Source organism: Bos mutus, chromosome 19, assembly GCF_027580195.1.
Source record: "Bos mutus isolate GX-2022 chromosome 19, NWIPB_WYAK_1.1, whole genome shotgun sequence".
NCBI lineage: Eukaryota > Metazoa > Chordata > Mammalia > Artiodactyla > Bovidae > Bos > Bos mutus.
Window position 1 is genome coordinate 47823090 of NC_091635.1, and position 144179 is coordinate 47967268.

Genomic DNA, 144179 nt, shown 5'->3' on the forward strand with positions numbered 1-144179 from the left:
CCAGTGATGACTATCCTGTTCAGTTCAGTTCAGTCGCTCAGTCGTGTAAGACTCTTTGCGACCCCATGAATCGCAGCATGCCAGGCCTCCCTGTCCATCACCAACTCCCGGAGTTCACTCAGACTCGTGTCCATCGAGTCAGTGATGCCATCCAGCCATCTCATGCTCTGTCTTTCCCTTCTCCTCCTTCCCTTCCCAATCCCTCCCAGCATCAGGGTCTTTTCCAATGAATCAACTCTTTGCATGAGGTGGCCAAAGTACTGGAGTTTCAGCTTTAGCATCATTCCTTCCAAAGAAATCCCGGGGCTGATCTCCTTCAGAATGGACTGGTTGGATCTCCTTGCAGTCCAAGGGACTCTCCAGAGTCTTCTCCAACACCACAGTTCAAAAGCATCAATTCTTTGGTGCTCAGCCTTCTTCACAGCCCAATTCTCACATCCATACATGACCATAGGAAAAACCATAGCCTTGACTAGACGAACCTTTGTTGGCAAAGTAATGTCTCTGCTCTTGAATATGCTATCTAGGTTGGTCATAACTTTCCTTCCAAGGAGTAAGCGTCTTTTAATTTCATGGCTGCAGTCACCATCTGCAGTGATTTTGGAGCCCAGAAAAATAAAGTCTGACACTGTTTCCACTGTTTCCCCATCTATTTCCCATGAAGTGATGGGGCCCCATGTCATGATCTTCATTTTCTGAATGTTGAGCTTGAAGCCAACTTTTTCACTCTCCACTTTCACTTTCATCAAGAGTCTTTTGAGTTCCTCTTCACTTTCTGCCATAAGGGTGGTGCCATCTGCATATCTGAGGTTATTGATATTTCTCCCGGCAATCCTGATTCCAGCTTGTGCTTCTTCCAGTCCAACATTTCTCATGATGTACTCTGCATATAACTTAAATAAACAGGGTGACAATATACAGCCTTGATGAACTCCTTTTCCTATTTGGAACCAGTCTGTTGTTCCATGTCCAGTTCTAACTGTTGCTTCCTGACCTGCATACAAATTTCTCAAGAGGCAGATCAGGTGGTCTGGTATTCCCATCTCTTTGAGAATTTTCCACAGTTTATTGTGATCCACACAGTCAAAGGCTTTGGCATAGTCAATAAAGCAGAGATAGATGTTTTTCTGGAACTCTTTTGCTTTTTCTATGATCCAGCGGATGTTGGCAATACCTGGATATTATTTTCCTATAATTCATGACTCAACAAAATCAGTGGCTAACATAGGAGAAGGCAATGGCACCCCACTCCAGTACTCTTGCCTGGAAAATCCCATGGACGGAGGAGCCTGGTAGGCTGCGGTCCCTGGGGTCTCTAGGAGTCGGACATGACTGAGCGACTTCACTTTCCCTTTTCACTTTCATGCATTGGAGAAGGAAATGGCAACCCACTCCAGTGTTCTTGCCTGGAGAGTCCCAGGGACGGGGGAGCCTGGTGGGCTGCCTTCTATGGGGTCGCACAGAGTCAGACACGACTGAAGCGACTTAGCAGCAGCAGTAGCAGCAGAGCAACATTAGAGAAGAAAAAGATAATCAGCCAATACAAGCAATAAGACTTCTATGATGAAGGACAAATTATTTATTAGATCAATTATCTCGATCAGGGTTAGTAAACTACAGTTCTCAGAACAAATCCAGCACAATACTATGACTTCTCTGGTGGTTAAGACTCCAAGCTTTCATTGCAGGGGCCACCGGTTTGCTCCCTGATTGGGGAACTAAGATCCTAATACATCATGTGGCACCGCCAAAAATTTTTTTTAAAATCCAACACAATTCCTGTAAATAAAATTTTTTTTTTGTAAATAAAATTTCAGAGGAACACTTGCCCATTCCACTCCATATGGTGTGTCTGTGACTGCTTTCCCATTACTATGGCAGAGTTAAATACGTGCAGCTGAGTCTGTATGAAGGCAAAGCCCAAAACGTTTACTATCCGACCCTTTATGGAAAACTTTCCTGAGTCCTGGCCTAGATTATGTTTTTAAGAATAAGAAAGTTAGACTACATCAGAGTTTCTGTTGTAAAACTCAAGAGGGAGAAATTCTACATATGAGAAATGCAAATGTGTATTAATTTTTGTTAAGCCCTACTTACTTTGTTTTGTTTTAAACTCTATTTCCCAGGTGACATTAGTAGTAAAGAACCCACCTGCCAATGCAGGAGACGTAAGAGATGTGGGTTTGATCCCTGGGACAGGAAGATCCCCTGGAAGAGGGCATGGCAATCCACTCCAGTGTTCTTGCTTGGAAAATCCCATGGACAGACGAGCCGTGTGGGCTACACTCCACAGGTTTGCAAAGAGTCGGGTAGGACTGAAGCTACTTAGCACTAGCACTCAATTTTTTAGTATTAAAAAGTGGAATTTTGATGTTAAGCATTTTTGAAGCGTAATGACAGTTTCTAGCAAATTTTAAAATGTACATACTCTTCAATCTATCTTATTTTGAAAAATTTATTTCAAGAAACACTATGTAAAGTTATAAAGGTGTAGGCACACAGATGTTCTTTGCAGCCCAGCTTGCGAAAACAATGAAAGAAAAAGATTTTCATCAAAAAGAGAGAGAGAGAAAGAGACTAGTTTAAAACATCATTGCATATGCACTTCCCTGGTGGCACAGTGGATAAGAATCTGCTTACCAATGCAGGGGACAAGGGTTCGATCCCTGGTCTGGGAGGACCCCACATGCCAAGGAACAACTAAGCCTGCGAGCCTCAACTCCTGAAAGCCTGTGTGCTGCACCTACTGAAGCCCATACGCTTCACCCATAAGCCTAGAGCCAACGCTCCATAACCAGAGAAACCACGGCAGTGAGAAGCCTGTGCACCATGATGAAGAGAAGCCCCCGATGGCTCCAACTAGAGAAAGCCTGCTCTCAGCAACAAAGACCCAGTGCAGCCAAAAACAAACTAACAAAAAACCAGTGCACAAGCGTTCTAAATGTTAAAAATACCCTAGTATGCCCACATAATACATATGAAACCACTGAAAAGGAAGAAGTATTGATATGAATGTGCTAAGATGAAAAGATGTCAATGATATTAATTTAAAACTCTGAATATGGAATATACCTTTCATTTGGGCAGCTGTAAGTACCCGCATAGACTGCAAGTTCACACTGGTCAGGAATTCCCCGGTGTACCAGTGGTTGGGATTCAGTTCTTACTGCCAAAAATAAAGGTTCAATTCCCTGGTTGGGGAACTAAGATCCTGCTAGCCACCTGGTGTGGCCAAAAAAAAAAAGTTCACCTTGGACCACCCACTTTCATCAGTAAACCTCTTGTTGACAGTAACTGGCAGAGATATTAGTGCTCCCTAAATATTAATAGCCCATGTGTTTCCTTACATGGCAGATGGATTTTGTCTCTTGGGACTAATTCTGAATGGACTGCAAGCAGAGGTGATGTGTGTCCCTTCTGGGCCAGGACAGTTAAAAGCAGTATGGCTTTTCTGTCTCCTTTCTCATTCCAGAATCGATAGCTACAGGATGGAAGCAGCCTGGATTCCTGCGTCACCACCTAGAGGCAAGCTGCTCTGGGGTCAGTACTACTCCAAGTGTGGTTCATGCACCAGCACCATCAGCATCACCGGAAAGCCCATGAGAAAAGCAGAGCTGAGCCGGACCCCAGACACGCAGCATCAGAGTCTCTTGCGTGGGGACCAGGACTCTGTGCTTAGACAGGCCCTCCACTGGCTCTGGTACACACTCAATTTTGAGAACCAGCGACCTGACCTATGTCAGATCTGGTGCCAGTGAGAAACTTTTATTTTGTTAATCCATTGAGGGGTTGTTTGTTACTCAGCTATAGCCTGTCCTATCCTGATGCTTACAGAAAATAAACATAAAATGCTGAACTTTTCTCCCACCACTGGTTTCACCTTAACAGCGTTTTTGGCAGATCCACAACTTTCTGGTCACATACAGTAATAAAAATTCTTTCAGTTTATAATTTCAGTCTCAAATTTGATCTCATCTCCACTTCTTGCCTCCTCCACACCCCCCACTGCTGCAAATCAGGCTCAGGGGTTTTGCAGGAAGAGGAGGCTTTAGTCCTGGATGCCTTCTCTTCTCTTTTAAAGGCCTACTTCTTCTGGGGTCCTGGGGAGAGGGTGGTCTATGTGGCATGATAATGGAGTTAAGAGAACTTTTCTTAACTGCACACAGATGTAGTCCCTGTTTCATTTGGCTTGTTAACTCTGCCTCTTTTTTTTAATACCAACAAGCCACTGATGCTCTCTTGGGCAGCACATGCATTTCTTTGCATGGAGGGGGTTCTGTGGCTCCTTTCTTTGCCTAGTTCCCTGATGTTGACACCCCACTTTTGCTTGCATCCTTCACCTCTTCCTCCACCCACCCAACTCGTAGCACACCTGGGCCTTTGCTAGGCTGAGGACATTAAGAAAAGGCTCCTCTTGGAGCACATCTGGCCCTGTGTTGGGTGTAAGACTGTAGAGGTGACATGCAGACTGGATTTCAGCATCCTTTGCCCACACAGTCAGGGACCTCTGTGTACGTCAATCCTGAGACCATCTCACCAGCTCCTGCTGTTAGAGACCCTTCAAGCAGTAGACCTACTATTGATAAAATGACCATTTTGAGAGTCCAAGAGGATACTATTATTAATAATATGCTGGCACACTGACAAAAACTGGGTCTTCCCCAGACAAGGTAGGATATATGATTCCCCAATCTGTGCAGTGTCACTGAGAAGAAGGCTCAAGCTCCAGAACCTTCCACAGGGTGGTCTGGCCACGAGAAAACTCATTCCACGTGGTGAGAACACAGTTGCTCCACACTCCTTTCTCTGCCCTGCCTCTGATCTTGATTTCTTCTCTCTTGCTCAGTCTGACTCAGAAAGTCGACATCTACAGGAAGAAGAAAGAGTGGCCCACCTGGTGGGTTCCGCCTTTGTGCAGAGAGGTCATTACTTTTTCTCCTGAAACCCCAAGAAGGGGTCTCAAGGGGGGTGGGGACTGCAAGCAAGCTGACTCACTCTACAGTAGAAGTCCTAAGATGAAGCTCCCAAATTGAATGGAGATCAAAAATTTATAAAGAAACTTTATGGTGATACTTTATAGACCACAGGATCAAGTTTTACCTGAAGGTAATCCATTTCTTGAAACTTCAATTATGTAAACTAACAAGCTCCCTTTATCAGTTAAGCCAGATTGAGCCAGCTTTTCTGATACAGCAACTCAAAATACCCCGAACTGACATAGACTGCAGTGTTGCAGGCAACAGACCCCGAAAGTGGACTTGGCCAAGGGCAGTAGCTGAGGTCAAAGTCAGGGAGGACACCTCTAACCAGCAGGACAGCTGGTCATCCCCATGGCTTCTTATATATTCTCAGCAAGGCCATCTGCGTCACCAAGGTTACATCAAAAAGGAAAATTCAGGGTGTTGAAGAATGATTACTTCTTGCATAAATCAGCAAAGCCCTTTAAGAAAGAGATTAGCTCACCTTGAAATTGGCTCCTCCGATAGCAGAGAAGGAAGAAAAATATAGCTTGTTTAAGATAAACCCTTTCTGCTTGCTGGTTGAGAATCAGTCATCTGGAAAAGCAGAATTCTCCCCTCCAAGCTAAGGTTAGTATCAGCAGAAATGACAGGATGGGAGACTAGAAAGGACAAAAAGTGGAATCCATAAACAGCCCGGTTCATCCTGTTCTCAGACCCCTCCTTTAAGAAATTCATCCTGTGAACAAAACCAACCCTCCTGTTCCTTGTGAGGAGGTGGGCTGGTGGGATGCGTTTGGAGGCAGAGAGCTGATCAGGGCAACGTCCCCGCCTGTGACATCGTTTCATCAGCAGAGGGCAGTGTGGAGCCCAGAGCCAGTTACACGGGGGAGAGGCGTGTGGTGGCAAAGCGGAGGCCCAGAGCTCCCAGCACTGTGCTATGAGAGAGGAGTCCTAAATCTCTGTTCTAAAAGTAACAGTAGCTGACAGATTTTCTGCTAATTAACCATCCAACGAACCTGACAAGAAAAACAGATCAGAAGCCTTGAAGAACTGGAAGAGAGTTGTATCACCTCTGAAACCCCAGGACCAGCCAAAAACAGGCTAAGACTACACCCCAACGTTGCTTCTCAAACTAGATGTACATTATTAACATTTTAAAATTACTGATGTCCAGGTTTCACCTAGATGTCATTAGAGCCTTGACTTTGGAGGTGAGCTCCTGGCAATGAAGTTTTCAAAAAGCTCTCCCAAGTGATTCTGAGGCTTCCCCGGTGACTCAGCAGTAAAGAATCTGCCTGCCATGCAGGAGACGTGGGTTCGCTCGCTGGGTTGGGAAGATCCCAAGGAGAAGGCCATGGCCACCCACTCCAGTATTCTTGCCTGGTGAATCCCGTGGACAGAGGAGCCTGCCGGGCTACAGTCCATGGGGTCACAAAGAGTCAGTCACGACTCAGCAACTAAACGACCTCCACCAAGTGATTCTAATGTGAATTCAATGTTGAAAATACTTGCATTCAAGCCAATCCTTAGGTACCCAACTTCAACAGGAAACAGGCAGCCTTAATGAGAGGTGTGTACCCCAAGTAGGGTCACCGGGTAGAATACAGTAATCCCAGTTAAAATTGAACTTCAGATACCCAACAAATAATTTTTGTATAAGTATGTCCCAACAATTGCATGGGACATCCTTATGCTAAAGAATTCTTCATCCCATATTTTTAAATTTAACTCTGGCCACTCTAGCCCCCAAGTCTCAGCTCAGATATAGGCTTGAAGAATATTCCTCAAAAAAGCAGAGTGCAGAGCAATGGAGAAGGTGAACAAGACTCTCCATCAACGGGCGGGTAGGGTATTCTTGTTAGACTGCAGGCAGGGCTGGCTTACCTGTCACCAAGGTGAGCGCTAAGCACAACACTACTATACGCACTGATCATAAAACCTAGCGCTTGATAAGACCTCAACAAGTGTGAGCCATTATTTTGAGGAAATCACATACAAAAATGCAATTGTGTGCACAAATACACACCACCTTGGTTTTCATTTAAGTAGGTAAGTTATGATTTGGTTATAAAATAACATGTCGGGACTTCCCTGGCAGTTCAGTGGTGAAGAATCCACCTTCCAATACAGGGAACACAGGTTCAATCCCTGGTCGGGGAACGAAGACCCCACATGCTATGGAACAAACAAGTCCTTGTGTTGTAACTACTGAGCCCACACACTGCAAGTAAGATCCCGCACAATCAAAAATAAACAAAGAAATATTTTTAAAAAATAAAAATAAATTTTAAAAATTAATGTGCCGGTTTTAACTTTCCTGGACAGTATCTCCAGGGGAATGTCTGGTGTTTTTGTTCTAGAATGTTTTTCCTTACTCGTGGTCTGCCCCTTTTCATATTTCCCTATTCTCCCCTCCTCACCCCATATTAGTCTCTACCCGTGATTCTGGCTGCTGGGAAGACAAAATCAAGAGAGTCACCACAAGGAAAAGGCTGGTTTACCTTTTATGGAAGAGACTTCAATATTTTGAATCACAGTCCTGGGCAAAACCACTCAACCAGCATTTGTTGTTTGGCATGTATGATATGAGTGGTGCCAGGAGAGCTCCAATCACACTGATTGATCCAAGTACTGAGAGTGAGGACAGTTACGGAGGAAGGGGGAGGGATGGGTGGGGAAGAGGGGGTCAGAGCAGATATTCAAGACATCACACACTTCCACGGTGGAAATAAATGAGAAAAATTAAATAGGAGACATTAAAGTGAAGTGAGTGGCTGGGGATGGGGTGTGACCCACAGAAGAGGTGCCTTTTGGAGTCCCAGGGTCATTGCCCTGCGTCCCTGACTGTCCATAGAGGGAACATCTTCCCTGCAGCTCCCAGGCCACTCAGGGATTCAGCTCCAGGTCGATGATGTATTCCTGGACCCAGTCCTCACTGGGGTCAGCACAGACCTGCCGGCCTCTTTTGGTCTTGAAGCTGTGGAGAGGAGCAGAAGGGTTACACACTGGTGAGTGCAGCGTGGGTGGGATCCTGGGCCCCCAGGGACCCCTCCCTCCTTCTGCCCCGGACATCTCAGGGCCTGTCCACATGCTCAAATCATGTCGCCTTAACCCTGGGGTTCACAGACCTTCCTGGGTCTCCTATGGGGGTCCCCTTGGAAAGCCAGCACCGTTGTTTGGCAAATGAGAAAGAGGACAGCTTCCTGCTGTCACCCCTTCCCTCTCCTCCCTCTGCCCAGGGGCAGACCCTCAGGACCCTCTGCAGGCCCCAAACCAGGTGAGAAAAGATGGCAGGGGCCCCCCTGGTGTCCTGAGCTCTGAGGAGGTGCCTCAGACCCCCAGGCTTCTTCCCCAGGGCGGGCAGGAAGGCTGGCCCTTACATGATGCCGGGCTTGGAGCACTGGCTGCTGGTCTCATAATAGTCGTCCACGAATTTGCGTGGGATCTGCCGGGAGACGAAGGAGAAGCAGCAGTCGGTCGGGGTGTTGGTACTAACTGTGAGAGAGGGGACAGACCGTGGTAAGTCCTTGTTCACGGGGAGAGGCAGCCAGCGGCCCCTCGAGGGTCAGGAGACCTGCAGGACGCAGTGCGGGGGGTGGGGGCGGGGGAATCCAGGAGGAAGTGGTGTTATTTCAACTGGATTCCAGAGGAGACCAAAGGCTACACTGGGAGCCCACTGGACACAGATTCCAGCTTTTGTCAGAATCCCACCTGGGCCTCATTTTCCCAGGAATCCATAAAATGGGCTTCCCTGCCACTGTCTCTCAGAGCCAGAGAATAGAATTGCTAAAAACCACCCTGGGAAGGAAAGTTCTGCTCAGGAAATAGTGTCTGAAGTCTCTCTGAAGCTCTCTACTTAAGGGCTCAGGTGAAAGACCTCGGCCAAGAGTTGGGGACAGGCCTCACAGGTGGCAGAGCAGGTGTGGGCAGAGAGGGCCGCGGTGAGCAGCAGGACAGCCAGGGCGGCCCCGGGGATCTCCATGATGCTGGGCGGGTGAGAGAGTCAGGTGGGCCCAGTGGAGCTGGACTCGAGACTTGAAGCTGCAGCCTCCTGCTGGGGTCTGGGCTGTGTCCTCTCTTTATAGGCAGCCTTGGGACACTAGAGGACGGAAACTTGTGGAGACCGAGGCGGGGGGTGTATTTTTTGTCACGGCGTTGGTATCATGCTGTGAGTGGCAGAAGCCAGCAAAGCTTCGGGTCACCACAAGGGCTCAGCGTATTTGCAGGAGCGCTCGTGTTGCTTACTTGATGGGGAAATGGTTTCCCCAGTGAGAGGAGGTGAGAGGCTGGTGTGACCCTGTGACAAGATTGTGTGGTGCTTTCTCACAAGGGCAGATCTGTACACCAAGCATCTCCCCACAGAGCTGAACCTTCTGGGACCCACCCCCAGCTGTCCCAACAACACAGCTCTGACCTAGACGATAATACCACAGAGTCTTGAGAAGCCCCCCGAGCCAAGCTAAAAGCACACCCTGGGTGGGGACAGATCCGGGGAATACTCAGCTGCAGAAGGGGCCGGAGTGAGGCTGGCCTTTCAGACTTTAGCTCATTCCTCAAACATTCTACCTTAAGCTTTTGATTGCGAGGCATCCATTTCAAAGATATCCATCTTGAATAAGCACATCCCCCGATACAGAACTAGATGATGGGCCAGGCTGCCCTACCCATGGAGTTCCCCTTTTAGAAAGTTCTGGATGACCTAGATAACTGACCATTTGAGTGGCTTCCCTTTTCCCTTCCACACTTTCTCTCTTATCTTTTAAATTCACCAATAAAGAGTGAACCTGTAATACTCTGGTCACCCCACCCTCACCCCAATAAAGGCAGAGCCCCAGGTCTGAGCCCTCTCCCTCTGAGACCTCACTGTGCAGCCGCAGCCGTGCTGTCTACCCTCTGGAACTCCAAGTAACAAACCTTGTCTTTCAAAGTCCCCTGATGGTTATTGAGGTTCGTCTTACACTAATAATAAGAACCTTAATGGCCCGTCCAGCTTGAACACTGGCTCCAGCTGGGGAAATATCTGTGGGGCCCCCACAAAAAGTACAGTCCGGTCAAATTCCTGCAGACATCACCATCAACAGGCTGACGGACACAGAATAGCTAGTCCCTTGTTTGGAGAAAGAAATGGCAAACCACTTCAACATTCTTGCCTTGAGAACCCCATGAACAGTACGAGAAGGCATAAAGATATGACACTGAAAGGTGAACCCCTTAGGTTGGTAGGTGCCCAAAGTGCTGGAGAAGAGCAGAGAAATAACTCCAGAAGGAATGAAGAGGCTGAGCCAAAGTGGAAACGACACCCAATTGTGGATGTGTCTGATGGTGAAAGTCTGATGCTGTAGAGAACAATATTGCATAGGAACCTGGAATGTTAGGTCCATGAATCAAGGTAAATCAGAAGTGGTCAAACAGTTAGAACTGGACATGGAACAGACTGGTTCCAAATAGGAAAAGGAGTACATAAAGTCTGTATATTGTCACCCTGCTTATTTAACTTATATGCAGAGTACATCATGAGAAATGCTGGGCGGGAAGAAGCACAAGCTGGAATCAAGATGGCCAGGAGAAATATCAATAACCTCAGATATGCAGATGACACCACCCTTATGGCAGAAAGTGAAGAGGAACTAAAAAGCCTCCTGATGAAAGTGAAAGAGGAGAGTGAAAAAGTTGGCTTAAAGCTCAACATTCAGAAAATGAAGATCATGGCATCTGGTCCCATTATTTCATGGAACATAGATGGGGAAACAGTGGAAATAGTGACTTTATTTTTCTGGGCTCCTAAACCACTGCAGATGGTGATTGCAGCCATGAAATTAAAAGATGCTTACTCCTTGGAAGGAAAGTTGTGACCAACCTAGACAGCATATTCAAAAGCAGAGACATTACTTTGCCAACAAAGGTCCAACTAGTCAAGGCTATGGTTTTTCCAGTGGTCATGTATGGATGAGAGAGTTGGACTGTGAAGAAAGCTGAGCACCAAAGAATTGATGCTTTTGAACTGTGGTGTTGGAGAAGACTCTTGAGAGTCCGTTGGACTGCAAGGAGATCCAACCAGTCCATTCTAAAGGAGATCAGTCCTGGGTGTTCATTGGAAGGACTGATGCTGAAACTGAAACTCCCATACTTTGGCCACCCCATGTGAAGAGTTGACTCATTGGAAAAGAGCCTGATGCTGGGAGGGATTGGGGGCAGGAGGAGAAGGGGACGACACAGGATGAGATGGCTGGATGGCATCACCGACTCGATGGACACGAGTTTGGGTGGACTCCGGGAGTTGGTGATGGACAGGGAGGCCTGGCATGCTGTGATTCATGGGGTCTCAAAGAATCGGACATGACTGAGCTACTGAACTGTACTGAACTGAACTGAAAAAGGAGATGCCAAGAGTGAACATCGACGTTTTAGGAATCAATAAACTAAAATGGATGGGAATAGGTGAATTTAATTCAGATGATCATTACATCTACCACTGTGGGCAAGAATCCCTGAGAGGAAATGGAGTAGCCCTCATAGTCAACAAAAGAGTCCAAAAGGTAGTACTTGCGTTTCAAAAATGACAGAGTGATCTCGGTTCATTTCCAAAGAAAACCATTCAATATCACAGTAATCCAAGTCTATGTCCCAACCACTGATGCTGAAGAAGCTGAAGTTGAGCAGTTCTATGAAGACCTACAAGACCTTCTAGCTGGGCTAATTGGGAGCTAATATGATGACCCTTAAACTGTTGCTACCCTTTAAACAGAAAAACTCTGCCAGAGATCTATCTTATGGACATAAGCACAATGATGAGGTCATCTGTATAACAGCTTATTTATAACAATTAAAAGATGCTGCTGCTGCTAAGTCGCTTCAGTCGTGTCTGACTCTGTGCGACCCCAGAGATGGCAGCCCACCAGGCTCCCCCGTCCCTGGGGTTCTCCAGGCAAGAACACTGGAGTGGGTTGCCATTTCCTTCTCCAGTGCATGAAAGTGAAAAGTGAAAGTAAAGTCTCTCAGTCGTGTCCGACTCCTAGAGACCCATGGACTGCAGCCCACCAGGCTCCTCCATCCATGGGATTTTCCAGGCAAGAGTACTGGAGTGGGGTGCCATTGTCTTCTCCAAATTAAAAGATCACTTACAACTAAATATGATAACAAATTCACCTCTTGTAGTAATAATTTGCCCTTAGAAACTGTGGAGGTAAATAAATTTTAGAGGAAGTCCTTGCTATTAAAGAATCCTAGAACATTTCCTGTTTCCTTACTGTAAAGTCAAGGCATTTCCAGGGTTTGTCTAGCACTTCAATGACATCATTAACGACTCTTCTGAAAATATCTCCCTTCAACAGTTTGTTGGCTTTTCTTCTTTGGGCTTGTCACCTCCTGGTGGGGAAATAGCTGCTGCTACTCAGCCATCACATCTTCTCAAAAAGTCTCATCCACTGCATAAGAGGGAGTGGAGAGAGAGTAATGTTGCTAGTGTTTTAAATTGCAATTGGGCTTTTCTGAAATCATAATTTGTAATGTTGACTATAGAATACTCTCAAAAGTAGTTAAAGCTGATTTTAAATATATATAAAATGCAGAAAAGAATAGAGAATTGTTTCACTTCTGAAAGTTGGGTAGGCAGCGTGGCAAATGCAAGTAAGGATGTGGAGCTGGGGTTGGGGGTGGTGTTCATCTACATTCTTCCTGTCTTATTCTGGCATAAATGAACTCAGGCACAATCTGAATAAAATGTCTTTCCCTAAAGGTAGGAAAAGTTCTATTATCCAAACCTAATGACTATTAACGGAGAAGGCAGTGGCACCCCACTCCAGTACTCTTGCCTGGAAAATCCCGTGGATGGAGGAGCCTGGTAGGCTGCAGTCCATGGGGTCACACAGAGTCAGACACGACTGAGCGACTTCACTTTCACTTTTCACTTTCATGCATTGGAGAAGGAAATGGCAACCCACTCCAGTGTTCTTGCCTGGAGAATCCCAGGGATGGGGGAGCCTGGTCGGCTGCCGTCTATGGGGTCGCACAGAGTCGGACACGACTGAAGTGACTTAGCAAATGACTATTAATTTGGCTTATTTCTTTCAAGTGTATTTTCTCCTAGGCTTATGATAGTTCCATTTACTTATTTGCTTTTTATCTCTTTTTACCATGTATGTGGGAAAGGGAAGGGACATAATTGTAGCCATGATATGAATGCAAATTTTTATTTTTCTTATTTACACTTAACAGTACAAGACGTTTCCAACTCATTCCAGTATTTTTAAGAGCTGCCTAATTTCCTCATCCATCAGCCTAGCGTATTAATATTGTCATCCACTACTGTAGCACATTTGGACTGTTTTCAATTTTTAATTGCTATAAATATGCTTCACCAAATATCTATATGCATAAACCTTTTTCAACAAATGAGGTTTTTTCCCCATAGGATATTTTCCTAGCTGTAGACTTTCTGGGCCAAAAAATAAGGACATTTAGGACTCCTGCTTTATAGAGACACCCCATGACTAATGTGCATTCATTTATATACCCAACTGTTAAACAAGATTTTAATGGCATATTGTAGGGACTGGTGAATGTTTGATGAATGAAACAGTGATTTAAAAGCCAGATTTATCTATCACATCAAATCTGTCATGTCCCAGACTTCCCCAATTTTATTCTGTCCATCTGAGTTTTGATCAAACACAGCTCAGGCTACTGAAGACTCTACAGCATCAGTAGATATGTCACAGTCAAAACACCTGTGAAGAACATTAGAAACGTCTGCTCTGAGAAACGCAAAAGGGAATGGTATGATCCATAAAGCTCTGTTCGTGGTAGAAGACCAGCTAAGCTTGGTCCCTTAGTGACGGCAACTCCTGGCTCCCCCACCTCCTTGTTCGTGAATCATTTCCTCAGAAGTGGTCTGAGCAACATGATGTCATGGTCCTTTTCACCCAGGATGCGGTTTCCAGTGGGACTTGTGTGCTCAGAGTGCTGTGACATTACCCGTAGGTGTCACCCTCTGTGATCGGAACAGCTGTAGCAGAGCATCAGATCTGCTCTGTGGGAGGAACTATTAATCTGTAGATCTTTCCATGTCCTTATGGCTCTGACACTAACATCATCTCACTGGCCAAAACCTTTCCAGCCGATCAGCCCCAACAAATGAGCAACTGGGCTCTTCTTGGATGCTCTGAACCTCTGTGTGACCCCAGGGACCCCAACATGTGCAACTCATAACAAGACACCATGCAGCAACTTCCCCTCTGATCATGCCCAGCCTCCAGCTTCTCATGCTCTAGAGTTGCCTATAAAGGGACAAGGATACAGGATGGACTCCAGAAGGATGGAGGCAGCAGCACTTGCCCCATTCTATCTTGGCTTTGCCCTCTTCCTGCCTATCACTGATGAGTTCCCATGCTGCTCTGGTCAACCATCTCTTCACTACATCCCTCAGCTCATGAGTTTTGTCTGTATCACAAGACTCTCATCCTTCCTTTCTCTTAGAATTGTTTCTCAGTGCTCTGGATGGATGTCTAAACCACATCACTTAAACTCTATGGTTGAGATTTCTCACATGAAAGCAAAGAACTTCACAGAAGGTTTTAAAACATTCTGAGCTATTTCCCAAACTTCTCAGGAAGTTTTAACTATCTTGTCTCTGGATCTGGTAGACCCATTGTTAGTGGGGAAAATTGAGGTCTAACGCATTCACTACTACCACTAAGTCGCTTCAATCGTGTCCGACTCTGTGCGACCCCATAGACGGCAGCCCACCAGGCTCCCCCATCCCTGGGACTCTCCAGGCAAGAACACTGGAGTGGGTTGCCATTTCCTTCTCCAATGCATGAAAGTGAAAAGTGAAAGTGAAGTCGCTCAGTCGTGTCCAACTCTTTGCAACCCCATGGACTGCAGCCTACCAGGCTCCTCCATCCATGGGATTTTCCAGGCAAGAGTACTGGAGTGGGGTGCCATTGCCTTCTCCGGCATTCACTAATAAGATGCAAATGCCAGGTCCAGTTGGTTCCTAGGATGAACAAAATGACAGAGTCCCTTGGCTCTCTCAAGGAGCTCCAGCCTTTGGGTGATGTACAGAAGGTGGCATCTTGCTGGCGATTGTCTCTGTGGACAGGATGAATTTCCCTAAAAGAGATGGAACAAGGGCTCCCTGACCCAATAGCTATATTCGCTGAAGAGGGAGACAGACACTGAGAACAAGATAGGCAGAGATTCAAAACAGTAATTCACGGTCAAGAAGAAATGCTTAATTTACTTGGTTCATTTTGTGCCCTACTCCGCAGCCCTGAGCACTAACATCACCAACTTCTGGCCAGCCACCCTCCAAGGGGGGAAGAAATTGATCTGGCTTTTCTGGGGCTCTTGATTGCCACTTCCTCATGGTTAGGCAGACACCTCAGAGCCTGCTGTTTCTCTCATTTCTCTCCAGATCTGTCAAAAATTTGTCGATGATCATGTGTTCTTATCCTGGTGTAATATCAGAATCATTCCTCCTTCCTAGTGAAAGGCCGGGCTTGTGGAGAAGAGACAGCGCATGGGACATGGGGTGAGGAGTGGATCGGCATATAAAGTAGGTTTATTTCTTTCTGTTTTTCTCTTCTTCCCAGGATTGCATTTTTTGCATCTTGCTTATTCATATGTAATATTAAAAATCAAGTCTTTCCATGTCATTCTATTTGTTTAAGAGGCTGGCATTAGGCTCTTAAACATTAACCACTATGCCAGTCCAGCAATGTAGACTATATAGTTGGCTATCAATTATATGATCATAGATAAACTACCACAAAAAAACCACTGTCCTTAAAATTTTCCCCATTTGTGAGTTAATTTACATAAAATAGGTTCTGAAAAATAGAATTTCTGGATCAAAGAGTATGGCCATTTTTACAGCTGCTGACCCTCCTAAGCGTTAAATCCAGACTTGTAGGTCTATGGTGAGTATTCAACAAATAGACAAATTACTGGAAAGATAATCTTGAGTTTCACCGTCCTTCTACCTCCAGGCTTTCCAATTCCGTTCTTTCCATCTAGGGCGTGGTTAAGCTTGGCTTATCCTTTTTGGTTTTTTTGCATGTCCCGTTTATACAGTTAGGACAGTTGTGGGAGTCCATCAGGGCGTCCTGCTCTGTGGAAGAAGGCTTTGATCATTCACTTCAGAGAGAAATCTGTCACATGGAAAGGAAATAGCTAAGCCTGATCCCTGCTCTGTGTACTGTGCTTCATTGCTCAGTCGTGTCTGATTCTTTGTGACCCCATGGACTGTAGCCTGCCAGGCTCCACTGTCCATGGGGTCTTCTTGGCAAGATATTGGAGGAACACTGGGTTGCCATGCCCTCCTCCAGGAGATCTTCCCAATCCAGAGATCGAGCCCAGGTCTCCCACACTGCAGGCAAATTCTTTGTCATCTGAACCACCAGGGAAGCCCAAGCTGATCCCTGGGTGATGCCAACTCCTGGCCCCACATCTGGAGAAACAATTTCCTCATAAGTCAGTTCAGCTCAGTTCAGTCTCTTAGTCATGTCCAACTCTTTGCAACCCCATGGACTGCAGCAAGCCAGGCTTCCCTGTCCATCACCAACTCCTGGAGCTTGCTCAAACTCATGTTCATTGAGTCAGTGATGCCATACAACCATCTCATCCTCTGTCATCCCCTTCTCATCCTGCCTTCAATCTTTCCAAGCATCAGGGTCTTTTCCAAGGAGTCAGTTCTTTGCATCAGGTGGCCAAAGTATTGGAGCTTCAGCTTCAACATCAGTCCTTCCAATGAATGTTCAGGACTGATTTCCTTTAGGATTGACTGGTTGGATCTCCCTGCAGTCCAAGAGACTCTCAAGAGTCTTCTCTAAAGCCACAGTTCAAAAATATCAATTCTTTAGCGCTCAGTTTTCTTTATAGTCCAACTCTCACATCCATACATGACTACTGGAAAAACCATAGCTTTGACTAAACAGACCTTTGTTGGCAAAGTAATGTCTCTGCTTTTTAATATGCTGTCTAGGTTGATCATAGCTTTTCTTCCAAGGAGCAAGTGTCTTTTAATTTCATGGCTGCCATCACCATCTGCAGTGATTTTGGAGCCCAAGAAAATAAAGTCGGTCACTGTTTCCATTGTTTTTCCATCTATTTGCCATGGAGTGATGGGACCAGATGCCGTGATCCTTGTTTTTTGAATGTTGAGTTTTAAGCCAACTCTTTCACTCTTCTCTTTCCTCATAAGGAACTAAGCAAATTGGCAACTGAACAATTCTTATGTGCACCCTAAACCTCTCTGGTAACTAAGGGATTTACATGCGTGGTCTATTCTTCAAAATCACTGTGTTGTGTGTACTCTGATTATCTCCCTTTGACAAATGAGAAAACAGAGTTTCAGTGAGATTGTCCAAGGTCACACAATTGGTAATGTTGTGATCAAAACTGCAAACTAGAGCAAGCCCCACACTCTTAATTAAACACTAGTAATTTGTTCCTCAGTGTTCCACATGAAGCAGATTTACCAGGAATGTAGAATTCTCGGTCAAGAGACAACCTACCTCAGCAAGTCAGAAGTAAGGAATTGTTGCTTAAAGACCCCAGAAAAGATGTTCTTGCTGTCAGTCACTAAGTTGTGTCCGACTCTTTGCGACCCCATGGACTGCAGCACGCCAGGCTTCCTTGTCCTTAACTACCTCCCAGAGTTTGCTCAAACCCATGTCCTTCAAGTTGGTGATGCCATCCAACCCTCTCTTCCTCTGTCATCCCCTTTTCCTCTTGCCTTCAATCTGTTCCAGCATCAGGGTCTTTTCCAATGAGTCGGCTCGTCACATCAGGAGCTTCAGCATCAGTCCTTCCAATGAATATTGAGAACTGGTTTCCTTTATGATTGAATGGTTTGATCTCCTTGCAGTCCAGGGGACTCTCAAGAGTCTTACCCAGCTCCTCAGTTTAAAAGCATCAATTCTTTGGCCCTCAGCTTTCTTTATAGCTCAATTCTCACATCCATACATGGCTACTGGAAAAACCATAGTTTTGACTATATGGACCTTTGTTGGCAAAGTTATGTCTCTGCTTTTTAGTATGCTATCTAGGTTTGTCATAGCTTTTCTTCCAAGGAGCATGCATCTTTTAATTTTAAGGCTACAGTCACCATCTACAGTGATTTTGGAGCCCAAGTACTGTTTCTACTTTTTATCCACCTATTTGCCATGAAGTGATGGGACTGGATGCCATGATCTTGGTATTTTGAATTTTGAGTTTTAAGTCAGCTTTTCCACTCTCCTCTTTCACCCTCATCAAGAGGCTCTCTCTATCCAGAGATGATAGAAATCCAGAAATTTGAGCCTGGCAGTGCAGTCTCTTCTAGATTGAGGATGTTTGCAATTCAGAAGAGGTGGCTGAGAAGATGAACTGAACCTTTCACAGCCTTTCTCAGCTGGAGGAAAACAAAGTCCAGTGCTGCCCAAGTGAAGGGACTGCAAGAAACCATCCTCTGTCTGGGCTTATAGGAGGGAAAGTAAATGAGAAGAAAACCGTTCCTTGAACAAAGTGGAGGCCAGGCCCCATCACCCGGGTGGTTTAGAAAATCTCAAACTCTAAAACATTTTTAAACAAGATCCCAGATGCTGATGCCACAAATGCCTTGAGAAGAAGCTTGAGCTTTTTGGTGAGGAACTGGAAACTACCACGAGTATTGTTGCAAATTTGTAAAAGTAAAAATACAAATTTTGGGTCCAAAAAATGCAAAAACTGAAATAAAACCTTGGAGTAGACTAAACTCAACTGAAGAAATATTGGTCAAGTTCAAACATACCAAAATGAACCAAAGGGAAACATGTGAATGAAAAATACAAAAGAGTGGATAAGAGCACATAGAGAATAGAGCAGGGCATCTATTTGGTTAATTAACCATCTAGTTAATTAGAATCTCAAAATAAGAGGAAAGAGAGAATGAGACAGCAAACAGATCTGAAGAGATAATAGCTAACAGTTTTACAAAATGGTGAGAGATGTAATTCTGAAGATTCAAGGTCAGAGGGCATTATCCCCATTGCTATCAATGGGCCAAGTTTTGTATCAGCCACTCCTACCCTCAGTACTAGCTGGAAAAGGAGAAATACCGCTGATGCTGGTCCCTGTCTCACCAGCCAGTCCTGATGGCTTTGATGAATAATGCGTTTTCTGGGACTTTTCATAGAATATAATCTGGAGGATCTTTCAGCCTCACATGGTTTATCTACTCCGTCATGCCCACTTCCATAGTCATTTTTATCCCTTTCTTCTCCACCTGTCATGGCAATTCAAGTATTTTAACTTCACTCAGCATGAGCCATTGCCTTCTCCAGCATTCTGGAGATTTCCTGGCTGCAAAATCGCACTAACCTCTGCGATCCTTGCCAGGAAGTTATAGCCTATATCCAGAAAGAGTGCCCCCAAGTCAATAAGTTCCTCCTAATCCATTCTTGTGTTCCAGCTTCCTTGATCAGTTTAGTTCAGTTCAGTCGCACAACCGTGTCTGACTTTGTGACGCCATGAATTGTAGCACGCCAGGCGTCCCTATCCATCACCAACTCCTGGAGCTTGCTCAAACTCATGTCCATTGAGTTGGTGATGCCATCCAACCATTTTGTCCTCTGTCGTCCACTTCTCCTTCTGCCTTCAATTTTTCCCAGCATCAAGGTCTTTTCCAATGAGTCAGTTCTTTGCATCAGGTGGCCAAAGTATTGGAGCTTCAGCTTCAACATCAGTCCTTCTAATGAATGATCAGGACTGATTTCCTTTAGGACTGACTGGTTGGATCTCCTTGCAGTCCAAGGGACTCTCAAGAGTCTTCTCCAACACCACAGTTCAAAAGCATCAATTCTTTGGCACTCAGCTTTTTTTATGGTCCACCTCTCACATCCATATATGACTACTGGAAAAACCATAGCTTTGACTAGACAGACCTTTGTTGGCAAAGTAATATTTCTGCCTTTTAATATGCTGTCTAGGTTGGTCATAGATTTCTTTTAAGGAGCAAGCGTCTTTTAATTTCATGGCTGCCATCACCATCTGCAGTGATTTTGGAGCCCAAGAAAACAAAGTCTGTCACTGTTTCCATTGTTTCCCCATCTATTTGCCATGAAGTGATGGGCCCAGATGCTATGATATTTGCTTTTCAAATGTTGAGTTTTAAACCAGCTTTTTCACTCTCCTCTTTCACTTTCATCAAGGGAGTCTTTACTTCCTCTTTGTTTTCTGCCATAAGGGTGATGTTATCTGCATATCTGAGGTTATTGATATTTATCCTGGCAATCTTGACTCCTGCTTGTGCTTCGTCTTTGATCAAATCACCCTCAAAATCCAGACCCAAGTTTCTCTCCCAGCTCAGGCTGGTACATGCTTGCTAAATTTTGTTGTTTCTTTGGAGTATAGTCTCTTTCGCCCTTATCAGAAATATAATTTACTGACATGAAATATATGGAATATATGAATGGTCTTATATCTATTAAGGAATTATTTCTATTAAGTAATTTAAGTCCTCCTCCCTACCAAAATTCTCATAGCCTTCAAAAGCAAATTCTAGCAAAATTTATAGAAGGGATAATGGAGAAAGAATAAACTTTTTAAGAAATGGTACCAAAGTAAGTGGACATCTATAAACCAAAAACAAACAAAAAAACAAACAAAACCAAGAAAACTTGACCTTAATTTCATACCTTACCCCCAAAAAATAACTCAAAATACATCATGAACCTAAACTTAAAACAAAAAATGACAAAACTTTTTGGAAAAAAAAAAAAATAAGAGCAACATCTTCTAGACCTAAGACAAGGGAAAAAAAGTTCTAAAATTTGATACCCAAAGCACAACCCATAAAAGGAAAAATTGATAAAATTGGAGCACATCAATTTTAAAGTTTTGCTCTTCAAAAGACTTATTTGACAAAGCTCTTGTATTTGGAATATATAAAGAACTCTCAAAATTCAACCTTAAACAAATGAATGAACAATTCAATTAAAAAATGGACCAAACTCATGAACAGATATTTCAGGGAAGAGTACATACAGATGGCCAATAAGCAATGGTACTGTGACTGTATTTTTTTTAATTCTTTTTTTTTTTTTTCCCTTAAGATATAGACTGAAGTAGGCAGAATAACGACCCTTCTCTCAGAGGCCATGTCCTAATCACTGTAACCTGTGAATATGTTACATTACACAGAAAAGAGGGATCAAGATAGACAACTGATTTTGAAATAGGGAGATTATCCTGGATTATCTGCATGACCCAGTGTCATTATCAGGATTCTCATAAGGGTAGCAAGACTGTCAGTGTCTGAGTGATGCAATGTGAGAAAGATTTGACTGTCCATTGCTGGCTACAGATAAGGAATGTGGCACAACCTCTAGAAGTCAAAAAAAAGACAAGAAAATGGATCTTCCCTTAGAGCCTCCAAAAAAGGAAGGCAGATACCTTGATTTCAACCCGGTAGAGACCCATTTCAGACTTCTGACCTCCAGAAAGGTAAGAGAATACATCTGTGTTGTTTTAGGCCATTAAGATTGAGGTTCATTTGTTACAGCAAAAAAAGAAGCTAATACAACTGAAGCACTGTGCTGAACACCTGAAACTTACATGATATTGTAAATCAACTATATTAAATTAAAATTTTTAAATAAATAAAAAATAAGAAGCTTATAGACACATTTACAGATAAAATGATACTATAGTGATTTTAAAACATGGCCATGATTTCTTTGACACTCCTCCCAAGAAGAGGCAGGGATCTAGGTCCCCTCTCCTTGAATCTGATCAGGCTTGTGACAGCTTTGACCAACAGGTTATGATGCAAGAGATACAATAGGACTTCTGTGACTAAGTCATAAAAAGCCAGGCAGATTCTTCCTTATTCACCTGGAACACTCATCTTTGACCCCTAAGACTGCCGTCTAGAAGGGCCATATGTACACAGCTCCAGTGAAATTCCCAGCCCAGGCACCGCATGTGACTGAAGAAGCCATCTTAGAAGTGGATCTGCCAGCCCAGATGGTGAGGGCTATTTCTGACCCGGACCGCTGGTGGCATCATCGCTGATATCACATCTGTGTGGTCAGATCAGTTGTGAAAGAACATCAGCACCTTCTGCTCTGTGGGGAGCAGCAGTTAGCACACACTTCACAGATCTATCTGTCCTGGAAGGAAGCCTGCTGCAATACCAGCTCCTGGCCACCCTCTAACTAGGAAATCATTTCTTCAGAAAGACCTCAAAGAACAAGCAATTTCATCAGAAGTATTTCCAACCAATGGAGAAACTGAGATATTCATGCAGATACTCTGAACATCCCTCTGTTAACCAAAGGGTGTTGACAGCCCTGGGTTGTGCAACTGACACCATGACACCAACACTGTGATTAAAATATTCCCCTCCAGTCACCCCCAGTTCCCGTCTTCAATGCTTTTTTGACTTTCCAAAAAAGGAATAGTAAAGAAGATGGATTCCATGAACTTGAGAGGGGTCATCCACCCCATCTCGTTAAGGGCAAGATTCTATGTCTAAGCAATTCTTGGTGAGAAATCCTTTGTTGGCACTTTGAAAAGGAAGTGTTCACTGAAAGTCAGCATGGGTGAAGCTAGGGCAAGTGAAACCGGACTAACTCCACTTCCATCTCTGGCAGCAGTGGACATCTGAGGAAATGTGAGCTGGAAAAAGTTGTGAACAAAGGCTCTGATCTCTAGCATTTAACAAAAGTAACCCAGAACCAGCTGGAAAAACAGTAAAGTTCAGGAAACTCACGTACAGTCTATTGTGGGCTGGCATATTATCCTTTGTGCTAGTGTAAAAACAAAAACAGCAACTTTACCCCCTACTTCAAATCTCTTGGAGCCTTAATCCTCCTCAAGACCCCTCTCTTACTCCAACTCTTCTTTTTTAAGTAGATAAGTAGGGTCAGTTATGCAAGAATAAAGCTTGAGGATACGCATGCATGCTGCTTACAAAAGCACGGAAGGCAGATACCTGAGTGTTACCAGGAACTTAGATTCAAGCATCCAGAAGTTGGCACAGGGACGCAAGCGATGAGGTGAATGAATCAGCTTCTCCCCTCCTCCTGCCCACGTGTGTCCCCCACCTCCCCCACATCTGATGCTCTGCTTACCAAGGGACAAAGGCCAGTGTCGGCCACCTGCCCCTTCCTGGTGCACACCCAGGAGCCCACAGTCAGCAGGGAGGACAAAGACAGCCATCAGAGGCATCCACTACATGCACCTCCATCTCTCTGAACTTAAAAAGAACCGGGAGAGGCCCTGCTCCCCGCTGGGCTCTGGTTTGCTGGGAGAAATCAGGCAGCTCAGACCCTCTCCATCCACCTACAGGGGGGAGACTGAAGTCTCAGGGGGAGGAATCCACGGTCTTCTCTTCCTGTTTTCCCTTAAAGCAACTGACAAGAGCTCTTGTTACATCCACCCACTTGTTCTCCAGGATGCAGCTACCTTCAGGGCCCACATGGATGAAAGGGAAAGTAAACTGTCGAGTGACCAGACAGAAAGGACCTGGACAATGGCCCTCACCTCCCTTCTCTTCAGTCACCTGCTCGCCTATTCCTCAAATGTCCCAAACCTATTTCCACCTCTAAGTCTTGGCCTTGCTGTTCGCACTCCCAGGACAAACCTCCCCTGATCTTTGCAAGCCCAGCTCCTCCTCAACAAGCCAGTCCCAGCTGAAACGACAGCCCCCCTGAAGAGGTTCCCCTAACTGGCTTACTAAGTAACCTTCACTCTACCTTCAGGCTCCATCGCAACACCTTGGCTCATTCTCTTCCTAGCTTATACCTCCATCTCCCTCTCCGTTGCTTGTCTGATTCCCCTCTGGAATTTGAGCACCTGAAGAGCAAAAGCCTTGCTTTTCTTGTCTGCTGCTGTATCCTTAAGTTCTAAAAAGTGCCTGGAACACAGTAGCAGTTCAATAAACATAGGTTAAAAAAATTAAATTAGAAAATAATTTTAAAAATTAAAAATAAAGTAACATTAAAAAAAAAAAAAACTACTGAATGAATGAACCTCAGCCCTAAGGAAGGTCTCAATATGGGCACATAAGGAAAATTTCACTCACTTAGATTGTTAGGGTACATATGCAATGGGGTAGGACCTATGGTTCTTGTCCCCCATATCTTCTACCTGCCATTTGTCTGTGGAAAAACTTTTGCCAAAGAATAAGTTTAAAGAAGTAAGAGCATGCAGAAACAAAGGAAAACAGTCACAGGAGACTATGTAATAATAGTGTGTTCATTAAGCATAGTCAAGGACCTTTAGCTCCTTCTCAAGGGCCATAGATAATATTATGATCCATATCCTGTGAGTTGTCTTTTATTAATAGATGCTGAAACTCTCACGAGGTGGAAGACGTGACCTACGTGATGACCAGACTGTAGCTGTGACATAAGCTGCCACAATTCTGAGAACCAGACTCAACCCTGGAACTGAAGATTAACAGTATGTAAAATAATCAAGATGATGCAGGTCAGACCCCTGAGGACAATTTCAAAATGACTGTCGGAGCTGCCTGTGCTATTTCTGCATGTATCTGCCTTCCTCTGTCTATAAAAGCTCTTGTTCACTGATTGTCAGTGGTGGGGAGGTGGCCTTTGAACAGACATCCATTCTTGCTGGTTGCTGGCATCCGAAACAAAGCAAATTTTGCTTTTCACCAACCTGGCCTCTTCATTGGCTTTTGAGTGGTGAGCAGCTGGACCTCACTGTCGGTAACACAAACACCTTTCAGTAAGCATGCAAATCTCTAAAAGCTTAACAAAATTACCCAAAAGGTCCCATAGCTTGTAAGTGGTGAATTCCTGGGCTTGAAACAATGCCTCTGACTAGATCAAAAGTTCCTGCTCTTTGCATAAGAACAGGGGGTTGACTTTTTTCCTATTAGTAGGGGACATTTTCTTTGCAAACAAACTGGAACCTTACTATGTAAAACTGATAAAAACACAGATACTTAACACCACGAGATATCACCCCACACCATTAGTATGGCTACTCTCAAAGATACAGAAAATAACAAATGTTAGTGAGAATGTGGAGGAATTGGAACTCTTGTACAATGTTGATGGGGATATAAAATGATGCCATGCCTGTCGAACAGTGTGGTAGTTCCTGAAAAAATTTAAAATGCATTTACCATATGACCCAACAGTCCCAGTTCTGGGTGTATAGGCTAAAAAAATTGAAAACAGGGGGAAGAAGGAGAGAGTGGGATGTATGGAGAGAGTAACATGGAAACTTACATTACCATATGTAAAATAGATAGCCAGTGAGAATTTGCTGTATGACTCAGGGAACTCAAACCAGGGCTCTGTAACAACCTAGAGGGGTGGGATGGGGAGGATGGTGGGAGAGAGGGTCAAGAGGGAGGGGACATATGTATACCTATGGCTGATTCATGTTGATGTTTGGCAGAAACCAACACAGTTCTGTAAAGCAATTATCCTTCAATTAAAAAATGAATAAATTCAAAATTTAAAAAAATTGAAAACAGGATATTAAAGAGATATTTGTATGGCCACATTCATAGCAACATTTATTTACAATAGTTAAAATGTGGAAGCATCCCGTGTCCATGAACAGATGGATGGACATGCAAAACATGGTATATAGACAGTGCAGTAATATTCAGGCTTAGAAAGGAAATTCTGACATGTGCTCCAAAATGGACCACCTTGAAGACACTGTACTAAGAGAAAAAAAGCCAGTCACCAAGAGACTAACTCTGTATGATTCCACTCATGTGTGAGATACCTAGAATAGTCAAATTCATGGAAACAGAAAGTAGAATAGTGATTGCCAGTGGCTTGCGGAGGGAGAATGAGAAGTCACTGTTGAATGGAATAGAGTTTCTGTTTTGCAAGATGAAAAAAGTTCTGTGGATGGATGGGGGTAGGCTGCACAACGTATGAATGTACTTAACACCACTGAATGTACACCACTGAACTGTACCCTTAGAAATGTTTATGATGGCAAATTCTACATTACATGTATTGTAATCACAATGAAAAGAAATGGGAAAAAAAACCACACAGGTGCCTGATCTGAATTTGGTGGGATTGGAGGTGGGGACAGTCACCCCTGCCTGACTTCCTAGCAGGATAAGCAATCATCCCTGTGTTAGCATTGAAAGCCCCACATCCCAGGAACCTCCTTGGTCCCAGGCACCCAGGATGGTTGGCACCTTCCATCTCGGTCACTAAATCATCCTGGCATCCTGAGCATGGCCCCTGCAGCACACACTTAGGGTGACAAGACAACAATTGTATTCTGTGGACAACACTGCCCTGCCTCTGGGTCCCCAGCTCAGTCCAGAAGAAACTATCCCTCAGTCTTGTCCTGGAGGCTGGCCTGGCTGAGCAGAGAGCCTGGGCCCCTGCCTGGGTAGCTAAGGGTCTGATGAAGCTCCCTGGGCTGGGCAGGGGGGAGGGCCCTTCTGTTCCACGTAGGTGAAGGTTTCCAGTCCACCCTGGCTGGTGAGGCCCAGCCATCCCAGGAACCCCCTGGACCCTGCTCCCCACCAGCCCCCATCAGGCCTGGACCTTGTGCTCAGGATGAACCCTGCATTCACCCCAACATCTGTCTCCAGCATTGGGCTGGAGCTGCTGATCCTGAGACAGTCACCCGGCCTCTAAGCTCATGGTCCACACCTGAGGTCAGGCTCACTGAGGGGGCTTAACCAGGGTCCCAGGGGAGACCGGGAGAGGGAGGGCTGTTTCTGACACAGTTCCTGGTCTCCGGGCCTCCCTGACCACCACCCTCAAGACATCAGCCAAATGTGAAAGCCAGGGTCACTCTCTGCCTTCCTCTTTTCTTTGTCTAAATTGACTGAGTTCTCATATTTTAGGTATGCCATTGGTCACAGGGCTTCCCAGGTGGCACAGTTGGTAAATAATCTGCCTGTTTTCTTTCTTTTACAAGTGGTTGACCAGTTTTCCCAGCACCACTTGTTAAAGAGATTGTCTTTCCTCCATTGTATATTCTTGCCTCCTTTGTCAAAGATAAGGTGTCCATAGGTGCATGGATTTATCTCTCAGCTTTCTATTTTGTTCCATTGATCTATCAAGATCTATCAGTATGGTACATCAAGACAGTACCATACTGTCTTGATGACTGTAGCTTTGTAGTAGAGCCTGAAGTCAGGCAGGTTGATTCCTCCAGTTTCGTTTTTCTTTCTCAAGATTGCTTTGGCTATTCAAGGTTTTTTGTATTTCCATACAAATTGTGAAATTATTTGATCTAGTTCTGTGAAAAATACCATTGGTAGCTTGATAGGGATTGCATTGAATCTATAGATTGCTTTGGGTAGTATACTCATTTTTACTATATTGATTCTTCCAATCCATGAACATGGTATATTTCTCCATCTGTTTGTGTCCTCTTTGATTTCTTTTATCAGTGTTTTATAGTTTTCTATACATAGGTCTTTTGTTTCTTTAGGTAGATATATTCCTAAGTATTTTATTCTTTTTGTTGCAGTGGTGAATGGGATTGTTTCCTTAATTTCTCTTTCTGTTTTCTCATTGTTGGTATTCATGTCACTGTATGGCAAAACCACTACAATATTGTAAAGTAATTAGCTTCCAATTAAAATAAATAAATTTATATTAAAAAGAAAAAGAAAAAAATCCACCTGCCAGTTCAGGAAACATAAGAGATGGTTCAATCCCTGGATCAGGAAGATCCCCTGGTTGAGGAAATGGCAACCCACTCCAGTATTCTTGCCTGGAAGATTCCATGGACAGAGAAGCCTGATGGGCTACAGTCCACGGGGTCACAGAGCACATGCACTGCACAGCAGCATTGATTACAACTCCAAGGAATCAAAACTGCCATGCAATCTCAAATTTTTGTATGTTTTGACTTCCTGAGCAGCAAATAAAGGAGGCTCAGAGCCCAGCTTTCAAGGAGCCAGAAAATCCAGTAGTCCTCAGCCCAGCCCTGTTCCTGTTGCTGGTCGGCACCCAGAACGATGAGGTTCAGCCTGGCCACCCTGGCCTTCCTCCTCACTCTTGCCGTCCTGCACTTGGAGGCTAATTAAGGTGAGACCTGCTACTCTCACTGCTCTGAACAAAGAGAACACAGGGGCTGGAGACTGAAGGTGGGGGTGGGCAGGGTGCGGGGCTGCAGTGAGGAGCTGTGGGTGGTCTAGAAAACATGGTCTGGGGTTCCTGCAAAACAGCATCTTTCCCTAGGGTGTCTCCCTATTTCTGGTTGAGGCTCACTTCTCCCTCCCCTGGGGTGGGGAAAACCTGCCTCTGAAAACAGCCTTCCTGGCCTTTGGTCCCCAGCCTCGAGAAGCTGACCCAGAGCCCTCCAGGTGTCTGCTCAGCTGCCTCCAGGCAGGAGCAGAGTCTGGGCGAGAGGAACCCACAAAGGATCACGCTCTCTTCGTTTGACCATCTTTGGATGGTTGCCAACATTGAAAAACTGGTAACATTAAAAATCCCTATTGCCCATTCCTTTCACAAATATGGAAGACCAAGCAGACATGAGCCCAAGTTTCCACAAGCTCACCTCCAAATGGGACTGAGGTGGAGGTGCTGTCCCCTTAGACAGGGGGCGCTGCCCAGGCCTCAGGGTCCCCACTGCCTGCCACACCCAGCTGTGGTCTGCGTGGTCTCGGGGACTTTGAGCCTGAGACACGTGGGTCAGCTTCCCTCCTCTCCCTGCAAGACCTGTCCAGTGTGTACACAGCACAGAGCCATGTACGAGCTCTCGGTAAATACCTGTGCTACAGGAAGAGCAGGCAGGGCTAAACCCCAGTGTCCTGATCCCCAGCTCACTTACCTCAACAGGCCTGCTTGGCCCTCTGCAGGGGGCTGGAGCCAGGGGAGAAGGCGGCACAGAGGGACCTGGGAGGAGGCTTCCCAGGAAACAACTCTCCTGAGATGAATGTCAACCAAAATCGAAGACTGAACAACACTCCACGCAAGGACTATCATTTGACACCCTACTATGTCAAATGGCATATTTGACAGCTATTTTCCAGGAATTTTGACTGCGAAAGAGCTTTTCACTGCTTTCCAATAATTTCAGTTATTGTCATATGACTTCTCATCTGCAAATGGGATCATTGATAACTTCTCAAAGGGTGGTTGTGAGGAAGGGAGATGAGCCACCTCAGGAACTAAGCCAGGGACCAGGCCTGTAGTGGAGTCTCAGAGCACATGTTCGTCGACTCACGAGGGGGTTATCTCCCGATAAACGCACCGGAAATGGAAAATACCGGAATTTGAAAATGCATATAATGCACCTAACCTCCCAGCACCGTAGCTTAGCCTCGCCCATCTCAAAGGCACTCAGAACTCACCTTAGCCGACAGTCAGGGAACATCATCCAACACAGGCCTATTTTATGATGGAATGCTGTCTAACACAGGTAATGTTTTTGAACACTGTACTGAAAATGACCCACAGAATGGTTGTCTGGGTACAGAGTGGTGGTAAGTGCGCCAGTGTTGACCTGGTGACCCCATGCCCAACCTGGAGCTGCAGCTGCTCTGCCCAGCAGCATGAGAGAGGATCTATCCCGTATATACATAAAAAGATGACTCTGTGCCACTCGCTCAGGCAACACGCTGGAATGCACTGGGGGCAGAAGCAGATCATCTGTCCCTCTGGGAGCCTGGGTCTGGAAACTCTGCTCTGGCCAGCTTGTGACCTTCTGTGTCTTGTCTAGTTTTCCTGACCCACAGCTTCCTCATCTGTTCCGTGGGGATAATAAGGCCTTTATTGCACAAAACAATCATCAGTATAAATATCAGTTTGCACAGTAATTGCCCTAAGGCTACTATTTGCCATTTTAAGGACAAAGGTTCAAAAAGGGTAGGTGTCCTGCCTGGAGTGACAGAGCTTTCAGGAGAAGAAACAAAGACTAATGGAGCTTTCCTGCCTCCTAGCCAAGGCCCTGCTCCTCTGAGCCGAGCAAACCTCCCACTTTTAACAGTCCCCGCCACTGCCAGACCTGTAAAGGAGGGTCCTCTCAGATGCAGGGGAACAGTCCCGCCCTGCTGTGGCCCACCCTAGGCATCCACTAACACCTTCATGTGGGAAATTATATTTCTCAGGAAATTATATGCTTTTTTCTAAATTACAAGTCCCCCCAAAACTCAGTAGAGCAATTGGGAAAATGGGAAAAAGTATTCTAATTTTCTGATAGAATTCGCATGACACTCAACAGAGAGATGTTACTGACTTAAAGGAATTTGCTGACATCAAGAACAAAAGCGGTAAGTTAAGATTCAAGGTTCAAGGCTAAGATCAGCATGTGGAGCGACTGGGAGCAGTTAGGGGAGAGGTCATCCCCATCCGGTAGCTTGAGACCATTGCACTGGTAAAAGTGTGAGTTCAAAGCTAAGAAATGCTAATGAGTTTGTAAAACTCATATACTTTCACAATCATAGAAGTGGTGTTTCAAGAAAGAACAAGTTGGGAGAAGCAAATTATGTCCTTAACTGGGCAACTCCAGCTGTGATTCTTGCTCAGAGATGTGGATATTATGTTATTTGAATAATAATGTTCACTGACATTGCCCATAACGTTCAATTGCCCAGGGTTTGAATAATTGCTGAAGGTGATATGATAGTTCTTTATAAATGCTTTGACAGAAGAAATACACAGAGTCAATGTGTAAATGTCACAGAATATTAGGACGTGACAGCAGAAACATTGGCTAACTTTTCTGTAAAATTTAAATTTGCCAAAGCAACACCAATTTGAAAGGAGAAACTAAATTCAGGACAAGCAGACATGTCCATCGTTAAAATAGGAAATTAGATTATATGAAGCATTTAGTATTCAAACTCCAACTTGAAAATGCATTTAGACATTCTTTCAACAATTTGGCTAACCCAATATGGAAAAAATGTTCTATGTCTGAAATATTTGAAGCTAAACAAAGGTAAGTAAAGACTGCAAATAGCTTGCACCTAACGTTTCCTGTGTTTTATTTTGTTTGTTTAGGGTTTTTTGTTTGCTGTATTTATTTGGCTGCAGTAGGTCTTCATTTCAGCATGTGGGATCTAGTTCCTTGACTAGGAATCGAACCTGGGCCCCATTGGCAGTGTGGCATCTTAACCACTGAATCACCAGAGAAGTCTCAATGCTTCCTATGTTTAAAATTTTTACTTTTGAATGATAAATTTTAAATCTTTTAAATATCAAATAGTTAAAGCACTTTTTTCAATTTTTAAATGATTTTCATTAACCCTTTACTTTGTGTTAATGGACCCTCCCTTCATGTTTTCTGTTATCAACTGTCTCTATTTGCTAGAGAACATTCAATGTGTTACCAAGTCTATCATCTTGTCACTATATATAGAAACATCATTTATTATTACCTTGGATTTATTTATTTTTACAGAAAACCTCTGAAACTTAAAAAAACCCTATCAGCAAAAAATGATCCATTGTTTACTATATAGTTACATTATTTTTAAAAACTGAGAATAAAGTGCTGCAAAAAATATACAAACTAACACAACATTGTAAATAAACTATACTTCAAAATAAAATAAAGTTTAAATAAAGTAATTTCAAATAAAATTAAAAAATTTTAAATTTAAGCATACAGTACACCTAAAATAAATACAATGTTATACATCCACTTATATCTTAATTTTTTAAAAAAGACAAATATGAAATAATTTATGATTTGAGATTTTCTAGGAATTCTGATTTCTTATTTCTGAATCCTGAGGACAATCAGAAATTTGAAACACTAGGACCACAGAGTCTCATCCCAGCCCTGGAAAGGGTCTGGGAGATGAGGCTGGGAGGGGCTGGCAGTGGGAGGGAGGAGATGTCTCTGAGGAGAACAATTTAAGGGCTGGGAGGGGGCTTCCCTGGTGGTCCAGTGGTTAAGACTCTGTCTTGCCAGAGCCACTGGTTCCCCCCCTGGCTGTGGAACTAAGATCCCACATGCCTGGGAGTGCAGCCAGAAGATGTTTTAAAAGGGGGTGGGGTGGGGAGGAGAAAGATCATAACATTTCCTGCCAGATGCTCCTGTCTCATGTTTCCCCGCCCTACACTCCCGCTCCCCTCCTCAGGGGCTGTGGGGGTGCATATAGAGGTCTAAGCTTTCTCATGGAGAAGTTTCCAGCATCTTACAGCCCTAGGTGTGGCAGAACCAGCTGATACCTGCTGTTTCTCCTACATGTCAATGGCAATCCCACTCTCTCGTGTGGAAAATTATTGAAGGACCAGTGCCCCCAGCCAGGGATCATGTAAGTACAATGGAAAGGGTGCAATCTCAAGAACCAGTAGGGCTGGGAGAGGGAAGGGGGACAGGACTCTCTAGGAACAGTGACAAGAGCGGGGTGGGGTGGGGGTGACACAGGAGGCAGCTGCTGGTGGGGGTCGGAGGAGAGGCTGGGGTGGTGGGACGGACTCTTCTTTGCCTGCTGACTCTCCGTTTCTCATCTTCTCCTTCTTGCTCCCAGCTTCCAGACCAGAAGTGGGCGATCAATCTGTGCCGACCCAAGCCAGGCCTGGATACAGAAGTACATCAAATACCTGGGCCAAACGTCCAAGGGAGCTGGGAACAGTGGGACCTTCACAGTCGAGGGACCATGAGAAGAAGCCACAGAGCCACCTCCCCTCCCCAACCAGCTCCGTCACCCAAGATGGGCCCTGGGCGAGTCCTGGCCCGAATGAAAGCCCGTGGTCGCGTTTCCGTGCTCCTGCTCTCGTGGTCTGCGCTCTCCTGAAGCTTTGCCGTGAAGCTCCGCCTTCTGGGGCCAGAGGAGACTGTGGCCCCCAGACAGCATCTGTCGTCCCCTTGCAGGCGCTCAGGTCTTGAAATAAATCTGTGCTGCAGAAAGGGACTGGTGGCTTAAATTGGTTCTCTCACAGACAGCCTGGTCATTTCTTTGATTTTACAGACACTTCTATGGTATTTACTGCGTATCCGGGGCCTTGTAAACATTTCAATAGGAGTGGATGTAAATAGTGGAATGATGGAGGCGTAGTTAGGACCAGGAGGAGGACGAACAGTAACCCCAGTTAGGGTCCTTAGACAAGGCGAACAGTGTGAATGCAGACGACCGTGGGGAGACCCTCTGTCTGCATGTGCAGAGCTCAGGTGCACAGCAAACGCACCTGGTCACTCCCTCGTCCAAGTGGGCAGAGCGGCTCGCCCTTCCTAGAAAGCTCTTCCCCAGGTCTCTGCCATTCAAAACATTTACTTCTCGGTGCACCCCTCTACCGTCTGTAAATAGCGCCCCCTTGTGCTCGCCCATCAAATCTGTTCAGTTCAGTTCAGTTCAGTCGCTCAGTCGTGTCCGACTCTGCGACCCCATGAATCGAAGCATGCCAGGCCTCCTTGTCCATCACCATCTCCCAGAGTTCACTCAAACTCACATCCATCGAGTCGGTGATGCCATTCAGACATCTCATCCTCTGTCGTCCCCTTTTCCTCCTGCCCCCAATCCCTCAATCAGATCTGTGCTCTCCCCCAAATCCGTGCTCCGTCCACAATCCATGCACCCCAACGCTGAAGTCCTACAGTCTCGTTAGATGCCGCCTGACCCTTATCCTTGACACCTGGGGTAAAAGTGATCTTGGAAATGTGGCCATCCTCACCACCTCCTCAACTAAAGACAGAGGCAGGTACAGGGCAGTCCTCTGTGGGCGTGAGGAGGAAAGGGAGGCAGGCAGGAAGCGGAGGCTGATGCCAGTCTGGCCGTGTGTCACTGGACACAGACTGCAGAAGGGCCTCAGGGACACCAGTGTGGCCCAGCAGATGCCCTCCAACTCAGTCCTTGGGGAAGGCATGCCACGGCTGTCGGCCTCAACCCTAAACTCCTGGGCAGGAAGGATGCTCTTCGACCCCAGAGGTCAGAGGTCTCTGTCCATCCGTGAGTTTAGTGGTGGGGAGCGGACGACCACCTACTGTCAGGGGCAAAGTCAGGAAAAGAGCACAGTCTGTCCTCGGAGCCCACGGCTGCCCTGGCCAAGGCCATTTCCTCACTGGACGGCCCCCTCCTCTTCCAACCTCCAGTCCTCAGCGCCCCTGTGCTCTTGGGCTCACACAATCCCATCGGAAAACCAGTTCTCTGCACCTCCATCCACACTAAAATGGGATGGAAGCTCAAATCTCAAAGGCAAAGAGACTAGAATGAGTGAGGAGGTGGGGAGACCTGGGGTCTCCGGGAAGGACGGGCGGGAGTGCAGGGGCGAAGGGTAGGGAGGAGGTGGGCACGGCAGGGGCCACTGACGCCCTCTGCACAACAGGCTCTACAAGTGGCATACCGTGGTGTTCACCCCGCTGCCAGGCAGGTCGGCTCTCCTCCTGGGTTACTGGGGTGCTCAGGCCTGCGGGGGGCTGGGTGGATACCGAGCGTCCCCTGAATGTGGAGCTGTAACTACCGCGCCTGCGCTCCTTCTCTGAGCCCCCCTCCTCAGGAATGGAACCTTCATCCTCCAAGCTGCTCAAGATGAAAACAGGAAGTCACCCTTGAAACACTCTCCCTGATCCATCCATCCAATCTATCAGCAAATCCTGTCTATCAACAAATCCTGTCAACTCTCTCAAAATCTCTCTCAATTCCAGCCACTTTGGCTTCTCCACCACCACCTTCATCCAGGCTCTCACCCGCCTGACCTCAGGATGTGCCTCAGAAGCGGGTGAGAGCTTGGCCGGTGCACAGAATCCTACCAGGCACCCAGAGTCAAGGCGGAGCACCAGGAAGACCGCAGGCATTCAGAACTGAATTATGTGGGAAGAAATTGCTGCAGGGCGTCAGCTGTAACCTTAGAAGGAGATGCAAGATTCCACCCACACAGAGCACAGAGAATTACAGAAGGATCTACAGGGCTGGTGGATTGGCTTAAAGTGTCCTTAGTGCCAGAGGGGAGGGTAATGAATGTCCTGAAAGAGCTAAGTAAAGTGAAATGAAGTCACTCAGTCATGTCCAACTCTTTGTGACCCTGTGGACTGTAGCCTACCAGGCTCCTCTGTCCATGGGATTTTCCAGGCAATAGTACTAGAGTGGATTGCCATTTCCTTCTCCAGGGGATCTTCCAGACCCAGGGATCAAACCCAGGTCTCCCACATTGTAGACAGACGCTTAACCATCTGAGCCACCAGGGAAGTCCTGAAAGAGCTAAAGACAGGAGAAAAGTCTAGCATGGCCGTTAGGAATGTTTGCTACACCCTCAGTGGAGGTGCTGGCTTCTGTCTACTAAGCATCCTCCAGTGCTGGGATGATGAACTGGTGGAGACCGTATAAAATTGGCCCAGTAATCTCAATTTGTGTAAGACAGTAATACTGCACCTTAGTGGGTAAGCCTCACAAAAGTGGTAATTAAACCTAGAAAGATGTGGGGACTTCCCTGATGGTCCAGTGGTTAAGAATCCACCTTGTAATGCAGGGAACGCAGGTTCGATCCCTGGGTGGCAAGCTAAGATTCCACATGCCTTGGAACAACTAAGCCCGCATGACCCAACTAGAGTCTGTGCGCTGAAGGAAAGATCCCGTCTGATACAAGGAAGATCCTGTGGACCAACTAAGACTCAAGTCAGCCAAATAAGTTAATAAACAATTAATTAATTTTAAAAATATATAAATCAGGTCCAAAATATTAATATTCAGATGCAGAGATTAATTAAAAGGTTTTGGGTTTTTTTGGCAGCTCTATACTGGTTGCTGGATCTTAGTTCCCCAACCAGGGATTGAACCCAGGCTCTCTGCAATGAAAACGCTGAGCCCTAACTACTGAACCACCAGGGAATTGCCATAAATTTGCAATCACTGGAATCATGTATATAATTTTGAACTTAGAGCACTTACATTTTTTAATGGCCTCTTAGGGTATATAACAGATTATCCTTGTAATTCTAATATAAAATGTGTAATTAAACAATTTATTTTTTGCTTGTTATTTTTGAGTTGAGAGATGTAAGAGAACTTGGCTAAGTTAATAGAGAACATTGACATGTTTAACACAACTTGATTTTTCTATAATCATAAGTTTAATTTGTTATTACAGGAGTGCAGTACTTTGGAAGGTTCTGAGTGTTAGATCGAGTGTGGAAAGTACTTTTTAAAATTGAATAAATTAATTAAAGCAGCTTAAATTGTTTATCAAAGTTTAATCCACAAAAATTTAAATGGGACTGATTGTTTAAGACTGATCTGTTCTACTTGATTAAGCACTCATTAAGGACTTCTTAAATTTTGCTATAAGTAGGCTAAGATGGGTGAAACATGGGAAGCTATATTTTTTCTTCTTTTTTAAAAACTTTTTATTTTATATTGAAGTATAGCCCATTGACCATGTTGTGATAGTTTTAGGAGGTCAGCAAAGGGACTCAGCCATATGTATACAAACACATGTATCCATTCTCCTCCAAACTCCCCTCCCTCCCATCCAGCTTGCCACATACATTGAGCACAATTCCCTGTGCTATACCATAGGTCCTTGTTGGTTACCCTTTTAAAATATAGCAGTATGTACCTATTCATCCCAAACTCCCTAACTATCCCTTTCCCCCTTCCACCCAGAAGCTGTAAGTTCATTCTCTCAGTCTGTGAGGCAATTTCTGTTTTGTAAATAGGCTCATTTGCATCATGTCTTTTTAATCTCACATCTAAGGGATGCCATATGATGTTTCTGATTCTGTGTCTGACTTACTTCACTCGGTATGACAGACTTTGGGTCCATCTATGTTGGTGCAAATGGTATCATTTCATTCATTTTTATGACTGAGTAATATTCTGTTGTATATATGTACCACATCTTCTTTATCCACTGGTAAGCTGTATTTTTAATTTGTTGCTTTACTGAATATTCATTTAAAAATTGAAGTAACTGCAATAGATTCCTACACACAAATTTTACCTGCAGACATGAAAAAACTCACGCCAATAGAAATTGTCCTTATCTCCTGCCCTGATGACCACAATACGCTCCACTAGGTCTCTCCACTTCCATTCGTCCCGCATCCCTTCCATTCTCCACTGCAGCCATCTGAAAACCCTCTAAAGCTTCCCATCATACCCAGAATAAAATCCAAAATCTTTGTAGCATGTCCTGCCAAATGCCCCATAATTGGATCCCTGCCTGTCTCCTGAGGCTCAGCCTGCTCCCTTGTTTTGAAGCTCCAGCCACACCAATCTTCTTTTCTCATCTCAAATGTCTGACCCTCATTTTTGCCTCAGCCCTTTGCATATGCTATTCTCTTTCCTAGGGCTTCTATTCCACCCATTCTTAGTTTTCCAACTCCCATCCAGTTCTTCTCTTGCTCTTTTAAAAAAATCTTCTTTCCTTCCTTCCCTTCTTTTTTTCTTCCTGGCTGCATCTGTTGGTAATTGCAGCATGTGGGATCTTCATTGTGGTGCAAAGGCCTTACCCTCAGAATATATATGTGGAAGGATATAAGCATACACATAACTATGTTTATCTCCCAGTAATATGATTATAGGCACATCTTGCCATCAATTTGTCCCGTACTTACTGACTTTTCTGTAGTAAGTAAACATTCCTTGTGCAAAATTAAATGAGATTTTTTTTTTCAGCATTCCCAGACTTCACAATGTAGGGAGAAAGGGTGCAGTGACCAGTCTTTTGCTCAAAGGGCAAGAACAGAGAGACACCTCAGGCATTCCAATGTTTCTCTGGGCGACCACACAGTTGTGCAACTTTAGATAACCCCAAGCTCCTAACTCTCGCAGGACAGACGGTGGTGGAGAAAGTCAGGACTCACCTGCTGTAGCTAGAGGCAGGCAGACGTGCTGGCAGCCCACTTGGAGGCATTCTCTTTCTGCCCCGCAGTCCCTGTCTTCTCTGCACTCATTCACACAGGTGCCTGACAAGAGGAAAGATGCAGTTAAAAGCGTTGAAGTCTTGAGTTCGAAAATAAATAATTTAAATGCCTTTACAATAACATTCAAAAAATAAATCTAACCAATTATGTGCAGAAATGTATGTGATACTACTAAGAAAAAAAAAATTAGCTATCTTATAAGTGGAGAGAGACGCCATGTTTATGGATGAAAAGATTGTGTTATAAACATATCATTTCTCCCACCCCAATAAAGTTAGTACTATCCCAGTCAAAATCATAGAAGAATTTTTCACAAAAATGGGTAAGCTTATTCTAAAAGTTTATATGGTTTCCCCTAAACCAACAATAATCAAGAAAATAAGATAATTTTAAGCAAAGCTGCAGAACTGAAATGCAATTGGGTTAACTGGATTGTTTATATATATGTGTATATATATATATTTTTTTTTTTAAAGGAATCTTGTCTCTTACCTCATACCACACAACAAAATCTGTTCCAAATAAGTTATAGACCTAATTAAAAGGTAAAGCAATAAAGCTTCTAGAAGATACTGTAACAGCTTTATGATCTTGGGATAGGCAAGTATTTCTTAAACATCACAGAAGTATTACTGACCATTAAAACAGATAGGCAGATGGAATCTCATTAAAATTAGGAATGTTTCTTCATTGAATGACAGCATTAAGAGAGTGAAAAGAAAGCCACATTAGTAGAAACTGTTTATAATCCAAGCATAAAACAGACAACTTGCATCCAGAATTCCTTATAAATCAATAGCACCAACTGATAACATAACAGAAAAATGAGCAAAAGGATCAAGCAGACACTTCATAAAGGCAAAAGAAGTTGTTCAACAAAAATAATGTCAGATTCTGGAAAAATGGTTTTAATTGTGTAGATTGCATACATTTTTGAATTTTCTAAAGTCTCCCCATAAACACACACACAAAGCTATCAAAATAGCAAAATTTAAAACACATAGACGACAAAACTGCGGAATAAGGTACCCCCTCAAACTCCAAAATACGAGTGGATGAAAGGAGACACAACACTAAACTCCCCCAGAGCAGTGAGGTGTCTGCCTCTGTGCAGAAATCTGTGGGAAGCAATGCAGTGACTGATGGAGAAGACTCGGGACATCGTTCCCATGGGAACTTCCTGAGGAATCTACTAAGAATGGATTGTCAGCTAACCCAAGTACTGGAGAGATAGCAAAATGAGGACTAGTAAGGCATGGCAACTCTCTCCAGTATTCTTGCCTGGAGAATCCCACGGACAGAGGAGCCTGGCAGGTTACAGCGCATAGGATCGCACGGAGTAGGACACGAATGAAGAGGCTTAGCATGCAGGGTAGTGGGTAGTACTCAAAGAACTTAGTATAAGGTAACTGTTTGAACTATTCGGGTGTGTGTGTGTTAAGCAGTTGGAAGGCTGGGCGGGACCAGGCATATTCCTGTGGAGCTGAGGAATTCGGGCAGGGCACTCAGCCTTGCTTGCGGGGCTGGTGAGCACACGTGGCCACAGCCATTGCTGACGCACTTCTCTCCTGCCGTGCCGTCCCGGTCTTCTTGGCACTGCCCCACACAGACACCTTCACGATCAGAAAAGACTGGGTTGAGACACTTAAATACCATGATTATTTATGTTGTGAATGACCATGTCCTAATAGACTCAGGATACACTTTGATCTAGGACTTCACTGTGTAAACACGAGCTCCAATAGAACCTCATCTGACCCTTCCAGTAAATAAGATCTGGGTTATTCAGATCTGAATTCAGGGTTATTTACCATTAACGCACATGTCCTTTGTGTTACGCAACTCAGTGAAATTAACCTTGAATACAGAGTTGAGCTCCCAGAGGTCAAGAAACTATTTTTTTAATATTTATTTTTAATTGAAGGTTAATTGCTTTACAATGTTGTGTTTCTGCCATACATCAACAAAGAAACTATTTCTGATAGAAGCACTTATTGGATTTTAGTCTTGATACTCATAGAGATAGAGTTTAAAGATGGAAACAGATCCTCAAAGCTGCTTCAAAGTCTTGGGCAAAAGAACATCTCAACCAACAAGCACATCACCACCTACAAGAGGATTCTCACTGTGGGTCCTGCCAGTGGCTGACCTGCTTCTGCCACCCTCACAATGAATCTCATTCAGTTTCCCTGTTATCGTCTGTAAATGGGGGTTGTCTGGTGTGTGGCTTGAGCAAGTAAAGAGAGGTTGGACTAGATGAGTGACTCTCAAATGTGGCTGATGATCAGAATCATCTGGGAGCTTTCAAATGAACTACAGAGAGTAGGTCTTGGTCCAGACTTGATTACTCAGGTTCTCCAGGGTTGATCCTATACGTGTATATTTTAATGAGGGCTCCAGATGACGCTGATGAGTCCAGATGAGCTGGACTAGAGATTCTCCCAGAGACAGCAAGTCTCTGACATTTTAGGATTTCATAAGCTGTTGCCAATTTGTGGAGGAAGGCTGGGGATCATAACCCTTTGTTAACGTTCAGCCATTCATTCATTCGTTCATAGTTTATTTACTCATTCATTCCCTTGTTTCTAATTCATCAACTTATTCCTTAAAAAATACCTACTGTATGTAAAGAACAGGGACTCGATATTTGAGGAAATAGAGGTATGAGTCAGGTTTCACATCAGCAAGGCAGAAATAATCAGGGTGGGAAATCAAAGTTTGCTCTCAACAGACTGTCATTCACAACATTAAACGTTTGATAGAAAGTGGCGTGAAAGAGGTACAGAAAAGAGTGGAGAGAAGTGGTTTAACCATTACTGTGCTAGAGAATTAGCTGGGATTTAAACACACACACACACACACAGACAAAGACCATTCAATGTGGAAAGAATGGGATTTTTTTTTTTCAACAAATGATGCTGGGACAAACGGACATCCACATGCAAAAAAATAAATTTGGATTACTACCTCAAACCATAAATGCATGCATACATAGTATATACCTATATACACAAAAATTCACTCAAAATGGATCAAAGACCTAACTATAAGAGCTAAAACTATAAAACTCTTAGAAGGAACCATCAGTGTGAATCTTTGTGACCTTGAATTGGGCAATGATTTCTTAGAAATGACACCCAAAACACAAGCAACAAAAGAGGTAAAGAAATTGCACTTCATAAAATTAATGACTTTTTTTTCCGTTAAAGAACACTATTGAGTAAATGAAAGGACAAATCATAGAATAGGAGAAAATCTTTGCAAATCATATATCTAATAACAGTCTAATATTCAGAATATATCATGAATTCCTACAACTCAGCAAGAAAAGGACAAATACTTCTATTTTGCAAAAGGAGGACTTGACTAGCTATTTCTTGAATACATCATATGCAAATGATCATTAAGCATATGAAAAAGTGTCCAACATCATTAGTCACTGGGGAAATGTGAATTGAAGCCACAGTGGGATACCACTTCACAATCACTATGATGGCTATAATCAAACGTCAGGTGTCAAGTGTTGGCAAGGATATGGGAGCAATCGGAACTCTCGCTGGTTGATTGCGGTTAAATTGGTGCAGGCTTTGTGAAAAACAGCTTGGCAGTGCCTCAAAAAATTAAACATAGACTTGCTATGTGACTATGTCCACTCCTAGCAATTTTTTGTCCTCTCCTAGCAATTTTTTGTCCTCTCCTAGCAATTTTACCCTACAGAATTGAAAATATGTTCACACAAACATTTGCACACAAATGCTCGTAGTAGCATTAACTTCATACTAGCCACAAAGTAGAAATACCCCAAGTGTCCATCAACTGATGAATATATAAATCATATCTGGTAGATCCACATAATCCAACCATGAAAAGGAGTGGAGTACTGATAGATGCTACAACTTAAATGAACCTTGAAAATAGTGAAAGAAGCCAGACACAAAAGATCACATTATTAAATGACTTCCTTTATATGGAATATCTAGAATAGAAAAATGCTTAGAGATGGGAAGTAGGTTAGAGGTTGTCAGGGGTGGGGGAAGTTCAGAACAGGGAGTTGGATAATGGTATGGGATCTCTTTTGAGGGTGATGAAAATGAGCTACAGCTAGATGACAGCTAGATGGCTGCCCAACAATGTGAATATATCAAAACCACTGAGTGGTACACCTTAAAATGGTAAATTTTATCTCAGTAAGCACACACACCCCACACAGAGAAAGCTAGAGACCTCAGAGAGCCTGAGCAGAGGATGTTGGCATTGGTTTCTTTTAACAAGCTTTTTGGGGTGATTCAAAAATGCTGGCAGAGTCTCTTCTACTTAAAATGTGGTCTGTTGGCAGGATTATTAGCATCACCATGAAGCTTAATAACAATTCGTAATCTTGGGCCCCACTCCAGACCTGAATCACAGTCTGCAATTTAACAGGCTCCTTGGATGATTCTTGTCATATTAAACTTTGAGAACTACTGCCCTAATCTAGAAGGAATGAGTATGTCCATTATGCTTATGGTGGAGATAGACAGTACAGTGGGGCTTTTAAGGATTAAGGAGATTTCCACAGGCAGGAGTTGGGGAGGTTGTCACATAAGAGAACACATTTGCATTTTGAGGAAATCAGTCACCTGATTAGAGCTGCACTTTGGGAAGAACAATCTCACATTCATGCATAGAGTTGGCTGGAATTCAACACACAATATGTGTTTTGGATGAGAGAGAGTTCCAAGAGTATTGCAAGGGTCCAGGCATGTAACTAGGGTGGTACAGGTCAGTTTGGAAAGGCTGTAAGAGAAGTTGTGAAAGAAGATTTCACAAAGACTGGTCATTGATTACATCGGAGTGGGAGGAGCAGGCTTCCCAGATGGCGCAATAGTGAAGAAACCACCTGCCAATGCAGGAGACATGGATTTGATCCCTGGGTCAGGAAGATCCACTGGAGGAGGAAATGGCAACCCACTCCAGTATTCTTGCCTGGAAAATCCCATGGACAGAGGAGCATGGTGGGCTACAGTCCATGGAGTCTCAAAGAGTGGGATTGGAATTCTCACTGGTTGACTTAGTGACTGAACTCAAGGCAGGAGCAAGGCAACCAGAGAAATCATGTTTAACTGTGAGTCTATAAGGTTGGGGGGCGGTATTGGTAGAAAGAAAAGAAAGCCAAAGGCACAGGAAAGGAAGAGCAAAGAGAGAAGCCGTCAGAGAGCAAAGAGAGAGTTTTGGACTGAAAAGATCCTGAACAATGTCAGTTCTGCAGAGATACCAAGGAGATTGACAACTAAGAAAAATTATTAGATTGTCAATCAAGAAGGTATTGGTGCCTTTGGAGAGTGGAGTGTGGGGGAGGGGGCTTGGTATCAGTGGTGACTGTAGTGGTGGTGGTTGAAGATCTATTGGAAGGGCTCAGGGGTCAGTGGTTTGGAAGAAAGAGAAAGAGAAGACAGAAGAGGGTTCAGAAAAATGTTGTCTCAACAATACAGGAATTTATATGCTTGTAGGTAGAATCAAATGGAGAGAAGAAGGTTAGAAATACTGGGAAGAGACCCAGAAGCTGTTCAGAGGAGGAGGTGAGGGCAGCGCAAATGGAGAGGTTGGCCTTTGGAGAAAGAGAGAGAGGAGGTCGGCAGACACAGAGGGATGCTGGCATGGGGACTCGTGGGGAAAATTAAAATGTGCCCCAGCGTCTCCTTATGTGGACTGTTCTCCATGTTTACCCATCCCCGCTCCATCCCCACTTTGGACTGCACAGGACAGTCCTAGATTCCCCACTTCCTGACTCTCTTGTTCTGAAAGGTGGGACGAGACTTACCAATTGCCTGGAGCCTTGTGTTGAGGGTGAGGAGACTGGCCAGGAGGAAGAGACCACCCAACTTCATGTTGCTAGTTGAGGCCTTTGTGTGCTGATAATGGAGCAAGACCCAAGCAGCTGAGATTTATACCCTCCTAAACAGAGGCTGGGCCAGAGTTCATGGCCACCGTCAACATTTAGGTAACTTGAATCCTGGACTTTGTCAAGCAGTGAACTTTTCTGGGAAAAAACAAACTCACAGACTTTGTGGTGCTGGGCAATGTTTGTTTTCCAAACCAGTTTTTGAGACAAGGGAACTATATCTCCTTAGTAATAAATAAATATATCATATGAGAGAAAGTAAGAGAGGGAGAAAGGGAAAGACAATGAGAGAGGAAAAGATAGATAGATGATATATAGGAGATGTAACCCAACAACCTCTGTGTGCAAAATGCTTTCCTCTTTAAGCATCACGACTGAGGTATGACAAGATTAAATAGCTTGCTTGAGGTTGTTGTTCAGTCACTAAGCTGTGTCCAGTTCTTTGTGACCCCATGGACTGCAGCACACCAGGCTTCCCTGTCCTTCACTGTCTCCTGAAGTATGCTCAGATTCGTGTCCACTGAGTCAGTGATGCCATCCGACCATCTCATCATCTGTCCCCCCCCATCTCTTCCTGTCCTCAGTCTTTCCCAGCATCAGGGTCTTTTCCAGTAAGTCTTCTTATTGTGTCAAGTGGCCAAAATATTGGAACTTCAGCTTCAGCATCAGTCCTTCCAATGAATATTCAGGGTTGATTTCCTTTAGGATTGACTGGTTTGATCTCCTTACAATCCAATGGACTCTCAAGAGTCTTCTCCAGCGTCACGATTCCAAAGCATCAATTCTTTGGCGCTGAATCTTCTTTATGGTCCAGGTCTCACATCTGTACATGACTACTGGAAAAACCATAGTTATGATTAGATGAACTTTGTTGGCAAAGTGACGTCTCTGCTTTTTAATAGGCTGTCTAGGTTGGTCATAGCTTTTCTTCCAAGGAGCCAGTATCTTTTAATTTCATGGCTGCAGTCACCATCCACAGTGATTTTGGAGCCCAAGAAAATAAAACCTGTCACTGATTCCATTTTTTCCCCATGTATTTGCCATGAAGTGATGGGACTGGTTGCCAACCAAACTCAACTGGTTGAATGTTGAGTTTTAAGCCAACTTTTTCACTCCCCTCTTTCACCCTCATCAAGAAGCTCTCTAGTTTCTCTTCACTTTTTGCCGTTAGAAGGGTATCATCTGTATATCTGAGGTTGTTGATATTTCTCCCAGAAATCTTGATTCCAGTTTGTGACTCATTCAGCCTGGCATTTCTCATGATGTACTCTTCATATAAGTTAAATAAGCAGGGTGACAATATGCAGCCTTAACATACTCTTTTCCCAATTTTGAATAACTCAGTTGTTCCATGTCTGGTCCTGACTGTTGCTTCTTGAGCCCCATACACGTTTCTCAGGAGACAGGTAAGGTGGTCTGGTATCCCCAACTCTTTTGTTTGAGGTTACAAAGCTACTAAATGGGGTTCAGACTCAGATATTATTGGCTTCATATTTCATGACTCCTTTCCTGTAACCCTCTGTCTCTGCATCAGCACTTGGGTCTAAATATTGTATTGCATCGTATGATACTGTTAGGGGTCACATTTGTTCTCTCTCTTTCCTAAGGCGGTGCTAAATATTTGTGCATCTATAAGCATGTAGCAGAAAAATTCTGGAACAATAACCTCTCAAGTAGTAACACCACTTACTACCTCTTAGGAATAACTGAGTGAGTTGGGGGCTTTAGGTAATCAAGAGGTCTTTAATTTCAACTGAAATAAGACTAAGGTAAGGAAGAGACATTCATATATCACTTGCACAATTAACAGTTAATGATAAAAGAGAGAAAAACTCCCTAAAATATGGAGACTAGGTTGAAGAGTTGCACAATTAGGGTCAGGAAGTGCAGTTCAGTTCAGTTCAGTTGCTCAGTCGTGTCCGATTCTTTGTGACCCCATGAATTGCAGCATGCCAGGCCTCCCTGTCCATCACCAACTCCCGGAGTTCACTCAAACTCACGTCCATCGAGTCAGTGATGCCATCCAGCCATCTCATCCTCTGTTGTCCCCTTCTCCTCCTGCCCCCAATCCCTCCCAGCATCAAAGTCTTTTCCAATGAGTCAATTCTTCACATGAGGTGCCCAAAGTATTGGAATTTCAGCTTTAGCTTCAGTCCTTCCAAAGAACACACAGGACTGATCTCCTTTAGAGTGGACTGTTGGATCTCCTTGCAGTCCAAGGGACTCTCCAGAGTCTTCTCCAACACCACAGTTCAAAAGCATCAGTTCTTTGGTGCTCAGCTTAGGAGGGCTTATTAAACTTATCGTATTGCAACATAGAGAAACATATCTATCCAATCTGTCTCTCATACCCCTGACTTGCCCTAAACTCTCTGATACTGTGTTTACCCTACAGGACTTATGAATTCATCAACTGGTACTCCTTTCGTTGCTGGGAGAGAGATGAAAAAACCTGTCCCTGAATGGCAGCCCTCTTTCTGCAGTCTGGGTGCCACTTAAAGGCACTTACTCACTCTTCCAAGCTTCATTGGAATTCTTCTTGTGCAATCAGTCAAAAAAATATCTATGTCAGCTCTCATGTGTAAACAAGTTTTGGCTTTCCTTCCCTGCCCCAGCTCTCCTGCACAGAATGTACCACAGTGGGGTTAGAATGCCCAAACTTTCACTTTCTCTGGGAAGACAAGGCTCTGGGGTGATGAATTAAAACTCAGATGTTCATTCAAGTAAATCATGTGGTTGAAAATCAATGTAAACTCTTCTCTGCTTTCTATTTCTCTTTCTAACCTCTTTACCTTGAAGTTGCCTAACTCTGGCCTCTGTCAAAACATCTGTTGGCCAAACCCCACTGTTGGAGACCCCTAACTGTTGGGAAGCATAGTACAAAATAGCTGTAAAAGGAGAAAGTCCTTGGGAAAATGGCGAAGGGACAGAAGTACGCAGCTTTGCGCTACGGACAGAAAGACATCTCCTGCCTTTGGTTATGCTTGGCGCCAAGAGTTAATAATAAATAGAGATGTTACTTGTGAGAGCGGGTTGTGGGAGAAGCCCATGAGTCATTTAGAGCGTGCTGTCCTTGAAATGTTTCTACTGATTATGTGTTAACTCCGTATGCGCTCTGCTGGCCGCATACTTTAAGCTCTTTGTTCCTGCTTCTATAAAAAAGCTTGACTGCAGAAATAAACTTGTCAGTCCTTGCAAGAGACTGTCCAAGTGTCCTTTCAGGTTTGTTGCTTCCAAGTCCTGGGGGAGAAAAACCCCAACACTAACTATGGACTTTATGATTCCCTGCACCAAAGTACCACCCAGCAGGGATGGATTCCATCATAAATTCATAATCAACAGCTTCACATAGGACTTCAACTTTGCCCTGCAATTTTAGTACAATTTCAACACAAACTCTCACTCTTGCAAAGGACTATTGAAAATCTTGTCTGTGTTTCTCAAACATCAATCTCTTTCAGTCCCTCACACTTGCCTCCCCCTTTACAGAAAAAAACAAACAAACAAAAAAAACATTTAAGCTACTGGTACAATTTTCAAAGAAATATAGGGCTATCAGGTTATTTAGTTCTTCTTGAGTTAGCTTTGGTAGGGTACCAATCTGGATTCAACCAGGAGAAAGGGACCATTCAGTCACTTGAACAGAGTAACTTTAATATAAAGAATGACTAACTGCAAGAGGGATTAGAGTAACAAAGGATTTACTTTGTTGTTGTTCAGACGCTAAGTTGTGTCCAACTCTTTGCGACCCCATGGATTGCAACACGCCAGGCTCCTCTGTCTTCCACTTTCTCCCTCCAAGAGTTTGCTCAAATTCATGTCCATTGAGTCAGTGATGCTATCTAATCATCTCCTCCTTTGCTGCCCACTTCTCTTTCTACCCTCAATATTTCCCAGCATCAGGGTCTTTTCCAATGAGTCAGTTCTTCCCCTCAGGTGGCCAAAGTATTGGAGCTTCAGCTTCAGCATCAGCTCTTCCAACGAGTATTGAGGATTGATACATTTTAGTATTGACTAGTTTGATCTCCTTGAAGTCCAAGGGACTCTCAAGAGTCTTCTCTAATGCCACATTTTGAAAGCATCAATTCTTTGGTACTTAGCATTCTTTATAGTCCAACTCTCACATTCATACATGACTACTGGAAAAACCATAGTCCATCCTAAAGGAAATCAGTCCTGAATATTCATTGGAAGGACTGATGCTGAACCTGAAACTCCAATACATTGGCCACCTGAGGCAAAGAACTGACTCATTTGAAAAGACCCTGATCCTGGGAAAGATTGAGGGCAGAAGGAGGAGGGGACAACAGAGGATGAGATGGATGAGTTGGCATCACCAACTCGATGGACATGAGTTTGAGTAAACTCTGGGAGTTGGTGATGGAGAGGGAAGCCTGGCGTGCTGCAGTCCATGGGGTCTCAGAGTCAGACACAACTGAGCAACTGAACTGAACTTGACTATATGAACCTTTCTGGGCAGTGATATGTCTGCTTTTTAGTATGCTGTCTAGGTTCATCATAGGCTTCCTTCCAAGGAGCAAGCATCTTTTAATTTCCTGGCTGCAGTTACCATACACAGTGATTTTGGAGCCCAGGAAAATAAAACATGTCACTGTTTCCACTTTTCCCCTTCTATTTGCCATGAAGTGATGGGACTAGATGCCATGATTTTAGTTTTCTTTTTAATATTGAATTTCAAGCCAGATTTTTCACTCTCCTATTTCACCCTCGTCAAGAGGCTTTTTAGTGCCTCTTCACTTTCTGCCATTAGAGTGGTATCAACTGCGTATCAGAGGTTGTTGATATTTCTCCCAGCAATCTTGATTCTAACTTGGGATTCATCCAGCACAGCATTTTGCATGCTGTACTCTTCATATAAGTTAAATAAGCAGGGTGACAATATACAGTCTTGATGTACTCCTTTCCCAATTTTGAACCAGTCATTTAGTTGTTCCATGTCTCGTTCTGACTGTTGCTTCTTGAGCCCCATACAAGTTTCTCATGAGACACTTCCATCTCTTTAAAGAATTTTACAGTTTGTTGTGATCCACACAGTCAAAGGATCCAGTGTAGTAAATGAAGCAGAAGTAGATGTTTTTCTGGAATTTCCTTGCTGTCTCCATGATCCAACAAATTTTGACAATTTGATCTCTGGTCCCTCTACACTTGATTTCAAAGGCCCACTTGACTTCACACTGCAGGATGTTTGGTTCTAGGTGAGTGACCACACCATTGAGTTTATCTGGCTCATTAAGACCTTTCTTGTATAGTTGTTCTGAATATTTTTGCCACCTTTACTTAATCTCTTCTGCTTCTGTTAGGTCCTAAACCCACCTTGTACATATGAATGGTCTCAGTTCATGTCCTGCTAAAGCCTAGCTAGAAGGATTTTGAGCATTACCTTGTTAGCATTAAAATGAGAAAAATTGTATGGTAGTTTGAATAGTCTTTGCCATTGCCTTTCTTTGGAATTGGAATGAAAACTGAACTTTCCCAGTTGTGGCTACTGCTGAGTTTTCCAAATTTGCTGACTTATTGAGTGCAGCACATTAACAGCATCATCTTTTAGAATTTTAAATAGCTCAGCTGGAATTTCATCACTTCCATTAGCTCTGTTTGTAGCAGTACTTCCAAAGGCCCACTTGACTTCACACTGCAGGATGTCTGGTTTTAGGTGAGTGACCACACCATTGAGTTTATCTGGGTCATTAAGACCTTTCTTGTACAGTTGTTCTGAATATTTTTGCCACCTCTTCTTAATCTCTTCTGCTTCTGTTAGGTCCTTACCTTTTCTGTCCTTTATTGTGCCCATCCTTATATGAAATGTTCCCTTGATATCTCCAATTTCTTGAAGAGATCTCTGGTCTTTCCCATTCTATTTTTTTCCTCTATTTGTTTGCATTATTCACTTAGAAAGGCTTTCTTATCTCCCCTTGCTATTCTCTGGATCTTCACATTCAGTTGGGTATATCTTTTCCTTTTTTCCTTGCCTTTCACTTCTCTTTCCTCAATTATTTGTAAAGCCTACTCAGACAACCACTTCACCTTCTTGTACATCTTTTCTTTGAGATGGTTTTGGTCACTGCCTCCTGTTCAATGTTATGAACCTTGGTCCATAGTTCTTCAGACACTCTGTCTATCAGATCTAATCTTTTGAATCTATTCATCACCTCCACTGCATATCATAAGGGATTTAATTTAGATCACACCTGAATGGCCTAGTGGTTTTCCCTACTTTCTTCAAGTTAAGCCTGAATTTTGCAATAAGGAAATGATGATCTGAGCCACAGTTAGCTCCAGGTCTTGTATTTATTCATTGTGTGGAGTTTCTCCGTCTTTGACTACAAAGAAGATAATCGATCTGATTTTCATGTTGACCAGATATCTGGTGAGGTGCATACGTAGAGTCATCTCTTGTGTTGTTGGAAAATTGTGTTTGGTATGATCATCATGGTCTCTTGACAAAACTGTTGGCCTTTGCCCTGCTTCATTTTGTACTCCAAGGCAAAACTTGCCTGTTATCCCAGGTATCTCTTGACTTCCTACTTTTGCATTCCAATCTCCTGAGATGAAAAGGACATTTTGTGTGTGTGTGTGTGTGTTAGTTCTAGAAGGTGTTGTAGGTCTTCATAGAACTGGTCAATGTCAGCTTCTTTGGCATCAGTAGTTGAGGCATTGACTTAGATTACTCTGATGTTGAATGGTTTGCCTGGAAACAAACCGATATCATTCTGTTGTTTTTGAAACTGCACCCAAGTACTGCATTTTGGCCTCTTTTGTTGACTAAGGGATTGACTAGCAGGAGTAAAGAGAATTCTAAAGAGTATGAGGGTGGCAGATATAAGAAACAGCCACTAAATCTAGGATTAAGATAGAGTGCCCAAGGCATCCTTACCCCCAGAGATGAGATGTGGACCTTCTTGGAGAAGTCAAGACCAGATTCATGGGATTATGGTCAGTTTGGTGCTGCACCCACAGAACCTGCAGAAATCCACCCTATAAGGATGGGGAAATTGTTCACCAAAAGGTATCTTAACAGAGGCACTTTGCTACTAAGAGTCCTATGTCTCTTAAAGAAATTGATTTAGTAGTTTAAATTTTTTTCCTGTAAAGGAGGAGTCAAGGTCAACTTCTGAGTATGAAGGACTGGAAGAGACTGAGGTTTGAGAACCATGGACAAGATTTTCAATAATCCTGATAAAGAATGGGTTTCCCTTGTGGCTCAGCTGGTAAGGAATCCACCTGCAATGCAGGAGACCTGGGTTCAATCCCTGGGTTGGGAAGATCCCCTGGAGAAGGGAAAGGCTACCCTCTCTAGTATTCTGATCTGGAGAATTCCATGGACTATATAGTCCATGGGGTCACAAAGAGTCGGACACGACTGAGTGACTTTCACTTCACTTCACTTTATGAAGAGTGGGAGCTTGTGTTGAAATTGTACTAAAATTGCAGGGCATCGTTGAAGCTGTTGATCATGAGTTTATGGTGGAACCCATCCCTGCTGGGTGGTACTTTGGCACAGGGAAGCATAAAGTCCATAGGTGTCTCCAACAGTGCAGGTTTTGCCAGTAGATGCTGTTGACAGAGATCAGAGTGAGGGTACTTCAAGGTATTGAAGGGGTTAGAGAGAGAAATCGAAAGCGGAGAGGAGTTTGCACTGCTTTACAACCATGTGATTTACTAGAACGAGCATCTGGGTTTTCATCTCCCCAGCGTCCCATCTTCCCAGATAAAGAAAGCAAAAGCTGAGGCATTCTGACCCTATTGTGGTACTTTCTGTGCAGGACAGCTGGGGCAAGAGGGGAGAGCCAAAACTTGTTTATGCATGAGACTTGGCTCAGCTATTTTTTCAACTGATTGCACAAGAAGGATTTCAATTTTATTTCTTCAGAATTTGTGAAGGTGAGAAGAGAGAATAAATGCCTTTCAGTGGCACCCAGACTGAAGAAAGAGGGCTTGGCAACCAGGGCAAGTTTGCTCATCTCTCTCCCAGCATCACTAAGAGCACTAATTGGTGGATTCTTAAGTCCTGTAGGGTAAACACAGTATCAAAGAGTTTAGGGGAAGTCAGGGGTATGGGAGACAGATTGGATAGATATGTTTCTCTATGTTGCAATATGATATGTTTAATAAGCCCTCCTAACAGCACTTCCTGACACTAGTCCTGCAACTCTCCAATCTAGTCTTCCTATTTTAGGGAGTTTTTCTTTCTTCCATCTTTCATTGTTAATTGTACAAGTAATATGTCAAGGTATCTTCCTTACCTTAGTCTTATTTCAGTTGACACTAAAGACCTCTTGAGTACCCAAATCCCCCAACTCACTCTGTTATTCCTAAGAGGAGGTGAGTGCCTGTACTACTTGAGAGGTTATTGTTCCAGAATTTTCTGCACTCTCATGCATCTATCAATCCACATCCACATACATCTACAAGCATACAGATGCACAAATATTTAGCACCACCTTTAGGGAAGAAGGAGAAAGATGGGTCCCTTAACAGTATCATATGATGCAATACAATATTTAGACCCAGGTGCTGATGCAGAGACAGAGGGGGTTATAGGAAAGGAGTCATGAAATATGAACCCAATAATATCTGAGTCTGAACCCCATTTAGTAGCTCTGTAACCTCAAGCAAGCTTGAGGTTTAACCTTGTGGTACCTCAGTTGTGATGCTTAAAGAGGAAAGCACCTTGCACACAGAGGTTATTGAGTTACCTCTTCTATCTATGAGCTTCCGTCGTGGCTCATATGCTAAAGAATCTGCCTGCAGTGCATGAGACTCTGGTTCCATCCCTGCATTGGGAAGATCTCTTGGAGGAGAAAACGGCTACCCACTACAGTATTCTCGCATGGAGAATCCCATGGACAGAGGGGCCTGGTGGGCTACAGTCCATGGGGCAGCAAAGAGTCAGACACAACTGAAGCCACTTGGCATGGCGTGGCTTCTATATATCTGTCTATCTGTCTATCTATATTCATCTATCTTTTATCACTGTCTTCTTCACCCGCCCTCACATCTCTTGCTTTCTCATCTGATAGATTTTTTTTTTTTAAATTACACTAAGAACCATGTCTCAAAGAACTTGCTTGGAAAACAAACATTGCCCAACACCACACAGAGTTCGTGAGGTTTTTTTTTTTTTTTTTTTTGGTTCTTTTTTTCCCAGCAAAGTCAGCTGCTTGGCAGAGGTCCAAGTTTCAAGTTTCCTAAACGCTGATGGTGGCCTTGAACGCAGGCCAGGCTCTCTGTCCAGCAGCGTATAAATCTCAGCTGCCTGAGCCTTACACATGTGCCTCGTCTGCACATGATGTCCTCAACTAGCAACATGAAGTTGGGCGGTCTCTTCCTCCTGGCCAGTCTCCTCACCCTCAACACAAGACTCCAGGCAATTGGTAAGTCTCGTCCCACCTCTCAGAACAAGAGAGTCAGAAAGTGGAGAATCTAGGACTGTCCTGTGCAATCTAAAGAGGGGATGGAGTGGGGATGGGTAAACTTGGAGAACAGTCCACACGAGGAGAGGCTGGGGCACACCTTAATTTTCCCCACGAGTCCCCATGCCAGCATCCCTCTGTGTCCGCCGACCTCCTCTCTCCCTTTCTCCAAAGGCCAACCTCTCCATTTGCACTTTCCTCACCTCCTCCTCTGACTCTGCTCCATCAGCTTCTGTGTCTGTTCCCAGCATCTCCACCCTCTTCTCTCCGTTTGCTTCTACCTACAAGCAAATACATTTCTGCATTGTTGAGAAACTTGCTTCTGAACCCACTTCTGTTTTCTGTCTTTCTTGACAGTTACCAACCACACCTGAGCCCTTCTAATATCGCTTCAACCACCACCACCACTACAATCACCAACAACAACCCCCCTCCATCAATTATCCCCCAACTTCACTCTCCCAAAGCATCAATATCTTCCTGGTTGACAATCTAATAATTTTCTTCAATAGTCAACCTCCTTGGTATTTCTGCAGAATCTGACATTGTTCACGATTTTTCAATCTGAAACCCTCTTCCACGGCTTCTCTTTGCTCTTCCTTTTCTGTGCTTTTGGCTTTCTTTTCCTACACTTCCACAGCCAAAGATGATTTCTCTGGCTGTCTTGCTCCCCCTGTATCATCAATGACCAGACTTTGTCAAATCTTCTTTCACAGTTTCTTTTATAGCCTTTGCGATCTGATCGCCACCACCCTAGTTACATACCTGGACCCTTGCAATACTCTTGAAACTCTTTCTCCTCTAAAACGCATGTTGTGTGTTGAATTCCAGCCAACTCTATGCTTGAGTGTGAGATTGTTCTTCCCAAAGTGCAGCTCTAATCAGGCGATTGATTTCTTCAAAATGTAAATATGTTCTGTTATGTGACAACCTCCCCAACCCCAGACTGTGGAAATCTCCTTAATCCTTGAAAGCCCCAGTGTACTATTTCCATCATAAACATAACGGACACACTCAGTTCTTCTAGACTAGTGCAGTAGTTCTCAAACTTTAATATGACAGGACTTACCCAAGGATCCTGTTAAACTGCAGACTGTGATTCAGGTCTGGGATGGGGTCCAAAATTCTGCATTCTTAACAAGCTTCTAAGTGATGCTGATGACGCTGGCCTACAGACCACATTTTGGGTAGGAAGAGGCTCTGCCAATACTTTAGAATCACCCCAGAAGTGTATTAAAAAGACCAATGCCAAGACCCTCGGCTGGACCAATTAAATCAGGCTCTCTGAGGTCTCAAGCTCTGTGTTTGCTTGTGTGTGTTTACTGAGGTAAAATTTACCATTTTAAGGTGTACCCCTCAGTGGTTTTTAATATATTCACAACTTTGTGCAGCCATCACCACCATCTAATTGCAGACCATTCATCACCCCCTAAAGAAAGCCCATATCCATTGTCAAACTCCCTGTTCTTTCCTCCCTTCCCCCCACCCCCTTCTAATCCACTTTCCATTTTTGAAGCATTTTTCTATTCTAGATATTTCATATCTAGAAATATGATATGATATAATCTAGAAATATTATATGATATTTCATATCATATAATTTCTAAAAGAAATTATATAACAATGTGGGCTTTTGTGTCTGGCTTCTTCAACATTTTCAAAGTTTATCTAAATTGTAGCATCTATCAGTACTCCATTCCTTTTTATGGCTGGATCGTATAGCTCTGCCAGGTATGATTTATACATTCATCAGTTGATGGACATTTGTGTTATTTCTACTTTGTGGCTAATAAGCAAGTTATGCTGCCATGAGCATTTGTGTATAAATTTTTGTGTAAACATGCTTTCAGTTCCCTCGGGTGGATTTGCAAGGAGTAGAATTGCTGAGTCATGTGGCAAGTCTATGATTAATTTCTTGAGGAACTGCCAAGCTCTGTTTTCCACAGAGCCTGCACCAGTTTACCCGACATCAATCTGTGAGAGTTCTCATCCCTCCCACATCCTTTCCAACACTTGTTGACACCTGACTGTTAATTATAGCCATCATTGTGATTGTGGGATATCTTACTGTGATACCTCACTGTGGTCTCAATTTGCATTTCGCTAGTGATTAATGATATTGGGTGCTTTTTAATATGCTTAATGTTCATTTGTATGTAATCTGTTCAAGAAATGTCTATTCAAGCCCTCCCTTTGCAAGATGGGAGGGTTTTTCCTTTTCTTGCTGAGTTGTAGGAATTCATTATATATTCTGGATTGCTGTCATTGTTTAGTTGCTAAGATGTGTCCGACCCTTTTGAAACCGCATGGACTATAGCCCACCAGGCTCCACTGTTCATGGGATTTCCCGGGTAAGAGTACTAGGGTGGATTGCCATTTCCTTCTCCAGGGGATCTTCCTAACCCAGAGAACCAACCCATGTCTCCTGTAGTCAGATTGCTCACCACTGAGACCCCTCAGAAGCATGTTTTAGATATTTGACCCTTATCAGACATACGATTTGTAAATATTTTCTCCCACTCTGTGGATTTTCTTTCTGTTTTCTTGACAATGTTCTTTAATGCACAAGAGATTTTAATTTTTTGAGGGCCAACTTATATGCCTCTTTTTTTGCTTTTGTTTTGGGTGTCATATTTAAGAAACCATTGCCCAATCCAAGGTCACAAAGATTTATACCTATGTTTCCTCCTACGAGTTTTATAGTTTTAACTCTTACATTTAGGTCTTTGATTCATTTTGAGTGAATTTGTGTATATGTGTGTGTATATTGTATGGGTGTGTGTTACTCAGTTGTGTCTCACTCTTTGCAACCCCATGGACTATAGTCCAACAGGCTCCTCTGTCCATGGAAATCTCCAGGCAAGAATACTGGAATGGGTAGCCACTCTCTTCTCCAGGGGATCTTACTGACCCAGGGATTGAGTCCAGGTCTCTCAAATTGCAGGTAGATTCTTTACTGTCTGAGCCACCAGGGAAGCCCATACTATAGGTATGTATGTATGCATATGATTTGAGGCAGTAATCCCAATTTGTTCTTTTGTGTGTGGACGTCCATTTTCTCAGCACCATTTATTGAAAAGACCATTCTTTCCCCATTGGATGGTCTTTGTCAAGGTGTGTGACTGTATTTGTGAGTTCAAATCCCAGCTAATTCTCTAGCGCAGTAATCACTAAACCACTCCTATCTAGTCTTTGCGGTCCCTTTCTCATGTCACTTACTATTAAACATGCATAGTGCTGTGAACTGTTGTTATTTTAGAGCAAACTTGATTTCCCATCCCAGTTTTAATCTGCCTTCCTGAAACATCTAGTCCTGTTCCTTACACAGAGTTGATATTTTTCTTAGAATAAGCTAATGAATTAGAAACAAGGGAATGAATGAATAAGTAAATGAACCATGAGCAGATGAATGAATGGTTGGATATTGACGAAGAGTTGTGGTCCCCAACCTCCCTCCACAAATTGGCAAAAGCTGATGAAATCCTAAAATGTCAGACATACTGGCTCTGGAAGAATCTCTAGTCCATCTCAGCATCAGCTGGAACCCTCATTAAAATGTACATGTATGGGCTCACCCCTGGAGAAGCTGAGTAATTAGGCCTGAACAGGCCCTACTATCTGTAGTTCAGTGTAAAGATGATTGTTATCATCAGCCACATTTGGGAGTCACTCATCTAGTCTAGCCTCTCTTCACTTGCTCAAACCACAACACCAGACAACCTCCATTTACAGAGTATAAAAGTGAGATTGGAAGAGATTCATAATGTGGATGGCAGAGGCAGGTCAACCCTGTGGCAGGAACCACAGTGAGAATTCTCTCGGTGGTGGTGATGTGATTCGTGATGGAGGTGTTATTCTTTTGCCGAAGTCTTTGATCAGCTTCCAGGGCTGCCTCCGTCTTTAAACTCTGTCTCTAGGAGTATCAAAGAGCCACACTGAGACTTTTTCAGGGATCTGAATCCAATAAATTCTCATCTGAAATAATTTCTTGACCTTTAGGGGCTTTACTCTGTATTCAAGGTTAATTTCACTGACTTGTATAGCAAAAGGGACATATGCTTTAACAGGAATGTCCCTGAATTTAAATCCAAATATTCCTGCAAATTCTTCAGATATTATTCGATGAAAGGGTCAGATGAGGTTCTCTATGGGTTCATGTTAAAACAATGAAGACCTAGATCAAAGTGTATCCTGATGTTATTAGGTCATGGTCATTTACAACATAAATATTCATGGTATTTAAGTGTCTCAACCCAGTTTTTTCTGACCGTGAAGGTGTCTGTGTGGAGCAGTGCCGAGAAGACCAGGACTGCGCGGCAGGAGAGAAGTGCGTCAGCAATGGCTGTGGCCACGTGTGCTCACCAGCCCCGCAAGCAAGTAAGGCTGAGCGCCCTGCCCAAATTACTGGGCTTAAAAGGACAATGCACTTGGTCCTTCCCAACCTTTCAACAAATGTTCAATAGTAATTTATCTTGAGTATGGTTTTGAATGTTTTCAACATAAAACATTCAAAGGATGGGGTGTTCTTTGAACTCCTTCCTCACAGCACTGTGCATTTAGTCCTCAATTTTTCCAGCACAGTCACTTTACCACTCCCCAAATATGTATCTGTGGTTGGAAAGTAAGACTACAACCAAAGCTATAGAAACAAATAAATGGTACCCACACTCCCTTTGCCCAGAGAAACATCACTGTTGATCATTCCACACTTACTCTGTCCATGTGTATGGACATGTTGGTGATTGCACATTTTTAACTCATTAAGATATTTAGCGTTCCTTCAGCGCATTTCAGTTTTAACTTTTTATTATGGGAAATCTATGTACAAAGCAGACAGACTGGAATGATACACCATAAACCCGTCACCCAACCGTTATCAACCTATGGTCATTCTTCTTCCATGTCTAATCCCACCCACTTCCCCCATCCCTGTTATTTTCAGATTCCAGGCATTATTTTATCACATTCTACATGTATTCTACATGTAGCTCTAAAAGAGATGTATAAGGTTTATCTTATCTGTTTGGTTGTTATTTTATTTACTATTGTAAATGTATTTGTTAGACACATAGTCTTTCATTAAATAACCTATTTTATTTCTGCAACCTGTCTATCCCTTTCCCTCTCTCTTATTATATGTTTTGCATTTAGAAAGCTTTATGTTTTTTGTTCTAATAGTTACCTTATATTAAGACCTTAGACTACTAGCCATGGTGCCCACCCTTTTTTATTATTGCCCATAGATTTCTTACTATAGTAAAAAATTCTTACTGAGCAATAGTCATAATAAAATTAGTTCATTTCCTTCTTTCCTTCCTCCCCACTTCCCTATCCCCAGCAGTTAAGTTTAAGCAATATCCTTGCATTTGCACTGGATCTTGTTAAGCTTGTTAAGCTTACTCTGCTTTTCATATGTTCTTTCCTTTGTCCTTCCTGATATTTAATAGGTACATTGTCGCAGCAAATAGATAGTTCATAGACTCTCTTCATGAACATTATTGAGTCTTAATTCTTCTGTAAGTATGTATTTAATGACCCTACTAGTCCCAATTTTCATGTCTCTCCAGTACTTTGGTTGGCTGACAGTCAACCTCTAGTGGGTTCCTTAGGAAGCTCTCGTAGGAATGATGTCCCCAGTCTTCTCCATCACTCACCTCATCGCTTTCCTTGGATTTCTGCACAGATGCAGACACCTCATTGGTCTGGTGGAAGATGGTTTTTGTCTCCTTCCACCCACTCACATTTTGGAGGTTGAGGGGATATCTTGTTCTACAGATCTGTTGTCTATGTGTTTTGAATTGTGCTATTTTGATTGCTCTGTTTTTAAGGGGAGATTGTAGAAGGTCAAAAATTATGCCAACCTGCACAATAAAAACCACCTTCTCAGAATCTGACATTATTTTTGACTCACAACTTCCAAATATCTCCTTTATGAAGTGTATACTCAATTCTTTTCCCCATTTTTCTCTTAGGATATGAATTCTTACTATTGACTTGTAAGCAATTCCAGATCCAAATTGTTTGTTGTATACATGTATTATAAACATTTTCTCTCAATGAGGCTTGTCTTTTCTCTGTCTTAATGTTGTCATTCAATTAAGAAAAGTTCATAATTTAAATGAGATTCCATCTACCTACCTATTTTCACGCTCAGTAATATTTCTGTAAAATTTAAGAAATATTTGCCTATCCCCAGGTCCTGAAGCTATCTTTTATAGCATTTTCTAGAAGCTTTATTGCTTTACCTTTCCCATAGATCTATAACTCACTTAAACAGATTTGTTGTGTGGTGTGAGGTAGGAGACAAGGTTTCTTTTTTTTTCATACAGAGAGCCCAATTCATTCAACCACATTTCAGTCCTGCAAGTTTGCTAAACTTATCTTGATTCTTATCTTTTTTTTTTTTTCTTTTTTTTCCCATGCGTTTGAATTCTCAGATGGAAATATAACTGGCTTAGAACAATGAAATATAAATTCAAGTTACAAGTGTCACTTCCAGGCATGAGAGTTAAGAGTCAATGTGTGGTTTTTCATGATATCTTTCCCCCATTCTCTGAGCATTAAAACTGTGTTGAGACACAAACTCTATCAACTTGATATTTTAAGTGACTAAAATAAGCACATCCTTCTTTCCGCCTGATAAACATGCAGCATGAGCTAGATGTAACCTTTGTTATATTAAGACACTACACTATTTGGTCGTTGGCAATTGTAGAAAAGCTGATCCTCTCCTGACTCTTTTCAGATTCTTATCTTGATAATTGTTGGTTGGGGTGAACTTTCATATAAAATTTCAGAGTCAGCTTGTCTATTTTTGTGACAAATCCTTCTACAATTTTGACTGAGACTGTATTAAATTTCAATTTGGGAAAGAAACTGATATCTCTAAAACACCCTGTCTTTTCATCCAAGAACATGGCATCTCTCTGCATTTATAAGATAGTTAATTTTTTTTTCTTGTCGTATCATGTACCTTTCTGCACATAATTGGATAGATGTATTTCTAGGGAATTGATGGGTTTTGAATGATATTGTAAAGGCATTTGAAGTATTTATTTTGAGATTATAAGAGAAGAGCTTTTCACCGCATATTTCCGCTCATCAGCCATCTGCAGCCGCGAGTGCAGTGAAGACAGGGATTGCGGGAGAGGAAAACAGTGCGTCCAGGATGGCTGTCAGCGAGTCTGCTCCCCGCTGATGAGTGTAGGTGAGTCCTGACTCTCTGCATCCTGCTCTGTCCTGGAAGAGCTAAGTGCAGGACGGGATCTGATCTGGCACAATTGTGTGCTCATCCAGAGAAACACACCGGAATGCCTGAGGTGTTTATGGTAATCACTGTGTCTGGAGTCACTTGTCTAGCCCAGCCTCTCTTCACTTGGCCAGGCCATACATCAGTCACCCAGTTACAGGTGATAAAAGTGAGCTGGAAAGAGATGAATCGTGAGGTGGGCAGAAGCAGGTCAACCCTGCAGCAGGACCCACAGTGAGAATTCTCTTGGTGGTGGCGATGTGATTGTTGGTTGAAACGTTGTTCTTTTGCCAAAGGTTTTAATGCAGCTTCCAAGGCTGCCTCCATCTTTAAATTCTGTCTCTATGAGTATCAGAAAGTCACACTGAGACCTTCTTTAGGGATTAGAATCCAGTAAATCCTCTACTTGCATCAGAAATAATTTCTGGACCTTTAGGGCCTCAACTCTATATTCAAGGTTAATTTCACTGAATTGTATAGAAAAAGGCACATGTGCTTTAAAGGCAAAGAACTGGAATTGCCTTGAAGTTAATTGGGACTTCAAGTCCCAACTCTGCCATGGACCAGCCAATCTCTCAATGGCCTCATCTATAAGATACCAAAAATAAAACCTACTGGTTAAAGATCATTGGGGTTGCCATTAACCCGCTTTCCTTGCATCTTTCTTTCCTACAAAGACTTCAGTCCTAAGGAATTACTCCAAATACCCCTGCAAATACCTCAGCTATTATTTGCTGGAAGGGTCAGATGAGGTTCTATGTGAGATCACATTTAAGCAGCGAAGTCCTAGATCAAAGTATACGCAGCTATTGTTATGTCATGGTCATTTATAAGCATTTCTTTAGTTTAAGTGTCTCAACCCAGTCTTTTCTGACCATGAAGGTATCTGTGTGGAGCAGTGCCGAGAAGACCAGGACTGCGCGGCAGGAGAGAAATGCATCAGCAATGGCTGTGGCCACGTGTGCTCACCAGCCCCGCAAGCAAGTAAGGCTGAGCCCCCTGCCCAAATTACTGGGCTTAAAAGGACAATGCACTTGGTCCTGCCCAACCTTTCAACAAATGTTCAACAGTAATTTATCTTGAGCATGGTTTTGAATGTTTTCAACATAAAACATTCAAAGGATGGGGTGTTCTTTGAACTCCTTCCTCACGGTACCGTGCATTTAGTCCTTCTCAATTTTTTCCAGCACAGTCACTTTACCACTCCCCAAATATATATCTATGGTTGGAAAGTAAGACTCTACAACCAAAGCTATAGAAACAAATAATGGTACCCACACTCCCTTTGCCCAGAGAAGCACCATTGTTGGTCATTCCACATTACTCTGTCCATGTGTATGGACATGTTGGTAATTGCACATTTTTAACTCATTAAGATATTTAGCCTTCCCTCAGCGCATTTCAGTTTCAACTTTTTATTATGGGACATCTATGTACAAAGCAGACAGATTGGTAGAACAATACACCATGTACCCATCACCCAACCATTGTCAACGTGTGGTCTTTCTTCCTTCATGTCTAACCCCACCCACTTCCCCCATCCCTGTTATTTTCAGATTCCAGGCATTATTTTATCACATATAAATTCTATGTATATCTCTAAAAGAGATGTATAAGGTTTATCTTATCTGTTTGGTTGTTATTTTATTTACTCCTGTAGATGTATTTATCCAACACATAGTTTTTCCTTATATAACCTATTTTATTTCTGCAACCTGTCTATCCCTTTCCCTCTCTCTTATTATATGTTCTGCATTTAGAAAACTTCATGTTTTTTGTTCTAATAGATACCTTATATCAAGACCTTAGAGTACTAACCATGGTCCCCACCTTTTATTTATTATTGCCTATAGATTTCTTACTATGAGTAATAGTCATAATATAATTAGCTCATTTCCTTCTTTCCTTCCTCCCCACTACCCTATCCCCAGCCGTTAAGTTTAAGCAATATCCTTGCATTTGCACTGAATCACGTTAAGGTACTGATCAAGCTTACTCTGCTTTTCGTGTGTTCTTTCCTTTGTCCTTCTTGATATTTAATAGGTCTATTGTCACAGCATATAGAGGGTTCATAGACTCTCTTCATATTATTGAGTCTTAATTCTTCTGTAAGTATTTAATGACCTTACTAGTCCCAATTTTCATATCTCTCCAGTACTTTGGTTGGCTGACAGTCAACCTCTAGTGGGTTCCTTAGGAAGCTCTCGTAGGAATGATGTCCCCAGTCTTCTCCACCAGTCACCTCATCGCTTTCCTTGGATTTCTGCACAGATGCAGACACCTCATTGGTCTGGCGGAAGATGGTGTCTTGTCTCCTTCCACCCACTCACATTTTGGAGGTTGAGGGGATATCTTGTTCTACAGATCTGTTGTCTATGTGTTTTGAATTATGCTATTTTGATTGCTGTGTTTTTATAGGGAGATTCTAGAAGGTTCAAAAACTATGCTAACCTGCACAATAAAAACCACCTTCTCAGAATCTGACATTATTTTTGTCTCACAACTTCCAATTATCTCCTTTATGAAGTGTCTGCTGAATCCTTTCCCCCATTTTTCTCTTAGTTTATGAATTGTTATTACTGACTTGTAAGGAACTCTGGATCCAAATTGTTTGTTGTATATGTGTATTATAAACATTTTCTCTCAATGAGGCTTGTCTTTTCTCTATCTTAATGTTGTCATTCAATGAAGATTGAATAAGATTTAATTTAAATGAGATTCCATCTACCTATCTATTTTCATGGTCAATAATATTTCTGTAAAATTTAAGAAATTTTACTATCCCAAATTTAAGAAATATTTTATAGCATTTTCTATCCAAAGCTTTACCTTTCCTTGAGAAGCTATCTTTTGCCTAGCATTTTCTGGTAGGCTGCAGTATTGGGTCTATACACAACTTTCTCTTAAATTTCTATTGGAACTCACTTGTTCTTGCCTGGACAGATTTGTTGTGTGGTGTTGGACACGACTGAAGTGAGCAGTAGGAGACAAACTTACTTGTCAGATTTTTGTGTGGTGTGAGAGTAGGAGACAAGATTTCTATTTTTTCATCAGAGAGCAATCAACACATTTCAGTCCTGCAAGTTTGCTAAACTTATCTCGATTCCTATCTTGATAATTGTTGATTTTGGTGAACTTTCGTATAAAATTTCAGAGTCAGCTTGTCTATTTTGTGACAAATCCTCCTACAGTTTTGACTGGGACTGTATTAAATTTCATTTGGTAAGAAACTGATATCTTTAAAACACTGTATCTTTTTATCCATGAACACGACATCTGTCTGCATTTATGATAGTTAATTGTTTTTCTTTGTCATATCGTGTAGTTTTCTGCACATAACTGGATAGATGTATTTCTAGGGAATTGATGGGGTTTGAATGATATTGTAAAGGCATTTGAAGTATTTATTTTGAGATTATAAGAGAAGAGCTTTTCACTGCATATTTCCCTCATCAGCCATCTGCAGCCTCGAGTGCAGTGAAGACAGGGATTGCGGGAGAGGAAAACAGTGCGTCCAGGATGGCTGTCAGCGAGTCTGCTCCCCGCTGATGAGTGTAGGTGAGTCCTGACTCTCTGCACCCTGCTCTGTCCTGGAAGAGTTAAGTGCAGGGCGCGATCTGATCTGGCACAATTGTGTGCTCATCCAGAGAAACACACCGGAATGCCTGAGGTGTTTATGGTAATCACTGTGTCTGAAGTCTCTTGTCTAGTCCAGCCTCTCTTCACTTGCCCAGGCCATACATCAGTCACCCAGTTACAGGTGATAAAAGTGAGGAGATGAATTGTGAGGTGGGCAGAAGCAGGTCAACCCTGCAGCAGGACCCACAGTGAGAATTCTCTTGGTGGTGGTGATGTGATTGTTGGTTGAGACATTGTTCTTTTGCCAAAGGTTTTGATGCGGCTTCCAGGGCTGCCTCCATCTTTAAATTCTGTCTCTATGACTATCAAAAAGTCACATTGAGACCTTCTTTAGGGATTAGAATCCAGTAAATCCTCTACTTGCATCAGAAATAATTTCTGGACCTTTAGGGCCTCAACTCTATATTCAAGGTTAATTTCACTGAATTGTATAGAAAAAGGGACATGTGCTTTAGAGGCAAAGAACCCAGAATTTAAGTCCCAACTCTGCCATGACAATCTCCAGACAATCTGCCATGACCAGACAATCTCTCAAAGGCCTCATCTATAAAATACTAAAAATAAAACCTACTGGTTAAAGATCATTGGGGTTACTGTTAACCTGCTTTCCTTGCATCTTTCTTTCCTACAAAGACTTCAGTCCTAAGGAATTACTCCAAATACCCCTGGCAAACCTCAGCTATTATTTGCCGTTAGGGTCAGATGAGGTTCTATGTTAGATCATATTTAAACAGCGAAGTCCTAGATCAAAGTGTATGCTGCTGTTGTTATGCCATGGTCATTTATAAATATTTATAATTTAAGTGTCTCAGCCCAGTCTTTTCTGACCGTGAAGGTGTCTGTGTGGACCAGTGCCGAGGAGACCAGGACTGCGCGGCAGGAGAGAAGTGCGTCAGCAATGGCTGTGGCCACGTGTGCTCACCAGTCCCGCAAGCAAGTAAGGCTGAGCGCCCTGCCCAAATTACTGGGCTTAAAAGGACAATGCACTTGGTCCTGCCCAACCTTTCAACAAATGTTCGATAGTAATTTATCTTGAGCATGGTTTTGAATGTTTTCAAATAAAACATTCAAAGGATGGGGTGTTCTTTGAACTCCTTCCTCACGGTACTGTGCATTTAGTCCTTCTCAATTTTTTCCAGCACAGTCACTTTACCACTCCCCAAATATATATCTATGGTTGGAAAGTAAGACTCTACAACCAAAGCTATAGAAACAAATAAATGGTACCCACACTCCCTTTGGCATAATCAGTAAAGCAGAAATAGATGTTTTTCTGGAACTCTCTTGCTTTTTCAATGATCCAGCGGATGTTGGCAATTTGGTCTCTGGTTCCTCTGCCTTTTCTAAAACCACCTTGAACAACTGGAAGTTCACGGTTCACGTATTCCTGAAGCCTAGCTTGGAGAATTTTGAGCATTACTTTACTAGCATGTGAGATGAGTGCAATTGTGCGGTAGTTTGAGCATTCTTTGGCATTGCCTTTCTTTGGGATTGGAATGAAAACTGACCTTTTCCAGTCCTGTGGCCACTGCTGAGTTTTCCAAATTTGCTGGCATATTGAGTGCAGCACTTTCACAGCATCATCTTTCAGGATTTGAAAGAGTTCAACTGGAATTCCATCACCTCCACTAGCTTTGTTCGTCGTGATGCTTTCTAAGGCCCACTTGACTTCACATTCCAGGATGTCTGGCTCTAGGTCAGTGATCACACCATCGTGATTATCTGGGTCGTGAAGATCTTTTTTGTACAGTTCTTCTGTGTATTCTTGCCACCTCTTCTTAATATCTTCTGCTTCTGTTAGGTCCATACCTTTTCTGTCCTTTATCGAGCCCATCTTTGCATGAAATGTTCCCTTGGTATCTCTAATTTTCTTGAAGAGATCTCTAGTCTTTCCCATTCTGTTGTTTTCCTCTATTTCTTTGCATTGATCGCTGAGGAAGGCTTTCTTATCTCTTCTTGCTATTCTCTGGAACTCTGCATTCAGATGCTTATATCTTTCCTTTTCTCCTTTGCTTTTCGCTTCTCTTCTTTTCACAGCTATTTGTAAGGCCTCCCCAGACAGCCATTTGCTTTTTCGCATTTCTTTTCCATGGGGATGGTATTGATCCCTGTCTCCTGTACAAAGTCATGAACCTGTGGAAAATCCTGAAAGAGATGGGAATACCAGACCACCTGACCTGCCTCTTGAGAAACCTATATGCAGATGAGGAAGCAACAGTTAGAACTGGACATGGAACAACAGAATGGTTCCAAATAGGAAAAGGAGTACATCAAGGCTGTATATTGTCACCTTGCTTATTTAACTTATGTGCAGAGTACATCATGAGAAACGCTGGGCTAGAAGAAGCACAAGCTGGAATCAAGATTTCCAGGAGAAATATCAATAACCTCAGATACGCAGATGACACCACCCTTATGGCAGAAAGTGAAGAGGAACTAAAAAGCCTCTTGATGAAGGTGAAAGAGGAGAGTGAAAAAGTTGGCTTAAAACTCAACATTCAGAAAATGAAGATTATGGCATCTGGTCCCCTCACTTCATGGGAAATAGATGGGGAAACAGTGGAAATAGTGTCAGACTTTATTTTTTTGGGCTCCAAAATCACTGCAGATGGTGACTGCAGCCATGAAATTAAAAGACGCTTACTCCTTGGAGGAAAAGTTATGACCAACCTAGATAGCATATTCAAAAGCAGAGACATTGCTTTGCCAACAAAGGTCTGTCTAGTCAAGGCTATGGTTTTTCCAGTGGTCATGTATGGATGTGAGAGCGGGACTGTGAAGAAACCTGAGCGCTGAAGAATTGATGCTTTTGAACTGTGGTGTTGGAGAAGACTCTTGAGAGTCCCTTGGACTGCAAGGAGATCCAACCAGTCCATTCTGAAGGAGATCAGCCCTGGGATTTCTTTGGAAGGAATGATGCTAAAGCTGAAACTCCAGTACTTTGGCCACCTCATGTGAAGAGTTGACTCATTGGAAAAGACTCTGATGCTGGGAGGGATTGGGGGCAGGAGGAAAAGGGGACGACAGAGGATGAGATGGCTGGATGGCATCACTGACTCAATGGACGTGAGTCTGAGTGAACTCCGGGAGTTGGTGATGGACAGGAAGGCCTGGCGTGCTGCGATCCATGGGGTTGCAAAGAGTCGGACACGACTGAATGACTGAATTGAACTGAACTGAACACTCCTTTTGCCCAGAGAAACACCACTGTTGGTCATTCCACACTTACTCTGTCCGTGTGTATGGACATTTTGGTGATTGCACATTTTTAACTCATTAAGATATTTAGCCTTCCCTCAGCACATTTCAGTTTTAACTTTTTATTATGGGAAATCTATGTACAAAGCAGACAGATTCGTATGATGATACACCATGTACCCGTCACCCAACCATTATCAACCTGTGGTCATTCTTCCTCCATCTCTAATCCCACCCACTTCCCCCATCCCTGTTATTTTCAGATTCCAGGCATTATTTTATCACATTCTACATGTATTCTACATGTAGCTCTAAAAGAGATGTATAAGGTTTATCTTACCTGTTTGGTTGTTATTTTATTTACTGTTGTAGATGTATTTGTTAGACACATAGTCTTTCATTAAATAACCTATTTTATTTCTGCAACCTGTCTATCCCTTTCCCTCTCTCTTATTATATGTTCTGCATTTAAAAAGCTTTATGTTTTTTGCTCTAATAGTTACCTTATATCAAGACCTTAGACTACTAGCCATGGTCCCCACCCTTTTTTATTATTGCCTATAGATTTCTTACTATGAGTAATAGTCATAATAAAATTAGTTTATTTCCTTCTTTCCTTCCTCCCCACTTCCCTATCCCCAGCAGTTAAGTTTAAGCAATATCCTTGCATTTGCACTGAATCATGTTAAGGTACTGATCAAGCTTACTCTGCTTTTCGTGTGTTCTTTCCTTTGTCCTTCCTGATATATAATAGGTCTATTGTCACAGCATATAGAGGGTTCATAGACTCTCTTCATGAACATTACTGAGTCTTAATTCTTCTGTAAGTATGTATTTAATGACCTTACTAGTCCCGATATTCACATCTCTCCACTACTTTGGTTGGCTGTCAACCTCTAGTGGGTTCCTTAGGAAGTTCTCATAGAAATGATGCCCCCAGCTTTCTCCACCAGTCACCTCATTGCTTTCCTCGGATTTCTACACAAATGCAGACACCTCATTGGTCTGGTGGAAGATGGTGTTTTGTCTCCTTCCACCCACTCACATTTTGGAGGTTGAGGGGATATCTTGTTCTACAGATCTGTTGTCTATGTGTTTTGAATTGTGCTATTTTGATGGCTCTGTTTGCATGGGGAGATTCTAGAAGGTTCAAAAACTATGCCAATCTGCACAATTAAAACCAAGTTCCCAGAATCTGACATTATTTTTGTCTCACAACTTCTAATTATTTCCTTTATGAAGTGTCTACTCAATCCTTTATGAATTGTTACTATTGATTTGTAAGGAATTCTGGATCCAAATTGTTTGTTTTATATGTGTATTATAAACATTTGCTCTCAATCAGGCTTTTTTTCCCTCTGTCTTAATGTTGTCATTCAGTGAAGAAAAGTTCATAATTTTAATGAGATTCCATCTACCTATCTATTTTAATGGCCAGTAACATTTCTGTAAAATTTAAGAAATATTTGCCTATCCAAAGGTCCTGAAGCTATCTTTTATAGCATTTTCTAGAAGCTTTATTGCTATACCTTTCTCTTAAATCTATTAACTCACTTGAACAGATTTGTTGTGTGGTGTGAGGTAGGAGACAATGTGTCTTTTTTTCATACAGAGAGCCCAGTTCATCCAATCACAATTTCAGTCCTGCAAGTTTGCTAAACTTATCTCGATTCTTATCTTGATAATTGTTGATTTTGGTGAACTTTCGTATAAAATTTCAGAGTCAGCTTATGCATTTTTGTGACAAATCTTTCTACAATTTTGACTGAGACTGTATTAAATTTCAATTTGGGAAAGAAACTGATATCTCTAAAACACCCTATCTTTTCATCCAAGAACATGGCATCTCTCTGCATTTATAAGATAATTAATTTTTTTTCTTGTCGTATCATGTACCTTTCTGCACATAATTGGATAGATGTATTTCTAGGGAATTGATGGGTTTTGAATGATATTGTAAAGGCATTTGAAGTATTTATTTTGAGATTGTAAGAGAAGAGCTTTTCACTGCATATTTCCCCTCATCAGCCATCTGCAGCCGCGAGTGCAGTGAAGACAGGGATTGCGGGAGAGGAAAACAGTGCGTCCAGGATGGCTGTCGGCGAGTCTGCTCCCCGCTGATGAGTGCAGGTGAGTCCTGACTCTCTGCACCCTGCTCTGTCCTGGAAGAGTTAAGTGCAGGGCGCGATCTGATCTGGCACAATTGTGTGCTCATCCAGAGAAACACACCGGAATGCCTGAGGTGTCTATGGTAATCACTGTGTCTGGAGTCTCTTGTCTAGTCCAGCCTCTCTTCACTTGCCCAGGCCATACATCAGTCACCCAGTTACAGGTGATAAAAGTGAGCTGGAAAGAGATGAATCGTGAGGGAGGCAGAAGCAGGTCAACCCTGTGGCAGGACCCACAGTGAGAATTCTCTTGGTGGTGGCGATGTAATTGTTGGTTGAGACATTGTTCTTTTGCCAAAAATTTTAATGCAGCTTCCAGGGCTGCCTCCATCTTTAAATTCTGTCTCTATGAGTATCAAAAAGTCACACTGAGACCTTCTTTAGGGATTAGAATCCAGTAAATCCTCTACTTGCATCAGAAATAATTTCTGGACCTTTAGGGGCTCAACTCTGTATTCAAGGTTAATTTCACTGAATTGTATAGAAAAAGGCACATGTGCTTTAAAGGCAAAGAACCGGACTTGAAGTCAGGTTGAACTTCAACCGGACTTCAAGTCCCAACTCTGCCATGGACCAGACCATCTCTCAATGGCCTCATCTATAAAACAGCAAAAATAAAACCTACTGGTTAAAGATCATTGGGGTTACCATTAACCTGCTTTCCTTGCATCTTTCTTTCCTAAGACTTCAGTCCTACGGCATTTCTCCAAATACCCCTGCAAATACCTCAGCTATTATTTGCTGTTAGGGTCAGATGAGGTTCTATGTGAGGTCATATCTAAACAGCAAAGTCCTAGATCTAAGTATACGCAGCTGTTTTTATGCTATGGTCATTTATAAGTATTTATTTAGCTTAAGAGTCTCAACCCAGTCTTTTCTGACCGTGAAGGTGTCTGTGTGGAGCAGTGCCGAGGAGACCAGGACTGCGCGGCAGGAGAGAAGTGCGTCAGCAACGGCTGTGGCCACATGTGCTCACCAGCCCCGCAAGCAAGTAAGGCTGAGCACCCTGCCCGATGTCCTGGTCCCAGCAGGAATATATGCTTTGTTCTGCCCAACTTTTCAGCAATTTTTCAATAGCAATTAACTCTTGAGTATGGTTTTGAACGCTTTCATCATAAAATATGTTTAAAAAGGAGATCTTTTGGAGTCTTCAATCACGATCTCATTGCATTCCGTAATTCTCAACTTTTTTCAGCCTGGGCACTTCTTTTTAAGAACAACTCTTCTTTTTATCCCTCCCCCCCCAAATATATATATTTATGGTTGCAAAACAAGACTCTACATCTAAAACTATGTAACCATATAAATGACACCCACAATATCATCACCCAGAGAAACATCATTGTTCATCTTTCCACACTTACTCTCTCTGTCTGTGTATGGACATGTTAGTGATTGCACATTTTTTTTTTACTCATTAAGGTGTTTTGAATGTTCCTAAGCAGATTTCAGTGTCAGTTTTTATTTTGGGAAATTCTTCACACAAAGCAGACACATTGTGGAATGATGGACCGTGTACCCATCACCCAGCTTCAACCATTATCAACATGCAGTCATCCTTCTTTCAAATCTAATCCCACCCGCCTCCCCTCATCCCCTGATATTTTCAAGCAAATTCCAGACATCATTTTATTACATATTATTTCTATATACATCTCTGAAAGAGATACATGAGGTTTATCTTACCTTTTTTGGTTGCTATTTTATTTACTGTTGTGAATGTATTTATCAGGTGTATAGTCATTGATTATATAGCCTATTTTATTTGTGTCATCTGTCTCTCCTTTTCCCTGTCTCTTACTGCATGCTTTGCATTTAGAAAGCTTTATGGGTTTTGTTCTGATAGTTACCTTATACCAAGACCTTAGAGTACTACCTTTGCTATTGTTCAGTTGCTGAGTTGTGTCCGACTCTTTGCAACCCCATGGACTGCAGCACGCCAGGCTTCCCTGTTCTTCACTATCTCCCTGAGTTTACTCAAACTCATGTCCCTTGAGTCAGTGATGCCATCCAACCATCTCATCCTCTGTCACCCCCTTCTCCTCTTGCCCTCAATCTTTCCCAGACTCAGGGTCTTTTCTAATGAGTTGACTCTTCACATCGGGTACCCAAAGTGTTGGAACTTCAGCTTCAGCATCAGTCCTTCCAATGAATATTCAGGGTTGATTTCCTTTAGTATTGACTGGTTTGATCTCCTTGCAGTCCAAGGGACTCTCAAGAATCTTCTCTTTGGCCCCCCTCTTTTTTTAATTATCATCTATAGGTTTCTTACCATGAGTTACAGACATAATAAAATTAGCTAATTTCCTCCTTTCCTTCCTCTCCACTCCTCTGCCCCCAGCAGCTGATTTTAAGCAACATCCTTTCATTTCCCCTGAATCAAGTTAAGTTACTTACCAAGCTTACTCTGCTTTTCGTATGTTCTTTCCTTTGTCCTCCCTGATTTTTAATAGGTGGATTGTCAAAGCATATAGCAATTTCATAGACTGTCTCCATAGACCACTACTGAATCTTAATTTTTCACGTGAAATACATACTTACTGCAGAAAAGGCAGGAACTACAGAACAAATTGTGCTTCCCAGGTGGTGCTAGTAGTAAAGAACCCCCCCCACCAGTGCAGGAGACATGAGAGACATAGGTTCAATCCCTGGATTGGGAAGATACCCTGGAGGCGGCATTCTTGCCTGGAGAATCCCACAGACAGAGGAGCCAGGCAGGCTACAGTCCATAGGGTCGTGAAGAGCAGGACAGGCTGCAGCAACTTAGCATGTCTGCACAGAACAAACTGGTGAAAGATGTGCCTATACTCTTATTACCCGGAGATAAACAGAGTGACATGTACATTCATATTCTTCCACATATATATTCAGGGGGTATGGTGCCAAATAATCATGGCATCACCCTCCACAAATATATTTTTTAAATTTCCTTTATCTTTTAACACTCAGTAATATGTGGTGAATAGTTTGCCACAAGTGTGGACATGTGTTATACAACTTTATTTTTTTTAAAGACTTCAAAGCATTTTTATTGTAAATATACCACATTTTGTTTACTAATCCTTAATCAATGGGCTTTTCAACTTCTCTAATACTTTTCTATCAAAGGATCCCCTTGGAACTAAATCTTTACGTGTATAACTTGATTCTTTCCTTAGGAAACATTCCTAGAAGTGATATTGCTGACTCAAAGGGCACGTATGTTGGCTTGTTTTTTTTAATTCAAACATACTTGGCTAATTTGCTTTTCCAAGGATGTATTGTTTAGGTCAAAAAGTTTCATGGACTTTAAAATGCTGCATATAGTTTTAAGTTTTCACTGTTTGACAATGATAATAATTTCATATGAGTTTATTGTTTTAAACTACATGCAATTTTATTTTTTATGACTTTTTTTTTTAATACATATTTATTGCCTGTGCTGGGTCTTAGTTGCAGCATGTGGGATCTAGTTCCCTGACCAGGAAACGAACCTGGGTCCCTTGCATTGGGAGCATGGAGTCTTAACCACTGAACCATCAAGGAAGTCTCTACATGCAATTTTAAAACAACTTGAGTCATGTTTATGAGATACGGTTCTTAGGGATTATTTCAACCATCCTTTGCAATGAGTTGGCATCCCAAAGAATAGGAAAAGAGGGGAAAACCCATATTTGGCAACCCCTCTGTGTCAGGTCTTTTCAAAGTTCATTCGTTTGTTTAATCTTGAGAACTTTAGGTATGAAAGATGTAGGTATTCATCTCACCTCCATTTTCCAGATGAGGAAACTTAAAAATGAACCAAATATATTTTGTTCCTCTTTCTCGTTTTACCGTGATTTGTGCCCACCCTCTTCTTTAAGTCACCTGGCTTACACTGCAGACAGTGAGACCAAGGGGTGCCTTAACAGCGCCCCCAGCTGTTGTCGCGCTTCAGGAAGGGCGATTCCGGGGCGCCTGGCACAGGAGCTAGGTCTGTAGAGTGAGCTACCGTGGCGCCATCTGCTGGCTGCCACTGACCATTGCATAACCTCCCCAATCATAACATGGTGCTGGCTAAGGCGGATAAGGTAGAAATGTCTGTAGACCTCACCTTTGCATTTTATCTTCATTACACCTTCAAGAAGCAAATCTTATTACCCGCATTTCAAGTGCTTGGAAACTAGGCCTCAAGGACAGTATGTGCTCCTCCTATATCAGGCAGTTAATAAACGGCAGCGGCGGTCTCTTCATATCCAATGCCATTGTACTTCCCAGCTGATCACCCAAAGTAATAAGGATGGGACATTATCCCCATGGCCTGTATTTTCCTCCACATTCACACTATAAGGAAAAAAACCACCCTGCATCTTTGCATGAAGTGGCCACAAGTGTGTGTCCCTGGCGTGGCAGCTGCTGGCCACACTCTGGCTCATTTTCATGGCCTCACTGCCCGCTTAATCTCCTTCCTGCTCAGATCTTCTTGTCCTGTTCTCTGCAAGGTGAACTGGAGCAGCTGCCTCTGTCCCAGGGCGGGTATTTCCCCAGGTCTGGCTGATTGATGGGACTTCCCCTGGGACTCCCCTCCTGACCCACACAGCCCCATTCTGCGGAGCTAGGACAGGAGGCCCTGGGGCTTCTGATGGGGAAGGCTAGTCCTGGGGCTGACATCATTGTCCCAGCTCACATGAGAACATGGCTGCTAGCTCCAGAGAGCCTTCACAGCAGTAGAGGGTAAGAGGAGGCTTGCAGTCACACAGACGGCATTCAAACCCTGGCCCCTCCTTTTCCCAGCTCTGAGATGGCTGCTAGTTACTCATGCTAAAACAAGGATAATAGTCCTATCTCACAGGGTCATTCTAAGGATTAAGTGAGACTGTGCTAAATATGCAGCCAGGTGCCTGGCACTTAGTGCTCAGTAAATGGTAGCCCAGAAACAAGTGAAGGGTGAGTGCCAGATATATGCCTTCCCTGAGGCTCCCTTGGTCAGGAGGGAGCATTCGCACAGACAGACATCTGCTTGGCTTTTGACTGGGCCACTAAGGATGGATGGAAATCACCACAAGCTCAAATGTCACCTCTGGGAGAATGAGAAAAAGGCCTCTTACGGTGGTCAGAGTCCAGTGGGTGCTCAGTTTGGTGACCAAATACCTTTATCCATGTGGAAAACTTGCCCTTCTCTCTGGGTGGAGGCAGTGCCCAGGTGGAAGGCTTCAGGATGAAGATGGGATGGATTATAGTTCTGCTCATCCTGTCACCAGACATAGTTGTGCAGTGCACAACCTGTAAAACCATACATGGCAGCCCTGGGTGGAGTGGATGAGGGGGAAGTGTGAGTGCCTTGATTCCTCATAACATCTTTTTAAGCTGTCGTGTCACACTCATTTCCTAGACATAGAAGTTTGAGGTCAGTGAAGTTATGTGACTTGTTAATACATGGCAAAGCTGGTGTCCTCTACTTGAAAAACCCTGAACACTTTTCTACAGCCTCCCTGCAAGAGGAACTCTTCAAGAGTCACCACTTCTGTCTCTTTCTTCATTTCCTCAAGGCACAGAACGCTGAATAGAAAGGACCCGCATCTGTCATATGGTGTGTTCTGTTCTTTTCTCAAGTCCCAACTGCAGCAAGCGAGCCCTGTCCCGGTGGGACTTCCCCACGTCTTGCTGGCTGCCTGCCTTCCTCCACAGCTCCCCTCCCTTCCCTTAGTCAGGATCCACAGCGTCATCCTGAGAAGGTCTTCTGATAGAAGCAGCTTTCTGGGGCTGTCCTCCTATCCTGGTTCGTGGGTGAACACAGATGTTAGTGCTACAGAGAGGTGGCAGCGGTAACGAGGAAGCTTCTCTTCAAATCTTTATTTTGAAAGATTTGTGTGTCTCAGATTCTGTGTCTGCTTTTTTCTAGCTCTGGGGTCTTGTGGAAGTTACTCAAGCTCCCAGAGTCTCGGTTTCTGTACATTGAGATTAAGAAGGCCCATCTCCTAGTGATCTTGTGACAAATAAATGAGATCACAGATGTGAGTCACTTGCCTAGAACTGGCACAATAACAAGGGCTCACTAAATGGTAGAAAAAGACCCTGGCAGTATGGGAGCCACATATGTGCCGTTTCAGAAGATGCCCTTCATGGAAAGGGAGCATCACTCTCATGTGATTGTGGAAAACCAGGATATCCGGAGTCCAAAAATCTCCAATGAAATCCCAGCCTTGCCATGGGCCCTCCCCTGTTTTCACCTTGGTCTCCGTTTGGAGGACAATTAACAAGCCTTCAGTCCAACCTAGAGACCTGAACACTTTAAAGTGTTTGGATTCAAATGTTCAAAATCGCCCCATGAGGACACTGTAATTATGTAAAAAGTGTCAGGCAGTCCACATGGTGGTTGATTATCCAGTTAACTCAGTGATGCTATTAAACTGTTTAGTAATTTATTGAGTACAGTAGTTTCCACGTGTGTTTGAAAACTTGCAGCGTCTACTATTTGACGATACTTGGTGTCTGGAAGGACTTACCAACCTCATGCATTAACTGATTCCTTGACAGATACATAGTCACTGTGGGAAGAAACATCAAATTCTGAGTTCCTGCTATTTTCCAGGCATGTTCTGAGATTGTTCTGAGATTTAAAAAAATCTCAGAAGTAGTAACGGATATTTTTAAACAAATGAGGGAACCAAGGCTTACAGTAGTGAAAAGACTTACCTGTAGCCACATAGACAATGAGAGAGAGCCTGGGTCATCTGTGAAACATACTGAAATTAGCATAAGCCCTCTATTGTGGCCTCCAGTTGCATAAATTAGCATATATCCTATTCTCTTGTATTAAGTATCCTATTATGCATGACATATGTGCTGTGCTATGCTTAGTCGCTCAGTTGTGTCTGATTCTTCACAACTGTAGCCCGCCAGGCTCCTCTGTCCATGGGGATTCTCCAGGCAAGAATACTGGAGTGTGTTACCCTGCCCTCCTCCAGGGGATCTTCCCAACCCAGGGATCGAACCCACATTGCAGGCAGATTCTTTACCATCTGAGCCACCAGGGAAGCCCTGCATGAATATATGTCTTTTACAATTTAACATGAGTTGTGGACATTTTCCCATGTCCACACAGACAGATTTCATAATTTTAGGATTATATGATGACTAGTGAATACGTTTACTTTAATTCATTTAACCAGTTACCATTTGATGGTCGTTTTATTTGCTTGACATTTTTTTTGCTATTGCCCAGGATGGTATAATGAACGTGATTTTATAGTTTTGTCCATCAGTGGAAATGTTTCCTGTAGAATATATTTCTTAGGAGTGAAACAAAAAGGTCAAGTTTATGTTTGTTTCCATAAATATTCTCTCCCCTTCTCCTCCTCTTTCTCCCTCACTCTCTTTCTGCCTTCCCACTCTCTCCTTCCTTTCTGATACCCACTTCCTTACCCTCTCTTCCTCATTGACCAGAAGGACTTTCCTATTTTCTATGGGATGAGAACTCACATAATCTCCAGCATCTTCTCTCTGCTCAGATTTCTAAGCCTTGTATAAGCAAAGAGGCGCTTCTGAAATTTAGAAAATCTTTTCTCTCTCAGCAGAGCCTGTTGTCTAATTCAACAAAGCCTAAATCAAAACTCACTGCCAGGCCCTGGCCTTTTTATTTCAGGCTGGTGTGCCTTCCCCACAAAGCAGGGGTTGCCATTGACTCCATGAGGTGGTGGTTGTGGGTGGGGATTGGAAAGCCAGAAACTAGGAAGAATCAGGAACAAAAAGATACATGGGATCAGCATCTCTGAATAATATCATCTCTGTTATGTCATGTACGTTGTGAAAGCAGTCTTTAAGCTGAAAAGTTCTATATAGATTGTGAACTTTTTTTGCAATAGTAGACATTTTGTAAATTACACAATTTGTTAAAGTGATAAAACACAGATGCTGCCTCTTAAGAAGGGTTCCCTTTATTCTCTGCTGCAGCCCCTTCCTAGTACCTGCTTCTGAGACTTAAGTTTCTGATGCATCTTCCCTCGCAGGCATTTGTGAGTTCCAGTGCTTCAGAGATCGGGACTGTGGAGCCGGAAGACAGTGCGTCAGCGAAGGCTGTAACCGGGTCTGCTCCCCCGCACCCGAAGCATCAATAGGTAAGATGAAGAGCCCTGCCTGGTTCCCTAACCAGGTGTGCCAGGGCCAGCCCTGCCTGGCCTTTTCAAAACTGTGCTGCTGATCAGAAATGAGACAGAAACCCATCAACGTTCTTGGGGCCCCTTCCTCCACTCTTGCCCTTACAGGGGGAAAACAGGTCAGAGGCCCAGGTGCCCAACATCTCATCAATAAAGATCTCTTAAAAAGTCCCTTAATCATTTCCTTTTTTTTTACAAGTCATACTCATTATATAAAAGTAAGAAACTAATGATGAGCCTATATATGTGTGCGTGCATATGTATATACACACTATGATTATGATATAATTTTTTTACATACATATATATATATGTATGGTATGCTTTTATGACTTCCCTGGTGTCTCAGTAGTTAAGAGTCTGCCTCCCAATGCAGAATACACAGGTTTGATCCCTGGTCTGGGAGAAACCCCTGGAGAAGGAAATGGCAACCCACTCCACTATTCTTACCTGGGAAATCCCAGGACAGAGGAGCCTGGCGGACTACAGTCCATGGAGTCAAAAAGAGTTGGACATGACTTAGTGACTGAACAATTGATAGCTTATGGTGAACGGTGTCGGATTTGTGGCGTCCATAGGAGAGAATTTCGATCCAGCGCCAGAGACAAGGCTTGATCACTCAGCTTTTGCGTAGAGAGTGAAGTCGCTCAGTCGTGTCCGACTCTTTGCCACCCCATGGACTGTAGCCCACCAGGCTCCTCAGTCCATGGAATTCTCCAGGCAAGAGTACTGGAGTGGGTTGCCATTTCCTTCTCCAGCTTTTGTGTAGCAGAGCTTTACTACAGTGAAAAAGTGATAGGGAAATCTTCTGCCATAGACATCAGAAGCGGGTAGAGAGTGTCCCGCTTACTAGTTTGGGTGGGGCTTTATATGCTTTTTTGCATTGATTACTAACAATAGAAAGGTCTTACCAGACTCACTCTCACAACAGGCATCTTAAGAGAACAGGATCAGTCAGAAGGTTTTGTTAAGAAGGAGAAACATGTCCTCAAGCAAGATACATTGTTTTATATAATCATTAGTACAGAGCTTAAGAAAAAACATACCCTTGAGATGTGCTGTTGTGTTGTGTAACCTTTCAGTTCAGTCGCTCAGTCGTGTCCAACTCTTTGCGACCCCTTGGACTAGAGCACGCCAGGCCTCTCTGTCCATCACCAACTCCCAGAGTTTACTCAAACTCATGTCCGTCAAGTTGGTGATGCCATCCAACCATCTCATCCTCTGTCATTCCCTTCTCCTCCTGCCCTCAATCTTTCCCAGCATCAGGGTCTTTTCAAACAAGTCAGCTCTTCGTATCAGGTGGCCAAAGTATTGGAGTTTCAGCTTCAACATCAGTCCTTCCAATGAACACCTAGGACTGATCTCCTTTAGGATGGACGGGTTGGATCTCCTTACAGTCCAAGAGACTCTCAAGAGTCTTCTGCAACACCACAGTTCAAAAGCATCAGTTCTTTGGCACTCAGCTTTCTTTATGGTCCAACTCTCACATCCATACATGACTATTGGAAAATCTATAGCTTTGACTAGACAGACCTTTTTTGGCAAAGTAATGTCTCTGCTTTTTAATAGGCTGCCTAGGTTGGTCATAACTTTTCTTCCAAGGAATAAGCATCTTTTAATTTCATGGCTGGAGTCACCATCTGCAGTGATTTTGGAGCCCCCAAAAAAGCCATTAGCTCTGGGCTTAATAAAAGTTAGTCTTAGGAGAAATAGAGGAAAAATAACATCTTAGAGGTTAAGAAAAAACATCTTATGTGACTAAGACACAGAAATGTTAAAAAAAAAAAAAATAGTTTGTCCTCTTCTCCTGCTGGAGAGCCCTGAACTCCTTATCAATCTACCTAAGAATAAGCTCTCTCACAATGCTTATATAATCATAATATTTTGACTGCCTAGAAAATAATGAACATTTCTACAGCATTATACTATTATTTGCATTTATTAATTATTAATAATATTTACCATTATTATATTTTTAACCCCCAAAAGTCACCCCATACTTTTCTGTCACTCAAGTTTTATGGGAGCATCTTTCACTGTCAACACTTAATATAGTTAATTTTACTTTATTTCACATATTTAATTATTAAATTCAATAAATTTATTTATTTAACTAAATTTCCTCTATCCCACCATATAAAATATACTACATCACCTCAGTAAATCTCCTTCTAGTGGGCATTTCAGGTGGGATTTTGTTTACTGTTGCTATTCTAAGCAATACTTCAATGCTGGTTCTTCTCACTAGATTTTACATACCTCCTTATTATACTGGATGAAGAAACTGAAGTTTCTTGGGTCTAAGTGACCGTGAATTGCTCATGGTTATAAAGCCAGTGAGTGGCTGAGTCAGGATTGACCCCAGGTCTGTTCTTGGCATAGAAGGAGGTGGAGGGCAAGGCTCCAGAAACTTCAAATTCTACCTCTGCAGCTCACCAATGTGGGGTTCGGAGCAAGTTGCTTAACTTCGAGTTCCTCTGCTGTTGTGTGGGTCAACACCTATGTCAGAGGATACGGTGATGGCTCAATGAGCTAATGTAGATCTGTATTTGGTCCTGACCATAGCACATACTTTCTTAAAACAAAACGTAACAATAGGAAAAGAATGGAGTAACAGGAAACACTGTCAGTAAGAAGCAACACCTCATGCAATTAGGAATTTATTTCAAAATGTTGTTCTGGGGACACGGGGGAAAGGTATGTAATTTTTTTAAAAAATTCGTTTATTTATTCATTTTATTTTTGACTGCCCTGGGTCTCCCTGGCTTTGCACGGGCTTCCTCCAGCTGTGGTGTGTGGGCTCGTTGGCGTGGCTGCTCTTGTTGCAGAGCAGGGGCTCTCGGTGCTCAGGCTTTGGTAGTTGCAGCACACCGGTGCATTAGTGGTGGCTCTTGGGCTCTAGAGCACAGACCCAGCAGCTGTGGCACATGGGCTTAGTTTTCCATGGCATGTGGAATCTTCCCCAACCAGGGATAAGAACCCATAGCTCATGCTTTGACAGGCAGACGCCCATCCACTGCACCACCAGAGAAGCCCGTATGTAATATTTTATTACCCTCAGTTCCACATCAAGGAAACCCAGTAAATGATATCTCTGTTACTGCACAGTGTGAGGACTAAACGAAATATATGAATTTATACAGTATTGTCAGCCTTTTACAAGAAAATGGTAAACAATTCAGCCAGCAAAATCAAGTTTTTTTGAGAATAGCAGAGGATTTAGAATTAGAAACAAGAAAAGTGTGGTAAACTAGGGGCGAGTCAGGAGAGCGAAGGACAGCAGCATTTTTATAGAGGACAGGAGAAAGTTGGGAAGGGTTGTTTTGAACAGAAGTTCATTGGAGGAAAGTGAGAGTCTGAAGTGGTGGTGGCTTCTCATTGGCTGCAGGCAAGGGCGGCTCCCAGTTGCCAGCAAACAGGAAATCTTCCTCTTTCCTGCTGAAGAATACAAGCTGCCTTGAGTGGTACCTGTGTGCGAGCCCTCCCTTCATGGTTTCCTCACTCTATTTGTTTTCTGAACTTTTTATTTCATATTAGAGTATAGCTGATTGGAATCCCAGGTGGCTCAAACAGTAAAGAATCTGCCTGCAATGTGGAGACCTGGGTTCGATCCCTGGGTTGGAAAGATCTCCTGGAAGAGGGCATGGCAACCCACTCCAGTATTCTTGCCTGGAGAATCCCATGGACAGAGGAGCCTGAAGGACTATAGTCCGTGGAGTTGCAAAGAGTCAGACAGGACAGAGCAACTAACACAACACAATAGCTGATTAGCAATGTTACGGTAGACAGCAAAGGGACTTGGCCACACATATACATGTATTCATTCTCCCCCAAACTCTCCTCCCATCCCCACTCCGATTTTGAGTTAGGTTTCCTTAACACATTTTCACAGTATAAACTTCTGGCAAAGCATATGTGCTCAGATCACCAGTGACTCCTTGCATGGGGCCACCCTGTGCCTGAACTCATGGGAGCTGGGACAAGTGAAAAGAATCTTAGTGTTCACTCCACTTATACCTTTTATCCCTCTGCTGCTGCTGCTGCTGTTGCTAAGTAGCTTCAGTCATGTCCGACTCTGTGCAACCCCATAGACGGCAGCCCACCAGGCCCCCCGATCCCTGGGATTCTCTAAACCTGGCTAATTTAATTCGGGTCACCCAGAAGAGGGAAATGGAATAAAAACTGGAAAGGAACAGATGAGACTCAGCTTTGACACATAGTCTGTTGGATACGGATCAGCCTCTACTCTCAGATGACTTTCTTTGTGTAAGAAACTCCACATCTTAGATGACAAGTCTATCCTGGATAATAAGTAGATGCTACAGGAAGCTGGTGTGAGCGCACAGGCTCAACTTGCAGAGCTTTCGCAGGGATTACTTATTCTTCTCTTCCCTCAATGGCAAAGCTCTGGAAATCTTATAGGAGATGAGCTCATTCATGGAACAGTCCCACCAGACCAGAGAATTAGGATGTGCAGGTTAGACCATCCTCGAGACAGAAGCCAGGAGCTGGAAACCTGGGACCTGAACTCTCCTCCCGTCGGGCCTGGGGGCCTCTGTCCAGAACCCCAAGCCAAGGTCTCCCAGCCAAACTCACTGGCAGTGAGCTGCTGCCCACATCAGATTGGTTTCTCAAAGCCACAAGGGTGCCAGTCTCACTGTTGATCAGAGATGTCCATTTCTCTGCAAGCTGCCAGGACTTGACATTTCCTCCTCTTGCATTCTATTTCTGGGACCCCATTCCCCGTCCCCTAAAAAGGCTTTGGTTGCATATTCCTTTTAATTTGGCTCACTCTTTCATGGCATCCTATCCCACCCCCCGCCATCTCCCTAGCAACCATTCTGCTCAATTCTCTGCACAGCTGGATCAGAAGAAAACTTGAGAGGTCCCTTAACAAGTTACATCCCCAATTGTTCCCCCACTTTGCCCTCAAGAAAGATCCCTAGATCAAATCTTTGTTCCTCTGAATGATTTTCTTTCTTTTTTAAATTATTTTTTAAAAGATCTTTTAAAAATGTGGACCATTTTTACAGTCTTTATTGAATTTGTTATAACATTGCTTCTGTTTTATGTTGGGTTTTTTTGGCCAGAAGGTGTGTGGGATCTTAGTTCCTTGCCGCTACTGCTAAGTCACTTCAGTCGTGTCCAACTCTGTGCGACCCCATAGATGGCAGCCCACCAGGCTGCCCCGTCCCTGGGATTCTCCAGGCAAGAACACTGGAGTGGGTTGCCATTTCCTTCTCCAATGCATGAAAGTGAAAAGTGAAAGTGAAGTCGCTCAGTTGCGTCTGACTCCTCGAGACCCCATGGACTGCGGCCTACCAGGCTCTTCCGTCCGTGGGACTTTCCAGGCAAGAGTAAACCGGGGATCAAACCCGTGTCTCTTGCATCTCCTGCACTGGCAGGAGGATTCTTTACCACTGAGCCACGTGACTCTAGAAGCACAAGCAGCAAATTCAGTCAAGTCGCTTAAAGAGGAGACATTCCTTTGAACCAAAGGCCACTGGATACAGTGACCTCCATCCTGTTCTCCACAGTGGCTGTACCAATTTACATTCCCACCAACTCACTGATCCTTTTCTGACGTTAGGAATCTGTGTGCAACGCTGCCGAGGACACTGGGACTGTGGGGCTGGAGAACGATGTATCAGGAGGGGATGCAGTCGCGTCTGCTCTCCAGTCCGCACAGCAGGTAATAACACCCAGCCCTGCCCAGGTCCCCAGACCCCACACAACCCAGGGAGACTGTGTGCTTAGCTCTGCCCCGACTTCCCTCCTTAGATGGGTAATTCCCATGGTCTCCACATTCAGGCTTGTCCTTCCGGAGGGAAAAGCATGTCACAGAGCTGTGTCCTAATTTTTTGAAACTCCTTTTATTTTGTTATACAGCTTATAATGTTCGTTATAAAAAAAAAAAAAAAACACTCAGAAATACTACTAGTTAGAAAGATACATGTTCCATGATCCCGTTACTCAGATAACCGTGTTAGCATTTACAATAAAAGCTTCCATATTTCATACGCACACAGATATATTTTTTTCAGATTTCACAGGGAATAGACGTTGATTTTTGTGGTTACTGCATGCCTGGGACTGTGCTGAGCGCTGGGAGATAGCAAAGCAGAGATCTCCATCTTTAAAGACCTCATAGTAGCAGAGACAGATGTACAAACAAATCAACAAAAATCCAGGATATATGATTTTTACAAAGGTGTCTTAGACCACCCCTAATCAATAAACACAATTCTATCACACATTTTTAAAAGCTTCATTGTTTCCCAGTATGTGGATATGCCTTATTTCTATACCCTCTTCTACTATTGAAGAATTAGATAATCTATCGTTTTGAGTTACTTTTTAATAACAAGTACAAGATAAATGTCCTTGAGTTAAATCACATTTCATAGGATAAATTCCCAAACATGGAATGGGCAAATTACATTTGAAAGCTTTTGATATACATTGCTAAATTGCCTAGTGAAGACATCTTTCAATACCAAAAATATATATAGTCTCATGCCACATATTTGTAATTTAATAGATAAACATCTCCTTGCATTGTGTGTGTACATCTGTGCATTATTGGTGTGTTTGCCTTTATATTTGTAAAAGCACAGAGAAGATTCCAGAAGGAGCTACAGGAAATAGGAGATAACTCCTGGGAAATGGGCTGAATGGGTTGGGGGAAAGAGAGACTTTCTTTTTACTTTATATAGTTGAGAACTTTTTGTTTTAAAACTTTTGAAATGTACTACTTTCATGATCATGCAAAATATGTAGATAGCTTGTCTATATTTTTTGAATTTAATAAATTTTAAAACAAGCAAGGCTTCTCACAGCCCTTCCCTGCTATCCTGCCAGTCTTAACAGTTTTCCACTGAATTTTCTTTAGGGGTAGGTATCTGCTTGGACCAATGCCAAGGACACCGGGACTGCCCGGCAGGAAGCCGATGTGTCAGCAATGGATGTGGCCGTGTCTGCTCACCCACCCAGGACCGGCAAGGTAAGAGCTGCAAGGCTTCCATGTCCCTGACCCACTGAATGCTCAGCCTTGCTAGGACAGTGGCTATCAGACCCACTGCACATAGAGAGAGGAGGCTGCTATAATGGGGCCAAAAGAGCCTCCGACAGAGTAGGAAAAGATGCCCCGTGTCCCAAGTCTAGAAGACCATGAAGACGGATTGATAATATCTTGCTTTAGAAGTATTGGAAAACTTGAAAAGGCTGGAAATACTCTTAACACAAAAGTGAAATAACGTTCAGGTACCAAATTATTCTTCCACAAGGGCCGAAAAGAACACAGTTACGAACAAGTTAGCCGATGTCTCATACTCAAACACACCGGTGTGACACTCAGGTCCATTCATTCAGTCCACTGGTATGTACACCTGCCTAGGCTGATTCTCTCTCTCTCTCTCTTTTTTTTTTTAACATTTTTCTATATTTGCTTCATATCTTTATTTTAGATAGATAAACATTTCAAAGACACTTGAAACCACTTGAACAAGTGTCTTTTTTCCTATTCCGTTCTTCCCTTCCCAGAGGTCATAATGAACTTGATTTGGTTTTTAATCTCTTCTTGCTTGTTTTTATAAGTTTATACATATATGAGATTTCATGAGCATGATAGAGTTACACATTCTGTCATATAAATATTACACCACATGTATTATTCTGCAACTTTTGATTTTTCTCAACATGGCTATTTTAACATTTTTCTATTTTAATACATCTTGATGACTAAAGCTTATCCTAAACTACTCTGTGCACTCTCCCATTTACCTCATGATCCAGGCTGATACTTGCCAGCAGTGGCGGGCAGGTGCGCTTTCCCCGCAGAACCTTCAGTTCCCTTACTTTCCTGACTGAAGGCTAGGGTCGAGCACCGCTGCTATAATTTTGGTGGGTGAATCAAAGTGGCCTGAGAGGGACTTCCCTGGTTGTCCAGTGGTTAAGACTCTGAGCTTCCAATGCAGAGGGGCACGGGTTCAATCACTGGCCAGGGAACTAAGATCCCACATGCTATGCAGCACAACCAACAAACAGATAAAGTGGCCTGGGAACTAGGGAGGCTGTAGAGTTAAGACTGCATGTGTAATCCAAAGAACAGCTTGCTAACACACCTCTCCATTGTCTTGGGCTCAAGGACCACACTTAGATGTTTTTTAGCAGGGTGTGTGTGTGATGGAGGAGTATGTCAGGGAATCCCACAGATCAAGGAGGTCTCTGCCCAACACGGAGTAAAGGGAATTGTCGACCCCCATTTCACCTGATGCACAAAAGTAATATCCAGCCTGCATTTTCCATGCCCCCAACTCAATAGGGTAAACTGTTTGGGGGGATGATATACAGCAGTTTCTCCAATATCTACATGTGTAAGAATAACCTGGGTGGAAGACTTGTTAAATCCAGATTGCTCTGCCCCAACCCTAGAGTTTCAGTAGGTCTGGGGTGGGGCCCAAGAATCGAATTTCTAACAAGCTCTTAAGGAATGCTGATCCTGCCGGGTCATGGGACCCAGTGTGAGTAGCACTGGATACTGGACTGGGGATCTTAGTTCCCCGAGCAAGGATTGAAGCCAGGCCATGGCAGTGATAGTTCCGAGTCCTAACCACTGGACTGCCAGGGAGCTCCCTTTTAAAAACTTGAAACCTGGCCTTTTGTCTTTCATCTGCTATTTCTTTCCAAACACAGTCATCGGAACCCTGTACTAGAATGATGCTGCTGATGGCCTGATGATTTTTCTCACTGTGGGACTCAGTGTTCGTTGGCACCTGGAGGCGTGTAGAATCTGTGGGAAGCTGACGCTGTTTGTGATCTGGGATTTAATTATCTAGTTTCAACTGGAACCAAAAGAAGGGGGTTAGTGGCAAGGCTCTCTCCTCTTCTCCCAAGACGCTACAGCAGTTGGTCATCAGTGTGTTTTCCCATAGACAAAGCAGCCCTGTGTGCCTCCAAAGTTGAAAAAGGTGGGTGATGGGGACATCAAGAAGGTAAGAGGCTAGAGGTCCCTCAGGAAGTGAGACTCTTAAGCTATCTCTCAGCACTGGGTCCCACTCCCTTCTATAGAGCCAGCCTGGGTTATGGAAAGTCTGTTTTGTCTTTCAGCAGAACAGAGACCTGGAACATGTCCAAGGGTGCCAGAAGGAATGTTTGGAACTTGTGCTGAAAGGTGCACAGGAGATGGATCCTGTCCCCCGGGCCAAAAATGCTGCAGCAATGGTTGTGGAAAATCTTGCCAAGTCCCTGTGAGTATAGCGGAGCTACTTACAGGGAGGCTGAGTCCCTGCTGGCCTTTGCCAGCCCAGAAGGGACTCCAGCTGCCACTCTGCTCGTGGGAGTCTGGGTGGCACGTGGAGAAAGCTGGTTGGTAGCAAAGAGCAGGAATTTCTGGAAAGTAACATAATTATCTTTGTGTTTTAGGATCTGGACTTCACTATCTCTTTGGATGATAAATGAACCTTGGCCTCCTTCAGTAATTGTTTCCAAATGTATCTTTATTCTGAGGTCTGTGTTTTCTTATTGTCTTTTCCGGAACCCCAGGATCACAGGATATGGAATAACTCAATAACTCAATAACAAAATAACTCAGTTTTAAGTGTTGAATTCTGGCAATTGTTTGATGATTCATGGAGTGACTGCTTCTAAAATTATCTTTTTTTCTGAATAAAATGATTTCTGTGGCATTATCATTCTTTCTATGTAAGTCATTCTTTCTATGTAAGATTTCTAGTTCACTTACATTAAGACCTCCACCGCAAAAGAGTATTTAACCGCAATCCACAGACCTTCTCTCTTTTTCATTATCCATTACAATTCATGGCCTGTTTCCTCCTCATCCTTTTTCCTGGAACCAGCCCAGGCACTCAATACTGCCTGGATATCTATCCACACTTTCTCCAAAGAAAATTCACTCTCCCAACCACCAAGATGACAATGTCACACTTCTCTTTCTCCAAACACCCATGTCATCTACCTCTCACTCCAACCTTCACCATTCCAGTCTCACCATCTTTCTCGCCACATCTTTCATTAAGAAAAGAGCTGTAGGACTTTGTTGGTGATCTGGTGGTTAAGAATCTGCCTTCCAATGTGAGGAATATGGGTTCAATTCCTGGTCAGAGAACTAAGGTCCCGCATGCCACCCTGAAGTTTACATGCTTCAACTAGAGAGACGCCCACCGGTGGCAACAAAGACCCAAGAGCCATGACCAAGGCCTGATGGAGCCAAAAGTAAATCAATATCTTTTAGAAAGAAAAAAGTGGCAAGTTTGCAACTTGTAATAGAAATTCCCTCCTTTTCTATCCCTGTATATTTGTTCTCATTTACTCTGCTTTATGGGCTTTCCTGGTGGCTCAGTGGTAAAGAACCTGCCTGCCAAGCAGGAGATGGGGGTCTGATCCCTGGATCAGGAAGATCATCTGGAGAAGGAAGTGGCAACCCACTCCAGTATTCTTGCCTGGAGAATCCCGTGGACAGAGGAGCCTGGTGGCTATAGTCCATGATGTTGCAAAGAGTCAGTCACGACTAACGCTTAACTTGCCTCCTCATACAGTCTGGCTACCACCCCTTCTTATGCATCAGAGACTTCTCTAATTGTTATCTCCAGTGGGTAGAAGTCTCCCTTGCTACTGAATCTCTCTATTTGTCACGCAACTATACCTTGACTTCATATTTCCTATTTTTTTTTTTGAGATTTTTTTTTTTTAAGATTTTTTGATGTGGACCCTTTTTTAAAATCTTTATTGAATTTGTTACAATATTGCTTCTGTTTTATGTTTTGGTCTTTTGGCCCCAAGGCATGTTGGATCTTAGTTCCCTGACCAGGGATCCACAATGTACCACCTGCCTTGGAAGGCAAAATCTTAACCACTGGACCACCAGGGAAGTCCTATGACTCCATGCTTCAATCCAGCTGCCATCCACCCCGGCTGGCATTGATGAAATCCCGGCTACCATTGTCTGTCTGTGTTTACTTCTTTACCTCCTGGCCACCGTCCCCTCCCACTTTCTCTCCTCAAAGTGCATGCCTCCTGCTTCCTTGGGATTGGCTCCAAGCCCCACCTCACCTCACTCTGGGACTCCAACCAAAGTTCCTACGGTCTACCACACACACTGAAGCTTCGATGAGGCCAGTCGTGTCGTCTAAATAGCACTTCCCACAGGGCCCCTCTGAGCAGGACACACGAAATGGAAAGCTAGTACACTCCAAAACACATGATCTCTGGAGATGGTAGAGTAGCTGAGGGCCTTGCTGGACCCCTGGTCTGGAGGAGGATGCCCAAAGTAGTGACTGACAACTAAATTCTTTTCTTTTTCTTTTAATGGGTAAAATTAACGTTTAGCTCAACTTTCACATGTTGTCAGTGCAAAAAAAAAATTAGTGAGAGAGTTTGCCTTCTTTTTTTTACACTAAATCTTTGAAGTCCAGTGTGTATTTTCCATTTATAGTGTATCTCAATCTGGGCTTTGAATTTTCATCAAAAATTCTTGACCTGTGTTTAGATTATTTCATAAAATGTTCAGTTGAAAAAGAAGATTCAAGTACCAAATTTGTTCCAAACATGCTTAAATGTCTCCAATGACTAAGCTGAATATCTGCTTCTAAAAGTAAACTGAAATGACTTAACAGCTGACTAAATAAAGGTAAAACCCTCCTGCTCCTTGGTTGCACAAGCCACATTTCAAGTGCTCACTTGCCACGGGTGGCTAATGGCCGCCATATTGGATATCCAAGCCCAGATCCTCAGGGCAGCTCTCCAACCCGTGGTTCTTTTCATGGTAACACATACTCCAGAGAGGTTGCAAAGGATGGCCTCTTGCCTTTAGGAGTTTAAAATCCAACTGAGGGTAAGGAAACATTTAGAGGAGAAGGGAAATATTTTATTTGGTATATTACTCATGTCAGATACTTCCCCGATGTTATTTCCTTGTCCTTACAACAACCCCATGAGTTGCGTATGCTGAGCCGCTAACTCTTGATGGAGAAGCATGGAGAGATTGTCAGGGTCATACAGCCAGGATGCGGTAGAACATGCATTTAAATCCGGATTTTAGTGGCTCCAAGACTCCTTCTTTTTCGTATATTATGTGCTGTGCTGTGCTTGCTTAGTCACTCAGTCGTGCCCAACTTTTTGCAACCCCAGGCTCCTCTGTCCATGGGGATTCTCACTATACTACATTCAAAAATGCAGGATGCATGTACGTGCTAAGTTACTTCAGTTGAGTCAACTCTGTGCGACGCTATGGACTGCAGCCTGCCAGTCTCCCCTGTCAATCTGGAAATTTAATTCCAGCCAACCACTTTGAAAGCTACTGTACTCACCACGCTCCTACAGCGGGAAGCACTCATAGTGTTTGAGGCCTTAGGAATCGACACAGCAGGGTTTCATAACACTTGGTTACTGACTTGCTACAGGATCAGTGCTACCATTTGGGCCACCAAGAGCTTGAAACGTGAAAGTCGCTCAGTTGCGTCCAACTCTTTGCCACCCCAAGGACTATACAATCCATGGAATTCTCCAGGCCAGAATACTGGAGTGAATAGCTGTTCCCTTCTCCAGGGGATCTTCCCAGCCCAGGGATCGAAACCAGTCTCCCACATTGCAGGTGGATTCTTTCCCAGCTGAGCCACAAGGGAAGCCCAAGAATACTGGAGTGGGTAGCCTATCCCTTCTCCAGGAAATCTACCCAACCCAGGAGTCTAACCAAGGTCTCCTACATTGCAGGTGGATTCTTTACCAACTGAGCTATCAGGGAAGCCATCAGAGCTTGAAAGACCTGGAGCAATTATGTAGTCTCAGGGCCAAAATAACCAAACAGTCCCTAACAGAGAGGGTATGGGTACTGGGTCCTCCTGAAACTTTGAGAGATAAAGAGGGAACCTCTGGGACTTCCCTGGCAGTCCAGGGGTTAAGACTCCATGCTTCGAGTGCTTCCACTGCAGGGATTGCTGGTCCATCCCTGGTCTGGGAACTAAGATCCCACATGCTGCATGATGCGGGGAGGGGAGGGAGTGGGAACCTCCAACATTGGGTTGTGAGAATAGCACCATCTCAGTTGACAGTGGATTGCAATGTCCCTGGAGCCAAAAGCCTACGTGATGCTACCTGGAGAAGCAGCTGCTTGCTGGCTGGTACATTTGGATTTGTGCAATGGAAAGTCACTGGTAGCCCAGAAATCTGTACTTATTTCCAGCTGGTCCAGTTCCAAAATATTTGTCTACCTTACCCTTTTCTCCCCTTCACTGAGCTTCACTTTCTCAACCTCAAGCTGAAATCCCAGGGCTCACAAATACTCCCTCTCCTAGGCCAATAAAATTCACAATGGGGTCAGGTGGAAAAACTAGGTCCACGTCACTGAGAACCTGTGGTAAAAGGGGGCACGAGGATTCTGTACAAGGCAGAAGGAGGGAAAACAGCTATTATACTCAGATGGGGTTTTCCTTTCACCTGAGCATGGCATGAAACTTAATTTACCGAAGGGAATTTCTCCTTGTTAGCAGTTCAGGTATGTGACTCAGGAAGGAATTCTAGAGTCCCATGGAGGTTGGGGGAAAAGAGAGGGTGCCAGCACCGACTCTTAGGTCTAGACTTGAGCCCTGTAGAATTAATATTTGGGTCTAGAATCTGCTGCTGCTAAGTCACTTCAGTCGTGTCCGACTCTGTGCAACCCCATAGACGGCAGCCCACCAGGCTCACCCGTCCCTGGGATTCTCCAGGCAAGAGTACTGGAGTGGGGTGCCATTACCTTCTCTGGGGTCTAGAATCTGGTGAGTGGCAATATGTAAGGAAAAGGCAGAAACAGTGTCAGGTGGAGGAGAGAGCTTGGGATTTGAAGTCAGAAAGATTAAGAAGTTGTGTGAATCTGGTGGAGTGATTATCTCCCCATGTGTGAAATGGAGATAACCCTTGAGAGAGTATTTTTGATCTTGAAAAGGAGTGAAAATAATGTGTGTGTGTATATATAAATTATATGTACATGTAATTATATATATATTGGAGCTTCCCAGGTGGTGTGGTGTTAAAGAATCTGCCTGCCAATGCAAGAGATGCAGGTTTGATCCCTGGACTGGGAAGATCCCCAGGCATAGGAAATGGCAACCCACTCCAGTATTCTTGCCTGGAAAATTCCATGGACAGAGGAGCCTGGCAGGCCCCAGTCAATGAGATTGCAAAGAGTCAGACGTGATTGATCGGCTAAGCACATACACACAATTATATATATTTAAAATACTGGAACGCATGTATACCTGTGGGGGATTCGTGTCAATGTATGGCAAAACCAATACAATATTGTAAAGTAATTAGCCTCCCCCAAAAAAAATAAATAAATAAAATACATACATGTATCACTGTGCGTCTGTTTATAAAATCTGGCACATAGAGGTGCCTAGTGTATACCAGGTCCCTTTCTTCCCACCTCCTTTTCCCCTGTCACTCAAAGTGGCCTCCATTCTTTAGTAGTGTCAATGATCAGGCAGAACAAGCTATTTCTTTTGGCTCAGAGGGCTTATTTGAAAGAACAACATTACTCAATGCTGAACCCAGATCTGATTAATCCAGAAAGGTCAGCTGCCTATCAGGGATCACACTTGCAGTTACCTGTGTTCTGATCCAGGTTCCATGACGCAGAGCTCAGAGAGAATGAGTATAACGCACAGCCCATTGCTGCCCATGAGCATTGTCCGCAAAGCAGAGTCCGCTCAGCAGCATGATGTGAATGCAGGGGTTCGATCATCCTCCCCACCATCAACACAGAGCTGTAGGGCCTGCCCTCAAAACTCGCAAGGTGATTGGGGCGTCCTGGCAGTGAAACTGTTTACCTCAGACTGGGACTTGAACCGGTGCGCTGGGACTCAAACCCAGCCAAAATCCTGTTTGGCACATGAACCCGTGTGGCCGGTGTAGGGAATATGATATGCACAGGCCTGTACTATAATTAACAGGACTTCTTTGAAAAATAAGAACGACTTTCTCATCACCTCCAGTCAAAGGGCTGAGAGCAGTAAAATGTACATCGTGGAAAGACATCTTGAAAACAATTTGTTGAAGTACTGATGTGACTGATAGAAAACCATTGAGCCTTGAGGGAGTTGCTGAGAAATGACATTGAGGACTGTGCATTGTATATCTTTATCTCTGATCTGAGATTGTAAACAACAGATATCTCTAGAGCCCTAACAAGGAAGTAGATGTTAGCAATAAAAGGCATGCAAGGATTAGGATCTGGGCTTTTGCCTGCGAATGGCATCAGCCCCCTGGTCCCCACTTTTATTTCTGAGTCTTATTTTTCCTTATCCTTCTGTGGCACCGCTCCTTCAGGTCAGTTCACTGTTGGGCTGGTTCCAACAGCCAGGACTTGAACCCGGCCAAAATCCTGCTTGGGACTTGAACCCACGTGGCTGGGACTCAAACCCAGCCAAAACCCTGCCCGGTTCCGAGTTTCAGGACCTAAAGAAGCTCAAGTACTTGATGTCTCATTGCAGAATGAATTCAGTGAGAGACAAAGTGATAAGTAAGTAGTTGCTTTATTCAGATTTAGAGAGGAGCACACTCCACAGACAGAGTGTGGGTCATCGCAGAGGGTGAGTGTGGCAGGTTAGTTTTTATAGGCTAGGTGATTTCATATGCTAATGAGTGGGAGATTACCCCAGCCATTTTTGGGAAGGGGTGGAGATTTCCACCCAAAGAATTGGGCCACTGCCCACTCCTTGGCCTTTTGACAGTGCCTTGGAACTGTCATGGTGCCTCTGGATGTGTCATTTAGCTTGCTGATTGAGGATCAAGGTCTAACCAAAGTCCACTTGTCTGCCATCTTGGACCCATTTGATTCTAATCGGTGTATGTTGTGTCCTTCAGTCAGTTCAGTTCAGTCACTCAGTCGTGTCTGACTTTTTGCAACCCCATGGGCTGCAGCATGCCAGGCTTCCCTGTTCATCACCAATCCCCAAGCTTGCTCAAATGCATGTCCATTGAGTCGGTGATGCCATCCAACCATCTCATCCTCTGTTATCCCCTTCTTCTCCTGCCTTCAATCTTTCCCAGCATCAGGGTCTTTTCCAATGAGTCAGTTCTTGGCATCAGGTGACCAAACTATTGGAGTTTCAGCTTCAGCATCAGTTCTTCCAATGAATATTCAGGACCTATTTCCTTCAGGATTGACAGTTCGATCTCTTTGAAGTCCAAAGGATTCTCAAGAGTCTTCTCCAACACTACAGTTCAAAAGCGTCAATTCTTCTGTATTCAGCCTTCTTTATGGTCCAATTCTCACATCCATACATGACTACCAGAAAAACCATAACTTTGACTAGACAGACCTTTGCCAGCAAAGTAATGTCTCTGCTTTTTAGTATACTGTCTAGGTTTGTCATAACTTTTCTTCCAAGGAGCAAGCATCTTTTAATTTCATGGCTGCAGTCACCATCTGCAGTGATTTTGGAGCCCAAAATAATAAAGTCTGACACTGTTTCCACTGTTTACCCATCTATTTGCCATGAAGTGATGGGACCAGATGCCATGATCTTCGTTTTTTGCATGTTGAGTTTTAAGCCAACTTTTTCACTCTCCTCTTTCACTTTCATCAAGAGGCTCTTTAGTTCTTCTTCGCTTTCTGCCTTAAGGGTGGTGTCATATGCGTATCTGAGGTTATTGATATTTCTCCCAGCAATCTTGATTCCAGCTTGTGCTTCATCCAGCCTGGCATTTCACATGAAGAAGTCTGCATATAAGTTAAATAAGCAGGGTGACCGTATACAGCCTTGACGTACTCCTTTCCCAATTTGGAACCAGTTTCTTGCTCCATGTCCAGTTCTAAGTGTCGCTTCTTGACCTGCATACAGATTTTTCAGAAGGCAGGTAAGGTGGGCTGGTATTTCCATCTCTTTCAGAATTTTCCACATTTTGTTGTGATGCACACGGTCAAAGGCCTTGGTGTAGTCAAAAAGCAGAAGATGATGTTTTCCTGAAACTCTCTTACTTTTTCTGTGATCCAAAGAATGTTGGCAATTTGATCTCTGGTTCCTCTGCCTTTTCTAAAACCAGCTTGAACATCTGGAAGTCCTTGGTTTATGTACTGTTGAAACCTAGGTTTGAGAATTTCTAGCCTATGAGATGTGTGCAATTGTGCAGTAGTTTGAACATTCTTTGGCACTGCCTTTTTTTGGGATTGGAATAAAAACTGACCTTTTCCAGTCCTGTGGCCACTGCTGAGTTTTCAAAATTTGCTGGCATATTGAGTGCAGCACGTTAACATCATTGTCTTTTAGGATTTGAAATAGCTCAACTGGAATTCCATCACCTCCACTAGCTTTGTTCGTAGTGATGCTTTCTACGGCCCACTTGACTTCGCATTCCAGGATGACTGGCTCTAGGTGAATGATCACAACTATTGTGGCTCTCTGAGTCATGAAGATCTTTTTTGTATAGTTCTGTGTTTTCTTGCCACCTCTTCTTAATATCTTCTGCTTCTGTTAGTTCCATACCAGTTCTATCCTTTATTGTGCCCATCTTTGCATGAAATGTTCCCTTGTATCTCTAATTTTATTGAAGAGATCTCTAGTCTTTCCCATTCTATTGTTTTCCTCTATTTCTTTGCATTGATCACTGAGGAAGGCTTTCTCATCTCTCCTTGCTATTCTTTGGAACTCTGCATTCAAATGAGTATATCTTTCCTTTTCTCCTTTGCCCTTCATTTCTCTTCTTTTCTCAGCTATTTGTAAGGCCTCCTCAGACAACCATTTTGCCTTTTTGCATTTCTTTTTCTTGGGGATGGTTTTGATCACTGCCTCCTGTACAGTATCACAAACCTCCATCTATAGTTCTTCAGGCACTCTGTCTATCAGATCTAATACCTTGAATCTATTTGTCACTTCCACTGTATAAGCATAAGGGACTTGATTTAGGCCATACCTGAATGGTCTAGTGGTTTTCCCTACCTTCTTCAATTTAAGTCTGAATTTGGCCATAAGGAGTTCATGATCTGTTCCACAGTCAGTTCCCGGTCTTGTTTTTGCTGACTGTATAGAGCTTCTCCATCTTTGGCTGCAAAGAATATAATCAATCTGATTCGGGTATTGACCATCTGGTGATGTCCATGTGTAGAGTCATCTCTTGTGTTGTTGGAAGGGAGTTGCTGTGGTTGCTATGACCAGTGCGTTCTCTTGGCAAAACTCTGTTAGCCTTTGTCCTGCTTCATTTTGTACTCCAAGGCCAAACGTGCCTGTTACTCCTACTTTTGCACTCCAGTCCCCTATGATGAAAAGGACATCTTTTTTTGGTATTATTTCTAGAAGGTCTTGTAGGTCTTCTTAGAACCATTCAACTTCAGCTTCTTTGGCATTAGTGCTTGGGGCACAGGCTTGGATTATTGTGATATTGAATGGTTTGCCTTGGAAACAAACAGAGATCATCCTGTCGTTTTTGAGATTATACCCAAGCAGTGCATTTTAGACTCTTTTGTTGACCATGAGAGCTACTCTGTTTCTCCTAAGGGATTCTTGACCACAGCAGTAGATGTAATGGTCATCTGAATTAAATTCACACATTTCAGTCGATTTCAGTTCATTGATTCCTAGAATGTAAATGTTCCCTCTTGCCATCTCCTGTTTGACCACTCCCAATTTATGGACCTAACAATCCAGGTTCCTATGCAATATTGTTCTTCACAACATCAGACTTTACTTCAATCACCAGTCACATCCACAACTGGGCGTTTTTTTTAGCTTTGGCTCTGTCTCTTCATTCTTTCTGGAGTTATTTCTCCACTGATCTCCAGTAGCTTATTGGGCACCTACCGACCTGGGGAATTCATCTTTCAGTGTCATATCTTTTTGCCTTTTCATACTGTTGTGTCCTTGGGCTGTGTCATTCTTTCAAAAGTTGTGCCATGCCCCTTTCCCTCCTGTTACAGCAGCACCTATCTATTACCATCAGGAGGAGGAAATCAGGGACCCAGGACAAAGGCAAGAAGGGGAAAGGAGTGGGAAAATCAAGGGGCACATTGTATAGGAAGAAAAAGTGCAGGGGGACATCTCAAGTGCCACCTCTGCATCTGCTCACACACTTGCCCTCCAAATGCACTCCTCACCCTTCCCACAAGCCTCCTTTGCTGCTGCACATATCTGTATTCACCAAGCTGTCTTGCTGGGCCCAAAATGAATGCCCAATAATACCAATAACACAGAGTTCCTTTCATTTAAAGGAGAAGCATCCTTTAAAAGGAAAAACTTCTGGGGACTTCCCTGGTGATCCAGTGGTTAAGATGCCATGCTTCCAGTACAGGGGGCACAGGTTCAGTCCCTGATCAGGAACTGAGATCCTACATACCATGAGGCCAAAATTGAAAAAATAAATGAAAAAATAAACAGAAAGGCTCTCACATTTGTGGAGGTTTAAACTAACAACCTTCTTAGAGATGAGGAATCTTGAGCCATAGAGAAGGCATGACTTAACCAAGGTCACACAGTGGTAACTCTGACAATTAAGCCTGGGTTCCTTGGGTTACAAGCAAGATTCCTTTTTAAAATAAAACTCTCTTGAATCCTGGAAAACAGCAACATTTAATGGGTGTTTGCTATCTTCCAGGCAGTGTTCCGAATATAACTATTCAATTGAATTCTCACTCCAACAGTGTAGGGTAGGTACTGTTCTTAAGCTAATAATTGCAGAACACAGGGGAAAACAGATCTGGTATGTGGAGCAGTCATTGCTGATAAGAAGCCGCTATTGTTGCTGATCATAATGTTACGAAAAATCTTATGGTGATCGGGAACTCTTTGGGTGGGGACAAATCTTTCCAGACACTGTCCAGGCTTTGAGCATCTTTTGGAAAAATGATGATTGTCTGTGACTTAACTGACCCTCCTCTAGCTAATGACTCTTTAGACAGAAATTGGTCACCTGCTAAGCTTCCTGACCTCCATACCAGAATCATGAACTCACAGATAGTCACTGAGTTGACAGTAATACCAGCTTAAGCCCTGGAGTCTCTTCATGATTCAGTCTATAATTTCCAGCAGAATAAAATATGGAAAGTTCCTGATTCCTCTTTCTTTAGTGGTATTTCCTTAATGAACTGATACACTTTGGCCTGAATTGTCTGCAGGTGCCCTAATATAGGAAATAGAAAGGCATACATTCTCTTTTGCAGAAATTAATAATAGTAGCTGCCAGTTCTGAGGCCTGTATACATATACATCTATATACATCAGTCTGTCCAACAACCCTATGAGGAGTTGCTGCCTATGCCTGCTTATCAGATGAGGAAGAAAACCCAGAAAAGGAAGGCAATTTCCCCAAGGTCACACAGCTCGCAAGTAGTGGAGCCACATGTAAATTGGATCTGTTATACTCTAGAGTCCTCTTTCTTACCTACAGTACTATATAGCATTGGTCTTATTTCCACAACCTAGGAATGACCGAGTGAAGAGCCAGGAATAAGGGCCATCTGTTGTTCCTTAACTCCTAAAATCAAAGTTACAGTTTTAGGTGGATGAACCCTCCCTTTGATCTGACTGTGTGCTCAGAATCTTCTCTAGCTCAGAGCTGCTGTGCCCCGCTAATGAAAGCTTGACAATTAGTGCCCGCTAGGTGAAGTAGAATTCTGTGTCCTCAAAAGCTTATCTGTGCCACATAGAAGAAATTTTCTAAGAATTTGGACTTAACCTGATGGTAATGAGTTCTAGAGAAGAGCGCTGTCTTTGGAGTTTAAGCTTGGTTCTGCATTGAAATGCTGTTTGGGGGATGTTACTAAACCTCTCTGTGACTTAGTTTGCTCATCTGTAAAATGGCAATAATCCTGTCTGTATTGGAAACCATATTGTGTGTCTTCCTAATTACAATGTCTCCCTGAATCTCCCTCCAACACACACACACACACACTAACTCACACACACAAACACACACAGAGCCTTCAGCAGCTTTGTGTTGTTAGTTTGAGGGGATGGAGGTGACACCTGACTCAAACCAAGGCAAGGAAATTCTCTCCCCTGGCATTTTAGATTTGGGATTGGGAAAAATTTAGCGCTTTCTGGACTCATCTTGAACTCGAGCGCTCAGAGGAGGTCATATTCCCCCTACCATATGGTTTGACAAACTGAGAAAGATGGTCAGCAGAGAAAAAAATGATGAAATAGATGTGAAAGTGAAGCAGAGATGGCTCCTTTGCATTTTCATACTTAATTTCCTGTTTTAGCAATCGGACTCCTAACCAACAAACCACCTCACAGCCTTGTTAGAATTAAATACGAGGAGGTCTTTAAGGAGCCAAGCCAAGAGTAAAACCAGTGCTTACTAAATGGCATGTAGAAGTTGTTATGCCCTTCGCTCACATCTGTGGTGGGCTTCTATTCAGATCAAGGTTTTGTTGATTTTTTTGTGTGTGACAAAGCAAAAAAATTTTTTGACTTTATAGACCTATAAGGCTTAAATGTCTATTCAGCTCACAGCATCAAATAGCTGCATGCCAAGGCAAATCCAGGGAAGACTAAGGCCTCATTACCAAGGCTCTGAAGGCCCTGCTCGGCTCTAAGGAATCCAGAGGGCAAGCTAAGCATGTACTTTCAGCACCAGCAAAACAAAGAACCCAAAATAAAATCAGAAAAGAGAACATCTAAAAGGAAATGAATTTAATTTCAACAATACTTTTGAGTTTAGGGCAGTTTTTAAAATTTTTTGGCCTTTTTTAAAAATTGAAATTGCATATAGAGTGATATTCTTTTCACTGTTTAGCATCTCTAAAAGTTTTTGGCTCTGAACTATTACAGAAATTAGACAGCAACCAATCTTTGGGACAGATAGGATTGAGTTCAGGTAATTTGCCAAATTGTTTGATGAATAACCCATAAATGTAGCCCTTAACCCACCTAGGAGTATTCGCAATGAATGAGGTCAATGGTTTGCCCAAAGGACCTCTGACAGGTGTATTTCAGGGGACAAATGGAGCATAACAGGGCAGATCTCTTCCTGTAGCCCCAGAATTAGGAACCAGGGCCCCTGGTGAAACGTCGAGTACTGCACTCTCTAAAGGGAAGTCAGCCATCTCGTTGAGGCCATACTAAGAGACTATAAACTGGTCCTGCCATTAGCAACCAGTCCAATCATCCTCATCTCACATTATAATAGTGATCACACAGGACACAGTATTGATGACCAAAATTCATACATGCCTCCCCTCCATTCCCGCTAACACTGGGGAGGGAAGAGGGCCGGTTCCTCCAAAACCCAAGGGGAGTGTGTGTTTCAGATGAGGAGTGGGAAATGAAATTCACTCCCTAGCTGGTTGTTTACTGTAGCCCTCCCTCAGCCCAGTGCTTCATGATGAGAGATTCTCTGGAAGAGTTTAACACGTGTATCGGGAATCTGGGTTCTCAGAAATGAAGGTGGACAGGATGAGGTGGAATGCCAGGCCAGGAAAATGACACTGATCATCCAGGCAAAGGCTACCATACCATACCACCTTTACTTAGGTCCTCAGCAGAAGAGAGAAGCAGACCCCACCCAAAGGAGACTAGAGTCACCTCCTTGCCACCAGCAGGTGGCCGAGGAGCACCCCCGTGGCTGGCTTACTGCTCCTCCCTGCCCTCAATACCAGAGGCACCAGGGCCCAAAGCAAGGCGGGGTGAAGGGGAAGAGCAGGCTGTAGCTTCCCCAGCTAGCCCCCGGCTCCTACGTTGTAATCACTGTCAGGACCTATTCCTCATGCCCAGCACGTGCCTGGTCCAGAGAAGACATCTGATACTTGTGTTCAAAAAGGAAGGAGTGAATGAAAGTTCCCCTACTCCAGTTCACCCCCTTTCTCAGCCACTCATTGCTTTCCTGGTTTAGGAGTCTTACGTGTCGGTCAGAGGAGGGTGTTCCCTTGGCTCAGAGACTTAGGTAACAATGTGGCATTACCCAAGGTACACACGGTGTGTGTGTCACACTTCTCAGGAAGTGTCAGCTTCTGGGCAGGGCTTAGACTCTGGCAGCTCCTAGTCCCACCCTCAGCCTTTCATTCCAGCTCAGAGGGTGGAAGAGGATAAATTTCTGCTCTTTGAGCCTTGTTGCGTTTTTATCCGAAGACTTCGACAGCAGCATGAAGTTGGCAGGCTTCCTCCTGCTTGTGACCCTAGTCATCCTCTGCTTAGTCATACAGGAGCTTCAGGCTGCGGTGAGACCATTCAGAGTTTTTGGTGAGTCCATGCAGAAGGCAGCCCCATCCTTTTTGCAACGAAGGAGCCAGAATGTAAGCCACGGGGGGCCAGTGGGTGCAGGGGAAGGAGGGGAAGAAAAGAGAGAGAGGAAGGTATTCCAGGCAAGGAGTCACTGCAGGGGCCCGCCTTGACTGCAGGATCTCTGTGCTTCTGCTTTGACTTTCTCCCCTCCTTTCCTCTGGTCATCCCTCCATCTGGACTCTCCGAAAGGGAAGCCTTTTGCCCTCTCATTGGCCTCCATCCATTTCTCCAGCCCCTCTCTCTCTTCACCAGTTTATCTCTTGCTACAAATAAGTTGGATTGCTTACAGAAAAATTTTCTTAAAGATGTGAAACATGATTCATCTTTTCCTTTTACTGCCAACATTCTCAAAGGAGTAATCTTCATTCTCTGCCTTTTCTTCCCCATGACTCATCCCTTAATCCCCTGAAGGCTGACTGTAGCCTCTATTGCTGCCTCTACCACTCTCCCAGATCTTCTCCTTCTTCACCTTTTTTTTCTTAAAAAAAAAAATTTTTTTTTTTATTTTCTTTACTTATTTGGGCTTCCCAGGTGGTGCTAGTGGTAAAGAACCTGCCTGCCAATGCAGGAAACATAAGAGACTCAGGTTCGATCCCTGGGTTGGGAAGATCCCCTGGAGGAGGGCACGGCAACCCACTCCAGTATTCGTCCCTGGAGAATCCCATGGACAGAGGAGCCTGGTGGGCTACATAGGGTCACAAAGAGTCAGACATGACTGACGTGACTTAGCACACACGTGTTTTCTTATTTACTTGGCTGTGCCAGGTCTTAGCTGCCACACACGAGATCTTCCATCTTCGTTGCAACATGCAGCATCTTCAGCTGCACCATGTTAGATCTAGTTCCCTGACCAGGGACTGAACCCAGACTCCCCGCAATGGGATCATACTGTCTTGGCCGCTGGACCACAAGGGAAGTCCATCTCCCAGACCTTCTTAACAAACCTCACAACTGTCTTGAGGAACCAGTTAAAGGTTAAAAGTCTTTAAGCTCTGCAGCATCTTTTTGTTTGCCAGTCCATCAATTCTCCAGCTTTTTTCTCTTAGATTATCTTCACTGTGTCTTCTTCTCCCTAAATGTCATTGGAAACTCTTGCCCCTCTTCTCTTTGTTCTCCTTCCCTTACATTGGTTGCCAAATACCAGTCATTCTCTGAAAGTGGTTCTTACACATGTTCCTTCCTTTCCGACCCCCGTTGTCACACTGCCTTTTCAGCCCTGATTACTCCACGCCCGGCAGTGCAGTAGATTCCTGACAGCTCTCCCTGTCCCTCTCTTTCTTCTGAAAGTTGCCTTCTTGGTGAATCCTGGTCCATGCTATGCTCTCACACCAGTTAATCTTTGTAAGTAAACTGCCATCACATCTCTCTCTTGACCTACCAAGTGAAATCTCAGTCCTAGGTCCCTCTGTAGCTTCGTCCCCTGCTGCCGTAGGCTTCTCTAGAAGATCAGACAGTAAAGAATCTGCCTACAATTCAGGAGACCTGGGTTCGATCCCTGGGTTGGGAAGATCCCCTGAAGAAGGAAATGACAACTCACTCCAGTATTCTTGCCTGGAGAATCCCATGAACAGAGGAGCCTGGCGGGCTACAGTCCATGGGGTTGCAAAGAGTCAGACATGACTGAATGGTGGGGAAGGGAGGCGCTGCAAACCTGTCTGCCTTGACTTCCAACTATTCCCTATTACTTATCCAGCCTTCCGTTTGCTCCTCTTCCTGTATTCCTTGTATTTCAGGGTGAAGAGTGGGAAGATGAGGCACCTAGGGTGCACAATTGAAGGAGGCGCTCACTCTCAGAGTTGTTCAAGGGCCTCCTTAAGTGTTGTGTCCTGGGTGCATCATGCACCTTTCGCTAGGCCCACCCTGTTGCATTTTCCCCTTGTGAATTTTTGCTAGTAATTTTTTTCTCTTCTCCACCCTCCCTCTCAATTCTGCCTTTAAAAGATTCCCATACTTCAAGACTTACCTTTCCTGATTCACTGGAAGTGATGTCCTCTCTTTTGCGAGCCCCTTTAGTCCTTTGGATAAACCTCTCTCAGGACGTGTGTCACATACTGCTTTGCTTTTAGTACTTTAAACATAAACTTTATCTCCACTGTGAGGCTCTAAGCTGCTGGAAAGTAATAACCTAATCTTACATCTCCAAGGGCTTCGCAGGTGGCTCAGTGGTAAAGAATCTGCCTGCCAATGCAGGAGACTCGTATTCGATCCCTGGGTTGAGAAGATCCCTGGAGAAGGAAATGGCAACCCACTCCCGTATTCCTGCCTGGGAAATCCCCATGGACAGAGGAGCCTAGCAGGCTACAGTCCATGAGGTTGCAAAGAGTCAGACATAACTTAGCAACTAAACAGACCAATCCAGTCCACATATCCATACTTCCTGTATGACTTAACCTCTGCTTTTTACATAGTAAGAAATCAACAGGTATTAATGAATGACCAAACTGCTGTGAGTGGAGACAAGAATTCTCCCATTCTCTCACCATAAATCAACAACAGCTAATAAAAGCATGGAGGGACTGTACTGATTTTCTTTGAGGTCAGCAAGTACATTGTAGACATCCCACCAGGCTCCCATCTTACATCATCAGACATTGCTAATCAATTGTAGCACTCTTTCTCTTTGAGCCTGAACAAGGCGATCCAGCCTTCTCCACACAGCATGAGAACAGTCACCTCCATTGACTGGAGCTGACACTGGAGAGTGAACTTCATCCAGCCCTCCTGGATTCAAGGACTTCATTTTACCTTTGAAAAAACAAAGGCCCAGAGAGGTTCAGAGACAGAATCAGGTAGAGAATCTCCTGATCACAGCTGAGTCACCCACCCAAGCATGGCACACATTCATCCACAGCTTTGCACGCATTTTGTTAGAAACCCTTGCAGGGTCTTAAACAGCTCCCTGGACCTATTTCGTTGGTCCTCAAAGACTAACCTTGAGGCTCTGGGAGTGTGCAGAGCCTCCACTTGGGTCAGGAGTGACTCCTTGAAATCTGGAGATGGACTTTTCATGCCAGGGTCAGTTTCACCCTCTGGGATGGCAGAGGGAGGTTGGCCTAGGGGCCAGAGAGTCTGGGTTGGATCCGACTTCTGTACTGACTAGTAGGAAAGTCACCTCAGTGCACCCCAGCTGGCATGCCTGTAAAAAGGGGCCAGTCAGATTCATTGCACAGAGTGGCTGCAGGGCATGCTTGATGACATTCAGCTAAGTGTAAGTCTTCCCTTCTCTCCCCTTTTCCTTGCAGAGAGAAGAGAGGGCATTGAAGTGGGCTTCTCTGCACTTCCCCTCCACAGATGCAATTATCCTCCTTTTCAAAAAAATTTTTGAGTGTAGTTGATTTACAATGTTGTATTAATTTCAAGTGTACAACAAAGTGAATTAATTATGCATGTACATATATACACTCTTTTTTTTTTTAAGATTCTTTTCCCATATAGGCCATTACAGAGTACTGAGCAGAGTTCCCCATGCTATACAGTAGGTTCTTATTATCTATTTTATACACAGCAGTGTGTATATGCGAATCCCAATTTCCCAATTTATCCCTTCCCCCTTTATCCTCTGGTAACCATAAGTTTGTTTTCTACATCCATGACTATACTTCTGTTTTGTAAATGAGTTCATTGGTACCCTTGTTTTTTTAGATTCCACATATAAGCGATTTCATATGATATTTATCTTTCTGTGTCTGCCTTACTTCACTCAGTATGACAAGCTCTCAGTCCATCCATGTAGCTGCAAATGGCATTATTTTATTCTTTTTTATTGCTGAGTAATATTCCACTGTATCTATGTGCCATAGCTTCTTTGTCCATTCCTCTGTTGATGGACATTGAGGTTGCTTCCATGTCCTGGCTATTGTAAACTGTGTGGCAATGAACACTGGGGTGCATGTACCTTTTTGAATCACGGTTTTCTCTGGGTTGGAGAAGAAAATGGCCACCCACTCCAGTGCCCTTGCCTGGAAAATCCCATGGACAGAGGAGCCTGGTAGGCTACAGGCCATGAGGTCGCAAAGAGTCAGACACAACTGAGAGACTTCACTTTTTTTCACTTTTTCTCTGGGTATGTGCCAGGAGTAATTATTCTGTTCTTTAAAGTAGACCTTACTTTGTTGAGATTGTGTGAATGCCTTGCTTTTCATTGAAATACATAAGATGTTAATGAGTACTACTCTGTGATTAATCATTTATAAATTATATTATGTATTGAACTCGAAGAAGGGGGAAATGGCTGCTTAATCATGGGCTGGCCTCCGTAACACCTGTGTCTAGAGCATGGCAGTTTTCAGCTGGTTTGTTCTAATTCAGGCACCTGTGTTGAACTCTGCAATGGCGACTGGGACTGTGGGCCAGAAGAGCGCTGTGTCAGCAATGGCTGTGGCCACGTCTGTGTTTAACTAAGGTAAAAACATCAGGTCCTTCCCTGCTTCCTCATTCCACGTTGAAGCCAGGCAGGCAGTACACTCGGCCCTAGTGGAACTTCCCAGAAGTAGATGAGACAGAAGCCTATCTCTTATGACCTCTCCCTCTTCACCCATCCTTCCCAAGAAAAAGAAGCACCTATCCCAGGATGGTGGTTTCCAAATAATTTCATTTAAAATAATTTCATTACCTGATATATCCTAGAGAAAAATCAGACTATTCATTTGAGAGGAAAAAAAAAAGATAAAAATCACCCACCCCCAAATGGTGTTTGCTTAACACTTTGGTGCATATTTTAAACATATAACACACATGTATAATATCTATGTGAAAATAAGATAATCATGTACCTATTTTGATTTCTTGATTATTTCACTTAAAGATAGCTAGTGAGAGAATTCCCTGGCAGTCCAGTGGTTAAGATTCCATGGTTCCAATGCAGAGGACACAGGTTCGATCCCTGGTTAGGGAATTAAGATCCCACACATGGTACACTACAGTCGTTTTTAAAAAAAGGAGAAATAGCTAGTAAACAACTTTTAATATCAACACTGATGTTTCTATCCCATCATCTCTAATGCCCTTCATGTGTGCTCATGTGTGTGTCCACCATGTATGGTCATATACTTAGCAAGCTCCATAAGACACGTTTAACATATTTCTTATTTTTAATATCATTAATATGGCTGTAGTGAATACTGATTGGTGTACATACTGTTATTAATTTATTTGGAATAAATTCTAAGGTGTACAATTGATGACCAAGGAGTATGCTTATTTTAAGCCTTGGATGACATTGCCATAGTAAATGATAAGAGCCCCTTTCCTATAAAAATATTTCAGAGGCTTCACATGATAAATCCTTTACTGTCAGTAGCTATCGATTGAAAACAATGAAAAATAAAAAAGCTACCAGGATTCAGTTTTGATTACAAATTGTGTTAAACACAACAGAATCAACACATACTTTTAAATAACCTGCTTGTGTTCAGAATGTATTATTTGCCTTATCCACCCACAATCCCTAGGGCATTTATGGCCTTGTTGGTTCCTGGCAGATTCTTATTGAGTCCCAGAACTGGAAAATCTTGTCTCTCAATTGTATTCTGTGGATTCAGGTCCCCAAACAACAGGTATCATGCATAATTATTTTGTACATTTCACAGGATGAAGACTTATCCTATGGCCCCCTTTCTCTAGCAATTGTTCATTCCTTCCTAGAGTTCCTATTTGCAAAGATGTGACTGTTTGAAGGTCCTTGCCCAGGAAGACAGATGAAGACAGGGACCTATGGATGGAGTGGACAAAGGATGCGGTTGGGAAGAGAAAATAATTGTTTCTTTTAATAAATCATCATCATTAAAAGTACCCACAGTACTTGATTTGTTTGGTGAGGGATGATAAGGAAGAAGATGAGGCAATGGGGAATAGATGACATTTGTTGAGCACTTACTATTCAACAAGGACTGTGTTATACACCCCACAAGTATCATCTAATTTATCCTACAACAACCTTGTGACTATGCTTATTATCACTACCACTTTACATATAAGGACACTGAGGTCTGAAGAAATCAATTTGCTCAAAGTCATCTAACAGACAAGTGTCAAGGCTTTAAGTATATTTCCACGTCAAACTTTAAGTCCTATACATTATGGCATAGTGGTTAGGAGATCCAACTTGAAATTTCAAACCTAGGCCCACCATACAACTGTGTGACCTTTAGCATATGTCCTAACCTTTCTGTACTTCAGTTTCCTCCGCTATATAACAGTATATTCGTCATAGAGCTGCAAGGATAAAAGCAGTGAGTTCATGTAAAGTGCATTGAATAGTGCCTGACACATGGGAAACATCCAATAAATGTTAACTAAATGATTGTTATTATTATCAAATTGATGAGCTGATGACTCTTAGTCCTAATTTTTTAAGACTCTAGAACAGAATCCAAGGCTAATTCTCCCTCCTGGCCTCTACTAGTTTATCTCAATATTAAAAACCAGCACCCCCACCTCCTGTTTTCCCCATTACAAAATGTGGGAGGTTAAAATTGACTTAAAATTTCGTATCCATGTTTTTCACAGTCACAGAGGTAAGATTCAACTGGTCCTGGGACATTCCCGGCTATCCAGTGGCTAAGACTCTGTGCTCCCAATGCAGAGGGGCTGGGTTCAGTCCTGGTCAGGGAATGAGACCCCTCATGCCACAACAAAGACAGAAGATCTCATGTGTTACAACTGACCCAGCACAGCCAAGTCAATAAATAAATTAAAGTAAATATGAAAAAAATAAAAAGATTCAACTGGCCCAGGTTGTTTGTAGTCTGATGTTGACTTATTTACTACCTTCGTAGCCCCTAACAAACCATTTAAATTTTCTTTCAAACCACTTAAACTTTCTTTAGCTGTAAAAGGGAGAAATAATAATATCTATCTCATTTGAATCCTAAGGTTTATAGGACTTTACAGTATACAGAACATTTGATATTCACATTAACCAACAAATGGCAAATAGGGGCTCTGAATAAATAATAGTGAATCCATTCATTCTGTCAACAGGTATCGTGGGTTGCCTGTTACATCCTAGGTGCTACGCAAGCAATGAGGATACAGTAGTGAACCAAGCAGATGGTATCTGTGCTTTCATAAAGCTTACATTCTAGAAGAAGAAACAGGTAATAAACAAGTAAATAAAGACGATAACTACACATTATGGTCAATGTTCTGAAGGAAGTAAGGAAGTGAATTAGAAATGGGGGAAGGGGATAAAATAAAGCCTACTTCCATTAGAATGATCCAGACCCTAATGAGGTGATAAAAATGAAGTTTTAACAGGGTTCCAAAATGTGAAACAAGTGACGGACTTCCTTGGCAGTTCACTGGTTTAAAACTGCACCTTCCAATGCAGGGTGCAGATTCCATCCCTGGTCGGGGAGCTACAATCCTACATGCCTCTGAGTCAAAAAAAAAAAAAAAAAAAAAAAAAGTATATATAATATATATATAACAGAAGCAATATTGCAACAAATTCAATAAAGACTTTAAAAAATGGTCCATATCAGGATTTCCCTGGTGGTCCAGTTGTAAAGAATCTGCCTGCCAATACAGGGAACATGAGTTTGATCCCCAGTCCGGGAAGATTCCACATGCCTCAGAGCAAGTAAGCCCATGTGCCACAATTACTGAGCCTGTACTCTACAGTCTGTGCTCTGCAACAAGAGAAGCCACTGCAATGAGAAGCCTGTGCACAACGACAGAGTAGCCACTGCTCACCACAACTAGAGAGCATGGATGCAGCAGTGAAGACTCAGTGCAGCCAAAACTAAAAAGAAATTTTTTTTAATGCTTAAAAAAAAAAGGTCTGCATCAAAAAAAAAAAAATCTTTAAATTAAAAAAAAAAAAAGGCTAAATTCCAGAATAAGGCTCCAGATCACTTTACGCAGAATTTATAAAAGGAAATGTCTGTGAACTTAGCACCCATTAAAGGCTCACAGTCACTGTAAGATTATAAAAATATTGAGGATGAGGACAGGTGAGGATGTGTGAGATTTTCTTGGGAGTGCTTTTGACAAGCTGTGAATGCCATAGTTTGGAGGTTACTGTCTAAATACAAGCCAATTCCAGGGGGTTTCAAAGCCCTCCCTGAGAGTTTGATATGTTTCCTTCAGTTGGTAATCACCATGGAGTAGGAATGTTCATTTCCTTTGAGAAACCACACTACCATCCACAAGGATATGTTCCATCAGAAATCAACAGACTGGTATGGTTTACAATATTTGAGTTGTTCAGTCTTGAATAACACGAATTGTGGGTCATCCACGTGTCAACCTAACATGAGCCACATCAAACCTTGGTTCCTTCCATGGTTTCTTTCACTCCACCTTCACTATGGTGATGACCAGGCCTCACCTCCTTCTAGCCCAGTGTGTTGGACATCTCTTATGTGCTGCTTCAAATATTCTCAGCCTTTCAATCTTATCCTGATTGTTGCTATGTGCTGTGCTTAGTCGCTCAGTCATGTCTGACTCTTTGCAACCGCATGGACTGTAGCCTGCCAGACTCCTCTGTCCATGGGGATTCTCCAGGAAAGAACACCAGAGCAGGTTGCCATGCCCATCTCCAGGGGATCTTCCCAACCCAGGGATTGCAACCAGCTTATCTGCTGCATCTACTAGCTCAGCACAAGCTAAATTGTCAGACTTCTGACCCTATTGGCTCACACCTCTCACTTTTGCCTCAAGACTTGTCTATGCAAAGGCAGACTCCTGCAGGAACTGCCATACACAGATGTATGCTCAACCCAGAAGCTCTGCAGAACTAATGTTTAGTGGGGAAACACTTGACAATAGAGGCCAAAGGCTGGCAGACATAAGCTCCCCACTTCCATTCCTCAGGACAGGGTTTCTGAGAGCATTCCATAAAGCTTTTCATAACATCCCAAAGATCCAGCAATCATTCACCCCTTGCAATAATCAACTTGGTAACACATATAGATTCTCCTTTCCTGTTCATTCCTGAGTAAATCACTCACATATCAACCTCACTTGAGGCTCTGCTTTAGAATTCAGACTAAAACATCAGTGACTAGTTCTCAGCTCCTGATGTCTGAGCACATGTTTGAATATCATACATAATATGTATGTATGATACATATTATCACATACATACATAAGTATACACACACCCCAAGAATAAACAGTAATAGACAAGCATAATTAAATCCAAATTCAAATGTAAAATAAGTATTTCTCCCCCAATAAACCCAGTCTTCAGAGAACTAGCTTTTAAAAAATATATATTTATTCCTTTGGCTGTGCCAGGTCTTAGTTACAGCACTTGGGATCTTCAGTCTTCTTAGGGAAATGTAGGATTTTCTGCAGTGGTGGCACGTGGAAACTAGTTTCAACATGTGGGTATCTAGTTCCCTGATCAGGAATCGAACCCAGGCTCCAAGCATTAGGAGTATGGAGTCGAACCCAGGCTCCAAGCACTAGGAGTATGGAGTCTTAGCCACTGGGCCACCAGGGAAGTCCCACAACTACCTCTTCTAAAACATAGCCCCTATTTTCATTGCTAAACATAGGTGTTTTATTAAAAGATGCATAGTTAGCCGACTTCGAGGGTTTCTCTAAGAGTCATGGGTGATACTTATATTTTATATTTGCATAACTCAAATCCCTCGAGTTGGTTTTCCTAGTCTGCCCAAATACAAATTTCAAGCCTTCACCTGTCCGGTGACTGAAAACTGTTCACCGCTAAAAATGTTTATTTTGTTCCCCTCATTTTAAATGGGGACATTTAAATTTTCTTTTTCTTCTTTTCAACGTTTCAGGAAATCTTGGGGCGTCCAATCTCAACCAGGTCATCCTTAGGCAAGTTACATTTTACATGGTTCAGTTTGAACTTCCAAATTACTTTTGTGTAGTGGGGCTGCTTTAAGGTCTACAGGATTCACGGTCAGCTGCAAAGAAGACTGGGCAACACAGTCTTAATTCTGGGTGGTTTGTGTCTGGAGAAAAAAATTAGGGGCTCCAATACGATGTAAGAAAAGAAGAATGTCGAACTAGCAGTTTCTGCCACTCCTATCCACAGCCGCCGCTCTGCAATCCTAGGCCGAATCTGAAACGCTTAGTGCTAAACGGGAATGTCAGTTCAGTTCAGTTCACTCGCTCAGTGGTGTCCGACTCTTTGCGACCCCATGAATCGCAGCACGCCAGGCCTCCCTGTCCATCACCAACTCCCGGAGTTCACTCAAACTCACGTCCACCGAGTCGGTGATGCCATCCAGCCATCTCATCCTCTGTCGTCCCCTCTTCCTCCTGCCCCCAATCCCTCCCAGCATCAGAGTCTTTTCCAATGAGTCAACTCTTCCATGAGGTGGCCAAAGTACTGGAGTTTCAGCTTTAGCATCATTCCTTCCAAAGAATACCCAGGGCTGATCTCCTTTAGAATGGATTGGTTGGATCTCCTTGCAGTCCAAGGGACTCTCAAGAGTCTTCTCCAACACCACAGTTCAAAAGCATCAATTCTTTGGCGCTCAGCTTTCTTCACAGTCCAACTCTCACATCCATACATGACCACTGGAAAAACCATAGCCTTGACTAGACGGACCTTTGTTGGCAAAGTAATGTCTCTGCTTTTCAATGCTGTCTGGGTTGGTCATAACTTTTCTTCCAAGGAGTAAGCGTGAAAAGAGGAACGGGACTGTCAGCCCTACCCAATAACAAACCCTCCGGGGGGTAGGGACACAAGTAACAGTCCTCGCTTTTTAGTCAGGGTTCAAGGAGAGGTGGGCGCCGAAACAGTCTCCCAGAGAATTTCTGATACGTTTTCAAAGAGGGAGCCTGTAGTTTCAGAACCCCTTCCCACCTCAGGTTCCGACCCGAAACAGGCATTTCCGGAACTGGCGCGTGGAGGCGGGGGGCTGCCCCGGAAGTGTTTGTCTGTTGTCCTACGTAGGAAAGATGGCGGCGGCGCAAGTCGTGGGTTCCCTGCCAGGCGGGCCGCCGCCAGAGACGCCGGGGGAGCCACCCTTCGAGCAGGGGCGTGGGTTTCGCTGTTTGTCGGCCAGGCTCTGCGCCCTTCGCCCGGATGACAGCAGTTCCGGCCGCACGGAGATCCACCTGCTCTTCGACCAGCTCATCTCCGAGACCTACAGCGAGGGCTGCGGCGTGGCCCCTGAGGTAGGCCCGCTGGCCTGGGCCCCGCCCTTCAGGGAGCTCGGCCTGTGGCCTTTTCCCAGCCTTGCTTCACAATGCTTAGTCGCAGGCTTAGTTTGCCCCCTCCGACCATGGTGCAGTCTCTAGCCTCCTCTTTCCGGAAGACACTGCGGTGCCTGGTAGAGTCGCTTCTTTAAAATTCCAGCTTGCCGACTTGTGCTCTGATAACATCGCAGGTGTCATCTCTGGTGCCGCTTTCCCGTCCCTCCGCTCCCCGCGTCCGGAACTCTGTGTGTATAAAATTCCCTACTACCACGTTCTTCACTTCACCGTGCACAGTTCCAGGGATTTTGGAACCTTGGATGTTATTCAGTTCAGTTCAGTTGCTCAGTCGTATCCGACCACAGTTCAAAAGCATCCATTCTTGGGCGCTCAGCTTTCTTTTCTTCACAGTCCAACTCTCACATCCATACATGACCACTGGAAAAACCATAGTCTTGACTAGACGGACCTTTGTTGGCAAAGTCATGTCTCTGCTTTTCAATACGCTATCTAGGTTGGTCATAACTTTTCTTCCAAGGAGTAAGCGTCTTTTAATTTCATGGCTGCAGTCACCATCTGCAGTGGTTTTGGAGCCCCAAAAAATAAAGTCTGACACTGTTTCCACTGTTTCCCCATCTATTTCCCATGAAGTGATGGGACCAGATGCCATGATCTTAGTTTTCTGAAAGTTGAGCTTTAAGCCAACTTTTTCACTCTCCTCTTTCACCTTGATGTTATTAGGTCTATTTTATTGATAAACATACGGACGCTTACAAGGGTCCACTCTAATATTGCTGGCAAAAGGCAGAACTAGAATGAGAACTATGAGTTTTGGCCATTTTCTGTTCCTCCATGCTAGTTCACCCTCTCTGTCTGTTTAGAAGTACTTTTTGTATATATTATTCACACGCATCAGGCCTTGGATACTACTTACTTACTAAATTCTGTAAACCCAGTCATAAGCTGTCTTCTGGCGCTCATAGGCATCTCAAATTTGACAGTTCTCAAAAATTGGTTCTTTATCTCCATACACCCACTCCATCCCCAATCTGTCACATGCCTCAACGCATACAAACAGAGTGCGCCCAGTCACATAGGACACAGGTGCAGATACTGGTTCTTCACCCTCCTTTACAGATCCTTCCAATCTGGATTCTTCAGAATCTGTCTAGGAAATGTTTCTCAGTTCCATCCCCTCCTCTCTATTTGCATTGCGAATGCCTGAGGCAAGATGACTCTCCTGGACTGTTCACCAGTCTCCTCTAACTTGCTGTCTGCAGCCGTTCTGCATACCATTATTTTCTCTCCTGTGGGAGTGGTCTTTTCTTTAGTGGGAAAGGAATCTCACTAGAAAAGTGAAACTCTGACCTGGGAAGATCTTCAGTGCATATTGGTAACTGGCCAAAGCAAAGTTACAGTATGAGACCACTATAGGGGGCGGAGGGCTTGAAAATAAATATACATTTATAGATGCAAAAAGTTCAAAACAATGTATGGGAGAGTTTACAATGCAGTAATAGTTTGTGTCACCAGGGAGCGGAGTGGAATTAAGGGAGGAATCGGAGACTTTTGCTTTATTTGTATAATTTGTGCCTTTCCAGTCTTCTGTCACTCTTGCTTCTGTGGGTTGCGTGCAGTCATTTGAAACTTGCCGTTCCTCAGGCAGGTACTGGTGTTTGTTCCAGACCTGCCCACTCCATTCCCTTTGCTTGCATTGTCTACGACCTTGACGTCTACAACCTTGACTGGCAGTTGTACTCATCCTTCAGATCATTTTAGGTTCTGTTTAAAAATTGTCTCTACAGGACTTCCCTAATTACTGTTTCCCAGTAGAATTTGCAGTTAATTCTTTCAGCACCCAATTCACTTTAATTATGTGTGAGCAGTATTTCTGTCTCCCTCGCTAGATTGTGAGCTCTTTGAGGTTCAGGAATATGTTCACATTTGGAGCCCAAAGACCTGGCACAAAGCAGGTGCTCAGAGCCTTTTAGTTGAATAAACATCAAGAGATGAATGAGAGGTGTGATTTCAGATAGTTTCCTTTAAAAAAAAAAAAAAAAAGATTTTCTAACTGCATTAAATTTATGCAAGTGTGATTTCTGATTTTCCCAGTGGCATTGCAAATTCAGTTTGCTTACCTTTGGTATTTTTAATTTTGGTGTGTGCTATTATATTCTGGAATCCTTTACTAGGTTATTTATTTGTACTGTCTCTACATATGTAGAGACTCTGTGGAGTCCTTGACTGTATAAAAATCATTGATTCTTTTCCTCCTTTTTTAGCACATGCTGTGTTTATGCTTTCATCTTAACTCATTTTGAGTGTGAATGTTCACTTTTAGTTTCTCATTTGGCTGTTGGGGGCGGGTCTTCCCTTGACTAATAGGTGTAGCACCTTTTCATTCTTTTTTGTTTGTTTGTTTTTTGTAGGATGTCAGTACTCTTCTTGTCCAAGCGTGCCGACTCGTGCCTCTTAATCAGAATCATCTTGTCAGCAAATTGTCTCAGCTTATCCACCATTTACTTAACACGTTACAGGTAATCCTGTAGGTAACTTTAGAATTCAGATCATGAGTTTTGAGAATAAGTAACTATCTTTGAGATACTACATCTGTGTTAGGAATGATAGCCTGGTCTTTTCAAAAGCTTTGCAAATATGAGAAACAATTGCCTTACTAAGAATTATATCAAAACAAATATAACTGACCAAAAAAAGAAAGTTTTCCGCCAGTTTGTCCATCAGAGGGATTCCTGTCTGTTTGTTTCAGGAAACCAATATCATTCAAGCCCCCAGACCTTAGAATTTTTCAGGAAAGATGTATTAATATTTGACTAAACGTATATCTAAGAATAAGTTGAAATATCCCCAACCTCTTTCCTATCAATATTTTTTTCCCTCTCCCAAAGCTACCATTTTTGTCATCTAACCTAAGAAGTTGCTTAGCTGGGGTGGGGCCCTAGATAAAAAGATCCCTGATATCTTTTTAGGAACAGTTCAAAAATTGAGGCTCTTACTGTAAACTACTACATGAGTATTTGAATGTAGTTAGCACAAAACTTATCAACTAAGTAATCTGAGGTGCTTCTGGTTGCAAGAAACAGAAGAGACAACCCAGAATAGCTAAATAATTTTTTTTTTAATTATCTTACATCACACGCTCCAAGGAATGCAGCTTTAAGGGCATTTAATAATTAAGAAGCTTTCTGGCATCTTTCCATTCTGCCATGCTAAGTGGATGGGTTGTCCTGAGCTAACATCTCTCACACTCATTAGATGCCTAAAATCCAGGAATCCCATGGAAAATAAGTAAATAACACCCAGCGGAAGCAAAAGAACTATTTATTTTCTTTCTCTTTTATTTAAGAATGAGGAAGCTTACCCCCTAGACTCTCCAGCAAATTTTCCCTGATACCAGGCTGGAGAGACCTAGGTGGTATTAGGACCCCTCTGTAGCAGTCTAATCAGGGAATGGAATTACCGTGAATGGCTTAAACCAGGAATTTCAACCTCGACTGCTCATTAGAATCACCTGGAGGACTTCTGCTCCCTAAATGATTAACAGTATGCAGCTCAACCCTTCTATCAGGGTTTCTCATCTTCAGCACTGTTGATATTTTGGATTGGATAAATCTGGGTTATGAGGGATTGTCCTGTGCATTGGAAGATGTTTAGCGGCATCTTGGCCTCTACTCAGCAGATGCCAGTAGCATTCCTCCAGCTGTGACAGTCAAAAGTGTCTACAGGACAGTGCCAGGTGTTCCCTGGGGGACAAAATCGCCACTGATGGAAAACCACTGTCTTAGCAGAATTGGGATTTACCTTCAGGTCTCATGTGGGAAAGGTGGACATCCAAATAAGATCAGCCCTCTGCCAGCAAGGAAAGAGGAGATGAATGCTGCAGGTGGCCAACTGTGTCTGATACTTGTGACTTCCTAAATGAAATAAGACGGTTTTAGAGTTTAGAATTTTTCAGACTAATGTGGTGGCGTCTGAACATTGGCTATCCTTAGCTACGTGTGCTAATAAGCCACTTCAGTCATGTCCGACTCTATGGACTGTGACCCTATGGATTATAGCCTGCCAGGCTCCTCTGTCCGTGGGATTCTCCAGACAAGAATTCTGGAGCAGCTTGCCATTTCCTTCTCCAGGGGATCCTCCCAACCCAGGGATCGAACCTGCGTCTCTTGTATCTCCTGCATTGGCAATTGGTTTCTTTACCACTAGCACCACCTGTTCTTGCCTGGAGAATCCCAGGGACGGGGGAGCCTGGTGGGCTGCCGTCTATGGGGTCGCACAGAGTTGGACACGACTGAAGCGACTTAGCAGCACCAGCAGCAGCACCACCTGGGAAGCCTACATTCTTAGCTATATCATCTTTTTAACACTGACAGTTAGTAAAGTTCCTGATCATGCATGGCACCCATAGCCCTGAACAAGTTTCTGGCATTTGAAGACAGTTTATTTCAGTTGTCCATGAATTGATACTTGGATTAGTGTACTTTATCCAATAAAATCATAAACTCCTTAAGGACAGGAATATGCTATTTCTTCCTGTTATATTCCCCACATCATAGCAAAGACATAATAGCTATTTAGCAGGCATATTTAGTCACAGTGTGTTTGTCAAGCATTTACCAGGTATAAAGAAACATAGTTGAAACCAATACAACATTGTAGACATTAAAAAAATAAAATTTAAAAAATTTCTTTTCAGTGGATCAGACTTAACATCTGTGTATTTACAACTGCCACTGTCTGGTTAGTTAAAGAAAAAGTTACAAGGACTTTGCCAGGTTCTATTTGGAGTGGAAGGATTAAAGGGAAAGAAGGGAGCAGACACTGGGGCAAGAAGAAGGTTCTCTCGATCAGATCTTTTTGACAAAAAAATATGGACACACACGTACTCTTTCACACACAGCTTGATTCAGGTGAGCATTCATGTCTGAAAAGGAATATTTTTTTAAAAGTTAGATCATATTTATTTTTCCCTCTCGATAGGTGATTGTTGACGAGCAGAACCTGGATTTTCTGTTGGCATATACTATTTCTGCTATTCAGCAGTGCAGTTCCTGGACGCACATGCAGATTCTCCAAGCTCTGGCAGCCCTGGTTTACTGCAATGGCTCAAAGTGTCAAAAGGTAAACTGTGTTCTGTCTTTGCTTTGAAGGTTGAGAACACAGGCTCTAAACCCGCAGGCATGTGTTGAGATTTCTCTCCTGCCATTACTTAAATGTGTAACCTTGAGTAACCCTTACTCAGTCACTCTGAGCCTTGTTTCCTCATATGTAAAATAGTTCCTCTGGGGGTGAAGTCTCATTTGTAAAGTGCTTGGGACTTGGTACATATCAGTCGTTATTATCATTACCTTTCATGTATTCAGCCAAGCCAAGACGAGAGAGCTTCAGCAGCAGGCTTGGCTGAGAGTACTGATCCTTACTGATGTTTTTTGGCATATTTTTGTATGCCTATCTGAAGGATTTACCTAGCAACTAGTCTCTTGGTACTTAAATTTCCTTTAGTTGAAAAAAAAAGAAATCTGTTTAAAAAATAATATTTTCCTAGCAGCTTTCCTTCGGCCAACATTGGCTGTGATTTTGTTTCAGTACCTTCCAGACTTGCTTGGCAAGAGTGGACTCTTGATGAAGTTGAGCGACTTGGCTCAGTCGGACCCTGAAGTTAGGAGAGCTGCAGTGCATTGTATGGCAAACTTATGTCTCAGGTATGTGGATTCAGTCATTTCCCAAGCTGTGATAAGACAGGGCCTCTCATGGGCCTTTTGTAGGTGGTTCAATCTGTCTGAAGCCAGAGCCAACTTAGAAAAATAATCTTATGTTGCATTTCTCATGCTCTTTGCTAATAAGATCATCTTATGTTGTTTATTTTTAATTTTAACATTGCTTGTAAAGAAAGCTCATAAAGAAGTAAAGGAAAAAATAGACTAGGGCCTTATTTCTAAAATATGGTGAAAGTGATAATATGTGCAGTGTGTTGAGGTTTTGTTTTTCTGTTGGTATAAATTGTAACCGTATTAAATCTTTTAGAAGGATATATTCATACTAATTTAAGCTTTGGTGAGATATATCTGTCATGGCCAATTTATTCAAAGAAAATAGAAGCAATACCAGCTGCCCAGTTCTGGATTCATGCAATAGAAAGTGAGCAACCCAAGCTTGAACGGATGTGTAATATCTTGTTTCCACATTGCCGTATTGTCCAGTGGCTCAGGAGGCAGGTCCAACGGTGTGATTCTAGCTGGACATCTGTATTATTTCCCTCTAAGAACCAAAAAGCAGAATAAAAAAGATTTCTCTTTCTGTGTATTTGTTTCCCTACCAACTTCTGTAACGTTTCCCTGAGGAAACCATTCTTCTTCCTGTTCCTTCCAGCCTTGTGCCTGTCCACAGCAGTAGTTAACCAAAGTGCATAATCTTCTGTGATACAGTTTGATTCAGGATATATCCCAATTCCATTAGTCAATGGTACTGTTACTCTTTCGCAAGCCCTATTTCAAAGGCAACTGCGTTTTGAGTCGCTTTCTCTGTATGTGTTTTAGTGTGCCCGGACAGCCGTACTTGGAGGAGCCCTACCAAAATATCTGCTTCCAAGTTTTCTTGACCACTTTACAGTCTCCAAAATCATCTGACATGGATGACATCACGTTCTGCATGGTGGGTGAGACTACCTCTAATCTTATGACGGTTACCGATGTGTCTAGAAGCAGCAGTGGAATGAAAGCTGCTATTAAGAGTTTAATTTGGTTGCTTGTATTAGTTTTGTCTAGAGATACATGCATAGGGGAATGATTATAACGTAAAAAGACTGAAATCATCTTTCAGATTTAAATCACAAGAAATGTTTTTGTTTGTTTTGTTTTGCCATTGTTTTTTGTTTTGCAATTCTAAGTTCTTAAAACTACTGTTCCACTCCCGACTTTAAAAGCTGTACAGTTTCAGACTAGTGACTGTCTTTTAGATGGAAGGTAAAGGGGTGGATTTCAACAAAATCTGCAGTAGTTTATTTCTTTTTAAAAAAATCCGATGCAAAGATGATAGTTTATTAATGTGATTTAAATTCAGTAACACTTTTCAAAAATTATAGATCAAAGGTGGTGAAAATTTCTTATATAAAGTCTGCTTAGATAAAACTACTGGGAGCAATTTGTTCTCCATGCCCCCAGGTTTTCTTTTTCTGTATTTCTAAAAAATGAGCATATTTTAAATTTTTAAATGGGATCATATTTAGTGTGCTGTTTTGCAACTCTCCTTTTTAAAGTTAATACATCTTGAACATCTTCTTAGTACCTCTTGATGTACCTCATGTTTTACAACTGCTACGGCTGGGAGACCTTGGCAAGATCTTGAGCCTATGTGTTCTTCATCTCTGGAATGGGACAGAGGTTATAACTACCTTGTAGAGGTCTTATGAGGTATATATGATCTAAAAGCATTTAAAATGCTTGGGAAAGTGCTTGCTGTTATTGTTAAGTTTCATATGTAGCAGAGGTTTAGCTTCTTAAATAATCATTGTCATAACTGATGGAAATGAAAGTTTTTTTCAGCATTTCTACTACTTTACACAAGGCTACAGTTCATATCCTTTCCCTGTAGAGAGTTTTTCTTAAGTACAGAATCCTATAAACGAGATTACTGGCCAAAAAGTTAATGCTGATCAGAATTGCCCTCCAGAATCCTGTTCCCACATGCATTCCTTTGCTTTTAAAAGCTGCTGTAAAAAAAAATAAGATAAAAGAGCTCCTGTGGTTACATGATAAAAGAGATTTCCTGTTTCTGATCTCTGCCACCACATTTTTATTCCTATCATATTCTTCCCACTAAACATCTTTTTTTTTTTTTTGCTCACCATTAGTATATGCTGGCTTAGGAACATGTACAAAAAGACCACTCGTACTCAATAAAAGCACTCTATTCTTCAAGAAAATAATTGGTAGTCGATCATCAGCTCTGTTCTCTGGATCTTCATCTTTGCTTTTCTCTCCCCGTCCCACATCTAAAGTTTGTTTTTTTTTTAATCGCCTAAAGGTCTTTTCCTTTCCCATCCTACAAAGTGCTAGAAAGTTGATCCCTGGACAAACAAATTTCATTTACTTTTTAACTTTTTCTCTTTTCTCACCCTAGTTGTTGCAAAATGCCTTAAAAGGTATACAGTCTCTCCTAAATGGTGGGAAGATGAAACTGACACAGACTGATGAACTGGGAGCTCTTCTAGCTGTGCTGAAGGTAAGGCATTGCCTCTTTAAACCCCAAGTCCTCACTGTGGTTAGTGTCTTTCCTGTGGACACCTCAGGCATAAGGACGGCTTACCTCTTTACTCCAAGGCTAGCTTTAGAATATCATATTTTAAGAGAGAAGAATAAAATGTTCGTTTTCAAACATACTTAAAATTAAGAACCTAAAAGAATAAATCTCGCTTTAGTAGACTTACCAGAATTCTAAAATTTTATCAGGACTAGTTAATGAGGTATGATCTGAGATTATTTTAGTTTGTCTTGAATCTGTTTGGACTTGGAAGAAGAACCAGATATTCTCCTTGCCTTTAGCTCCCATGTAGTAGGCAGGCCAGTCAAGATGTGTATTGTTAGGGGGACTTCCCTGGCAGTAGAGCAGTTAAGACTCCACATTTCCAATGGAGGGGGCCTGAATTCCATTCCTGGCTGGGAAACTAAGATTCCACATGCCGTGAGGTGCTGCCGAAAAAAAAAAGAAGAAGACATGTATAATTAGGGGGTCATCCTTTGGCTTCTGAGCCTGCCAGTCAGTGGGAAAGTCAGGTCAGCCTCTCTGAGGATCCAGCTGTCTTCATTTCAACTGGGAAATAGTAAGAACTTTGTGGTGGTCTTAGATCAAAGTCACATATGATAACTTTGCTTTATTATGACTAAAATTTTGATTTTTTTCCTGTGCCATCGCCCCTGCTTCCAAATACATAGAGAGCTAGATTTGGATATGGATATGAGAGATGAGTTTTAAAAAATCACAGATAAAATAATTAGGTAAAACTGATTGGATAAAATTTTTAAATTAATAAGCAAAAGTAATAAGTAAATAAAATTTTAACTTAAACCTAGCCAAACCAGATCTCTCTGGACTAGATGAGATTAAACTCTTCTTTAAGCCCTAATCCTTCAGGGAATCTGTTTTCTATCCCATTTTAGTTTTCTTTGTAAAGCTTTTAAACATCAGTTTGTTCATCTGTGTGATTCAGAATATGGTGAATAACCTTGTTTTATGATTCATTGTGTATGTGTGTCTCCTTAATCTTTATTAGAAATCCATGTTCCACGGACTCCCTGGACTAAACATAGAGATGCCCACTGTGTTGTACCCAACTCCGCTTCCTCAGTACGATGGACGGCCGCCCATCCAGCCGCAGCAGTCGGAGTCCAGCACTTCTCGCCCAGCTGTGGTACACTTACGTCTATTTAGATTTAAGCTATGGACTGTTTTCACTTGCTTGCTCCGTGTGTTTTCTATGATTTGCATCACTGCTGTGCCAAGGCTCACCTTGAATTTTATTTCAGCTTAGGATTTTTAGCATAGTAAGTTTAAATTCATCAGATGGCTAAAAATACCAGTTAGAGCATCTTAATACTTGTAAGTGGTTCAGGCAGTATAACAGCTATAAACATGGGCATTCACTTTATACCCATAGCCAGTCATCCTCACCCCTCAAATGCTCTGGACCACAGCTCAGCAGACGTTTTCTCTAAAAGTCTGGTTGCAAAACATTATAGGCCTCTGTTGCCACTGTCAGATTTCTCAGTCTTTCCAGACAGCTGCCATCTCCCTCATGTTTCTGTTGGAGTACCATACAGATACACGGCCTAGGTATTGCACCTAAAAGTATATTACCTGAGAAATGCTTATAATTCGAAATTATTTCACTCATTGACTTACTCATCATTTACTGAGCACCTGTTATATCCCAGACATTGTGCTAGGCATTAGGAACATTGACTCTGGTTTTAGGAATTTGAGGGAAAAGGTGAAGGTGGATAAACAAACAACCATATTGCAGTCTTATGATTTCTTTCATCAGAATATCCACAGCATATTCTAGGGGCACATTCAGGGCAACCAATAGACGAGTAAGGAGTGCTTTTTTAAAAGACACAGTGGCTCACCTGAGCCTCAGGAATGAGTACAGAGAAGGAAGGAGAGTGCTTTTTCCCGAGAGAGCAATGGGTAACAACCATGGGGAGTGTGAATGCATGCAGCCTATTTATTAACCAGTGGGCTAGAGTGTCAGGTGTGCAGAAGGGAAGGTGGGGCAGGTATGTAGCAGAGGCCAAATCATAAGGGTCTTTCAACCCTGTGCTAAGGAGGTTGGGTTTTTATCTTTTAGGTGGTAGAAATGAAGAATCTTAACGTAGGGGAGTGATATGATCAGATTTGCATTTCAGAAAAATCTCAGTGGTAGCAAGTAAAAGGGTAAGAAGTCTGGAGCCACAGTAATTATCCAAGGTAGAGGTGATGAGGTTAGGGACCTTGGGCATGCAGAGGAGGGCACAGATTCCAAAGACCTTTGGATGTCTGAGAGAAGCAAGTAGAAGAAAGGAAGAAATTGGTGTTTACATTGTATTTACAGAGCCCCAGTGGGCTGCCGTCTATGGGGTCGCACAGAGTCGGACACGACTGAAGCGACTTAGCAGCAGCAGCAGTGCCCTAAAACATGGATTGTATGTAGTGGAGTCATGTTTCTCCTAGGCATCTAGAGTGGTACTAGCTGTATATCCTATTTGCGAGAACTGAGAAGACAGTCACCCAGGTCATTTTCTGTGACCTCAATCTCTTGCAGAACCTCTGTTGAAAAGCCTGAATGCTTTCACAGCCGGGCAAGGCAGGTGGCATTAGCTTGTACTTAAACAGATGAGGATGGGCAAGCTCAGCGAGGCTAAATGATTTGCCCCGGCTCACAGCAATAGTGTTTAAACCCAGATGACACGTTTTGCTCTGTCCCAGGTATCTCACACCTTGTTTCTTACAGTCCAGAAAGGTGTACGTCAGCACTTAGCGTAGTGCCTGACACAGAGAGTGTTGAGTGAGTGCCGCTTTTTTCTCTTCTCTTCTTCTTTGTCCATACTACATGTTGGGGACATACTAAGTAATTATCAAATGAGAAGTTACCAATAGCTATCATGTACATGTTTTCATTTGCTCCTAAAATCAGAATAAAAAGAAAAAATCAAAAGTAAAAGCGAAGAAAATCCAGCAAGGAGAGGAGGAGGAGGAGGAGTCCAGTGGTGAAAGAGAAGTGGCCCCAGTCGCTGGTGCAGGCAGACTGAACCTGCACAGAGGGGACACTCAGTGCCCCTCCCCCCCGGGTGCTCAGAGTTTGCCGTTAGCTGCAAGTGGAGCGGCAGGAGAAGACCGAGTCTCTTCACCCTTCAGCTCTTCCAGTTGGAAGAGGGTCAGCAGTAGTGAGTCAGACTATTCTGATGCTGAAGGAGGCATGCAGAATAAAGTGAGGTAGTAGTATTTTGTTATATTTTTATGCTTTATATTCTGAATTGAGTGTATAAGCTCATAACCTTAAAGTCTATTGCACATGCTGTAACTTGAAGATTCTCATTTATGTGGGATTTTGCGTTACTCTGCAGTTTTTGCATTGTTCTCTCCTCTGCCTTTGTCCATGTGGTTCCTCTGCCTGGGTTTATTCTTTCTTTTCCTTGTTTTGCCTCTTGCCTTATTAACCACTACTCATCTTGTATGTGAGCTCAACAGTCACGCTCTGAGAAGCCTTTTCTGCCTCCCTATGCCAGTCACTCCCTTACGTGACTCGTCTCTGATTACTGTGCTAAGGTCTCTTTAACTGTCTTTCTTTGCCATAATAAGCTTGTCAAGGGCAGGAGCTTTGTTTCTGGCTGCCAGCCTCAGCACAGTGCCTGGCACATACTTAGGTATTCTCAGTACCTGTCTGTTGGATGAATGGGTACTCTGGAGTATCTCATATTGTATACTAATTTCCTAATATCAAAATGTTGCCCTCTTATTTGCTAGCTAGTAGTTTTTTTTTTTAACTATCAACCTTATTAACTTGTTTTGTAAACAAATTGCTTTAACATGTTTTGACCACATTTTGAAGTAATTTAAAAAATATGTTAGCATCTTTCAGACTTATGTGGAGTGGAATGCTGAATTTCTCACTGTATCATTTGAGTTGCCTGTAAAAAATAGTGTTTCATGCTCATGTTTTTAAAAGCAGTTAAAAGACTTTTTTCTTCCTTCTTTTGGTTGTTAAAGGTCTTACCAAGCCAGAGTTCGCCAAGGAGCATTAGCGTGTTTTCTTTCTACTATAAAATCAATAGAAAAAAGAGTTCTCTATGGCTACTGGTCAGCCTTTGTTCCTGATACACCAGAGCTTGGAAGCCCACAGTCTGTGTCCCTGATGACTCTTACGCTAAAAGATCCTTCTCCAAAGGTAAGAGCGTTTAAATTCTAAGTGTTACAACTAGGACGACTTCACAAGTCTTTGTTGTTCCCTCTGCCCCATCTGATCGCATCAGAACAAGGCTCTTACTAATACTGACCCAAGTCCTGACTTGAGAAGCACTCGATGGGCAGGGGGATAGGAGGATAGGGCTTACGTGGCTGTCAGGTTGAGGGAGACCACGCTGCGGCCTCCTGCCCCAGGGCTGGCTTGCGGCATGAGCACGCTGCGTTGCTGCTTCAGTGTCCTCTCTGAACTGCACTGAAGCAGCTGTGCGTCCGTTTCTTTTATGATAGTGTTGCCATGGTGTTTACAATAGAAAAAAAATTCAAAATGGCTTAAATACACACTGGAATATCATGATATATAGTGGTTATGAAAGATATGTAAGGCTGCGGAATGTGGATGATGTTTTATGAAAGTATTGATAGAGAATTTTATGATCCCAACGTGGTTTTTTTTCTTCCTACTTTTCTGTATTTTTCAAATCATAGTAATAAATAGTAATACATAGTCTAATGAGAAAAACTTGTTTTTAAAAAAGAAGAAAAAATAACTTGGCAGTCGTGGATAGCTACAGCAAGGTAGCTGTGGCTGATCAGATATTTGCCTCTTCTTGGATATGTTAACTCTTCTCCGGAAGTTAGCTTTTTACCCAAATAAGGAAAGTAGTCTGCTGTTTAGATTCCCCTTAACGATAATGAACATTAAAAAGTCATGCTGAATGGTATCTCATGTCCTCAGGTAACCAACCTACTTTCTCAAAGTAAATAGTTTTAATGAGGTCAATAGTATTATTTCTTTTCTGTTTTTAGAATTTTTCCCTTAAAAGCAAGGAGGAAGGCTAGCAATTCATAATGCATTGGAACTCCCTTTGATCATCTCCTTGATTAGCTGATTACTATATAAGGAAACTTCTAAAGGACCCTTCGACATTTTTCATAGAGTGAAGAAAAATAAACTAGCCTCAATTATGAGCACAAAAAATGTTTTATAGGGTAATTTCAGATACTCTCTATACTAAATAGTTAAACTGGTAAAAATGTTTCCAACTGACTGAATCATAAACAAATGAGAACCTGGGAGGAAAATGGAAAATGATGGTGGCAAATAAATAACTAATGAGGACAGTCTAGTAATTGGAAGGAAAACTGCTATAAAAATTGAAAAAATATATATATGTATTTATATTTTTGAAGACCCTCCAGCTGAACAGAACTGCAGTAAATATCTGAGAATATGCAGAAGAAAGTAGGTTGACATAATTTTCATGATATTTATATCTTTTTTATTTTTGAAATGTTTAATGATGTTAAGAAGTGTTTTATCGGTGAGAGAGGCTTTTTAGAAAGACTGCTAGAAAGTTATGTGTGAAAATTAAAAGTACCTAGTTCATGTCACTGGAGTGGAATAGCATTTTGGATTGATCAGAGCTAGGTTTAAAGGTGCAGCCATGTGTAAAAGCTGAGTGGTCGTTTTCTCGGGTGCTTGTTGAGTATGGAGTTGGGGAGCATAGACTGAGGTTTCCCTTAGCCAGGATGAAACGTGACAGGACAGTAGTGTCATAGCTTCTCCTCAAGTGCACACTGATGATGGTTTGGAGGTCATGGCAGCTCTGGTATAAACCTGTGGTGCATTCAGTTGGAAGCACAGTCGTCACTGACATACTGAGAAATTTTTTATGTATAATTTTATTTATTTACTTTGGCTGTACTGGACCTTCTTTGCTTTGTGGGCTCTTCTCTAGCTGCGCTGAGTGGGGGCTCTTCTCTAGTTGCGGTGCGCAGGTGGCGTCTCTTGTTGCGGAGCATGGGCTCTAGGGTGCAGGCTCGACAATGTGGTGCACAGGCTTAGTTGCTCTGCACAGGGGTGGGGTCATACGGGGCCAGGATGTGGACCAGACTGTGTCCCCTGCATTGGCAGGTGGGTGCTTTACCACTGAGCCACCAGGGAAGCCCCTCACTGACATTCTTTTGTTTTCATCTGTGATAGTTAGAAATGCTTTTTCCCAGTTAGGAAGCAAAGTTAATTGAGCTGAAAACTTTTTATTTTGAATATTAGTTTCTTTTTACGGCTTGGCTTTTAATTTTGTTTGGTTGGCAAGCTCTTAAAATTGTAGATTTTAATTACATTTTATAGAAATGGCAGTTTCTTTAGCATAACATCTACCTTTTTCAGTTAAGACCAGCCAGTGGTCTAATCAGAGGGTTGGCAGACTATGGCCAATGGGCTGAATCTGGCTCACTACCAGATTTTGTATGATCTATGAGTTAAGTGGTTTTTAATGCTTTAATTTTTTTTTAATAAAAAGAATATTTTGTGACATGCAAAAATTATATGAAATTTAGATTTCACTGTCGAAAAGAAAAATTTTATTTGAAAACAGAAACATTTATTTATTTATACAGCATCTGTGCTGCCATAGCAGAGTTGAGTGGTTGCAACAAAGACTCTGTGGTGTGCAAAATCTAGAATATAAAATTTGTACTACTGGCCCTTTACAGAAGAGTTTTGGTAACCCCTTATCTAAGTTCTTGGATCAGCTGACTTGTGCTTGAGATCTCTCTCTCCACCCCACCCCACCCCCACACACACACCACACACATACACACACACACCACTGTCCTCATACATTGTCAACTTCCTAACTTTCTTAAGTGATTATGCTTAATTCCAAAGATTCATTCTGCTGTACTATAAATTTGTTCTCACAAAAACTTTGGTTTTTTTGTTTATGATTCTACTCTCTAAAAGGCATGTAGAAATGATTTGTTTCAACTTAACTCCTGAACAACAACAGCAATTTGGAGATAACACAGTTGAAGATTTTCTGGAAAACCTTTTTCACACCAAACTCCGATGTGCTTCTTACTGAGTAAATATTTAGATTAGATCCTAAAGTTATAATGTTGATTCCTTGCTTTTTAAAAGTCTTTTCAATTGGCCTTTTGGGGTGAGCTGACCAAAGACAGTACAGTAGTGTTTCATTAGTAGTCCTGCATTTATCACCTACATTCCATTTTGGTTAAATTTGGCTTTCTTTCCATTTATTTTTTCCTTTCTGATTTTTAATGCCGCAGAATTGTCAGAGTACCAATTAAAAGTAATTAAGCTTATAAAGAAAATCTTGATTCAAAGGCACTATTCCTGACAGATAACAGCAGTCCACTGACAGAGGTGCCCGTATTTTCCTTTCCATCCATAAGGTTATATTTAATAGTATTTCTTTGAGTATCAAAGGTTTTTATTGGAGCTAGTGTTATTTTCTGTACCTAAGAATATTTTTGAAAGTTGGTCACTAATGGTGTCTGCCAAGCTGAGTATGCATGGAGTTCCAAAGATCCTATTTAATTGACACTGAGCGCTCATGGATGCTTTAGGGTAGAATGTAAAGCAGAATGTCCTCAGGAACTTTGATGTAAAACAGATCGTAGATGGGTCTATCTTTTTCCACCCCACAGGCTGTTGACTTATCTCTTGTCCGTTGGCTTTATGCTCGACTAAACTAGGCTTCTCGTCCTTAAGTTATTTTCATGCTCGTGATTTTAGGTTTCTATACTATGGTATAGCTTAGACTTATTCCCTATAGTAAGAAAACCTAAGAGCAATGTGATTTAAAGTTCTTTGTTTTTTTTTAAGTGAGGGTAGGGAATGACGGTGCAAGTGCCTTAGTCCACAGCTACTTTTAGGACGTGATAGAAATCACATTGCCTTTATTCGTCTAATTAAAATTATCTAAATACTTTGAAAATGAAAAGTATATATAGGAAGAAGGGGATTTGACTCCTGATTTTTAACTCACTGAAGTGAATCCTTCTGAAATTTCAGACACGTGCCTGTGCCCTGCAAGTTTTATCTGCCATCTTGGAAGGCTCAAAGCAGTTTCTTTCCGTTGCTGAAGATACCAGTGACCACAAAAGGGCTTTCACTCCCTTTTCCGTAATGATCGCTTCCAGCATTAAAGAGTTGCACAGATGTCTTTTGTTAGCTTTGGTGGCAGAATCATCCTCACAGACCCTCACTCAGATCATTAAGGTAAATGTGCCAAGATATCAGTGAGTTGGCAGAGGCACTTTCTCTACTTCAGTTTTGTGTAATGTTTATATTGCCCACAAATAAATTGACTTAAGAATATAAGTAATTTTATTAAAGATAACCTGATTGGAAGTCTGTTCTTCCTACTTGTCTGATCACAGCTATATGTGATCTTTGTATATGTGATCTCTTTGTATGGCCAAATAAATGATTTACTAAGACAGTTCCTTTTAAGTTGTACCAAGTGCCCTTTTCCCTTTAAAAAGGGAAAAGAAAAAAAAGACTGATTTTCAAATGAATGTAAAGACTTTGTTTTTTAATTAAATGCTTTAAATTTTGTCTCTGTGCTGCAGCTTAATCAGGCCCATTAATGAGCTACTCTTTGTGTTTTGTAGTGTCTTGCAAACTTGGTATCAAATTCACCTTATAACCGTCTGAAACTCAGCCTGCTGACCAAAGTCTGGAACCAGATAAAACCTTATATCCGCCACAAAGGTTGGTGGTAGTTTGATTGCTTCTTTATATCAATAAAATCTAGATTACTAGTTTAAAATATTCAGAACATTTTTATAACACTAAGATAATTCTGTTTATTATCCTCAAACTTTGAGGGGAACCAGCTATCGCCAGAACCCTACTTTTGATAAGAAATAACTTGGAGAATCAGCTGTTAAGTTCAATGCCTTTTCAATGCATCAGTGCAGTGACTGGAGTATCCCTTTACAATTAAGACCGAGCAAATCGTAGGGGTTCTGCTCTAGTGGGGCTTCCCTCGTGGCTCAGCTGGTAAAGAATCTGCCCACGATGTGGGAGACCTGGGTTCAGTCCCTGGGTTGGGAAGATCCCCTGGAGAAGGGAAAGGCAACCCATTCCAGTATTCTGGCCTGGAGAATCCCATGGACTATATATATAGTCCATGGGAGTCGCAAGAGTTGGACACAACTGACGACTTTGACTTCACTTCTTCACTTCTGCTTTGGTATATAATAATTCATAGTCTTTAGATATAAGTAGAAAATGGATAGACATATAGACATTTTCCTCTTTTTGGAAAGAAGTGGAATATAAAACCTAGTTTTGCTATCAGGATAATGTTGGCCTGATACAGTGAATGTGGAAGCATTTCTTCCTCTTCAATTTTTAGAATAGTTTGAGAAGGAGTGGTATTAAGTCTTCTTTAAATGTTTGGTAGAATTTACCTCACCCTTGAAGCCATCTGCTCCTGGGCTTTTGTTTTGGATGGAATTTTTTGATCAGTGATTTGATTTCAGTACTAGTAATTGGTCCCTGAATGTTTTTAGAAATTTATCCATTTCTTCTTGGTTGTCCAATTTGTTGGCATAGAACTGTTTGTAGTAATCTCTTGTAAATCCTTTGTGGTGTTGGTTGTATCTTCTCTTTCATTTCTAATTTTACAGATTTCGGTTCAGTTCAGTCATGTCTGACTCTTTGCAATTTGGGCCCTTTTATTCAGACTCTTTTATTGATTTGGACCCTCTATTTTTCTTGATGAGTCTGGCTAAAGGTTTTTCAATTTTGTTTATCTTTTTGAGAACCAGTTTTTGGTTTCATTGATATTTTCTATTGTTTTTGTGTGTGTGTGTGTATCATTTTATTTATTTTTACTCTGATCTTTATTTTCCCTTTGAGTTTGTTTTTCTTTTTTTAGTTCCTTTAGGTATGAGGTTAAATGGTTTGTTTGAGATTTCTCTTACTTTCTGAGGTAGGCCTGTATTGCTATGAATTTCTCTTTTAGAACAGCCTTTTCTTTACGCAGTAGATTTTGAAACACTGTGTTTGCATTTTCATTTGTCTCAAGGTTTTCCTTTTTGATTTTTTTCAGTGACCTATTGGTTGTTTAGTGGCATGTTGTTTAGACTCTACTTGTTTGTGTTTTTCTAGTAGTTGATTTCTTGTCTCATAGGATTTTAGTCGGAAAAGATGCTTGATATGATTTCAGTCTTATTAAACTTATTGAGACCTGTGTTATTTTGCCTAATCCTCTGTTTGTATGTATCAGGTAGAGCAGCTGCATCTCCTGTTCTTGGTAGAGTGGCTAAGTGTAGAAGGTGAACTCTGAGGCCCGGGAGTGTGGTTCCCCCAGGTCACCAGAGCCCAGTGCTCCAGGAGTGTCCCTGTGTGCGTGGCGCCTGCCCTTCTGTTGCTCCTGGGCCGTGCTTTCTGCAGGTGTGGTAGTGTATGGGGTTGGCTCCCAGTGCAGCTGGCTGTAACTGGGAACTGAATTAGACGAGCATGTGTTGGGTGGGATCCACAGATCCATGCTAATAAATTAAATGGCAAGAGTCAGAACAGGGACTTGCCGGTGCCTGGCTAAGTAGAGAGAGCAAGAGAGACGGGGGGAAAAAAAAATTTTTTTTAAGTGGCGCTCTCTAGCTTCTCAGAAACCCTCAGGCGCATGCTTTATTAGTAGTCAGTGAATCTCCTTCTTTGATCAGCTTCTTTTCAAACTGCTGTCTGTGTGCCATAACCTGGAGCCAGTGAGTTTTTGTGCACAGCCTTTTGGAGTGGATTCACAATTCTCTACAGCCCTCCGACTCTCTCTCAGGTGTAACCCCCACTGGTTTATGGGGGAATCATCTTCCTGGTGCAGGTCCCCTGGGCTGGGGAGCCCAACATTGGGTTCAGAACCCTCACTCCTCAGGAGGACCTCTAAGGCTGTGAAATCCCTCCTGCCTATGGTTTGTAGCACTCAAGGGGTGTAGGTCCCTCTCAGACCATGTCTCTGCCCCTCCTACTTGTCTCAATATGGCTTTAAAAAAAATTTAGTTGTGGAAAATTTTTTCTGCTGGTCATCAGGTCGTTCTCTGAGATGGTAGCTCTACTTGACTGTAATTTTCCTCTCTATGAGAAGAGAGCCTACTGTGCCATCTTGTCCTGTCCCCTCACGTTAGCCTTTTGGACTCTACAGTGGCCCACCACTCTTTTTCTTTCTTTCATGATTGATTTTGGAAGGGTCTAAGCCAGTTGTCTTTTTTTTTTTTGGCTGCACTGGGTCTTCTTTGTGGTATGCAGGGGCATCTCCCTAGTTGCTCGAGTCACATGGGACCTTAGTTCCCCAACCAGGGGTCTAACCCGTGTCCCCACATTGGAAGGTGGATTCTTAACCACTGGAACACCTGGGAAGTCCTACCAGTTGTTACAGTATGTCTCACCCTCAATTTGTGGGATATTTTCCTTATGATATTGTTTAACTTATACATGTGTTTCCTGTAAACTGGAAGTTCTGTCTAGAGGTTTAATTAGATTCAGGTTAAACAAGAAAGTCATAATTCTTAATTGCCTGCACGGATAATTATGATCTCTGTGGTCACCGTTCCCATGGTGATAGGTTCTTACTGTTCCCTTTGACAGACGTTAATGTTCGTGTGTCAAGTCTCACACTGTTGGGAGCAATAGTGTCCACTCACGCACCTTTACCTGAAGTCCAGCTACTTCTACAACAGCCCTGTTCTTCCGGACTCAGCGGCAGCAGCTCAGCCACTCCTCACCTCAGTCCTCCTGAATGGTGGAAGAAGGCCCCTTCAGGACCCTTTGTAGAAGAAGGAGCTGTTAGCTCACCAAAGTTGTCTTCAGAGCCCTGCTGGCTCATTCGACTTTGCATTTCCATTGTTGTTCTACCCAGGGAGGATTCCTGTTCAGGTAGCGATGCTGGTTCTGCAGGAGGAAGCATCTATGAGCCATTCCCCATGCGGTTGGAGGCCTTGCAGGTAGGAGGTTTCATTTCCTCTTCTCTGAAATGGAAGTAATCATTCTTTTTCACGGGGCTTACCTGGTGGCTCAGCAGTAAAGAATCTGCCTGCAGTGCAGGAGTCACAGGAGACACAGGTTTGATCCCTGGGTTGGGAAGAGTCCCTGGAGGAGGGCATGGCAACCCACTCTAGTATTCTCATCTGGAGAATCCCTTGGACAGAGGAGCCGGTCACAAAGAGTCAGACACAACTGAAGTGACCTAGCACGCGCGCGCACACACACACACACACACACACACACACACACATTCTTTCTTCACAGCGTGATTACTTCATGAGGAGTAAGTCTGAAAATAATGTAAAACCAAGCCATGTGTCATTGGTATTAGTGGGAATTGTGCGTGAATTCACGTTTTAGGTGTGAATGCTTTGTTGTTTTGTTGTGGGGGGTAGGTGGAGGGGCTTGGTTGTAAAATGTCAGATTCATCCATTGCCAGCCATTTTAGTCATCTCAGGTATTATATGGCCAATCGGTGTTATAGATTATATAATAATTCTGAAAGAAATTATAGAGTTTATCTTTGATATCTACATTTGAAAATTAAAATAAATGTTTAGTTCTCTTTGGTCTTATATCTGCTTCAGTTCAGTTCAGTCACTCAGTCGTGTCCGACTCTTTGCGACCCCATGAATTGCAGCACACCAGGTCTCCCTGTCCATCACCAACTCCTGGAGTTCACTCAAACTCACGTCCATCGAGTCTGTGATGTCATCCAGCCATCTCATCCTCTGTCGTCCCTTCTCCTCCTGCCCCCAATCCCTCCCAACATCAGAGTCTTTTCCAATGAGTCAACTCTTCGCATGAGGTGGCCCAAGTACTGGAGTTTCAGCTTTAGCATCATTCCTTCCAAAGAAATCCCAGAGCTGATCTCCTTCAGAATGGACTGGTTGGATCTCCTTGCAGTCCAAGGGACTCTCAAGAGTCTTCTCCAACACCACAGTTCAAAAGCATCAATTCTTTGGCGCTCAGCCTTCTTCACAGTCCAACTCTCACATCCATACATGACCACAGGAAAAACCATAGCCTTGACTAGACGGACCTTTGTTGGCAAACCTGTGTCTTAGGTCATACCTGAATACAGAAAAAACAAATACTTTAATCTAGGGTGGTTCTCTTCCTTTGAAGGAATAAATGTTTTGTTGTATCTGCTTACTTTAATCTAGGGTGGTTCTCTTCCTTTGAAGGAATAAATGTTTTGTTGTATCTGCTTAGAGACAACAAAATATTTTGTTATATCTGCTTTATTAGTAGACACCCTTAAGTGTTTGTTTAATCTTATTAATTAGGCACTTATTTTGCCTAATCCTCTGTTTGTATGTATCAGGTAGAGCAGCTGCATCTCCTGTTCTTGGTAGAGCAGCTAAGTGTAGAAGGTGAACTCTGAGGCCCGGGAGTGTGGTTCCCCCAGGTCACCAGAGCCCAGTGCTCCAGGAGTGTCCCTGTGTGCGTGGCGCCTGCCCTTCTGTTGCTCCTGGGCCGTGCTTTCTGCAGGTGTGGTAGTGTATGGGGTTGGCTCCCAGTGCAGCTGGCTGTAACTGGGAACTGAATATTAAAGTGTTGGTTTTTTCTGTATTCAGGTATGACCTAAGACACAGGTTTGGTCTTGGTGTCTGCTGCTAATTATCTGATTGATATTATACATGTCCTTTAACCTCTTAGGGTTTCCCTTGGTGGTTCAGTTGGTAAAGAATCTGCCTGCAGTGCAGGAGACCTGGGTTCAATCTCTGGGTCAGGAAGATCCCCTGGAGAAGGGAATGGCAGCCACTCCAGTATTCTTGCCTGAAGAATTCCATGGACAGAGGAGTCTGGTGGGCTACAGTCCATGGGGTCACAAAGAGTTGGACACAACTGAGCGACTAATGCACAACACTTTAACCTCTTAAACTTTTTCAGTCATAGTTTCTTCAGCTAGACTATTTAGTTAATACCACCTTTGAAAAATTGTTCCCGGCTTAAGTGAGACAATAATGATAATCTTAAACACATTTTGTAGATTATAAAGCACCATAAAATTATATGATAGCACTTAGTTGATTTTTAGTCATAAAATAAAGATTATGGTTGTTTTTCATGTTATTCAACATCAGGTTTAAGCCCCTTGTTGAGTGTGAGTGATTTCTGAAATACTGGAACACTTTTGGATCTTGTAGTCCTGCATTCCGTTCTCAGGGTTAATCCCGTTTTCCTTGCAGGTGTTGGCTCATCTGGCAAGGGGCTACTTTTCGATGACACAGGTCTACTTGATGGAGCTTGGAGAGGTGATTTGCAAGTGCCTGGGGGAGGCAGATCCATCTATCCAGCTTCATGGAGCAAAGGTAATTTTCATTAAAAGCCACGTGCTTTTCTCTTTTCCTCCTTTTAGGTTCTATCCTCTGCCACATGTCCATGAGTTCTGAGTTTCTTTAGGACGTTTCAGGGAGGGAAGTGATACGTTCTTCTATTTTCAGCTCTACATATAAACCAAAAAAATTGATTTGGTAATAAATTAATGAAATATACTTGGTGATTTTGCTCCTGTTGAGAATGCCTCTGAGATGGGAGTTGCTGAGGAAAGAAAGAAAAGCAATTGGAAATTATTTTTCCCCTTGATTTGAAGTAGTCTGTAAATTGAAGTTGCTTTTTACCTCCATGGTTCTAATATTCATCTCTGAGAATCTGTTTCTTTTATCTTGGCAGCTTCTGGAAGAACTGGGTACCAGCTTAATACACCAGTATAAACCAGATTCTTCCGTAGCACCTGATCAGAGAGTTCCAGTCCCCTTGGTAAGTAAATGTGTATTCATGGTTTTCTCTTTTCTTAGTGCTTCATTCAGTTTTATTTTGAGGTTCAGTGATGGTTTCTTTCGGTATCAGAAAGTATCAGAGAGTTTGGTTTCTTTCAGTACCGGAAATTATGGTTTATAATTTAGGATGAGTAGGTTTTATTTGCATTTCGTTTGCAGTTCAATGTGTTTAATGTGTAACATAGAGCCAGCAATGGAAGAACCAGTTTTGTTGCACAAAACCTAATTCTGTTACTCATTATGCCCAAGAGACACTAGGATGCTGGGAAGAGCCCAGGATTTGGAATACCAGGTCATGAGATTAAACCACTTAATGAATATTATGAACATAATTTCCATGTTATAAAGCGGAATAAAAATCCTTGACTCATTGGACTTTTGGAAGATTGAATGAGGTGTGAAAACTGCCAGATAGATGTTCAATGAATCTTAATTTCCTTAACCCCTTCACTGCCAGCCCCTTTCCCCATTATTTCCATTAGATTTTGTGACTTAGATTCTTTGTGTTCCCTCCACACTGTGCCAGTTATTCTCTGGAGGAGGAACACGTGAGCCCACCAGAGAAACCTTCTACATAGTGCCAAAAGCAGAGTCAGCTCTACACGAGTGAGGTTTTCTCCCTCTGCCCTCCTCGGCCTGCCCGTTCCTTTTCTCTTCACTGTTTCCGCATCCTTGCAGGGAATTAAGAATGTCTAGCCCTAGTCCTTCCCTAGACAGTCACTAAAACTGAAGTGTCACCATTTGCAGGGAGTTGTGTTGGGCTTCGCCATCAGACAGACCTGGGTTTAATCCAGACTCGTTCTCTTGCTCCATGTGACTTTGGGCAAGACTCTTAACCGCTCACACTTCGGTATTATTTCATATGCCAAAAAGGGATAGACTTTCTGTATTACTGATGTACTGTTGACTGATATTATCCTAAACACTTAGTAGCTTAAAGCCATATCCTACATTTATTCTCTCACATAGTTTCTGTGGGCCAGGGATTGGGGGCAGCTTACCTGATGGTTCTGGCTGAGGTCTCATGAGGTTACAGCCAGCTGCTGGCAGGGGCTGCAGTCATCCGAATTTGACGAAGATGGGTGGCACCTCTCCTGCGGTGTCTCACTCAGCCACATACCTTGCAGGTTAGCGCTGCCTGGTGGCAGATCTCACTCGCTCCCTCCCCTTGAGGACCTCCCTAGGGACCTGCTGGAGTCTTCTCTGTACAAGGCAGCCGGCCACCCTTGTTCAGTTGCTAAGTCGTGTCTCACTTTTTGTGACCCTAAGGACTGTAGCCCGCCAGGCTCCTCTGTCTGTGGGATTTCCCAGGCAAGAATACTGGAGTGGGTTGCCATTTCCTACTCCAGGGTATCTTCCTGACCCAGGGGTTGAACCCACGTTTCCTGCATCTCCTACAGTGGGTTCTTCACCACCGAGCCACAGGGAATGCCCTGGCCACCATTATAGCAGTTTAATTAAGAGAGAGCAAGATAGAGCTATAGGATTTTTACGATCTAGCTTTGGAAGTTCCTCACTGATCAGCCCAAGTCAGTGTGGAAGGGGATGGCCTCCTAAACATCAGGAGGTGAGGATCCTTGGGGGCCAGCTGGAAGGCTGGCAGCCACAGCTGTCTGTCATCTTCTGGTTTGGGGCAAGAGGGCCCAGATTGGGGGTCTGGGTGACAGGATTGTGGAGGTGAAAGAACTGGCACATGGGTACATGGCAAAATTTAGGACTAGGTCCATGGGGAGGAAATGGAGACACCAAAACCCCAGACAGATTTGCATCTGGGGCGTGATTCTTCAGGGCTTTTAAAGGCATAAGAAGGAAACTGTTAAAGGCACTTGCAGATGCCTCCCTTGAGGGGCACTGAAGTGAGAACATCTTCCAAGTGCTCAAAACAGAGCTTTTTGTTCAGTTGAAGAATCTCCACTGTGCACCGGGCGCTGTGCTGGAGACTTCACACACAGTCTCACATTTTATTATCACACAAGCTCAGCCAAGTAGACGCCTTTGCCCTGCGTGTACTGAAGAGGAACCAAAACTTAGGTTCAGCGACCACCCAAGGCTGCAGAGACGGGAAGCAGCGGCTGGAGGCCTCAGCCCCCAGCTCTGCCTCTGGATCCAGCACACGGCCTCTGGGCCACCCTGGAGCTCCGACCCTGTGCCCACCGAGGGCAGCTAGAACGAGCGCCTGGCTGCGGGTCGGTTGATCTGATTCTAGTCCAGCCCTGCTGCCCACGAGCAGGTTACCTCTTTGTGCCTCAGTTTCCCGTGTGAAAATGGAGGTAATGATATAGTCTTCATTTAGTGGGGCTGAAATTAAAGAGTTCATGGGGGCACTTCCTGGTGGTCCAGTGGCTAAGACTCCATGCTCCCAGTGCAGGGGGCCTGGGTTTGATGCCTGGTCAGAGCACTAGATCCCACATGCCGCAGCTAAGAGTTCACATGCCACGAGCGAGAGAAGATCCCAGGTGCCTCAGCTAAGACTCAGTACAGCCCAAATAAATAAATAAATGTTTTTTAAACATGCAGTGCATTGATACGTGGAAAGCACGCAGCGCAGCACCCGGCGTTGGGAAGCTCTGTAGAGTATAAGCTGTTGCTGTCCTCTTCTTGTCCCCATTACTACCGTCACTGTTGCTGCCTCACTGTACCAGACCGTGGAAGCGTTTAATTAGTTGCTTTCTGAAGTTCCTTTCGTTGCTGTTAGGAAGTACTAGTGAAAGTGTTTGCAGCGAGCGACTGCTTTAAGGAAAACGCGCCGTCACTGGTCCCTGGCCGTAGTGTGAGCAGCGTGCTGGCTCCACTGTCATCTCCCGGGCCGCACTTACAGCTCTACCTGTTCCAGGTGGTGACGTTCTGGACCGCGATGCTCAACGGTCCTTTACCCAGAGCCCTGCAGAACGCAGAGCATCCGACGCTGCAGGCCAGCGCCTGTGACGCCCTGTCTTCCATCTTGCCGGAAGCCTTCGGCAGTCTGCCGGTAACCTTCAGGGTGTTTTCTCATCTTTAATTTGTGATGCTAAGCATGAGAGCTTGAGTTTGATTTTGACTCTTTTGAACCAGTATTCATCATCTCTGAGGAAAAGGTGCATGTTCTACCTGAGTATAGGGTGAGGGCAAAGGAGAACAGCACTGAAATCTTAATGTCTCAGGGGAGCTTTTCCTCCCTGTGCTTAGAAGGCAGGATTGGGGGTGGGGGGAGGGAGAGTAGCAGAGGCTTTGAACTCATATTTTAGGATTTCAAATCTATAAGTTAGAAAATCCTAGCTCTTTGGATTTGAATCCTAGTTGGTTTAAATCCTAGTAGCTCTTCTGCCTTCTAGCTCTTTAGTTATCTTAACTTTTATAAAATTTAGTTTTATCACCTATAAGATGGAAATGATATGTGTGATAATGTGAAGCATGTGAAAATGCTTACTTTGGTGCCCAATACATGTTGTGTTTAGACTGCTGCTTCCTTTAGCCCTTAATGGCATTTGCATCCCTTCTTATTTATATAAATTAGTTTTTATAAGGAAGGCAGCATGATTAAAGTAGGAGAACAAAATGACCTGATTCCCACGGTGGCAGAGGTTACATGTAGTCACGAGGCTGTGTGATGCCTGTCTCCAGTGGGTCCTCTGATGTTAACTGGATCTGAGTTGAACCTTTGTTCTCTGCCAAGTTAGCCTCAAAGACTCAGTTGTGTTCACCTCCCTGACTGTGGATTCAACACAGACATGTCACAGTCACTTGTCGAAGGCAGTGGCTCACAACTATTTCACTCACGCTTTTGCGTGGCCTCCCTTTCTTATTGCAGAGTGACAGGCAGATCCTGTGCATCACGATGCTGCTGGGGCTGAACGACAGCAAGAACCGTTTAGTGAAAGCTGCCACCTCGAGAGCCCTCGGGGTCTATGTGCTTTTTCCTTGTCTCAGACAGGTCAGTGAGCCCACATAACTCCACCGTGCCACTTTATAGTCATTTTATTACTCTTTGTGATGATATAGAGCTCCTGAAGTGGACAGTAAAGGCGATTAAATTGGTTTGGAATCTGGTTTCCTTAATTGCTACTAAAATATGCTAATGTCTATAAGAGTTGACTCATTGGAAAAGACTCTGATGCTGGAAGGGATTGGGGGCAGGAGGAGAAGGGGACGACAGAGGATGAGATGGCTGGATGGCATCACTGACTCGATGGACGTGAGTCTGAGTGAACTCCGGGAGTTGGTGATGGACCGGGAGGCTTGGCGTGCTGCGATTCATGGGGTCGCAAAGAGTCGGACATGACTGAGCAACTGAACTGAACTGAACTGATAGTTCATTTAACTATTTTGCACTCTGACCAGGACCCTAGGCCAGTGAATGTTTAAAGTAATATACAGTGAAAAAAAGAAGTGAAATGGGACATTACCATACAATAGTAATAATTTAGAAAATTAATAAAATTTTAATACAAAGAAACAAATTTCTCCTTCACTTTTATTTGTGACCTTTACCTCACTGAGAAGTGTGTAAGTGAACAGGATGTGCTTACAAGTGTGTTGCATTGTTCACATCTTTTCCCAAGGTGATCATTAAGCCAAGCGCAGGATTCAGAGATAATTGTCACAGGCCAGGTTATAAGATGTTTGCAAGAGCAAAATCTGTAGTCTCCTTGAGTGTGTATCGCATGTATCAGAATCATGGGAGACCTTCCCGTAGAATTTTAATGAGTGTCTAAATTTCATATAAGAAAACAGTAAATTGATTAAATGAATTTTGATTTAAAAATACAAGTTTGTGGTAAAGGCTTATATAGCTTTATCTGAAAACAAATTTGAGAACTTTGAAGGCAGCAGTGTGAACTCTTAAGGTGACTACAGTGTTCTGTTTTGTTTACCTCACAGGATGTCATATTTGTTGCAGACACAGCCAATGCAATATTGATGTCACTTCAGGACAAGTCTCCTAATGTCCGGGCCAAAGCAGCCTGGTCCCTCGGCAACCTGACCGACACTCTGATTGTCAACATGTAGGTGACTCAGCTCATTGTCTCTGGTTGACTGCCAAGGCCAAGGTCCCAAGAGGACATCTTTGATCCTACTAGAAAGGAATTAGCAGTAATTCCCGTATATTATGTAGTCAGTCTTGCTGCTTTGTTTTGTTTTATATTCTGTATTTATATTTGTTTTATATACTATTAGTAACCTGTTTTTAATATATATATATAAAATACTGTATGCTGATACAAGTAATATATCCACATTATAGAAAATATGAAAACTATAAAAGTAGAAAATCAAAACCTTGGTAATAGTTGCCCTGTTTTTAAATACTGTATTTGTATATTTTTAAGTAATGTATTCACAGCTTTATCCCCTAATTTCCCTCTCCAGAGGCCACTGCTCTTACACATACACAAGTATCTTGCTTTTTGTTCTTTCACTCTAGACATGTAACATGTATAAGCATTCTGCTGACTTCTGTAGACTTTTTATAAGTTGTTATTTGTTATTACACAGTCTTCACTATGTGCTCATTATTTTGCCATTCCCCTGTAACTGAACGTTCGTGTTAGTGTAGGCTTTTATATGCATTGAACATTTTTGTGCGTGAAATCTCCATTGTGAGATACCCTTTTTGGTTATATCCCTAGATGTAGACCTACTAAATCAAAAGGTGTAAACCCTAAATAAGTTCTCAGTATAATCTGAACAGATATGTGGAGCTGTTTCTGTAATTACACTGAGTGAGTATATTTGTACATGTGTATGTGTAGGTGGGTTTTACAGTTAACATGTTTTGCTTGCTTTGGGTGGGACAGGGAAACACCAGACCCAAGTTTCCAGGAAGAGTTCTCAGGCCTCCTGCTCTTGAAGATGCTGCAGTCAGCTATAGATGCTTCCAAGGATAAAGACAAGGTAGGCTGACAGCACAACCTCATATTTCTCAGTGAGACACTTAGTGTATTACAGTTCTATCTCACCAAATTTATCCCTGTTCAAAGGAGATGGAGAGTGTGCTCAGGGTGTATAGTGTACACTCCATACTTGACAGTTTCCTTCCTATCTCATGAAAAATATCAGTGCCGTTTGTAAGACTATTCCATGCTTGCTTTTTCCAAAAATCTCTTAGTAGAATTGACAAGTCAGAAAGATGAGCAGCTTGGCTTTGAATATTCCCTGTTACACTATTAAGTTTTAAAAGTGTAGACGTGCACTTTAGGGTCAGCAGACATCAGCCCAGTTCAAATCCTGGCTTGCCCTTTAGTAGCTGAGTGACCTTTGGTGCATTATTTAACTTCTTTGAAGGTGAATTTCCTCATCTGTGACCTGAAAATCATTCCATATACCTCATTGGACTCCAAGATGCCTTTTATTACAGCACATGATGCCTTTATTACAGCACCTAGCATAGCACCAGGCCCAAACCAAGTGCTTGACTTAGTCAGTGGTTCTGAAGACTTGGGAAGCCCTACCATAGGTTAATTCCATCAGAATTGGTTTTTGTTTTCTTAAAAAAAGCTCCCCAGATGATTCTAGTATGCTGCAAAGTTTGAGACTTTAGGCAGAAAAGTATTGGACTGGAATTATGAAACCTGGGTTTTCCAAGCCTTGCTGCAAATCAACCGTGTCCCTTAGCCCCTGGGCCTTACACACCATCTCTGTAAAACAAGGAAGATAGACCTCTCTGAAGTCCCATCTGACATTAAAAAAATCAGGGCAAGGAACTGTAGAACCTCACCTCTCTGATGACTCAGAATGTTGACCCCACGAGACCTTGCAGAGTTCTAAGAACTTACACCTTTACAAGCTACATTTTTCATTATCTCATTGCTTTAAGATGTTTTGGGCCTCCTGTTTGGTGTTTCGATTTCTTTTTTTAAACTAAAATTATACTTTCTGACACATATCTTTGGCAAAACAGATTTCTGATGCTTTTACATCTTACTCCAGGTAAAAAGCAATGCAGTCCGAGCCCTTGGAAATTTGCTCCATTTTCTGCAACCTTCTCATATAGAAAAACCCAGATTTGCTGAAATCATTGAGGAGGCTATCCAGGCCCTGATTTCTACTGTTCTGATTGAGGCTGCCATGAAAGTCCGATGGAATGCCTGTTATGCGATGGGAAATGTATTTAAAAATCCTGCTCTTCCCCTCGGTAAGAACGTCTCCTTCTCTCTGATGGAAGGCTTCTTTGGGCAATATACACCCGTCTCCATTATTAATAAAACCACACTGTTACTCATGGTATTTTACTGAACACCCCAGTTTAAGGGAAAAGTGAGGTAAATCATGGTCTATATATTTAAAGGGGTATTGTGTTGCCACTTAAAATTACATTTACAGAAAGTTTTTGATAATCTGGGAAGATAGTTCTGATGTTAAGCAAATGAAAATGAGATATGGAAATTGTTTCTACAGTATGATCTCAATAAATGGGTAGAAAAAAGACTGAAAGGAAATTAACCTAAATATTGACAGTGATTGTCTCTCAATGGGATGATAAGTAGGATTCTTTTCTGCTTTTTCAAAATTTCCTGCAGTGAGCATACATTGTTTTAGCAAACAGGAAAAAAAGTTAAAGGGGAAACAGACATGGGAGAAAGAGGGTTTAACTGGAAATCCCACAGGAGATGTTGGCCCCGGGGTGGAATGCTGCAGGCAGGGAGGGATCTGCCTCTGAGGATGACAGGCCCCGCACCTCGGTACATCATCAGCGGCTGATAGCTGCTCTGGGGTCTGGATCACAGCCTCCAGATCCCACTTGCTGGAATTGCCAGCATTTCTGAAACACAAGGGTGTCTTCCTGGAGAGGTGACGTTCTTCTGGACCAGCAGAACCTACGTCACCTTAGGGAGGTCTGTTCTGCTCCTTGTACTGCCAGAAGTGTCCAGGCAGACCAGTCAGCCGGGAGCCTCGGGGCTTCATCCACTGAGGAAGCAGCCTGAAGTGGCCTTCGGCACTGGCACTCTTTGGACTGGGTGTCTCCCTCCTGTCTTCAGAGGCAGCAGAGGAGTCGGGAAGGGCTGGGAGCGTTAAGGAAGCTGCAGTTTACTCTGCTGCCCATCTTGAGGAATAAGAACTTCCAAAACAGAGTGTGTAGTGGTAGCTCTGACGAAAATAAAGCTGGCTGACGTTCTGGGGCCAACAGGAAGGGAGCAAAGACAGAAATCTGAGCATCATCTTCTCAGTATTAGGAAATTGAGCCTCCAGTTAATCTGAGTACTCTGTCCCCCAGTCACTGCCTAAACAGTATTTTCCTTTCCTTTGCAATAAAATGCAGGACCCGCTTTTTAAGTGAGAATTAAGTGAAAACATGGAAGGACTAACTTGAGCACTAGTGTATGTGCTTCCCTTAGCTCCCCTCTCTCTCCCCCCACTTACTTTTAAACCTTCATTTGCTCTAATGACTATGGATTCTTTCTAGAAACAGCCCCGTGGACCTCCCAGGCCTACGACGCCCTGACATCAGTTGTGACATCATGCAAGAACTTCAAAGTGCGCATCAGATCAGCCGCCGCCCTGGCCGTCCCCCGCAGGAGGGAGCACTATGGGTCGGTCGAGCAGTACGCTCAGATCTGGGATGCCCTGGTCACCGCTTTGCAGAAGAGCGAAGACACCACAGACTTTTTGGAGTTCAAGTACTGTGCCAGCCTGCGGACCCAAATCTGCCAGGCGCTGATTCACCTCCTGAGCTTGGCCAGCCCCTCAGACCTGTCCTGCATCAGGAAAACCCTCGAACTGCACAGGGACATGGTCCAGTCCTATATCCTACAGTTTTTAAAATCAGGAACAGAGAGAGATGACACCGGAGCACCCCACCACCCGCAGGAAAGAGACCAGATGGTCAGAACGGCCCTGGGGCACATAAACAGTGTCCAGGCACTGGCTGGCGACCCAGCCAAAAGGGCCATCGTGGCCTTTTTGGAAGATACCCTGAGCATTTATTCTGACTCATCTGGATCTCAAGTAGCACCCTTAGGATTAACCCATCGGTGAATAGTCCACCATACTTTCCAGGTGTCAGGTGGAAACAGGAAGACCTGAGCTTGAGCATCAGATGTGTGGGGTTTCATCTTAGGGGCAGAAACAGTCCTTTCACTGTTAATTTAGAACGGGTGAGCAGCTAATGAAATTTTTCTCAGAGGGCTCATCCACGTTGCAGAGTGGTTCCACTGCCGTGGTTGTGGCTGTGGCTGTGGCTGTGGCTGCGGCTGCGGGAACCTCTGACTTGTGCATCTGGGAGCCAAGGAGTTGGGTTGTCCTGTGGACTGAGTAGGCTTGGGTTCTAAAGAGTGGTCTCAGAAGCGTATTAAACAAAGGAAAAAGCAAAAGGATTTAGGAGTTAGAATGTTGTATCTTGTGCCTCTGGGAATTGTTTTTCTTTTGTAATAAACTCATGTAAAGCAGTGTGCCCGTAGTCTACCATTTTTGTCAAGTTGCATTTATAGAAAGCT

General features: G+C 43.0%; 3 protein-coding genes and 1 long non-coding RNA gene across 10 annotated transcripts; 3 read left to right on the forward strand and 1 right to left on the reverse strand.

Moving 5' to 3' along the window:
* Window positions 1-7452: 7452 nt before the first annotated feature.
* LOC102272192 (C-C motif chemokine 3-like) lies at window positions 7453-54489 on the reverse strand. Of its 4 annotated transcripts, none has more exons than XM_070390497.1 (6): window positions 54097-54489; window positions 53231-53308; window positions 43513-44429; window positions 37653-37754; window positions 8342-8456; window positions 7453-7938 (listed from the first exon to the last, which is right to left on the reverse strand). In XM_070390497.1, the coding sequence occupies exons 3-6, from the start codon at window positions 43577-43579 to the stop codon at window positions 7848-7850; spliced, it is 375 nt and encodes a 124-aa protein (XP_070246598.1). In that variant the 5' UTR covers window positions 43580-44429; window positions 53231-53308; window positions 54097-54489; the 3' UTR covers window positions 7453-7847. The 4 variants fall into 4 exon arrangements, with proteins under 4 accessions (XP_070246598.1, XP_070246599.1, XP_070246597.1 ...); XM_070390498.1 differs by lacking the exon at window positions 54097-54489 and adding an exon at window positions 53793-54076 and having other exon boundaries at window positions 43513-44426; XM_070390496.1 differs by lacking the exon at window positions 54097-54489 and adding an exon at window positions 53793-54076.
* Window positions 52832-87087, forward strand: LOC106701159 (keratin-associated protein 5-1). Of its 4 annotated transcripts, none has more exons than XM_070390492.1 (13): window positions 52833-52988; window positions 57303-57404; window positions 60133-60234; window positions 61159-61260; window positions 63733-63834; window positions 64751-64852; window positions 69142-69243; window positions 70171-70272; window positions 77249-77356; window positions 82986-83087; window positions 84288-84398; window positions 86504-86643; window positions 86819-87087. In XM_070390492.1, the coding sequence occupies exons 1-13, from the start codon at window positions 52901-52903 to the stop codon at window positions 86852-86854; spliced, it is 1299 nt and encodes a 432-aa protein (XP_070246593.1). In that variant the 5' UTR covers window positions 52833-52900; the 3' UTR covers window positions 86855-87087. The 4 variants fall into 4 exon arrangements, with proteins under 4 accessions (XP_070246596.1, XP_070246593.1, XP_070246594.1 ...); XM_070390493.1 differs by having other exon boundaries at window positions 86507-86643; XM_070390495.1 differs by lacking the exons at window positions 63733-63834; window positions 64751-64852 and having other exon boundaries at window positions 52832-52988.
* Window positions 87088-100399: 13312 nt separating this feature from the next.
* Window positions 100400-106398, forward strand: LOC106701160 (uncharacterized). The gene is made up of 3 exons (XR_001351674.2): window positions 100400-100566; window positions 104917-105010; window positions 106197-106398. It is a non-coding gene; the product is annotated as an uncharacterized lncRNA (long non-coding RNA).
* A 5071-nt stretch (window positions 106399-111469) lies between these two features.
* HEATR6 (HEAT repeat containing 6) lies at window positions 111470-144136 on the forward strand. The gene is made up of 20 exons (XM_005888172.3): window positions 111470-111714; window positions 114162-114269; window positions 116731-116871; window positions 117337-117452; window positions 118287-118401; window positions 119869-119970; window positions 121019-121156; window positions 122921-123219; window positions 123994-124171; window positions 128009-128215; window positions 128611-128710; window positions 131588-131943; window positions 134179-134301; window positions 134663-134749; window positions 137603-137737; window positions 138557-138679; window positions 139627-139751; window positions 140544-140640; window positions 141676-141880; window positions 143150-144136. The coding sequence occupies exons 1-20, from the start codon at window positions 111496-111498 to the stop codon at window positions 143719-143721; spliced, it is 3546 nt and encodes a 1181-aa protein (XP_005888234.2). The 5' UTR covers window positions 111470-111495; the 3' UTR covers window positions 143722-144136.
* Window positions 144137-144179: the final 43 nt, after the last annotated feature.

Coding starts and splice junctions, on each gene's coding strand:
- LOC102272192 (XM_070390499.1), bottom strand. CDS start 43,579: ATGAAGTTGGGTGGTCTCTTCCTCCTGGCCAGTCTCCTCACCCTCAAC. Junction 37,755..43,512: donor CACAAGGCTCCAGGCAATTG/GTAAGTCTCGTC, acceptor TCCTCTTGTCAG/GCACCTGTGTGAATGAGTGC. Junction 8,457..37,652: donor CCTGCCTCTAGCTACAGCAG/GTGAGTCCTGAC, acceptor CCTCTCTCACAG/TTAGTACCAACACCCCGACC.
- LOC106701159 (XM_070390492.1), top strand. CDS start 52,901: ATGATGTCCTCAACTAGCAACATGAAGTTGGGCGGTCTCTTCCTCCTG. Junction 77,357..82,985: donor CGCACCCGAAGCATCAATAG/GTAAGATGAAGA, acceptor TTCTGACGTTAG/GAATCTGTGTGCAACGCTGC. Junction 83,088..84,287: donor CTCTCCAGTCCGCACAGCAG/GTAATAACACCC, acceptor AATTTTCTTTAG/GGGTAGGTATCTGCTTGGAC.
- HEATR6 (XM_005888172.3), top strand. CDS start 111,496: ATGGCGGCGGCGCAAGTCGTGGGTTCCCTGCCAGGCGGGCCGCCGCCA. Junction 128,216..128,610: donor CCCTCACTCAGATCATTAAG/GTAAATGTGCCA, acceptor TGTGTTTTGTAG/TGTCTTGCAAACTTGGTATC. Junction 140,641..141,675: donor CTTCCAAGGATAAAGACAAG/GTAGGCTGACAG, acceptor ATCTTACTCCAG/GTAAAAAGCAATGCAGTCCG.